The sequence below is a fragment of the Balaenoptera acutorostrata genome, chromosome 2 (genome assembly GCF_949987535.1).
Source record: "Balaenoptera acutorostrata chromosome 2, mBalAcu1.1, whole genome shotgun sequence".
Taxonomy (NCBI): Eukaryota; Metazoa; Chordata; class Mammalia; order Artiodactyla; family Balaenopteridae; genus Balaenoptera; species Balaenoptera acutorostrata.
The window spans coordinates 45152553-45296731 of record NC_080065.1 but is presented as its reverse complement, the minus strand read 5'-3'; the positions used below and the strand labels follow the sequence as shown (position 1 = coordinate 45296731).

The 144179-nt window shown below is 42.9% G+C and overlaps 2 protein-coding genes across 3 annotated transcripts; both read right to left on the bottom strand.

Moving 5' to 3' along the window:
• Positions 1-52148: 52148 nt before the first annotated feature.
• On the bottom strand, positions 52149-129409 carry SNX18 (sorting nexin 18). 2 transcript variants are annotated; one of them, XM_057541617.1, is made up of 2 exons: positions 127552-129317; positions 52149-52266 (listed from the first exon to the last, which is right to left on the bottom strand). In XM_057541617.1, the coding sequence occupies exons 1-2, from the start codon at positions 129173-129175 to the stop codon at positions 52250-52252; spliced, it is 1641 nt and encodes a 546-aa protein (XP_057397600.1). In that variant the 5' UTR covers positions 129176-129317; the 3' UTR covers positions 52149-52249. The 2 variants fall into 2 exon arrangements, with proteins under 2 accessions (XP_057397600.1, XP_028017965.2); XM_028162164.2 differs by lacking the exon at positions 52149-52266 and adding an exon at positions 101948-104707 and having other exon boundaries at positions 127552-129409.
• On the bottom strand, positions 53725-55387 carry LOC114235681 (elongation factor 1-alpha 1-like). The gene has a single exon (XM_057541618.1). It carries the CDS (start codon positions 55332-55334, stop codon positions 53946-53948), a length of 1389 nt encoding a protein of 462 aa, XP_057397601.1. The 5' UTR covers positions 55335-55387; the 3' UTR covers positions 53725-53945.
• Positions 129410-144179: the final 14770 nt, after the last annotated feature.

Sequence of the window (144179 nt, the reverse complement as noted above, 5' to 3'; positions counted from 1 at the left end):
CAATCTACACCCCCATCCTCATGCAATCTCTGTTGTAATCCACTGTGTCTGGTCTCACCTTCAGGCCTTCATACAGGCCATTCCTGCCTGGAACACTCCCTGTAGACCCTCCCCCATCCCTTCTTCCTCTGCTAACTCCTGCTGCTCGTCTTTATGTATCATTGTCTTTGGAAAGTCTAGGGACATAGTTGCCCCTCATGTGCACTGACATAGCACTCCATGGCTTCTCTGTCAAAAGCAATTTCATTATAATGTTTTTAGGGCTACTTATTAACAAGTATCTCCCACTAAACTGAACAACAAGAAAGGAATGTCCACACCTTATTTACTCTTGAACCCCCAAATTTGGCAGTGTAATACATGTTGAGTGAGGGAATGAATTCAATATAAATATTTGTTGAACGAGTGAATGAATGAATGGTTGTTGACAGAATGGTGGATGGATAGTACTCCTTTTCAGGTGTATGGTTCTTTGTGACACCCCTTCAGGTGGTCTTTCAGTTGTGAGTCTCACAATTTGGACATCTGCTTTAGTCCATTTGGGCAGCTATAATAAAATACCACTGACTGGGTAGTTTATAAACAACAGAAATGAATTTCTGACAGTCCTTGAGGATGGCAGTCCTGGGATCAGGGCACCAGCATGAGGGCCCTCTTCTGGTTTGCAGACATATCTTCACATGGTGGAAGGGTTTAGGGCTTTCTCTGGAGCCTCTTTTATGAGGCACCAGTCCCACTCATAAAAGCTCCACCCTCGTGACCTAAGCACTTCCCAAAGGCCCCCACTTCCTAGTACCATCATCTATGGAGGTTAGGATTTCAACATATGAACTTGGGGGGAATACAAACATTCAGACCATAGCACATACCAAGTGAATATTCCTTTTATCTATTCCTAGATGAGACAGGATGGCAGGAAGCATGAGCCTTTTGGAAATGAGACTCTGAGTGAGGACGAGGAGGCTGTTGGACATCTGTGGGGATGAGACAAGGGATTCAGGAGACAAGCTCCCTGGCAGCTACTGGTGTTGGTGGGACAAACCCTGGAGGAACTGAAAAAAATAGCTTTCGTCCTTTTTCTTGTAGCCAGCAGGATGTATTGAGATGGTAGCAGCCATTTTGCCTTATTTTGTTATCCAGAACCTCCCTGTGCTGCTATTGAAGAAATCAAGGTCCAGAGAAGCATGAGGACTTGCCAAGAGTTTCAAAAATGGTGGCAGAGCCCGACCTAGAATCTGATTCTTGAGCAACACTTTCTGTCACCCATTATTTCCTCGTCACTGCTGTCTGAAAGCCCTTAATTCCGATTTGCTAACTCAAAGTTATACATGCAATGTTTCCTCCCCAGTGCTTACTGCCCCTGACCTTTGATGCTGTGAAAGCAAAGGCCAAAACCAGGGCATTTCCTCCTGACCAACATTTCCCACAGAGCAAAGCTGTTCCTCTGTGTGTGTTGCAGGGAGGGGAGTGTGAAAGGTGAAAGGGAGGTGTGAAGGGGAGGGGGCTTTGAGGTGTGAAAGGGGGAGTGGGCAAAAGCCAGGGCAAGCAAAACCAGGGGAAACATCAAGAAATCTATCCCTGCACATGTTCTTTTTCTCCTGGGGCTTCAGTGACAACCTCACTTTTTAATTTTGAGACTCTTGACCGACACGGCTGCCTTGAATGGGTGTATGGGGTGGGGTGCACATAAATACACATAAAAGCATCAGCGATTCATTAGAGCCACAAGTAAAGAACAAAGGACCCACATCTACTGAAACTACCGTCACCACTTTCATCCCTGTGATTTTATTTGTGGAGCAGGAGGCTGTTGAGGCCACCAAATACCAATCCCGCTGAGTTTGGAGTCAATTGGCAACATCCCTGCAGAGAGGATCCCACAGGCATCCATGTCCCAAGTGCTTTGTTGCCAAGACCCTGATACAAAAATAGGTGAGTCGGGCTTCCCTGGTGGCGCAGTGGTTGAGAATCTGCCTGCTAATGCAGGGGACACGGGTTCGAGCCCTGGTCTGGGAGGATCCCACGTGCCGCGGAGCAACTAGGCCCGTGAGGCACAACTACTGAGCCTGCGTGTCTGGAGCCTGTGCTCCGCAACAAGAGAGGCCGCGATAGTGAGAGGCCCGCACACCGCGATGAAGAGTGGCTCCCGCTTGCCGCAACTAGAGAAAGCCCTCGCACAGAAACGAAGACCCAACACAGCCAAAAATAAATAAATTAATTAATTAATTAAAGAAAAAAGAGGCGACTGTTGTAATGACTTAAAATTCTTTAAAAAAAAAATAGGTGAGTCAAAGCTTCTTCTGTTTATTGTGTGATAAGAGATGCAAGTTTATCCTGAGGATTCTCTTTGAGTTATTCCTTGCTTTGCAAAGATTTAATGATATCTGGTGGAGCTGGGCTCCTTACCACCAAGATAAACATGTTTCTAACCATGGATATCAGTACTGAAGATTCTTGAGCAATTGGTAAATGTCCATGAATCAGGAAGAGAAACAAATAGCTAGTGAAACGGCAATGGCCTTAAGCCCTCAACACACAGGAGCAAATGGCCTCTCTTTCCTCATTTCTTTTGCCCATTCATCCATTCAACCAATTTTCTCTCAGGGGTCAAGAAGCCCACAGTCTAGTGAGAGAACATTAAAAACTTGACTCATCATTGCACAATGTATATTTAAGATGCTTGTATTGCAAACAACAGAAAATCTGGCTCAATCAGGCCCAAACAAGGAAGGAAATCTATTGGTTCACATGATTGGAAACCCCAGGGGAGCACTTGCTTCAGACAAGCTCCTTCCCAGCAGCTCAGTCACTGTGTTTCTTTTCCATTTCTCCACCGTCTTCTGGGGTATTGACTGCATTCTAAGACTGGGTCCCCTCACAGTCCCAAGAGAGCCATAAGCAACTCCCATTGCTACACGATTCCTTGTTCAGATCTAGCCAAAAAAGAAGAGATAGTATTTTTGCCCCAGCAGTCTTGTAAAGAGTCCTGGGACTCAATCTAGTTCAAGGGTGGCACTCCTGGCCTAAGCTGAGTTAATCAGTCACATGATCAGAAGATGGTTATATACTCCTCCCCAGAGGCAAGTGTGAGCTGCACAGGAATTCCTAAATGGAACTGGGAGTGGGGAAAGGGAAGAGAGAGATACCAAGAAATGTGGATTTCAGGGAAAGGACTTTGGCAGGGGTGCTAACATGACACGTGGGAGAGGGGTCCTTCTCAGCCTGAATAGGCCCAGGGTTTTCTATAAGAATGAACCACGCAAAAGGAAGGAATCTGAATTGATCAATCCTAGAATATACTCCTAGTATACTAGATCTAGAAGCTGTCTTCAATTAGAAAATGATGATGGCACGAAATTGATGTCCAAAGGCAAGAGGGCCAGGAACAGACTTTATACCAAGACTCAAGAGGCTGTGTGTTTGGGAGTGCATATCAGTCTCTTAAATTCTCAGAGAAGGAGATGAAATTATTTGAATGTGTCTTAAGAGAGCCGTTCATAAGAAGATTCTGGTTCCAAGGACTGTATGATACTGAACTGTTTTCATCAAGACAAGGCTAGGCTTGTTTCCCACGAATCTGGGGTTGAATTATAGCTCTACCGCTCACTCACCATTGCCGTGGGCAAGTCACTTAACCTCACTACTTAACCTCTTCATCTTTATTTATTTATTTTGATGTGAAAAATCTTTTATTATTTATTTTTCTTCCAGTTTATTGAGATGTCATTGACATACAGCACTGTATAAGTTTAAGGTGTACAGCATAATGATTTGACTTATGTACATCACGAAAGGATTACCACAATAAGTTTAGTGAACATCCATCCTCTCATACAGATACAAAATTAAGGAAATAGAAAAAAATTTTCCTTATGATAAGAACTCAGGATTTACTCCTGTAACAACTTTCATATATAACACACAGCAGTATTAATTATTTTTATCATGTTGTATGTTACATCCCTGGTACTTATTTATCTTATAACTGGAAGTTTGTACTTTTTGAACACCTTCATCCAATTCCCCCTCACCCAAGCCCCCACCACTTGTAACCAAAAATCTGATCTTTTTCTATGAGTTTGTTTGTTTGGTTGATTTTAAAGTGTAATTGATGTACAACATTATGGTAGTTCCTGTTACACAACACAGAGATTTGGTATTTCTACACATTTGAAAATGATCACCACCATAAGTCTAGTTACCATCTGTCACCATACAAAGATATATAATTATTGACTATATTCCCTATACTGTACATTTCATGCCTATAACTCATTTATTTTATAACTGGAAGTTTGTACCACTTAATCTCCCTCACCTATTTCTCTCCTCCCCCTACTCCCCTCCCCTCTGGAAACCACCTGTTTGTTCTCTATCTATGACTCTATTTCTGTTTTGTTTGTTCATTCGTTTTATTTTTCAGGTTCTACATTATAAGTGAAATCATACAGTATTTATCTTTCTCTTTCTGACTTATTTCACTTAGCATAATACCCTCTAGCTTCATCCATGTTGTCACAAATGGCAAGGTTTCATTCTTTTTCATGGCTGAGTAATATTCCATTCTGCATGTGCACGCGTGTGTGTGTGTGTATCACATCTTCTTTATCCATTCATTTATTGATGGGCACTTAGGTTCCTTCCATATCTTGACTATTGTAAATAACACTGCAATGAACATAGGGGTGCATATACCTTTTCTATTTAGTGTTTTTGTTTTTTTCAGATAAATACCAAGGAGTGCAATTGCAAAGAACTCATACAACTCAACATCAAAGAAAAATCACTCAATTAAAAAATGGGCAGAGGATCTGAATAGATATTTTTCCAAAGAAGACACACAGATGGCAAAGAAACACATTAAAAGATGCTTAACATCACTAGTCATCAGAAAAATGCAAATCAAAACCACGAGCTATCACCTCACACTTGTCAGAATGATTATTATTAAAAGACAACAAATAACAAGTGTTGGCCAGGATGTGGAGAAGAGGGAACCCTTGTGCACTGTTGGTGAGAATGTAAATTGGTGTAGCCACTGTGGAAAACAGTATGGAGATTCCTCAAAAAATTAAAAATAGAGCTACCATATGATTCAAGAATAACCTCTTCATTGTTAAAATTTGGATAACAGCACTTCCCTTGCAGAGTGATTGTGAAAAGCAGAAATAGGGCCTCAAAGTGCCCAGTGTGAAGCAGGCATTAAGCAACTGTGACTACAGTTATTTAAATGGAGGTGCCGCTCTGGGATGATGCAAGGTCAGAAGAAGAATGTGCACTTTCTGGAAAAGGCTGGCTTTCGACAAGATCTAAGCAGCAGACAAACATTTGGGAGGAATGGTGTTAGGGACATGCTGTTACTGCTGGAGTCTCTGCTCAAGTTCAAACTATGTTCCCCCTGGATTCACATGTACCTGGCATTCCTGGCAGATGATCCTCCCTCCTGGGAAAGGCTTTTTCTAGGGAAAGCATATCTGGTACACAACTTGGTTCAGAGAGGAAAATTATAAGCCCCACACTTTGCTCTGAATCAGAACATTTCTGGTCTTGCCCCCAGGGACTAGATCCCAAAGGAGAGGAGACAGTAAATATGTAAGAAGGTGACCATATTGGGAGCCCCAGTGGCAGCTGTTCAATGGCCTAGAGGAGAGCACAAGAGGGAGTTATGGTGCCTCTGACTGGGGTTGGGATTGAAATGGGTTGGAACCCAGAATGGATAGAGTTTGTGCTCAGACCACCTCAGCCCAATCTGGGAAGACAAATGGGAGGGAAACAGCACATTCAGTAGGCACAAGAGCGAGAGATCAGTAATCCATAATAAGTGCTTTGAAGCACGGCTATCATAGCTCAGTAACACTGGTATCTTCAGTGGAACTGGATACATCACGCCCAAACACAAACACCACCACAGGGAGCCATAGAGGAGGAAAGCTGGGTGCAGGAGTCACGTGGCAGGTGAGAGGGCCATACAGGGGAGCACACACGGCCATCCCCGGGGATGCCCATGGACACCTGGGGGATTCTGCAGTGTCAGCTGGGAGGATTCACACAAACCATGCTGCGCTGCTTTACTTTTGCCCCAGAGTGGTATGGCCAAGGCACCTGGGTTACACAAACCCATCGCTTCCCCTGGACACTACAGAATCACTTCAATGCCAAGTTTAATCATCAGGAGCACATATATTACACTGTGCCTTCAAGAAACCATGATTTAACGTTGTTATGGCTTTGCCTTTTGCCAGAGATAATTTATACACTATAAAACTGGCTATAATGACAGTTTTTATTATAATGTTTAAAAACCTTATATAAACAATCCCCCTGATTAATTTCTCTTAATATGCTGGGTATGTTTGTCCCTCATGTTGGACTAGCACACTTCCTCCCTTCATTTTCTTTCTTTCTTTTTTCTTAAAGGAGAGCTAAATAATTTATTAAATTTCTCTTTCACCTTGGCCACTAGGGCAGTAAGAGTGAAATGTGGTGCACAGCTGGAATAAATTTGGTGTAGATAGACTTTATGGTAAACCCACCTCTCACTCCTCATCTTCAACATGGCTCTTGTTTTGGGTGTTTTGGTTATGGTTGTTATTTTTATCATTAGTCTGTGTTGACGTGTCTTTCTGGTAAGTCACCTAAATTACTTGTTAGAAATAGTTGGAACTTAATAAATGAGCTTGCTGAGAGAGTAGGTAAAAATTTAATCTTTCTCAGGACAGAGAACTCTTTATTTTAAACCTCATATTCTTTTTCTCTGAGGCACTCAGAGTTGAGAATAATGCTGCCCTTTTTTTTTGACATGTTTTCATTTGAGAGAATTTTTTGTTCTGTCAAATAGATTTATTTTCTTTAGCAGACAGAAATGTGGGTGAAAAAAAAAAAAATCTCATTGCATATGATTCCTGACACAGTACCAGGACTCTAGACTGCAGTGAAAGTTGATTTCACAAATGACTTAGGAAACCTTCCTCGTTTTGAACACCTGCTCAAAGAAAGCCTGTTTGAGATCATTCACTGCTTTTAATTCTTCAGTGGCAATACAGACATGCTCTAATCCTGATCTTTACGTTAGTGTTGAAAAACAAAGGGCTGGTGTTTGGGTTCCTGCCCCAGCTTTTATTTTTAAAAAGGAAAAATCTGTATTAAATGATAACACTTACTTATTGATGTCAGTAAGTCTTTATTTACAGAAACAAACATAAACTAGTGTCCAGCTCAAAGAGCTTTCATATGTGAACACACCCACAGAATGATGACCAAGATCAAGAAACAAAAATTTACCAGCCTCAATTCGTTGCCCTCATGCCCCACCCAGACCCTATATCCCTCCAAAAGGAAAGTATAACTCTGCTTTTTGACACCACTGATTACTGCTTTGCCTATTTTTAAAGTCTGTATAAATGTAGTAATTCTGTATATACTTTTCTGCGTATTTTTTATGAGATTCAAGCTTGTTGCTGCATGTAGTGATTATTCATTTTTATTGCTCTGTACTAGTATTTCATTATATAAATACACCACAAATCATATATCCATTCTACTATTGATTTTCACTTGGGCTGTTTTAAATTGTTGGCTCTTAAAGAGAATGCTGCTATGAATATTCTTGAGTGAAATATATATGTCTTTAAGCGAACATATGCATGCATTTCTTTTGTGGATATTCCTAGCTGTTCTGGGTCATGGGTTCTGTGTATGATCAACTTTATTAGATACTAGAAAGCAGTTTTCCAAAGTGATTGTACCAATCTCCACACTCCCTAGCAGTATATAAGAGTTCCAGTTGCTCTACATCCTTACCAACCCTTGTAATTGTCAGTATGTAATGACAACTATGAAATTATCATTGCATAACTTTGTCATGTTAGTCATTCTGACAATAACTGATGAGGCTGAACCCTTCTCTTACATTTATGGACCATTTGGGAAGTGCTGTTCAAATCTTTTGTCCGTACTTTTGCTCTACACCAATATCATGAAGATACTCTCCTATGTTTTCTTTAGAAGTTTTATTTTTTGTTTTGTTTTACATGTAGCTCAACTGTCCATATGGAATTGTGTATAGGGTACAGGTTAGTATTTATTTTTTCCATAAAGTTATACAACTGATCCAGCATGATTTATTACAAAGACTATCCTTTTTCCATTCCTCTGCAGTGTTACTTTTGTCATAAAATGAATGGTTCATATGTGTGTGGATCTGTTTCTGGACTTTTAAATTTAACATATTATTTACCAACTAATATGATTTTGAGTTGGAACATTGGTCTGTAATATCTGATACTCTAGAGTGCTTGACTGCTGTTGCCCTGTAGCCTAGCATAAAGGTCTGAAAAAGTGAAACCAGTTAATGCAGAAAATCCACTCAGAATATAACAACCAGAAAGAAAAGTAGAGATTTTTTTCATCTTATTTCCTTGTTTTTAAAATGAGAAAACAAGGACTTCCCTGGTGGTGCAGTGGTTAAGAATCCGCCTGCCAATGCAGGAGACACAGGTTCGAGCCCTGGTCTGGGAAGATCCCACATGCCGCAGAGCAACGAAGCCCGTGCGCCACAACTACTGGGCTTGCGCTCTAGGGCCCGTGAGCCACAACTACTGAGCCCTTGTGCCACAACTACTGAAGCCCACGCACCTAGAGCCCGTGCTCCGCAACAAGAGAAGCCACCGCAATGAGAAGCCCGCGCACCGCAACGAAGAGTAGCCCCCGCTCGCCGCAACTAGAGAAAGCCTGTGCGCAGCAAAGAAGACCCAACGCAGCCAAAAATAAATAAATAAATTCCAAATATTATTTTAAAAATAAATAAATAAAATGAGAAAACAAGTCTACCCAAGTGTGCTGAATATCTTCTGTTTACCCAGACAAATCCTCTCTCCATCCTTCTGCTCCTGCTGTGCCCTTGGAGTCCCCACATCAATGGGTTCCCTTGCCCTAAAATTTCCAGTTGGTTCAGTTTATGGCAAACATTGACTTGAGGATGGAGGAAAGTGAGGTCAGATATTTAACCCCTTAGCTATCTCCCTGCAGGCTGACTGATGCTCTCCCTGATATGGCTCTTGATGAATGGCTTTCTCCACACAACCTTCTTCTTCAAGATGCCAATGACCACTCATTTCTTTTGTCCCAGGCCGGGGGTGTCAGTAGTGTCCTACCATTACTAGCCCCAGGATACCGCATTGGAATTTTGACATTGCACGACTAGAGGTGTCCGTGTTCCAGACAGGAGAATGGGAGACAGGACGCGAAGAAGAGTCAAAGGGCAAATGTCATCCTTCCCTTGATGAAAGTTCCTAGAAGCTGCCACATGACACTTCTGCTCACATTTTATTGGCCAGAACTTGGTCATTTGGCCACAACTAGCTGTAAAGCTGAGAAATGTTTTAGATAGCTAAGTGCCAAACTAAAAATCTTACAAGCTAAGAATAATAGTTTCCCATACCATTTAGCTCAAGTCTAGTCATTAAACATGTATTCAGTGCACTCTGGGCCACTCACTTTTCTGAAATACAGAGATGAACGGTGAATGGCCCTGGTCCAATCTAATACGGGACAGAGATTCCTTCCTCCAGCAAATGACCCTGTCAGTCCCTGTGCTAGGCATTAGGGATTCCAGAGTGCACTAGACAGTGTTCCTGCACAAGACAGCAACAATGCCTACGTACCTCTGTTACAGCTGTTAGTCAATGCAGGTTGCCCAGGATAGATGTGCTAGGGAACAGAAGAGGAGATCTGTCTCTGAAGGGAGACCACGAGTTTGCTGTGTGGACAAGGAGACAGACCTTCCAGGCTCAGACACAGCATGAGGAAGACATGTGGCATGAAAGGACAGTATTTCCAGGGAGCAGCAAGGATTCTAGGGAGCCTAAGAACATGACCTACGTGGAGAAGACTGGGTAAAGATGAGGCTGGACAAGTCCACAGTGGCCAAGGAAGGCAGGACCCTCTGGGCCAAGTGCAGGCATTTGTCAAATGTCTCACTCACCCCACCCTCCAACTTCTTCTACCATACATGCCCACGGAGGGCTTCCAATAAGTCACAAATGAACGATAATATCACATCAGGAAGTACATCAAGCTCAGGCCCAAGTTATACCCTTCAGGAAATTTACCAGAGATCTGACTCTTGGAATTTCAGCCTCTTCTTGGCTTGAACAATCTGATGGAATTCTGGAATAACTTGCTTGGCCTGACTCATTCCCAATCTTGGGAAGAAAGGCAAGCAGGGGAGAGGAGGGGATCAGGAGGGCCCTCACTCCCACCCAGAATTTAGAAATGGCTCAAAATGGTTTGTTTGGCAATAAACACAAACATTTAAAATGAAAAACTATTTTTTTTTCTCTTCCCACAGGTATATTCTAGAAAAGAAGAGGAGGAGGAAGAAAGACTGTACAGGGAGGAGCATTACGCATCTTCATAAGCACCTATAACGTGCTCGATGTTATTCGAGGTGCTGGGGCTACAGTGGCGAGCAAGTGCTGTCCCTAAGGAGTTCATACGCTAATAGAAGGAAAAAGTGTTTTTAATGCGCTTATTGTCTAAAATATTTTCAGGTACTGATAAATACTATGGAGAGGCTAAACAAGGATAATGTGGTAGAGAGTGACTAGTTAGTTAGGGTATGAAGAAGTTCCCTCTAAGAGGTGACATTTGAGTTAAGACCTTGTATTAGTTTCCTATTGTTGCTGTAATAAATTACCAGAAACTTAATGACTTAAAACAACAACGTAAATTTATTATCTCATGATTCTGGAGGTCAGAAGTCCAACACAGGTCTCACTGGGCTAAAACCAAGTTGTCCGCAGGGCAGCATTCCTTCTGAAGGCTCTAGTTTCCTTGCCTTTCTCAGCTTTTAGAAGGTGCCTGCATTCCTTAACTTTGGCTTCATCCTGCAGCTGCAAAGCCAGCAGACAGTAGCGTGGCATCTTCAAATCTCTGATTTTGACACTCACTCTCCTGTCTCCTTCTTACACTTATAAAGAACCCTTGTGATTACCTTGGATCCACCGAAATAATCCAGGATAATCTTCTTATCTCAAGTTCCTTAATCACATCTGCAAAGTCCCTTATGCCGTGTAAGGTCCTGAGGATTAGGATGTGGGTATCACTAGGGATGATTATTCTACCTATCACAGACCTACATGGTGAAACAAAGGCAGCTACCTGCAGATCTTAGGAAAAAGCATTCCAAGCAGAAGGAAGAGTAAGTGTAAAGGCCCTGGGGCAGGAATAAACATAGCATTCTTAAGCAATAGAAATATAGAAACGAGGCCACATCTCCAGAGTCCAGTTTTCTCTCTTGTAGTTTGGAAAGGAAGCTTGTCCTCTGGACCTGTCACATCTGAGAAAACAGAGCAGAGCAAAGCATCCCAACTAGGAGATACACAGTTAAGAGATACTTGCTTGAAGATATATCTACTTTGCAGCCTATCCCTGACTCTTTGCCAATTTTTTCAAAATCTTATACTTTACTTTTTAAAACATAAAATCAAGTGTTATTTTTAGTACGTTTGAAATCTTTCACTGGAAATACCCATCTTTTGATTTGATGTTGGAACCCATCAACATTGATTTTTTAAAATATACCACCATTTATTATTCTCAACCAGTATATAAAATCTACAGCTGGAGGGAGGTGGAATATCAAGGATGAAGTGGCATTTATAAGAAAGTTTAGAATGTCTTGAAAACAGATGTTTCTTTTCCCACATGAATATGAAGTTTTTTAAAAAAATAAAAACATACAGTTTAAACAGTGAAGTAAAATAAATCAAACAGCATTCTACAAGTCTCCTAGAATACATGTTTTCAGTATTCCAGATCAGCAGAATGGTGGGTTCAGCGGAAGGTCAAAACTTAACTTTTCCAAAATCTGCTTTTTGTTTGTTGGTTATCACAACACTGCAATATTCTTTCTTTTGAATCAAAAATTGTCCTTATCTGTGATTTTTTTCAGTTTTAGTGAACTTAAATATCTACTGAAATGCTATGATGCACATTCTAACAAAAGCCACCAGCATCATCCTTAGTCTTTTATATGTGCTGTTATTACTATGTCAGAAACGTAGACAGATGTAGAAGGGGTGCAGTGTGCTGTCATCTCCTGGTGGCTCAGTGGATGATACAAAGGGTCAATAGGGATCAACCAGCACACGACGACGTTCAGACAGAGAGCAGTCAACTAATTGCTGGTGCATCAGCAAGTGATGTGCTCTGGGGTCCACTTCCAAGGGACAAACCCAGCACCCCTGCCCAGCCTGCTATTCTTTCTGAAGTGGAAACTCTCTACTTTTGTTTTATTTTTATTTTACTTGTTAATTTTAATATTCCTAATATCTTTACCACAAAATCTTTTTAACTATAATATGTGAAAGATACCATCATTCCCAATTTATTCTTTCCAAAGGCAACAACTATTAAATGCTTCTTTCTATGTTTATAATGAAGTATTGTATCAAATCATAATATACCATATCATATCTGGTTTCCCATTGTGAATGGTCTACACTGTACACATTGTTGGACAATTTACATTTTTCACTTTGCTCTGTACCCTGGGCGACCTTCTGTGGCAACAAGTCAGCATTTTGAAAGTGCCCCCTGCAGAATCGCAGACCTCATGGTTTCTCTGCGATACACTGCTTGTGTCTAAAGAAGAAAGTTACTGAAATGTGTCCAGACCACGGTTTTCAAGAGAAAAGAATCCATTGTATATGTAACAACTGACTTCATCCCAATGTATGATTTTGCTTTGGCAGTTAGCATATTATTTTCCTTATCACATCATCTGAGATAATTAAAGGACTTTGAAATATCGCCTTCGTTCCTCTTAAGGCTTGTGAACAAAACTCCCACAAGGCTTTCAAATTTGTCATTTCGACAAGTATCCATTTTGAAGGCCCACATCAAGTAACTTCTCTAGGAGAATATGTAATAAAATGAGATACAACTTGAATCCATTACCATAAATTATGAAACAAAGGGGTCATCATGCTTGTCAATTTACAAAAGACTTAGAAAAAAATCGGTATGAATATTTTTTCATAAATCTTATAAGGTGATAATTTATTTGCTTTTAGTGGCATATGAAAACAGAGTGAGTTCCCCTAGTATATTCTATGATTCCCTCTTCAAAGAAGTACCGGTGACTTCAACTAAGGGATTAAATTAAGATTTCATCAAAATTGCATAAAGCATGGTTTCAAAAAGTGATGGATCTAAATAACGTCCAACAAGATAGTGAATTTTCCCATTTCCCCTTTAAGCAAAGTAGGCTCTGGTCTGGTCTTTGTGCTCTGAGGAGATAATATGACCCTCCATGGAAGACACATCACCCAGAATACAGGAAGGCAGAACTGACATCACTTTGTTTCAGACCCTGGCCTTGGAACTTTTTATAACTAAATGGATAATATATGTACACCCTCCTAAACAAGAAAAATGTAAACGAGAACAATCCACTTTCTTGCTACCAGCAACAGCTCCAGCTAAGCAAGATATTTCCTATGATATATGGTATGTAGGCTTTATTATCAAGCAGACTTCTTTCATTTTGTTTTATTTTGTAACAGCTTTATTGAGATAAAATTCACATACCATACAATTCCCCCACACTTAGTTTTTAGTTCAAGTTTCTCAACTTCACTAGGACTTAGTCTTTTTATCTGTAATATGGGAATAATAATAGTAAGACCCACTGATTTGTGGTACAAATTAATGTGTTCAGGCTATTCCATGGCACATAGTAGGTGCTAAATAGTGAAATCATAATAGAATAAGAAGATTCATTTTTGCACACTCAACTTTGTCATTGAATTTTATAATCAATCATGTCTCTGATTCTGATTTCCTACTTTGACAGGGAAACCTTAATCCTGTTCATTTATAGTAACTTCAGGTACTGAATTTTGCTCAATTCAGTACCTTAATTGCCTCGTCTGACTAGAAATGCAGTCAATGAAAGACTGTTCTCCTCCCCTGTTTTGGGATAGACCTAGGTTCACCAGGGGCCCTTATGACATCGTGGCTGGTCTGCACCCACTGGTACTGCTGCCATGGAGACGCGCCTCTCTTCTCTTGGGATGGCAATGCAAGGAGATGGATGGCTGCAAGGGACCTTGATGGTCTCCTCTGCCATCCTGGGCCCAGAAGCCACTTGCTGCTACTTCTGCCCTTCAAGTGTTCGGTGGAGCTGGGGCATCTGCAGGGCTTCAGATCTCAGGAGACCAAGAGATGAAGTGGGGCAAAGACTCACTGCCACCATTCAACTCCAAATTGCGTGCCCCTCACTGCACCCCGTGGAGGTGGGAGGGGAAATCAGGGTGCTGCGCCTGACTTTCTTCCTCTTTCCAAACTCTCTCTACTGTCCAATCCTGTTCAGGTTCACTGGACAGAGAAGAAGCTGGGCTCTTCGTTCTGCTTGTTTCCACTGACATCCTATATCAACCCCCGCTCCAACCCTGGGCAACTGGAGGTCTGAAGGGATGGTGAGCCTGAGAAAGAAAATAGGACCATCCATGCAGGTCGGTGTGTCCAATGAGTCACTATAGGCATGAGGTATTCGGTATTAATCTATATCCCTCCAGTCTAACCTTACCTCATCACCACCAAAATATCCTCCACTTTCTTCTCTGGGTGCAGGTTTGTTACTTACTTTTCTCTCTTGAAAGATGAAATCTGAAGGGTTTCATAATTCTAGGTTTACTTCTCTATGTCCTTGCTTCTTGCTTCCATTCTTTGGTCTCTGATACCTTGTACATGAAATGCTGCCCTAAGTGGAATGTTATAGGTTAAATAATTTTCCCTCCTCCCCAAAGTTTACATGTGGAAGTCCTAGCCCCCAGTACCTCAGAATGAGAACTTACTTGAGAAAAGGGGCATTGCAGATGGAATTAGTTAAGATGAAATCATTCCATTAGGGTGGCCCCTAATCCAGTATGACTGGTGTCCTTATTAAAAGGGGAAATTTGGACCCAGAACACACAGAGAAATAAAGGCAAGATTAAGGTGATACTGGTACAACCCAAGGAATGCCAAAGACTGTCAGCAAACTACCTGAAATTGGAGAGAGGCCTGGAACAGATTCTCTCTCATAGCCCTTAGAAAAAACCAACTCTGGGGAATTCCCTGGCGGTCCAGTGGTTAGGACTCAGCGCTTTCACTGCTAGGGCCCAGGTTCAATCCCTGGTCAGAGAACTAAGATCCCACAAGCCCCTCGGCTTGGCCAAAATTTTAAAAAAAACCAACTCTGTAGACACCATGATCTCGGACTTTTAGCCTCCAGAACTGCAAGACAATAAACTTCTCATGTTTAAGCCTCCAAGTTTGTGGTGCTTTGTTGCAGCAGCTCTAGGAACCTGATACATGGGACATATTGTATTGCGTTGTCTTTCCAGCCTGCCGTTGTTCTGGGAAATCTCCCTCCCTCCCCACCTACCACAGAGCAGCCATGTTGAACAATATGATCCCAATCCTGCCTGGAATTCACTGGGAACTTGCATTTGAGACCAGGGAACAAGTATCCAGTGACTGAAGCTGAAAAATATAAAACTTGGCAATGGCCAAAAACTGTGTTTTCCACACAAAGGGAAAGCCAGTCTGCCACAGGACAAAGCTGGCACCCAGAGAAGCAGAGATGGGGCTGGGAGAACTGGAGGCTTTCCAGTCCTGGCTCTGTCGGTGCCCCAGGCTCCAGCTCTCTCGGGACCTGGCTGTGACTTGAATTCCAGGAGAATGCAGTGACTGTCTGGTAAACTCCTCTTTTTGCTCAAGCTGATTTATATAAGGTTTGTGGCACTTGTTACTCAGACTTCTAGTTAATATATCCTCCAAAACTCATGCACTCTTATTTTTAATAATAAGCAGAAGATTACTGCTCTAAGTAAGAAACTATGTTCTTACCAGACATGGGTACACAATTCAGAAAAGAGCCTCAATTAAAAATAAACTCAGTGAAAAAAGTATAGAGTAAGTTTTGTTGGAACATTCTTTGTTCAATGAAACTTTAAGCCATTATAAACAACAAGAAATTAGATTAATTTCTTTACCTTTTAGATTAAAACAAAAATTATTTCAGTAACAGGCAACTCTTATCTTTCATTATCATATTGGAGTGTTTGTTAACCGATAGACAGCATAGGTCCTTCATTTATTAAAAGTCATTTTGCAGAGCTGACTGGGATGGCTGTGAAAGAGTCATTTTAACTATTTATGATGTTTTCATTAGCTTTATTTTCCAAAGAATATATTAGCCCTGTGATAAGTTTCAAGTGCCTGGCATTTTGCCTGAGAAAATATTTGCTACTTAGTGTATTAACAATAAGCTCTTTTCCTGTCTACCCATTACTACATTTTATAAAATCTCAGAAAAAAATTACTTAGTTTAATCCTGATTTACACACTTAATGGCTTCTGTGTCCTAGAGATATAATCTCAAAGGCTACCAGCTTTATGTGAGAAAAGGATAAGATAATGAAATTTGATGTTGGAAATTGAGAAATAAATTCATTAATTCTTATGCTATTTTGCATACTGATTGGGGAATATATTAGTTTTCTGTTGCTGCATAACAGTTTACTCCAGAACTTAGTGACTTAAAATGGCATTAAATATTTATTATCTCACACAGTTTCTGTGGGTTAGGCATTTGAGAGTGGCTTAAATGGGTAGTTCTGGCTCAAAGTTTTGCATGAGGTTTCAGTCAAGATGTCAGCCAGGGTTACAGTCATCTGAAGGCTTGACTGGGGCTAGGACATTCACTTTCCCAGGGGGGACTACTCAGATGGCTGGCAAATTGATGCTGGCTGTAGTCAGGAGGCCTTAGTCCTCAACACCTGATCTCCTCACGGTTCTGGTTACGTGTCCTCATGACATAACAGCTGGCTTCCCCCACAGTGAGTCACCCAAGAGAGAGCAAGGTAGAAGCTGCAATTTTTTTATGATCTAACCCTGGGTTACACACTGTTATTTCCACAATATCCTGTTACATGGGCCAACCCTATTCAATGTGGGAGGGTAAAAATACTGGGAGGTAAAAATCACTTGGGCCCTCCAATCATCTTAGAGAACTTCCTATTTTACTACAAGTATTAATGAGGAAACTAAAATCTTTGTAAAAAAAAAAAAAAGTACAGAAAATTCTTTTCAAAATGAGCTTATTTAAGAAAATATTTTAAATATTTATAATGTATAATAATTTATAATAGAGCCACAGAATTTTAGAATCAGAAAGAAACTTGGGTATCAACCACTCTAACTTGGTTATGGAGACTGAGACCCAGAAAGGCAATGATGCTTTTCTAACTTCACATAGCAAATAAGTGACTGAATCAGGGTTAGATCCAGGTCTCTTTACTGTTAGGGTTTATGATGAATAACCTGGCCTGGAAATCAACATCCATTCCAACCTCCTTGCAACATGTCTTCCTACTGCAGAAACTGGAAAACCTAAACACTAACCCAAACTCCCTTGCAGCTAGAGTTCTGGATATGGTTTGATTCAGGCAATCAGATTGCTGACTTGAGATCTGGAAATTGGAAGTGATAGAGAGAATGGGCTGTTTGCAACTTGTGCTGCTTCTGTTGGCAAAGGTGGCTGCAGAAGAGTTGCATTGTCCCATGGCCAAGGTAGCAGAGGTACCCATGCTGTGGTCACCAGCATGGTAAGAGCCAAGAGGCAGGGCTCAAATGAGTTAGAATGTACCGAGCAGATGTGACATGGTTTCAAAGCTGAGAGTTGCAGCAATGGCTTCCTGATCTCTGAAGAGTACATAAGCTAACATATTCTTGGAGTGAACAACTTCAGTGGCGATTGCTACAACCAGGAAGGTGGGGAATTAAGTGGTTAGCAGCCCCCTGGGAGAACCAGTTCAGTGGGGTGATTCTTGAAGTTGTTCCTGGATTCTAAGCCCAGAACCATTACTTCAGTTCATCCAGCAATTTTGTAAGCACCCAGTTCCCTGTATTAATTCTCATTCTCTTAAAATGGATCAGTGCCTGTTATCTGCACCTAAATTCTATTATAGAGCATGTTAATACATAAGAGTGAAAAAAGCAGCCTGACATATGGAAACTGGGCTGACACTCACAGCTACATTTCACGGTTGTTAGGAACTGACCTGGCATTTACAGATAAGCCATGTGTTCTCCTATTGAATGTAAACAATTTCTCAGAACATCAGCTTCAGACAAGGTCCCTCTGTTGACTTTGATGGATCAACACAAAGGCCACTCTGTGTCATGTCTGAACGTGGACAAATTATGAACATTATCCATATCACAAAGATGACCAAACACGCCCCTATTCTTGCTCATCTGAGTGACTGCTGCTCTTTACCAATTATAACCTTAGCACTTCCTCTTCCTGGATAGGATTTATTAAGATACCCAATCATAGATTTCCTCCTCTTCCTGACAGCTTTCAATCTAAACACAAGCCCTGTTTCCTTTGCCTTCCCCATGTCAGCTAACACAAACCCAAGTCCTCCAACTCCTTTCAAACCCCCTCTTACTGCTGCATGGTCTGCTTCCTGCAACAAGTAATAAACCCAACAGATGTGTTCCTGCTGATCTTGAGCTGAAAGGCATTGACATGCATAATTTGGTTTGAACACCTCATGCTGTTCTAGTGGTATGGACTATTTATACTGGTTACTTGCTATGAATAAGTACTTTCTATGAATAAATGAATGATTTGATGTAGAATTAGTATTGCTTTTCTGCTTTTTCCTCACCTGTGCCTCCTTATGAAAGCCAAAAATGCCATGGTAACAGTTTTATGTCACCAAAAGCCCAGAAATTATATGTATCAAATGATAAAAAGAAAATCATGAAAGAAAGAATAGACAGTAAGCATACAAGGCAATTGAACATTAGAGATAAGCAATTATATAGTGAATTGGATGATAATACAATTTCTTGAATGCCTATAATATGCCAGACACTTGTGACAGGAATTTACTATCACTGACATCACAACTATACTGCAAAGTAGGAATTTTAATTCCCATTCTATGAAGGAAGAAAACTAAGGCCCTGGAGCCTAATGACTTACTTGGCACAGTGCTCCCACCTACCAAGTAGCACTGGCGTCCAAACTAGGGCTGCTAAAGATCATGTGTTTCCACAACAGAAATAGAGATAATATGGACATTCCTGAATGAAAACAAAAGACCATTCTTTTCTAAGTATTAGGTCTTTGGCTTTGGTGTTATTTGTCAGAATAGAAAACATCTATTAAACTATTTGAATATGTTTTAAGAATCCCTGATTGAGTGCCCATTTCCTATCTATGGCTGAAAGCCTCACCATGGAGTTAATGATTTTCCACCTTCGTCTTGGGAGAAATATAAAATCTATAAAATGAGAAAATAAACAAGTTACACAAAAAATTGCGTGCATCTTTCCTAAAAGATAAATTCCACACGAAGTGAAAGATAATGTACCCACTAAAGAAAAGAGAGTGATTTACTAGATGGAGGAAATTCCATTAATACATATAATGTTGAGCCCATGATTGAATATTGTTGCTACCAATCATTTCTGCCTTAGGAGAGGTTATAAAAAGAGGTTAGGTACTTCTGACTCTTTGACATAGTCACCCGGTTGTGAGTAAAAGCCTCTGTAACCAACCCCTCAAATCTGAAAGAGGAGGAGAATATCCAGGTCAGCTCAGATATTTGGGAAAAAAAGATAGATTTTTTACAGGCAGAACAAGGAAACCAGCACACTTAATATTTGAACTTTGCTTATTTTTATGTTGAGAAAGAAGCATGATTATCTCTTGACTGACTCTTGTTATCCTGAGGCAACAGGACTTGTTCAAGGAGCTACCGGCAATTCAGTGAGACTGGAGGGAAAAGAGAATGTGGGGAATTGTGATGTATTACTTTGGTTGTAAGTGACAGATATCCACTTGCTCTGGCTTAGGCCAAAAGGGGGGTTTTATTGGTGATAAAATCAATAAAAGGGCAGCAACAACTAAGTTACCAAGAAAGCAGGGATGCTAATGAACTTCAGGAACAACTGAACTAGCACCTGGAACATAGTGACAGTCAGTAAATATTTACTGAACGAAAGAATAAACTAGAAATTGGAATAATGCTAAGACTCTGCCTGACATCTCCTAGCCTGGGAGAAAATATGGCCATGGACAGATAACGAGGCTTCCATCTTATGGTTTCTGCTATCAGAGAGGACTAATATCAAGCTCTCTTGGTTTCATGTGGAAAAATTCCAGAAAAGCGTTCTGATTGGGCTGATTGGGTCAGATGCCTGCTTCCAGACTGATTAGCTGTGGTCAGCATGGCAAGGTCACATAAGAATATCAAAGTTCCCACAATAGTCATGTGAATTCAGGTGGAAGGTAGGAAAGGAGGAGTTGTGTACCTTAGGGTGATGTAATCTGCCTGCAAAGAGGAATGCCATTAGAGATATCTCTTAGGAAACTCATAACTGTGTCTCTGTATTGTTTTGGTAAGGTTGCCATGACAAAGTGCTGCAGACTGGGTGGCTTACACATGAGAAATTTATGTCGGCAGGGTTGGTTTCTTTTTGAGGCCTCTCTCCTTGGCTGCTTCTTGTCTTCACGTGTTTTTCCCTCTGAGCGTATGTCCCAATCTCCTCTTCCTAGAAGGACACCAGTTATACTGAATTAGGCTCCACCCTAATGGTCTCATTTTAACTTAGTTACTTTTTAAAAGACCCTGTCTCCAAATACAGTCACATTTTGAGACACTTGGAGGTTAGGACTCCAACATACAAATTTAAGGGGCACACAACTCAACCCATAATAATTTCTAATAAGAATATTTTTGAGGATGTTCATTACATAGTATTTTCTTTCTGATCTGGGTATCAGAAAAATTGTGTGGCTTATGTTTAGATTATTACCATTTGGTTTACCAAATGGTCATGTTTTCTCTTTCTTCATGGCTTTTCTGATGCTTGTTGACTGATAAGTGACCCATTTGGAGGACTTCATGGTATCAATTTCTTTTTAGTCCTAATTTCCACAAAGCATATGTTTTATGTTAACTTGTGTTTCCTTTTCTCTTTCTCATCTATTTATAATTTGTGTTATCTTGTTATATGATGTGAGTCTCTGTATACTCTGAATGTATCCATAATGGTATTCCATACGTTTGATAGATAAATAAGCTCTTACTTAATCAGCTGTATTTATATAAGTAGAACATCATCAAGGAAAAGCAGAGGAAGCTTACATGCTAATAATAAATGTCCTTTGTAATAAATCAACTCAAATCCTCAAATCTTTTTTTGGAAAGAAGCAGAGCTTACAAAAGAATATATAAATTGGGTAAAAACAAGATGTGTCACAAAACATTTCTTTTAATCCAACAGTAATTAGGCAAATCAATGCTTAAATTAGCACAAACTCGTGAAAATAAGCATCCTGAAACTGATTTTTCCATTTATTTGCCTGGAGGCAGACACAGTATAGGAGGAGTTGGGTTGTTGCCAGACCTAAAGCATTTTTCTGAGCTCTGTCAATTTCTATTAATGGGCAGTGACGCCATTCTGGCCCTGAGCCAGCCGGCTCACGCACTTAGATTTGTTCAACCGGGCTGGCTGGAGGCAAGCATTGCATCAGAAGCGTGGACCACACACACCACTGATTCAAAACAAACATCTCCAAAGAGAACTGACTTCCTGTGACGCCAGCAGAGAGCAAATGGCCTGTGCCCAGGTTACCCTAGTGCTGAGGAGGGGTGAAGAGCCAGCAGCCCCTCCCCAGGTCCCCACAGGGCCTCTGAGTCACAGAACCCCCTATGCTGTGAACAGCCAACATGGACATTGACCCAAACAGCCTGGGTGACTTTAGTTCCATTTCATTTAGTTAACGTGGTGAACTCACAAATGTATTTTTAAAGGTACAATGCCCTTTTCTGAATTGTCTGCTTCCCCATTGTCCGAAAGTCCATTCAGTGGTTTTTCCCAGCATTAATTCCATAGTGGCATGTGCCCAAAGTGCTCCTAGGGTAGCAAAGGTATCAGTGCCCCTAAGCTGCCGTGGGCCTGTGTGCTACACATCCGCTTCCCGTTAGAGCGTGAGAGAGAGGGAGAGAGGAGGGAGAAAGGGATGAAGTGAACACCATGTGACGCAGGCTTCCTAGACCTGAAAAACTTACACGTAAGGGATGAGATGGAGCATTACATCCCTAAGTCCACAAAGATTTTTAAATGCAGAGTAAAATATACCTCCAATAGTCTCATGGAACAGAAAAGGGACATTAGGGAAAAACCGAGGAAATCTGAATAAAATATGGACTGTATAGTTAATAATGTATCAATGTTGTTTCGTTAACTATCACAAATGTAATTACTAGTGTAAAATGTTAATGATAGGGGAAACTGGGTATTTAGATTTTAAAGAAATATAAATTCTTTAGATTTAAAACTTTCAAAATAAAATGTTTATGTAAAAAAATATATTGTAGGGAATTCCCTGAAGGCCCAGTGGTCAGGACTCTGTGCTCTCAGTGCCAAGGGCCTGAGTTCAATCCCTGGTGGGGGAACTAAGATCCCACAAGCCATGCAGTGCAGCCAAAAAATAAATAAAATAAAAATAAAAAATATATTTTATATATATAATTATGTAATATTTTATACACTACATATGTAGTATATTTAATCTTCAATAGATTTGTTTCAAAATTATAATCTGAGGGACGAGGGATATTGGCGACAGTATAGAGGAAATAAGATTGGCTATAACTTAATAATTGTTGGAATTGGGTGACGGATACAAAGATGGGTATATTATATTATCCCTTCTACTCTACTTTCATATATGCTTAAAAATCCTCCATAATAAAAAGTTCAAAAATATATACACTCATGACCGGTTTGCAGGGCAGAAATAGAGACACAGAAGTAGAGAACAAACGTATGAACACCAAGGGAGGAAAGCCGCGGGGGGGAGGGGGTGGGACGAATTGGGAGATTGGGACTGACATGTATACACTAATATGTATAAAATGGATAACTAATAAGAACCTGCTGTATAAAAAATAAATAAAATTCTAAAACTCAAAAAATATATACACTCATTAAATTGAAAACTTAGAAGAAGAATTATAAAGTATATAAACTGTAGTCCTGGCCTCTTTTTTACTCTGTGAGTGTATGCATAACTTGCAGTTGAAGACTAGCATATTTTATTAGTGCTAAAGAGTGTGGTCTTTCCATTATGTAGGGTAAGTCAATGGTATTGACATGTGTCACAGCATGTGCTTCAGAGGCTTTCCTTTCAGGGGGATGAATTATGTTAGGCTGACCCACCACCCCACTGCCCTCCTACAAACAATGGCAGACACTGCCTTCTCCCGACTGGGTCAGAGCCAACGGAGCCATAGTTTTGGAAGGATATTTTTCTCTGTGTGATGATAGAGTAGGCAGCTCAAGTTCTAGGTCTGATCTGGGTAAAAATTCTTTAGTCATCAGTGACATGAAGTGGGGACTGATAAGCTCCTCTGCACTTTGCCTGCCACACCTCTCACTGCCGCCAAAACAGTACCATAAACAGACGGTAGCCATTGGTAAGACAGCGCCCAGCATTCTTCCTCTGAGAGTACCCCCATTTAGCTCCTCCTCCTCCTGCATCCCTCTTAAGTGAAAAGTACCGGCAACCATCCAGGATCCCAAACAAGACGCCCTGGAGCCATTCATCCTTAACACCCAAATCTCTTCATCTTCTAGAATCCACCCAATCCCCAGATTCTACCACCTTCTGCAGATTCTACCGCCTTCTCTTCTCTCAAATCTATTCTCACCTCTCCAGCCCTGTTGCCTGTTGAAAGTTCAAACACACTCTCCATCACCTGGACTATTTCATGGTCTCCTACTGCTGTTTTCAACACCTGCAACCCATTCTGATGCTGCCATGAAGATGCGTAATGTGATCGTCTCACTCATTTTCTGGGAACCCCCTCAATGTTGCCCTACAACCTTCAGAACGAAGGATTTGCTTCTTAGTTCGGAACACAGGGTCGATTACAACCAGGCCTCTGCCTACCTCTTCTTCCTTTTATGCCCCGTCCCACCAAATTCAACTGCTTGTAGTACCAGGACTGTGCCAGGTGGTGTCATATCTATTTACCTTTGCTCCACGGTCCCCTCCTCCTGGCATGCTCTGTTTATACCTGTCCTCTCAGCAGACACCTCCATATCTTTCAAGACTGAGTTCAAGCACCTCCTCTGAAGAAAACTGTCCTGATCAGCACCTGCCGCAGAGGTGAGTGTGGCGTCAACCCAGCCCATACTCCACTCACCAAGTCCCATGTTCTGGGGTAGAAAATACCTGAGCCCAGAGGATGTGGCTCTGATTTACAAAAAAGTACTGTATGTGCTAGCTGCAACCCTTCTGCATAAGTGGAATATACTACTCCCTTTTCTGCATTCCCACTATACTCCCGACATACCAGCTGCCACTTACTGAACTTGTAGTTTAGTGGAGGGAGGCGAGACAGAGATTTGAATCCTTAGCCCACTTAGGGCAATGCCGTCTCTTTTCTGACTTGTAACTGCCGCACCTAGCACAGAGCCTGGCCCATATTAGGCCCTTAATAAATGATTATTGAGTAAATGAAGCCATAAATAATGCACTAGTTCAGAGCACTGTGTTGTTTTATATTTTATGAGCATATTTATTTAAGGCACAATTTGCAAACAAGCAATGTGTTAGAACATTAGGATTTTACATCTGACGAAGCATGACCTGGTTCAGTGAGCCATGTTGGTAAATCTCCAGCTCATGACTAATGATCTCAAGATCCTCGTTAGAGGCGTCCTCAGGAAGAGACAGAGGCCACGGCTTCGAGCCACCAGTCCCCAGCTCACTTTCAGAAAGGCAGCACAGCCGGGAGGACTCATAACAGGAGGCCCGTTGAAAACAAGCTGTGGTTTCACCCTGTGTTTGGATTTCTGTGCAGGGAAGGGCACTTCCTCTTGCATTTGTTAGAGCCAAATAACACATTCTGGGTAGAAAGGACTGCGGGTGTAAACCTAGTGCTGGACATAGGAAGAGGGGGCACCATCCTAGAACTGGCTGAATACGTAGCTTGGAACAAGAACTTGTGTGGCAGGCAACCAAGGATTGGGGATTGCTTTTGCTACACCATTTTCTGCTGGGATTGCAATATGAGGGAGGCCTTGTTGATTTGTGTATAGTCTGTTATGCTTGGCAATACCCTCTAGTTAGCACTGGTTGAATACTTGCTAACTTGTGAATTCTTCAGAAGAGAGGAGAATATAAAAATATCCCAAGGCTCTCCTTGTCTTCCCCTTGTTGCAGTTAACTTAGGGCAGTGGGAAGCAGTGATGAGCTGTGGACCCAGGCACTGTCTAGAGAAGTAGACAGACCATGAGTATGAGGCAAGCTGAGTCCTTGTCTGTTTCACTTCCATGATGGTATTCACCAACAAAGCTATTTTAGTCTATTTTAAGGAAGAAGAAAATCAGACCTTAGAAAACCATTTCAGAAAAGCAGCCGGAAAAAAGAAAAAAAAAAAAAAAAGGATTAAAGCCACATCTCTTGGAGAGAGAAATAAAAATTTGGGTTTTGTTAGAAACAATGTTCTCTTTCCCAATACGGTCAAATCCATAAAAATTGGGAGAAAAAAAAAATCTTTCTGGGTTTTTGCATGCACAGGGCATTTATTCTCCCTCCCATTTCTTAATTTGGCATTTTGTTTCTTCAAGTACCAAATCCAGTAAATGTTCTTTAAATGGAAAGAAAAAAAGCATTAATGAATGCCAGAAAACAGTTTCCCAGCTAGCCAGCCAAACCACAAATATCCAAAAATGTGATTTCATTTTAAATAATATAATGAACTGAAGAATATCAAATAGAAATATAAAGAGAAGGAGAAAATGTATTCTATATATCTGTCAAAAGGATTTCCAACTTCAGATTATACAGAAATACAGATGAAGAGAAATAGCTAATCAACAATGGAAATCAAAACCCAGTGTTGACAAAATTGAGACAGTATCAGTGGTCAATGAACGCTAAAACCTCATATAGGCTTAATCTGTCACCTACTCTGAGTTTCTTGAAATACACTCACTATTCAGTGTCTGCATTTTCCTCAACTGTGGAATGGAGTCAAGGAGTCCATATTATGAACCAACCGAGAAACTAAAGGTGGCATAAGTTGAAGACATTAGTGTTGGAATCTGTGTTTTCTAAGCATCAACTCTTCCTCTGGGGAGGCTGGTAGGCTGCCTTAAGTCCACAAAGGATGACCTCTGCATCCCTGAAGCTGGGAGAAGAAGCAAGATCATCTATAACTACTTGGGTGACTTCTCTTCCAAGAAGTTTTCTCTAGTATGCTCCATAGCCCAGGAGGGAAGGCTTGGACTCCTCATCTGTTTTCCCCAAACACCGGGGCATATCTCTCTTGTTGCATGTAAACAGTTATTGTAATGCAATGCTTACATGTATTCCTTGTTAGATATCTCTGGTGCCAAGAGTAGTGGCTGGAACATGAATTAACTAATTTACACGAAAGTTTCGTTTCTTTGTATACAAAGAACTCAAGTCTCTTTAGTTGTTCTACCCTATGATTATGTAATTCTTACTATGTTTTAGTACTAGCAAATAGGATGCATTATTCTTATATCTCTTATAAACAGAGAAACCGGGGTACATATACCAACTACATCTGGATCGGTGTTTCTCCAGCTTCAGTGTGTATGCAAAGCACGTGGGGATTTTGTTAAATGCAGATTCGGATTGAGTTCGACTGGGGAGGGGCCTGAGATCCTGCCTTTCTAACAAGCTCCCAGGTGATGCCAAAGCTCTTGGTCCCCGAGGTAACAGTGAGTGAGTTGAGCCAGATGGAATTTACTGTTCTCTCCTGAAAGTTAAGTCCAGAGATGAGCAGCTTACACTGCTTTGGAGGTTCTGCTATGTTATCAGGGACCCAAGTTCCTTCTGTCTCCTTTACTATCCCCGGTATGCTTTACAACCCCAAGGTCTCCTCTTGTCCCGAGATGGCAGCTGCCACTCTGGCCATCACATTAATACTATAACCAGGAGAGAAGAGGAAGCACCAAGGACAAACAGGTGTTTGGCTGGATCAGTCCCACTATTGGAGTTTTCAGGAAGAGCTCCGATCAATAACCTTCACTGTGTAGGAAAAACTCACCTCTCCCTTGTTTCTCCTTCACTCCTACACTACTACCACAATCACAACACTTCTGACACCAGACATGTGATGTTTTCTCCCCCACACCAAGCAAGTCTGTGATACCAGCTGGGCGTCCTACAATTTAACTTGGTTCTGACACTATCTACCTGGAGATAGCATCAGATTTCAGCGGCCAAGGGCTCAGTCCTACAAGACTGCTCACCCCCTGACTCCCCCAATTCAGACCCCAATCACAAGTCCAGGTTGTCACCTGTGCTTCTGACCAACTGACTATAAATTGCATGTTCCCATGACCCCCTCCTCAGGTTCAGTTAATTTTCTAGAATGACTCACACAATTTACTTAGTAGATTATGAGTTTATTACAAAGGATATTACTCAGAAACGGCCAGACGGAAGAGATACATAGGGCAAGGTGTGGGGAAAGGGACTTGGAGCTTGCATGCCTTCTCTGATTGCACCACTCTCCTAGTACCTCCTAGTACTCACCACACCGGAAGTTTCCAAACCCCTACCTTTTGGGTTTTCATGGAGGCTTCATTACATAGGCATGATTGATTAAATCATTGGTTATCGGTGATGGACTCAACTTCCCAGCCCCTGTCCCCTCCCCTGAGGTCAGGGGTGGGACTGAAAGTTCCAACCCTCTAATCACAGGGTTGTTTCCCCTGCAACCAGCCCCCATCCTTAGATGTGGTCCAAAAGTCACCTCATTCACATAAACTCAGGTGTGGTTGAAGGGGGTTTCTTATGAACATCAAGACATCTTTATCACTCTTATCACTTAGGAAATTTCAAAGGTTTTAGGAGCTCTGTGCCAGAAATGGGGATGAAAACCAAATATATATTTCTTAATATAAATCGCAACATCACATTCATCTACATCTCATTGGCCAAAACAGCATAGCCACCTGTGTAGAGGAAAGATTGAAAATGTGGTTTTTCAGCTGTGTACACTGCTGATAACACTGAATTGAGGTTCTCTTAGTAAGGAGGAAGGGGAAGTGGATGCCAGGCAGACAGCAGCAGCCTCTACTAAAGTCAAATGAGATTATCATGGATCCCCTGTTAGTCACCCATAGCTTTAACCTCTGCTGTTACCCTGTTCAGGTACATATGAAAAGTCAGCTATCTTTGTGGCAAGTTCTGCCTTATATGCTCCCTGACTGCACTTCTTGACGGAAGCCCTCATCATGCTTGGCTTTAAAACTTGAAGAAAGTTGGGGGGAATCAGTTCTTCATACTTCTGCTGCTTCACCTTTGGAATAACATTAATATTCAATGTTTCATTTGGTTCGGGCTTTTTTTACATTGGTTCTCAGATGCTAGGGAAGCACTGTTACTGGGACATCAGCCGAGATGCTGGCTCAAGGATACTGTCAGGCCCTCCAGCTATTGTCCCTGAGGTTATGGCTTATAAATCAAGGAGTGAAGCCACAGGGGATGTGCTATCTTCCCTACTCAGTGCCAATTCAGTTCATTCCTTGAGTAGAGTCACCCAAGGAGAAGAAATGCCAGGCCATTGATTTTCACCTGAGCAATCACATTCTTTTCCTGGTTCTTTGCCCAGGACCTCCAGGGAGAAGGCAGGGACCAAGAAGCAATATACATTCCTGAAAGGGAGGCTTCTTGTGTGTATAAAATGATGGCACCTATTGATGGCTCAAGGCAATAATAGAGGACATAGGTGGGATGCTCTCCGAGATGCCTATCTCAAGGAGTTAACTCCTCCAAAATTTCAGTCTTGGGATAGTGAATAGCTATAGTGTGTTCATCTATTACTACTAGTGTTACTAGGACTTCATTCCTTAAAAATAATTTATGCAAATTAACCAAAAGTAGCTTTTATTTATAAATGTAATATGATCTACCTGTATTAGTTCCACCATCAGATTTGGGTGGGGGTTGGGAGAGGGGAAGAGAGTAGCCCATGAATCTATATATGTGTCAAGCATTGTTATAAATCAAATGTTTTTCATATATACTTATTACTATTTTTCAAGTGCTATAGATGTAGTTTTGATTAATAAAATGCACGTTTATTTTTAAATGTGACTGAATTTTTAATTGAGAAAATATATTAATGGCAAAAAGTAATGACTGGATATTAAACATACAACAAACATTATGTGACAATATGCCAAACTCTGAATATTAAACAGACATCCTTATACTTGGACATGTTGGGACCCTCTATTCTATACTATCAGGGAATTAACATTTCTACACATTTTATTGGTTTTTTTTGTTTTTTTTTTTGTATTGAGTTGGATCTAAAAGTTGGTCTTTCTGTCCCATTCAACTCAAAGAATGTGGAGTAGATTGGTGGACCCTAGTAAAGGTATCTACAGTTGCAAAAAAAAATGTTTAAAGTTTGGAAAGTCAAAGAAGCTGATGCCTGATTCCTTTTGGCCCATGGGCCTGAATTTCACAAAGGATTTGCAGAGAAGCATACTTCACACATTCATAAACTAGTTATTGAGCGTGTACCACTTATAAGGCATTGTTCTAGATGCTTAGAATAAAACAGGGAATAAAAGAGACAAAAATGCCTACATTCCTGGAGGATAAAGTCCTTTTTATGACTTGGTAGGTGAGAAAAAATGCTAACCAAGCACTCTTCATATGATGTTTCCCAGCTAAATCACCTCTCCAGCTTTGGCAGTAAGGTGAAGACTTTAGGACCAGAAAATATTTACACATGACTGAAACATTCTGCAAACCCATTGCTAAATCTTGGCGTGTGATAGCCTGCTGTCATCTTATTCATTTATCCCTCAAAAAATAATAAAACTAACTCTGAACACCTAGAATCACTGCAAATCTCATCACCCCCTCCAGAATGACGTTAGACACCATCAGATGAAATATTCATTTCTGAAGACAACACTAATTTTTTTAAAAAGTTCACCTTTATTCTCAGAAACTTGATACAGACATTTTACTTTCAAAAATATCTCATAGGGTCTTGTGAGGAAGTCCATCAGAGCCTTTCAGAGTGAGCAGTGACTTGGGGCAACTACCCTACATTCTACCCCATGGGGACTCCTGGCAGGAGTTCCAAGAGGTATTTTGGGATGATAGAGGATCCAGAGAGCTGGTTCTTGAATGGAAGAAAGGAAAGAAGAAAGAAAGGAAGAAAGGAAGAAAGAAAGAGAGAAGGAGAGAAAGAAAGAAAGAGAGAGAGAAAGAAAGAAAGAAAGAAAGAAAGGAAGGAAGGAAGGAAGGAAGGAAGAAGGAAAGAAAGAAAGAAAAAGAAAGAAAGAAAGAAGGAAGGAAGGAAGGAAGAAAGAAAGAAAGGGAGAAAGAAAGAAAGAGAGGAAGAAAGAGAGAGAGAAAGAAAGAAAGAAAGTGAGAGAGAGAGAGAAAGAAAGAAACAGAGGAAGAAAGAAAGAAAGAAAGACTTGAGGCTCAGGGACAAATACATGACTAGCCCATTAATTAACATCAGTATCAGTCATCAACCACAGAAGGAAGAATGACAAACAGTTCATAGAAAATAAGTTTGTTGCCTGCCCACTAGCTTCTCCCATACTTAAAGACATTCTTTTTTTATTTTTATTTAAAAAAATTTTTTTAACATCTTTATTGGAGTATAATTGCTCTACAATGGTGTGTTAGTTTCTGCTGTATAACAAAGTGAATCAGCTATATGTATACATATATCCCCATATCCCCTCCCTCTTGGGTCTCCCTCCCATCCTCCCTATCCCACCCCTCTAGGTGGTCACAGAGCACCGAGCTGATCTCCCTGTGCTATGTGGCTGCTTCCCACTAGCTATTTTACATTTGGTAGTGTATATATGTTTTAAAGACATTCTTCATCCCCACCCTGAAGTCCCTGCCCTATTGCCAAAGAATGCAGATGTAGCCGCCCCGTTCTTTTCTTCTTCCCCACTTCATTCAACAAGTGCTGAACAGGCCAGGCCTTGGGATACAGGAGCCCAAAACAAAGGATGCGTCTTCCCTCAGAGAATTTTCATTCCCTGCTGTCTCTTCAGGGATGACCCTCCTGGGATGTCCCCAGTTCCAGCCCTGCCTATCACTCCCCTTCCCCCCACCTCCCCTGCCCCCAACACCGCCCTGGCATCTAGAGAGCTCCCCTTTACTTTCTGTGTTGAGGTTTCAGACATGATTTCATTCAGGGAAAAAAAAAGTTCTGCTTTTTAAATAATATTATTGAGGGACTTCCCTGGTGGTGCAGTGGTTAAGAATCCATCTGCCAATGCAGGGGGCACGGGTTCAAGCCCTGGTCCGGGAAGATCTCACATGCCATGGAGCAACTAAGCCCATGCACCACAACAATTGAGCCTGAGCTCTAGAGCCCGCGAGCCACAACTACTGAAGCCTGCGTGCCACAACTACTGAAGCCTGTGCGCCTAGAGCCCGCACTCCGCAACAAGAGGAGCCACTGCAATGAGAAGCCTGCGCACCGCAATGAAGAGTAGCCCCTGCTCAGCGCAACTGGAGAAAGCCCCAGCACAGCAACAAAGACCCAACACAGCCAAAAATAAAAATAAATAAATAAAAATTTTAAAAACTGTAAAAAAAAAAAAAAGATCATGTGAAATCTCTTTTAAAAAAATATGTTATTGAAAGGCTCTGGTCTTTTTTATAACCCTTGGATTTGAGGGATATATATACACACATAATGTTTTCATAGATAATATAATATATAAATAATAGTATTAATAATATATAATATATATTATATATAATATATAAATAATATTGTATGTAATATATAACAGTAGTGTTATTTATAAGAATATATCCGGACATAACAGTAATTCTGAGCCAACGTGGGCACTGTGCAGGCCACACCTGTGGAAGGGCCCACCTGCACGGCCCGGGCCTGACGCTGGTGACGAGCAAGGTGGTGTTGAGCCCCTGGATGAAGTCTCATGACAAGAAGCAGAGTGGTGGGTGCACACTGAGCTCTGGAACTGCTTTTTATTTTTGCCTGATTTTTTTTTTTAATCAACCTGATTTGAATGGACAGATTTCCAGGTTTTAATTACACATCCCCACCCCACCCCTGGAGGGCTTTGGGAGAACCCTCTCTTGGGTTGCCACCACAAGTTCCTTTCTGCCATTATGACAGTCAAGGGGAAGCTGGGAGACTTTATGAATCTTTTTAAAAGTCCATCCAGACGGTTTCCTGCTGGGAGGTACTTTTGCCGTGTCTGGATTGTTCTGGGCAATCCAGGGCCTCCTAGAGGGCCAGTCCCTAAGATAGGACACCCTATTTCTACTGACAGTGGTGATCCTTCGTCTCCCAACGCTGGGCCTTATCACTCAAGGAGGTGTTTGAGGTTGGGCTTCTCTTACCTTCTCATTCTGCTGGGGTACATGTTGGACACCATATTGAATTTAGATACTGACAACTGAGGCCCATAATCACCATATTCCCAGTTCCATTCACTTTTTTTTCCCATCCCCTCATCCACTTTTTTTTTTTTTTTTAAACTTTGGGTTTGTTTATTTATTTATTAATGGCTGTGTTGGGTCTTCGTTTCTGTGCGAGGGCTTTCTCTAGTTGCGGCAAGCGGGGGCCACTCTTCATCGCGGTGCGCGGGCCTCTCACTGTCGTGGCCTCTCTCGTTGCGGAGCACAGGCTCCAGACGCGCAGGCTCAGTAGTTGTGGCTCACGGGCCTAGTTGCTCTGTGGCATGTGGGATCTTCCCAGACCAGGGCTCGAACCCATGTCCCCTGCATTGGCAGGCAGATTCTCAACCACTGCGCCACCAGGGAAGCCCCTTCATTCACTTTTAAAAGCATATTTCCAATTGGATTCCCTACAGAACTCTGCCAAAGGAGCACCACCTCCGTCAGCCACAGGAAGTGACAACTCCCTTAGTCCCCAGCCTGGCCACAGCCCATCCTCACTCATGGCCCAACGTCATTTTGCCCTTGCATAATCGCATTGGTCAGCCTCATCACTAGACTCCAAGAGGCCCCTCCAGAATGCCTGCAGACCACTTCTTTTCTAGGAGTGACTAAGCAGAGCTTAATCAGGCCCAGGTGAGCTTTGTTTCTTAGAGGGGGCTTGTCCCGGTGGATCCCAGGATAAGCCCCAGGCTATAGGGCCCAAGTTTAAATCGTGGGTATACAACTTACTTTGAGTAAGTGTGAAATATCTTTGGTCCCTGTATTCTTATCTACAAAATAAAGACTAAAAATAGTCCTTACTTCCAAGGGTTGCTTGAGGGTTTGAATGAGTGAGGGTGTGCTATATGTTTAAGCTATACCTGGCACATAACAAGTCATCAATAAATATTAGATATTGCTGTCTTGGCCAGTGCTGGTATTGACATTGGCTTTGCCAAACTCATTCATCCATCTGCTTATTTAAAATGTATTTAGGGAATTCCCTGGCAGTCCAGTGGTTAGGACTCGGCACTTCCACTGCAGGGGGCCCCGGGTTCGATCCCTGGTTGGGCAACTAAAATCCCACAAGCTGCGTCGCATGGCCAAAAAACAAAACCAAAAAAATGTATTTATTGAGCACCTACGATAAGCCAGCTGTTATGATCCGCCAAAAATTAAGGACGCCGTTTTACATAAATTATAAATACATATACAGATTCTAATGTGTTAGTTTTTCTGAAGGTTTTTTTGTTTTTTTAACATGATAAGGTCTGCAAAAAACCTGGAGTTTTAAAATGCTCACCTCTCAGTTTCCTGGTTTTAAAGTTTTATTTCCTTGGTTAGGAAAACCTCTGGTAGCCAACCCACCATGACTTCTGAGAGCAAATTTTCACTGTCAGCCTCAAGAGGACCGAGTTAGGAAATTCATGGCAGGACTTTTAAAATTTTGTTTCCAAATTAGATTTTCCAAAATGTAGACATGATTTTTGTCCACATTTATATTCCCCTCTATTGAGATGAGTACTGTCTAAAATGAGATGTATAAAAATAAAAGGTAAAAAGATATTTAAAAGACAGACATTATGTCTGGACAGATTTACTGCTCTGGCAGCTGGTCTGGGGGGAGGAGGGAGTCCCCACTCTTGGCCTTCAAGGGACTCTCACGATTATGAAATCAGGCCCTAGAGGGATGTGACCGGGGTTCAAATCCCAGCTTCTGCCATTCTTCCCAGATGACCTTAGGCAAGTTGCTGACTCTATGCTCCTGTTTTCCTGATCTATACAGGTGGGCAATAAAAATACCTACCTTGCAAGATTGTTATGAGGCTGAAATGAAGTAATATATCTATCTAAAACATCAGTAAATGTGTAATAAATATTAGCTGTCAATGCCAGCCACTGATCAATAATTCTTCCCCATGAGCCAGTCTTATAGATACAGATTTCCTCCTAAAAGGAAATCTTTACTTTTTTAAAAAGATTACCAGGTAATGTCAACTGTCCTATCCTGACCCTCACTCTACCCCTGCATATGTCCTCATTTGTCATTTTTGTTGAAACCTGGGGCCTAGTATGTGCTGTTTGTACGATAGTTTTCATCTCCCCTTCCTCCATTCCCTATCCCTGAACCTAGCCCACCTCCCCCCACCCCACTCATTCCTCATTGCTGGTGTCAACCAGAAAAATCTAAATGTATTAGGAAACTTCTTTCAGTAAATTATCTGAAAACCCACTCTTCTGAACCACAGGGGCATTTGATTAAAGTGGGTTTCTTACCAAACCAAACTTGGGTCTGGTTGCCCACGTGCAGTAAAGCCAATCTACTGACCCCAGGTTGTGGTGAAGGAAAGGGCAGCGTTTATTGCAGAGCACCAGGCAAGGAGTCCAGGCAGCTAGTGCTTAAAAGACCCAAACTCCCCAAAGGCTTTCAGGGAAAGACTTTTAAAGACAGGGTGAGGGAGGGAGGTTGTGGGGTGTGTGGTCAGCCCGTGGACACTCTTCTGATTGGTTGGTGGTGAGGTAATCGGGAATCAGCATCATCAACCTTCTGGTTCCAACCAGTCTGGGGTCTACATGCTTGTGGGCAGCATACAGTTAACTTCTTCCACCTGGTGGGGGCAGAGGGTGAGGTTCAGTATCTATCAGACAGCTCAAAGGACATGACTCATAATATTCTCTATAGCCCTCGGGGAGGAACGAAAGGTCCTTGACTTCGTTAAATGGCTAAACTATTATTATTTTGTATTCTGACTGTTTTCCTTTCTTTCTGCATTTTCTCACTTCTCTGTTTAAATATATTCTTTGACTAAAGTTTTTCTACAGACAAAAGGCAGGCGGAGGAGGGCCTGGGGGGAGGTCATTTGTGGGAGGGCACCATAGAGTCCTGCTTGGTTACAAATTCTGATATCAAACATTTTATTCATGATGAATTCATAAGAAAATTATGAAGAGATTCCTCTCTGATAGTTCTGCCTTTGTATTCCATTTCCAGGCTCAAAAGTCTCAGATTTCTTCTCTCAGTTCTCGTACATTTAAGCACCCTCCATGGCGTTTATTCTCCACAGATGTTCTGCTTATATTCTTGGTGTTTTCCAGATTGGACAAATAAAGTTCATTTATTAATTGCCCCGTGTCAGCTGCTCCACAGTGAATTCCACTTGCATCTATCAGTGAGTAGATTTAATCAAGTTGTATATTTGGACATTGCCTTTCATTAATCCATCTTAAACTCTATATTTAAGGTGAAAAATAATGCATTTGGTGACATCCTCACCATCTGATTTGAGGACACATGTGCAGTTGACACAGGGGTTAGGAACACAGTCTGGCTGGGTCTGAAGCATAGCCCCAACCCACTTGCATTGTAAAGTAACATTGGGCAAACCGTTTAACCTCTTTGTGCCTCAGTATGTTGTGAGGATTAAGTGAGTTAACATACATAAATATATTACACATTATATATAACAAATACAAATACATTACACATGTTTATTACATGTGTCAGGTATTCTCTCAAGTGATATACATATATATGCCATCATTTTTGTCAATTTAAAATTGTCTATTTAGTGCACTGTTTAGATGGACACTTCACTTAGTAATAATAAACTGTTGTTTTATCTTTTCTGTCTTTATTTTTTCGTACCCCTAAGAACAGGGATTGTGGTTGGGAACAGAGGTAGGTTTGGGATGAGCACCAGAGTAGAGATGGGGAAAGGTGTGGGGTTTGAGGTATGAACGACGCACATGTTTATTTGGTAGTTTTGTCAAAGTGCTACTAGGAGAGAAAATGAGACATGAGTTGATCTTTCTGTCGTGCATATTACTCAGAATTTTTTCCCTGAAAGTTTAATTATTTGATTTTTTCCCCAGGCCAAAATGTCCCAGAGTCAAAAAGGCTGCACCAAGAAGACCTCATCAAAATGTCACGTGCCCCATTCTTTTAACAGGCGAGGTACTGTTATAATGTGAAAGTGTGAAGTTGAAATGGGTAGACTCAGAAACCCACATCCTAGTGCAGGCCCACGTGTGAGGGTACCTGCTGGTGAAAAAGGCTGGGAGCAGAGCATGCCCCAGACAGGGCCATCAGCAAAAGCTCCAAGACCTAGAAAGTCTAAAAACAGGCTTCCCTTAGACCAGAGAAGATAACTAAGTGAGAGGTCCTAGAAGGATTGAAACACCCAGCTGAGGCTCTCTCTGAAGCCAGCATTTGCTCCTGAATCAGGGGTAGAAAGCAGTTCGCGCCGGCACAAGCCCTGCCTCTCCCGACCTCCAGGGTCACACAGTGCAGCCATAACAGCGTCCCCTCCCCACGGAGCCCAGGGACACTGCAGATTCCCGCTCAGCATGACGCTCCAGGTAGATGTTCCCTTGAGCGCTGTCATTGGGACAGGCTGCATGATTTGCCGGGCCCAGTGCAAAATGAAAATGCGGGGCCCAGCGTTCCAAACTTACTAAGGTGACGACAGCAGAGCATTAATCCCAGGGCGAGGCCCTTCCGAGCCCAAGGCTGTGATCTTACACCCATGAAGTCAGCCCTGTCTGCCATAGATGGGTTGGTCGGCCCGCTGGCGGCTTTCTGCAGAGAGCTCTTCGAAACCCCTCTACAGGGGGTGAGGAAAGAGGACAGGGCAAGGGGAGAAGCGGAACGCTGGTGCTCTGCGGGCAGAGGCCTCGGGGGGTCCCTGAGGAGCCCTGGAGCTGAGGGTGCCCCCAAAGAGGCAAGGGGCCTGAACCTCACACCCAGGGAAGGGGCGCGGCCTCGGGCACGGCGCGGCTGGCACTGGCACAGGGGAGCTCCCTGAGGGACTCGCCCGCCCAGGGCCTCAGCCTCCAGCGCTCTCAGCAGCGCCTCCTCCTGCGGGGAGGTCCGGGCTGAGCCCCACAACATCCCACCGCCTATGCCGGCCGCATCGATCGATAGCGGATATTCTCCGTTCCTGAAATAGGTGCTGCAGTTGATGACCTTCTGAGACCCGTGTGACGAGGTCATTTCAATAACATAAAACAAGGCAAGCAGCAAGAAAAGAGAATACCAGGAAAAGCCCTCCACGTCGGGGGCAGAAGACCAGAGCACTGATTTTACAGGGAGGCTCGGGAACCAAAGCAGGTGCTTTAGAAACTTGGCAGCTTTTCTGTTGTTTTTATCATCTGTATTTATTTTCTTAAATTTTCCCTTTTCACATTGAACAGATGCCAGCCTTTTCCAAATGAAGTCTCTTAAAGAACAAGAGGGAAACCAAAGGGCCAGTTTTTGTCCTTGCTGGGCTGGCTTGATGGGGGACAGCATGTCTTCCAGGCCCGCAGGGAAGTGGCAGATAGAATGGAAATGTTAGAACCCCCAGGGCCAGGTGGACGTTCAGAAAGGACCGGGGACCCTTGTGCTTTCATCTGCTCACACCGCGGAGGCTTCTGTGTCTTGTTTAAATTAAGGAGCCTCTGCAGGCCTAAAGGGTCTCTTTTAGATCCCAGTGCCAAGACTTCCGAGAGGATGGGTCTAAAAGCCTTATCCACTATTAACGTTAATAATAATAATAATTAAGCCTTCTGAATATGATAAGCCCCTCTTTGGGATCGCTCTCCACCGAGTGGCCCAAATCAAAACAAATGTTTTTTGAGACTCTCAAAAACACAAAATATTTTTATGACTACCAATAAGGAAGAAAAAGATGATCTGGACACAAAGATCAGAAATTCATCGCTATGAAATTATTTTCTGGCTACTTTAAAACTGCAAAATTTAAAGTTGAATAGCTTGTGATTCTATTTGTAGCAAAACTTTAAAATTTTAAAGTAAATTCAATTAGTAAATTTCCAGTGCACTGAAACAAATATGCTGGTAAGCATTAATTATTCTAGAAATGCTTATTTTATGAATGAGTCAATAATTTTTTTAATATTCCTAAATGGAGTGTATTTATAAAATGGGTTAAAATGTATTGTCTTTCAGAATTGCAGTGCATTTTATTCCAGTCTGAAGTTTGATTCCCTTTTTTCATCCCAGTGTTTGCAGGTTTTACGTGTGTAATTCTGAGTGAAGTTTCTGAGTGAAGCAGGTGCTCAGAAATGGTTTTACCCTCTGGGACTGTGGCCTAAATTGTTTACAGGCTCCAATCTACTAAAAACAAACAAACAAAGGGAAACAAATACCTCCATGAGAAAGAGCCCTGAGGCTCTACCTCTCCTTGTTGAGCCTCAGTTCTATGCCAAGGCCATCCTCTCAGAAGTCCTAATTTGCAGGAAAGAGCCAGATCCTGGATTTCTTCCTCCACACCACCCTCTACACCCAGCAGAACCTGATTTAATGATGGCCTCCTGAGGAAGTTCAAATAGTTAGAATAGACATATTCTGATTGGAGGAAGTGTGTTCATGTGTACTTGGAGGAGGGACAGGGAGACCCTTATGTTCATTTCACTTCCCCCCTTGGCTTCTAAGGGCCTCCAAAGAACCCCACAAGTCACTGAGTATTGAAAACCACCCTCCTAAATACTGCCTACTTTTTGCACAGGACTGTTGTCAGAATCAAAATGAGATTCTGCCATGAAAGCAAAGAAAAAAGGATTCGAAAGACTAACAGATTCTTCCTTTGTTCGTAGTTCTTTGTACGATTACAAGCAAGTAAACCAACAATAAAATGCCTATCTCCCGACAAGACTAATAGCTGTGTGAAGGCAAAGTATATGCCTTTTCTCTGCACCTTTGTACCAGGTAAAGCCTTTGTTGTCTCTAAAAGAACATAGCGTACTATCCCAGCACATGTAGTAAAATGTACTTTCAAGCCCCAGGGAAGCTCTCAGTGATTAAGCTGGAAGGTCTTCCAAAGGATCATCTATAAAACACAAAATGCATACTAAAGTCAACATTTGTTGAGTGTTTCTACCAGGCAGGTGAGATTCTAAGTGCTTTACATGCTTTAACACCTGGGAGGAATATCATATTATTATATTCCCTTTTAGATGAGAAAATTGAGGCATAGAGATGTTAAGTAACTTGCCCAAAGTCATACAGCTAATGGGTGTCAGAGTTTGGTTTCAAACAGGAAGGTCTTGCATCAAAGCCTAGTTTCTCAACCACTAAACCTCAGCAGAATAAAAGCAGATGCTGGTCACTGGCTCCTGGAGCCCATTTCCCTTGATGGGGTCCTGTGTTCAACCCAGACAAAACCGGAAGAACTCTTGGTTCCAATTGCATTCAACCAGTCAACTCTACCCTTCTGAAAATGCAAAAACAGAAGCTCAGATGTATAAATTGTCTTGCAACAATTTGTCAGGCAAGTAGCTGAGGTAGGTTGGTACCACTGCAGTCACTGAACTATTTAGTATCTAAAGTATCACAGGGTCTCAGCTTCAGAATCTAAATATGTTTGGGGAAGTGAATGAATGTCTTGAATTTCATTTAGGTCTTCTGGAAGCCACCATCCCTGCTTGGTATACAAAACGCAAGCTTCTCAGTCCTTCTATTTGTAACTAGAGGCAGGATTTTACTTATCTAGGGCAAAGGACTCACACGGGGCACGCGTTAAACTTTGCAAATTTCCCAAATTATCTCAGATTCAAGTTCACCAGGCCTGAAGTTTTTAGCTTTTTTAGCTAGCAAACCAAGGGATTCCAGTATCAGAAAGACACTGCCCTGAGTTTGGAAGGGATACTTCTTATCTGCCTAAGGCTTGGCTAAATAGAAAGAACTTGTGTGTTTTCTTTTTAAAGAAACCAGGACAAATCTCCTTATTCCTCCCTGGCCTGAAGCAGCCGCTCTGGTGGTCAGAGCACACAGCTCAGCTCCCCCTGTGACTCAGTCCCCTTCTCCACCGTTTGGCTGGGCTCCTGGGAAAGGCCACACCACTGAGAGGGAGCCCCACAGCATCCTGCTTCCAGCCCTCATTCATCCTACACACATGCCAGGTTTGACTGCATCCCAGACAAGCTGGGATTCAGTTTGCAAGGCCCGGTTTCCATCCCCCGCTGGTGCCAACAGCTCACTGCAGTCATAACCCTCTGGATTCCTTCAGAGGAAGCCACTTATCTGCTACACTTCCTTTGTTCTTCAAGCCTCTATCTTGGCATCTCCGCCAAGGACATGTTTTGGCTGGATCCACTACCCTGGCCTCTGCATGCCTCTGGGAAGCTGAGCTAAGAGAAACATGACCCAGGAGGTAGAAGGAGAGAGGGGGGTTTTTGTCTGCTTGAATGCAGGACCCTGCGAGGGAAATGTGCTCCAGGGACCAGGTGCTCATTTGACCAGTGACCAGCATCTTCCCAAGATTACCATGAGCCTCCCTCAACCTTTTCAGAGACCGGACTGCTGGCCAGAGCAAGGACATGCCAGCCTTCTCGGGATCTCTGGTTAACTTCTCCCTGTGCAACAGGACAGAGGTAGGAGTGAGGGGTCTTCTTGTCTCTGTTAAAGAGGGTCAATGTACAGTGCAGTCTGCGCTGACTCTGTTTGGGTTCTGCAGTGGGAGCTGAAACTTACAGGCCACAGCCTTCATTGACAATGAATAGCTACGGTGAATATGGCTGCACCCCCAAGTGCTTGTACAGCATAATCAATCACGTGCAACTCTGCAGATGTCACATCTACTCAGGAAAGTCCCGCACATTATTTTAAGTCCAGTTCAAATCTCTCTCCTCTCAGATACCTCCTCTGACCCCTAGAGGTTCCTTCAGCTAGCGGTGATTATTGTATGGCTTGTTCAGATATTTTATATGTGGTGGTACCTTCCCAATATCTTCTAGAGAAGACAAGGAGTGTCTTTTTCACCTTTCCATTCACCATGGCATCCAAAATTGAGCCTTACATGCAGTAGGTACTCAATAAAAGTTACATTAATAACAGCCTTGTGTAGAGGGGAAGAGACTCAGTCATGTGGACTATAATATTCAGCATTTATTTACTGGCAGAGAGACAAGTGAAAAAGGAATTGGTTGGGTTGTTTAATTTGGAGCCCTTCTAAACATATACTAAGTGAGACATCCACTGAAACAATCACCTGGTTTAATGATAATGAACTTTGACTCTGTGATAACTGGTTACCCTTAAAACCATCCTGGATTTGTTTCCCTACAGAAGAGCTGGACACTGAGCACAGTTCTGTGAAACATTCCTTAGAGAGATTTCTCAGCACTAAATAAAAGAGTGGCTTCTCAAAGTTGCAAAAGACGTCCAGCTGTTAGTTTTGGCCAGGGACAAGCACTGAGCCAGGTCCAATCGGAGATGGCAGGAAAAGATAAACATGGCTGTATGATGTCACTGAAATGGCCTTATTTTCATCAGAAGCTAAATTCAAATACCCTCAGGGAGATGGGTTGTTTTGTTTTGTTTTGAATTACTACAGCTTTCTAAAATTCATTTTTACCTCTGTAGGTGGTGGAATTGTCCAATGGACTCCAAGTTCCATGAAGAGAGGCTTGGAAATCTGTACTCCTCTGGGTGCCTGGAAAGAGTGCTCACCAGTGACTGTGAAGCAATAGATTTGCAGTCTGAGCCCTGCTTCCTGTACCAGATCTTGACTGGTATGTCTTTCAAAAGGCAATGAGGTTCTGGATTCAAGTGTGGTAAATCAGAGGTGGCACTTGGTTCTCAGCAGAGTCAATGGATCCAGACCAGAGAACTCAGTATTTCTACTGACTAAAGAAATGGTAGGTCAGCTTTCAAAATGAGAAGAAACTCTAAGAAGAGTAGTGAGGGTGCAGGGTCCCCCCAAAGTGTCTCCTTTCCCACCCATCACCCCCCAACACATACACATAGGTCTACTCCACCTCTCTACAAAACCCAAATCCATCTTGTGTAAGCAGTCTGGGGATTCTAACTTTAGAAGGGGAGCTAATCCAGATTATCACGTCAATTCTCCCACCCATGTTCACAGAACAGGGACTGGGGGTCTCAAAGCACAGCAGAGCTGGGGCAGATTTGGCAAATCATTCATCTGCCAAGGTAAGACCTGATGATGCTTTCATCAGACACTGCCTGGTTTACAGAATGGGTTAACTGAGTGGAATAGGGAACCAACTCTCTGAATTCAAATCCTGCTGCTGCCACTCCTCTGAGTCTGCTTTTTTGTGCTTCAGTTTCTTCCTTCATAAAATGTGATTACAAATCTTAACCTCATGGAACTCTCTAAAGGATTAAATGAAGTATTCCTTGTAAAGTGTTTAACATGGAAAGAGCTTAATAAATGTTGAATTATGTTATTTCTTACTTGGTCTTAAAGGAAAGTCTAATTTTCCTCCATAATGCAAGGATGGATTGATCTCTCAACTGAGAGTGATCTTGCCTTTCTATGCTCCTAGTTTCTAGTCGTCTCTTTTAGTAATTCGGACTAGTATTTTAGTCCTACTATAGTAGGGGGGTTAGATGTTCACAAACTATTCCAGGGAGAGCCAAGCTTTATAGAACTTGGATAACACAAACCACTGTGTTAATTGCTGTGGAAAGCACACAATAAGCATTTAATCAATGTTTTAATTAAATTATCTCCTAGTTTCAACAAGAAGGAGACTCACTAAAGGTAAATGTAGTACCCTGGGCACAGTGGTTATAATAATCACATCATAGATGGCTTTATCTATGTGAAAGATTCTAACACAGTGACAAGAATCCAGTTGTCCTTTGGCTTTGTTAAACTGTATAAGTGTGATATATTCAAATTCATTTCAAACAGTACAGTGATGTACATTCTACACAGACAACACCTGAATCTGAGTGAATGGAAAAGTGGAAACTGAAATTTTAGTTTGGTTAATGGTGATATAAAGTTTTCAGTTTTGTCACATAGCACTTGCACTTGTTGCTTATGTAAATGGTCATTTTTCTCTCTCTCTGTTAGAGAAGCAGCTTCAAGACAGGAAGAAGAACATGGACTTTAATTCACAAATAAGTATGATTATACCCTGATATATTGGGACACTAGGTTCAAAGATATGGAGAGACTTTCTCAAGAGCCAGGATGCAAGTCTCAGAAAAAAGTGTTTTAAGTGAGGCAATGTTTTTGAAAGTACTTTGTGAGCAGCAAAGTACAAAACAGCATCTTGTAAACCACAGGCATTTAATAAGAAGCTACTCTGCCCTAGTGGCCATTTGGACACTGTAGGTTGAAGACATCCTGGCCTTGAAAAAGTTTCCAGTGTAGAGGACACTGGTGGACTGAAGAAGTGTGTTCAGGACACCGCAGCGTGCAGAGGTGGGAGTGGCCACTTCTAGAAGGTGAAAGTAGAGGGTTTTCTCAAGAAAAACCCTCACACGAGCTGACTCGTAGAGATGAATAGCTAGATGTTCATCAGAAGGACAAGTGGGAGGAAAAGAGCATCAGAGCAAAGGAGTGGCATGGGCTGGGGAACAGTATAATCAGACTTATGGTTTCATATTCTTTGGGGCAGCTGCCTAGAGAAGGGATTGAAAGCAGGGCTACACTTCACTGTAATATACCAGCCAACAGATGGTGACCACTGGACTGAGGCAGTGAGGTCTTGAGGGTGAGGAGGCAAAGATGGTAAAAGAGGGTGTTAAAGAGGTAGAGTTGACAGAATTTGGTCACTCTTCAAGCTTGGAGGGGAGAGAGAAATGGGGGTCAAGGATGACATCCAGGTTTCCAGCTTGAAGACAGGTGAATAGTGGTGTCATTCACTAAGAAGGAAATCCCAGGAGGGGAAAATCATAATATAGTTGGCTCAATAATGTCCTCAGGTACCTTTCCTAGAACTGAGACATTAAGGATGACTTCTCAGAACTCACCTTTTGATTCAGGGTAGTTTCCTTTCACTCACCTTGCCGGGATCTTAAGTAATAATTAACTGCAAGAGGGGAAACACAGCATCTCAGCTCTATTTTCCAAATGATTAACCTGCAGTAAAACCAAAGGCAACATGAACTTCAAGTGGAAGACATAGGTGCATGCTCTTAGCAAAGTGTCCACGTAATTTGTATTTCAGTACATGTCAAGGCCTAATAAGCACCTGCTATATTTTTATGGTTGGGTAGTAGGATTTAATAGGACCCTGCTGAGATGAAAATTATACTGCCTGTGAACCCAGACTGTAGGTATAGATAATGGAAACCTGCAATAAGGCCTGGGCTCCAGGAGCTCAGGGACATCTGCATGCAGGTTGAAAAATTTCTATCAGACAGCCTTAAGACAGTTTAGGTAGGAGACCTCATGATGTCTGCTAACCTCGTTGAAGTCAGCGGCTTTCCTGCTATAGGAATGTAGCTCCACGGGGAGCATGGCTTGGCTAATTGTCAGTGTCTTTGGTGAACATAGCTCTGGGTCAAGCACACAGCTTGGGACGGAGTGCTTGGGCTGGATTCTAGCCCCATTGGTCCCCTCATGTGTACCCTGATGCTTGATACAATTGGCCACCACCGTGCAAGGCAGCCCTGGAACCTTGGATAACTGTCTTTAACCCTCCTACAGTCCCCAGCCTGCAAGAGGGAGCAAGAGAACATATTATTGGCAATTGCAGAATCTCTTATAACAAAGCACGGTGTAAGGGGGGTATTGAATACTCACTGTGTGCTAGGCACTTTGGGGAATATGCAAGCATTTACTGAATTAATGAATAAACAAATGAAAGAACATGTCTCTATTTATGGCCGTCCTATATGGGGCTTAAAACACATCCCTGGGAAGGGATGGAAGCAGAGAAGCTAAATATCATCTGATCATACAAAAACTAAAATTCTTACTAGTACAAAGAGTAGGGTTATGTTTTTATTCCCAGTTTTTCCCTTCAAATCCTAATGTCATAGATTAAAACACTAATTGCCCCATTTTCCAGCTAGAAGAAAAAGCCCTTAATCTTTAAATTCAGGATCTCGATGTAGATTTGTGTCTGTAAGCATGATGTGGAACCAGATCCTACCAGAAATCCTAAATAATTTTCTTTCCTTACTCAGCCTCTCAGACCATCCTGAAATGGAAATATTTCTGTTAGAACAGAACAGAGCATGTAAATATATGCCTAAGGACTCCATTTTTGAACAGTTTTGAAAAAAACATTAAGAACCCATTCTCTGTTGTATTACTTTCCAAGCTTTAGGGTCCACCATGGGAGGCAGGATGAAGACAGACTCTCCTCCAAGTCAATACATTCTGACATCTTCAAGCTTGAACCCTCTTGTATTATTATTTAACCAGGAACAAACTAACGCCATCTTTCAGTGTAATTTGCTAAGTCACCCACAGATGGTTTAGAGCAGGATTTCTCAACCTCAGCACTACAGAGATTTTAGGTTAGATAATTCTTTGTTGGGGTTGGGGGGAGGTAGCAGTCCTGTACATTGTAGAAAGTTTAGCAGCAACCCTGACCTCTACCCATTAGATGACAGTAGCACATCTGCCCCTTTAGTTGTGACAACCAAAAATGTCTCTAGAATTGCCAAATCACCCCTGGTTGAGAAACACATTCAGAGTAGCCCTACCTCTCAAACCCAAGTTCAGTCAGACACAAGGAGCCAGATGAGCATCTGAAGAGCAACAGAGAACTACTCTACTTGCTGTTGTGATGACAAGGACTTAGAACAAGTGAGTTAAAACTCTCTTATTGGTCCATAAATTTAAGGTACTGAGCAAATAGTTTACTACAAATATAAGAAATGATTTGATCTATCAACACTGCCCAACTCTAAGATCTTGCTGATTCTTTTTTACCAGGTAGAAATTTCTAAAGACAATTATAGTGTCTTTTCATAATATATCTGTCTATCAGTAGTCTTAGTAGCAAGTGACAGAAACCGAATTCAAAGTGGCTTAAGCAAAAAAGAGAAGCTTTTCATTGGGTCATGTCACAGAAAATCCAGGGATAGAATTGTCTTTAAATACATCTGGATCAAGGTATTCAAACAATGACATCAAGAATATTTCACTTTCATCTTTTAGTTTTATTTTTCTCCGAGTTGGCTTTATTTTCAAGATGCTTTCCCAAGATGGTGACAGAGACAACCACTGAAGGTCCAGGCTGATCTCTTAGAAACAACGCCAGTGAAGAGAGAAGGTCTCTTTCCCAAGTGTTCTGGCCAAAATTCCAGGGTTAAGTCTCATTGGCCTGACTTAGATCAGGTATCCATCAATGAGCCTATCATTGTGGCCAGAGAAATAGAACACTCCACATGATTTCCCAGGCTTGTAAGCACAAACTGTGGTACACAGCCTCTAAGACGGTCTCCATTGGTTCCTGTCTCCTGGTTCTCCTGATGTCATGTATTCTCCCCTTCTTGAGTGTACGCTGGACTCACTTCTAATGAATAGAATTCAACAAAAGTGATAAGATGTCACTTCCAAGACTGTTACAAAAAGACTGACTTCTGTCTCACTCACCCTGGCATATCGTGAACTGCACTATGAAGAGGCTGAAGTGGCAAGAAATTGATGGCTGTAAGAGTCATCAAGGACACAACACCTGCCAGCAACCATGTGCGTGAGCTTAGAAGCAGATCTCCCCCAGTTGAGCCTTAAGCTGCTTTTAACACTGACTAACACCTTACTGTCTTGAGAGAGATCTTGAGGCAAAGAGAGACAGAAAAAGCTACACTCAAATTCCTGACCCTTAGAAGCTATGAGATAGTGTTTTCTGTTCTAAGCCATTAAGTTGGGTTATTTGTTACATAGCAATAGATAACTAATACACACATACACACCCCTAGGAATACACGATGGGGACCTTTTCACCAAACACTGTGGCCTGAGATTGGGTGAGACATAGCTCCAAAGAAATTCTGGTGCTCAAAAATATATATTCATTATAACATCCAACGTAGACTGTGTTGATTGAACATATAAGCTTCAAAATAGAAAAAGAAAGCACTCTTCTAACACCCTAGCCTTAGAGGGAAAACTGGTAGGCTTTCACATGACTATCAGGAATCAATTTGTCCTGACCTGGCTTACAAGAGACTTTGCAAAGCCACATGTCCTGGGGGCAGTAGGGGGAGCCCAGTGTTGACAGCTATTTTTTCCTCTATTAACCCTGGAGATGGAAACTGCTGGAGAAAAAGTTTAAGTGGAATTTTTCTATTGTTTTAGACCTGTCTGCTCTGGATTTTTAGTTTCCATTATTACATAAGCCCTGAAGTCCCCCTGTTGACAAAGACAGTTTTTGTTCCCATTAAACAGGAAATTGAACAGCCTAAGAAGAAGCTGACATATCGATGAATCGTTTGCCACAGTATCATACATTTGTAGTTCAATTTTGAAATAGTGGCATTGAGGTCCTGATTGAAATTTTTCTTCCAAAATGTCCTGGAAGCACTAAAATAAGTTACTTGTAAGGCTCTGAATTGCTTCAGGTTCTCCAGCAAACACGATATGTAGAACAGAATTCTTCTTTTCTCACTTCTATGTCCTAGTTTACCATGCCTCGCTCATGGTAAATACATTGGAAAAAATAAACCCCCTGTCCAGCATTTGATCACAGTAAGAGTGAAAGTTAAGTAAAGTACTAAGGAGACAATGACTGGCTAATGATAACCCACTGGAGCCCAAGACTCTAAATTGCCCACGATGAAAAGTCATATAGTGGAGAGAGCTTAGGAAGTGACTTGAATACTGGGAGAACTCAATGTCGAGTACTATTAGGACCATTCGAAGTATATTATTTTATGTAGCTTCTACAGAGTGTGGTATTTGATTGACACTATATTGCATGATTAATTTATTTTTAGATAGTTTGATCTAGTAAAATGCTGAGCATAACATTGATGGATTTAGTCAATGTATGTTTTCAGATTAATAGCTGCTCAATGGGCTACTGGATGTCTGTAATCCTTCCATTAACATTGAGATTTTTACTAACTACATTTCTTTATAATGAACTGAGCACACTTTTTTTTTTTTTTTTTTTTTTTTGGTTGTGTTGAGTCTTCCTTACTGCATGCGGGCTTTCTCTAGTTGCTGCAAGCGGGGGCTTCTCTTCTTTGCAGTGTGCGGGCTTCTCATTGCAGTGGCTTCTCTTGCTGTGGAGCACGGGCTCTAGGCATGAGAGCTCAGTAGTTGCGGCTCGTGGGCTCTAGAGCGCAGTCTCAGTAGTTGTGGCGCACGGGCTTAGTTGCTCTGCGGCATGTGGGATCTTCCCGGACCAGGGATCGAACCCGTGTCTCCTGCATTGGCAGGCGGATTCTTTTTTTTTTTTTTTTTTTTTTTTTTTTTTTTTGGCAGGCGGATTCTTAACCACTGCGCCACCAGGGAAGTCCCATGAACTGAGCATACTTTTAAAGATCTGCTTACTCATAGATGAGGTTAAAAAAAATTTTCTGTTCTGTTCCTATGACATAACTTTAGTGAAAGTTCCAGACGCTAAAAATCGTGGAGAAGAAAGGTGTATCAGATGAGACCTTTGAAGTGCCAAGCTTTCCATCCAAGGCCCAGGTAAGAAAGAGTCTTATTTGTCTTTCTCAAAAAAAAAAAACTCAAAAACTTTTTTTTAAGTGTATTTTCTTAATTTGCACTGATCTGAATTTCCCAAGACCATCATAATCTCAGTAATGGCAGCAGGACAGTATTTCTCTAGCTCCCACCTACTCACACATTTTTGGGGAGTCTAGCTCCCTCTGAATTCTCCCAAGTAGCTGAGGAAGTTCCTGGGTGTATTAAGTGAATGTAGGACTGGAGATGGTTTGGTGATGAATAGAAAGCACCATTGCCTCCTGCAAGTTCTTTTTTTCTTTCTTTTTAAATTTATTTATTTATTTATTTTTATTGATGTATAGTTGACTTAAAATATCATGTTAGTTTCAGGTGTACAGCACAGTGATTCAGGTAGATAGATAAATAGAGAGATAATAGATAGATAGGTAGGTAGATAGATAGATAGAGATAAATATATTCCTTTTCAGAGTCGTTTCCCTTATAGGTTATTACAAAATATTGAGTATAGTTCCCTGAGCTATAGGTCCTTGTTGGTTATCCCTGCAAGTTCTTGTAGTTGCAGCATGTAACCTGCTGGTTCCTTCTCTCCTGCTTTGAAGACTGCTGCCTCAGTGTCAGATAGGACAGATCCCACCTGCCCCATTCCAGAGACATGCTGGCCTCTATGTCATATGCGCCAGCGGTCCCCTCACTGAAGTACAGCAGTGCCTTCTGCTTTCAAGCTCCTACAGAGACGAGCAAAAAGGCCCCTGACTCTTTTAGTTGTACTACTTCATCTCCCTAGGACTCTGGCACATGTTCTGGGGGATCTGGAAAATGAGCAAATCCCAAAAGTTGTAATTGAGCTTTCTCCTGAAGCTGGCTTCTCATCCTTGAGCCAAGTTTGTGTAGAGGACTCTCTCTGCCCTAAAGGGTGAGTCTTGCCACCCCACTGGCCATCCAGACTTGTCTGCAAACCTAAGATACAAGCTTAGACGCCCCAAGTTCTCACACCAGGTGGTAAGCGCTGTAGATATGAGTTAAGTAAGACTGAGCCCACGTGTGAAATATAACACAGTGTGCTTGGGGGGATCCAAAACCATTTTCTTATATTTCTTGTATTGATCTTAATGACAGAAAACTCAAGAAACAATTAGCATTGACTATGGAGTATAAGGAAACTAATTAAAGAATTTAACACTTATTTTTCTCTGCTACAAACATGGCCTAACTTTAAAGTATTTTAGCTTGTCATGAAGAACCAGGCTCTGAAATCAAACCACCACTTGGAAGCTATGTAAATTCACCTTGTCACATAATCTCCCAGAGCCTCAGTTTCCTAATTTGCAGAATGGGGATAACACAGCCATTATCCCATTGTATTATTATCAGGATTATATGAGCTAATAAACATAAACAGAGCACAGTACATGGCATAGAGTAGGCACCCAGCCAAGCTTTCAGCCGTTATGTGTATGGCTTGTGTGTGGACATCGAAATTTCTTTATATTATAATACAGATGTTTAAAAGCATTCTCATAGTCCCACAAGGTCAAAGCATTTATGAAAAGGCTTGTTGCTATTTTAGAAAACCGACCTCAATTCTTGATGAAGAGTGACATTTCTAATTTTTCCTGCTGGTATGTAAACAGCACAAAATTCTCACAAATAAATAGCCTCATTTTGTATAAACATTCCTAGCTTTCTCTGCAGTGGAGGGCAGCTCCTCACGAATTCTTTTGAGAATGTTCTGGCTTGTCCCAGAATCAATACCTGCCGAGTTTACTATTCAGACCAGATTATTACCAGGCAGTTGGAGTGGTCAAATTCCCACAGCCAGTTTTCTATAAAAATCTCCAGTAATTGAAATGGGAGGAAGGTACCCAATAAAAGTCAGTGTGAATAATTTAGCACAGTAGCTGTCTGCAGCCTCTGAGGTAACACATTCAAGGCATTTTATTAGAGGAAGCCACTGTTGTCTCCAGAGCCTCCTGGCTGCAACCCACCCATCCCATGAAGAACAGAGAGAGTGGGGAAACAAGCACGCCTGGGGCATCTAGGATTAATCCTTCTCTGATACCTGAGAGATCCTGTGAATGCCGAATGTGAACAGTGATGTTGTATTTTTCTAAAGGTCAGTGTTGAGAAGCATCATGACTGGCTGCAGTGGTCACTAAACAAGGGCCCTGTGTCCCTCCCTGGCTCTGTCGATCCCTTCAAGGGGTGGACACATCTGCTGGGGATAGAGATAGGCTGGTGGCTGTTTCATAAAACTAGCCTCAGATCTTGATGAAGAGTGACATTTCTGGGACTTCCCTGACAGTCCAGTGGTTGGGACTCAGCACTTTCACTGCTGGGGACCAGGTTCAATCCCTGGTCGGAGAACTAAGATCCTGCAAGCTGCATGGCGTGACCAAAAAAAAAAAGGGAGATTTCTAATTTTCTCCTGCTCCAAAGTAACTAGAACAAAATTCTCACAAATAAATGCTCTATAACCCTAGTCAGGACCAGTCAGAAGTTGGGGACACAAATGGCAGAAACCCAACTCAAATTAAATTCAGTAAAAAGGGAACTTGTTGACATGTACTACTTGTAAGAATAGAAAGTTACTCACAGGACTGAATGAATCTCCAGATTAGAATGAAGTTCACTGGTATGGAATGAGTTTACTTAAAAAAAAAAAAAGAAGTTCACTGGATCTGATACCTGGAAATCAATGACCCAGGTCAGAGTCTCCATGTCTCAAGGCCTGTGGTCAGAGGGGCAGAGATGGACATCCAATGCCAGAAAAAGGGGTTTGGAAGAATAATGTGATGAGGAATCAAATCAAAATGAGAGGTTCTGGATATTTTGTGAGCTATTCCAATTACCTCCATGCTCATGGAAGCCATTTCAAATTGGTATAGGGGACTTCCCTGGTGGTCCAATGGTTAAGACTCCAAGCTCCCAATGTAGGGGGCCCAGGTTCAATCCCTGGTCCGATCCCTTGTCAGGGAACTAGATCCCACATGCCACCACTGAGATCCCACCTGCCCCAACTAAAAAGATCCCCCACGTGGTGACGAAGATCCGGCTTGCCATGATTAAGACCCAGTGCAGCCAAATAAATAAATAAATATATTTTTAAAGTTGGTATAAAGCATATTGCCAACTGGTATGGATTGAATTATGCCCCCCACCCCACCACAAAGTTCATATGTTGAAGCTTTAACTTTCTCTACCCTTCTGAGTTCTTGGCTGAGACCCCTGTAATAAAAGACAGATTAACAACGGAAGAAACAAATAGAAATTTATTGACTTGTATACATCATGTATATGTGGGAGATACCCAGTGAAAAAGGCGTAACTCTCCAAGGTGGCTTAGAACTCCAGCTTAGATTCCATCTTCATCTAAAGACAAAAGAAAGAAAGATGTGGGAGGAGGCCAGTTCTGGGAAGTTATCTGGAAAAGCAAGGTCAACAGGAAATAGTTTGTTATACAGATTTAAGCAGATACCTTCTCCATCCATAAGGTTCTCTTGTGATTCAGTCATCCTTCTCTTCCTAATACAGAGAGGGAGATGCCCTTACAGTGGAGAGTTCCTTTATAAATGCAAATGTTCCTCACAAAAGGGTAACTTCTACTTCTTCTGTGCCTGCTGTTTCTCAAAATAATCAGCTCAAAATAATCCTTATGCCAAAGAGGCATATTCTGCTACCCTTCAATATTTATTCCCCTAACTCTTTTCCTGCAAGGTCACCTTAGGCTGACTGTGCCCCTCTACCAAAGATTACATCTTCTCTCAAGGCAGTTTGCTCCTACATGACTCTCTCCTCCCCTCAAAGCCACAGGCTTAGGATGGAAACAGCTCTGCTGGTAGCAGCCCTGGGACACTGTACTATCTCTTCTGCTTCTTCTATGACCACACTTCTGCACATAAACCCTTTCCAAATCATCCTAATTTGAGTGTGACATCTGCTTCTCAGACTGATAGAGCTCTCTATAAAACAGGGGTGGAAAAACTGAAGGACAAAACCTTCTTTTCCCCTCCACCCAGAAAAGGATCACAGATAGTGTCCACAGTACACTGGGCCCTAACACATAAAGTTCATGTCAGATGAGAAAATTTTTTAAATGTGCCATCTGTCATCAGAAGTCACTTGCTTAAATAATAATGTAGGCATTTAAATTGCTTTGGGGTGTCTTTTTCACCTTTGTTTTCTAATTATACTTATATCTTAGAATCTGTGGCCACAGTATTGAGGTCAGCTCATTAATTGGAACCCATCTCTCTTCATTAATTTTTTTTTTTTTTTTTAGCTTCCAGCATCTTTTATTTTTCCTAGAATCTGGATACAATAACTCTAGCAGGGCAGTGCTCAATACTATTTAGGCTTCACATTTTAGGTTAATTACTTGAATATTGTAAATGTGAATGCACTTTCCCATAACTGGGAAACTAAAATTTGACGTAACTCATTTACTCAATACTTATGTAACCATACAAAATATTATATGCAACATGAGCTTTCATATTATAGAATTTGACCTTACAAACTAGCTTACATAACAGTTACTTTGCTTATCTGTCCTAACCTGTGAAGTGTTGTACCAACGCTTTTCTATGATGTACTTAAACAGGTGAATTCTCCTTACATAAGGGTAAGAAACCTGAAGCTTCAACCCAGAAATATAAAATTCTTTTGTTTCAGCAGACTTAATACCAGAAATAGATTATGGGCAACTCTTACCTAAGTAGTAAGTACTATAGGAAGTTACAGTGTTGACCAAAAGAAAACACAGGCTTCTCATTAAACTTTTTTAATGGGTCTCAAATTCTGTGACAGATTTTTGGTCAAGTTGTAAAAAGTAAAAGGTACTGATTTTAAAAACTAATAACTTAAAACTGCCACACACAAAACAAATGGTCCACAACACATTCTCCTTTCCTTCTGAAGGTTTTACAATGCATTGTTATCATTAACCAGTCTTTTGCTATTAAACTTAAATGGCCAATTGAGACAAACAGTTCTGAGACCGTTCTTCCACCACTGATTAAGACTGGGGTGGCAGGTATTGGGGATAATATTCATTTAGCCTTCTGAGCTTTCTGGGCAGACTTGGTGACCTTGCCAGCTCCAGCTGCCTTCTTGTCCACTGCTTTGATGACACCCACAGCAACCGTCTGTCTCATGTCACGAACAGCAAAGCGGCCCAGAGGAGGATAGTCAGAGAAGCTCTCAACACACATGGGTTTGCCAGGAACCATATCAACGATGGCAACATCACCAGATTCCAAGAATTTGGGGCCATCTTCCAGCTTTTTCCCAGAACGACGATCAATCTTCTCCTTCAGCTCAGCAAACTTGCAGGCAATGTGAGCTGTGTGAGAATCCAGTACAGGTGCATAGCCAGCACTGATTTGGCCTGGATGGTTCAAGATAATCACCTGAGCTGTGAAGCCAGCTGCTTCCATCGGTGGGTCATTTTTGCTGTCACCAGCCACATTGCCACGACGAACATCTTTGACAGACACGTTCTTGACATTGAAGCCCACATTGTCCCCAGGAAGGGCTTCACTCAAAGCTTCATGGTGCATTTCAACAGACTTCACTTCAGTTGTCATGTTGACTGGAGCAAAGGTGACCACCATGCCAGGTTTGAGAACACCAGTCTCCACTCGACCCACAGGGACAGTGCCAATACCACCAATTTTGTAGACGTCCTGGAGGGCCAAACGCAAGGGCTTGTCAGTTGGGCGAGTTGGTGGCAGGATGCAATCCAGAGCTTCAAGCAATGTGGTTCCACTGGCACTGCCATCTTTACAGGTGACTTTCCATCCCTTGAACCACGGCATGTTAGCACTTGGCTCCAGCATGTTGTCACCATTCCAGCCAGAAGTTGGCACAAATGCTACTGTGTCGAGGTTGTAGCCAATTTTCTTAATGTAGGTGCTGACTTCCTTTACAATATCCTCGTATCTCTTCTGGCTGTAGGGTGGCTCGGTGGAATCCATTTTGTTAACTCCAACAATTAGTTGTTTCACACCCAGAGTGTAGGCCAGAAGGGCATGCTCATGGGTCTGCCCATTCTTGGAAATACCTGCTTCAGATTCACCACCAACAGCAGCAACAATCAGGACAGCACAGTCAGCCTGGCATGTGCCTGTAATCATGTTTTTGATGAAGTCTCTGTGTCCTGGGGCATCAATGATGGTCACATAGTACTTGCTGGTCTCGAATTTCCATAGGGAGAGATCAGTGGTGATACCACGCTCGCGTTCAGCTGTCAGTTTGTCCAAGACCCAGGCATACTTGAAGGAGCCCTTCCCCATCTCGGCAGCCTCCTTCTCGAACTTTTCAATGGTTCTCTTGGTGATCCCACCACATTTGTAGATCAGATGGCCAGTAGTGGTGGACTTCCCCGAATCTACGTGTCCAATGACAATGATGTTGATGTGGGTCTTCTCCTTTCCCATTTTTGCTTAGGTTTAGCGGTGGTTTTCACGACACCTGTGTCCTGGCGGCAAACCCGTTGCGAAAAAGCTGTCCATAATTTTGACTGCTCAGGATTTCCATCTGTGACATGGTCAGCAATGTGTCATGCTTTTATTTTTGTTTTTTCAGAGTTTAATATCTGAAAAGTAAAAAAGGCTTCTCTACAGTGGTGAGGATTTAATCTCCTGGGGAAGCACTACAGAGTTTAAAAATTTGGGATTCCTGGGGTTCCCTTTCCTTTTGCCAGTGACCTCAACTCCTTCTCTCATTTCACCAGCTTCACATTTAATCATTCTGTACTTCAAAGGCAAATTGCCCATTTGTTTAATGCCTACTATCTACGAGGCATTGCACATTATTTTCCTTCTCAAAGCAACCAACCCTATGAGGCACATCTAATCATCCCATTTTTATAACCAAGGAGACAAACTTAGGAAGGTGATCCCTTCAATATGACCCAACTTGTGAGTGGCAAAGGATGGGAAGGCACCAGGTCTAAGCGATCGCTGAGAGCGTGATCCACGCCACCTGGAATTCTGCTGCTGCCTGCTGCTCTTTGACCCGCTTACTCCTCCCACCATGTACCGTCACCGGAATCTGTAATACTTCACCTGGAATGCTGTTCCCACCGTGATCCTCCCCTCCCCCTGATTTAGACCTCACCTCCAGCATTTCCTCCATGGCTGACTTTACCCAACTGTGGGGCACGGCTATTGGCAGATTAATACACAGAGATACGAACAAATGCTTTCCAGAATTCACTCAGAGATATAATCATCTTGTTTGTGGGGTATTTTTGTCTCCTAAGCTAGAACTTCTGTTTCTTGAGGCTGAAATGCTATTTTCTATTTCTTGGGCACCTCCACCTCACCCTCCCCACAATCTATTTTGGTCCTCTGCACACAGGACATCCTCAACAGATGCCACTGACTGACCAGAGAAGTAAAATACTGGAAATTTCGAAAAGTCTTGCTTGTGAAGGGGAAGTACACCATTCCTCCCCTGCTTTTTAAAGAAATATTTTCTGAAGAATACTGTATTTTCCCTTGTGATATTTTCCCTTGTGATTTCCCTGAGGAACTAAACAGGAGCTGTCAGAACTGCTGGTGGAGAGATTTATTTGCACTCAGTGCTCTGTTCTGTCTGTCTGTTGTGCTTTATGAATTTTAAAGGAAAGGAAAGGAAACCTTTAGGTCAGGAATTCACCTGTTGAAAGGCTTCATGCTAGAGCCTACAGGAAGGAGAGGCCTTGTGGCCTCATCAAGAGTCAGAACACTGCTCGTGTGTTTTGCCTGACCACTGACTTTCTTAGAAGGGGGTTTTGGCAGGGTTGTTTACTCTCATTCTATGCCTCAATATTTAAATCTCGAAATGAAGAGAGCTCCTTCTTGTCTAAGGACTTGGGGTGCAGGGCAAAGGGAGTCTGCTACTCAAAGATACAGCCAGCTTAATGTGATTGGAAGGGCCCTGGAGAGACTTCCCAGCCCCCAAATATTTCCCGTTGGCTTGCTCCAGGACAGATAAAGAAGCCTCACGTTTACCTCATCTTCATTTAGGCAGTGAGGGCCTGGTTAAAATACAAATGTGTTATCTAGGAAAATGTGATACTGTTTTGCTTTTATTCCATGATGCACATTTCACCCACATTTTAATGTTTCTGAATCGAGATGCATTTCTACAATCACTGTGACTCTGTAATGTAGTAGTGCTTCTTTATTCCCCCTGAATTAAGTTCATTGCTATTAAATATATAAGAACCTCTAGAAAACTTGAGACACCTGGGACCCACAGGAACAGGTGCCAATTCAGGAGGTCTGGAAAGTGATGAGGAATTTGCATTTGAAACAAGCGCCCCAGGTGATTCTGAGCAGGGAGCCCTGCTTCAAGAGTCCCCAGTCATTTCCTTAGTTCAAAGAATCTGATCTTTATGGATCTTCGTAGTCAGTTTGTAAGATGTATCCTATGGAGGCTGCTTGGGTCCTCAGTCACTGGGTGTGCAATTCAGAACCAGGCACTGGGGAGAGAGCTGCCCTTTAAGCACGGCAATCGTGGGTCCTGCATTTTATCAGTTCCGCTACGCTCTGCCGTTTTTCCCTGAAATGCTCATATTTTGACATCTAAACTCCATCTCCCAGATGCCTTTCACTTTCAAACATTTCACAGATACTTTCATAAATTAGGTTAGTTTCTGCCCTTGAGAAATTCACACTCCAGTGAGTGGGTCTTGCAAACTGACCTGAGCAGGATTACTGGTGCTAAAATGGGAGCCATCCAGGAATTGTTAAATCAAGGGTCAGCTACTCTCCTCTACAACTGTTACCTGATTATGATCAAAGCAAGCCACCGGCAAAATTCTGCTGCACCTACAGACACTTATTAATAAGAAGTTTATACAACCTCGCATGCAAGTTTCTCTCAAAACAATTGCCAGTATTCCAGAGGCAGGATCCTGTCACCAGTATAGCCAGCATGGGGCAACTAGAATCCTCCAAAGTTCATGGCTGGACCCAAAACCAAGTAAAGTCTTACCTCAGGCATCATTCTAAGGGTACAGGTTATAATTCTAGCTGAATGTGTATATCCTATTCATGCAAGAGTGGAAGGTTTCTAAACTATTTTAACTTATGCACTTATCTTGAATATCTTTATATTCATCAAGGAGATCCCATTTCTAACTTTCATCATGTTAATCAAATGCCACCAATTTCACCAATAAAAAAAAATTCTGACACAAACTATGCTAATTGGCAAAGTACCCATATTGATGGAGATGTGAATAACAGAAGTTCTTTGCCTCTGGATTATACATTCTTGGTTAGAGTCCAGAAACATTTGGTTAGAACCTAAACTAGGTGGCACACACATAAGACAGCACTGTATATTCAGAAGTATTTAATAACAGATCTCTTAAGACTGCGTCAGACTCACACACACATTGTGGTACAAAGCAACAGTGCCTCTGGGAGAAGTATGTAACGGAGCTCTGAGGACACAAACAAGAGAGTGACTAATTCTATCTGGCAGATGGGAAGTGAGGGGGTAAGGACAGAATATCCTCACAGCAGAGATGGCTGAAGCTGAGTTTGTTTAAATGGGTAGGAATGTATCAATCAGGCAGATTCAGGGTACACCCAGCAAAGGGAAACAGCGCAGGCCTAGCACAGAGTCTTGAGAACTTACACACCTCACATTGGGCACCTGATGGGGAAGATGGGTTAGAACTGTAGCCAGGAACTAGACAACAAAGAACCTTCTAGATCCTGCTCCAGGGTTTGCTCTTTACCTAGTGGGCAGCCAGAAGTGAGACAGCAATCTCTTATCTACTCCAACTTTGTTTTGTTTTTTTGTTGTTTTTTTAAATTTTTGGCTGCACCGCACGGCATGTGGGATCTTAGTTCCCCGACCAGGGATAGAACCCACACCCCCTGCATTGGAAGGCAGAGTCTTAACCACTGGACTGCAGGGGAAGTTCCCTTACCTACTCCACCTTTGGTTCAGAACATAGAATCAACCTGGTTTGTTGAGACCAGCATAGATCCAACATGGGTCAGGCTTCTTCCCAAGCCTTTCTAACCGAAGTCCCAGAGCCCTGAATATCTACTCCATCCATACTGGTTTTTTCCATAAAAATCCAAGTAGAAAGACCAGGGTCCCTAGAGTCATTTACTGGTTGGTTGAAAGGGTGACTTGAACAAGTTTCTTTATCTCTCTGACCCTCAGTGTCCTCATCTGTAAAATGGGGGTAATTATACCAACTTCTAAGGATTGTTATGAAGATCAAGACAGAGGCTGGTAGAGGGGAGATGCTCAACTAATTTTATTTTTAGTGTCTATGTCTTTTAAATCTTTATCATTATTTTTCCTTGTTTATGAATTCTTAGAAGGAATAAGATCTATGTTATACAAGTAGTATTTTATCTCACTATAACTGGAGATTAACATTCACTGACCTTGTGCCATAAATCTTACTCTAAACCCTTTAAAACCTAGAAGTTTAGTCCTAAGGCTCCCGACCCTACTAAATTCCATAAACCTCTCTTATCTGTCTATTGGTCTTATCAGGGTGAGGCTCTCTTGTTGCTTCCAGAGAAAACAACAAGAACTATTTTCTATTTCTAGTCCCAGATTCAACAAGAAGATCACAGATACCAGCTCTCAAGCTCTTTTTCCTTCCTGTTTTTGTGTCTATTCATATATATAACAGCTCTAAGCTTTGAGAATCATGATGGCCAGTGGGCTGGCAGGGCTGCCTTCCACTATCTTAACAAAGTTTAACCTCAATGCCCTTGGCAATTTTTCCTGCAGGAGGAGCATCTCTTTTTCTAAGGACACCTCATTAGCCCTAACAGGACTTTCAAAAGAAGGCCAGAAATTTCCCCCACCCACAGTCTCATCATCGCTTACAGCCTCTCCCCTCAAAAAAACAAACTTGGATTATTGAAACAGGGCTATGTCCTTTTCTCTTACTGATCTGATTCTGAGCAGGCTTTTAAAGAGCCAATTTTCTGCTTTCCTTAAAGAGATTAACACTTTAATCCAGGGCAGCAAGCTGCAACCACCAGCATTTTGAATCAAATTTAAATTCTTGGGGCTTTTGCTGCTCCTCAATTTGCCATTGGCTCTCCTCAGCCCTCCCAATTCTGGTACAGCCCTGCATCACACAGTTACCCACCTGCCCTTGAAGGCATCTGGTCAACCCCCATCCCAAGCTCTAGTCATTATAACCGTTGCCACATTACAGGCACCTTTCCCCATTAACTAGTTAGTTGTCAAGGCCAGGAATGTTCCTCCCATAATGGAAGTTTTGTTGTGGGGTGAGATGATGAGGGGAAGAGCAAGATTCTCTGACTCTAGGCCTGAATTAGGAGCCCTCGGGTAGGGAAACCAGTGGCTGGGGCCCGAGTAACGCTGGTGTGTGGAATGTCACTGACTGAGCAAAATGATGACAGATTGCTTCCATCACCTTCCCCAGAGGCAGTGCTTGCCCTGGTGAAAACTGTAACAAAGACAGCCTTTGTCACAGCCAGTGTTCAGAGATAGGAGAAGGAAGAGGGACCATGGCACAGGGCTCTGGGAAAAACAGAAACGTGCTTCACCACTCCTTGCACCCTTGAAATTAAGAGGACATTGTTTTGTTTTCTGGTATTTATGACAAACATAAACCCCAGGGCACTTGCCAATAAGGCCCAAGTTTAAAATCCCAGCTTCCAAGAGGAGAAATTAGAAAAGAATCCTCCCATCAATTGCTCTTCCACCAAGACAGTAACCTGGACTGTCCTTATTAGAAATGTCTCATTACTGACAATAATAGTAATAATCACAATATTAAGTAGTGACTAAAGAATAAGTACAAGGAGACTCCTTGTTCATAGTGGCTCCTGGTGATAACTGTCTCTGATAATCAAAGCTTAGAATCCACATTTCGTGATGGGCTGCTCCAGAGACGCTGCTTCACCCCCAGCATTGTAACAATCCACAGTCAAGCGTCTTGAGCTTGATTCTTTTGCAGCTTGGGACAGACAGAACAGATTTGTGGCTCTTTCTGTCTTTTTTGAAAATTAATACCATCATAGAGGTTGTGTGATATCACCACACAACTATCAGAATGACTAAAATGAAAAATAGTGACTACGGACTTCCCTGGTGGTGGAGTGGTAAAGAATCCGCCTGCCAATGCAGGGGACACGGGTTTGAGCCCTGGTCTGGGAAGATCCCACATGCCGCGGAGCAACAAAGCCCGCGAGCCACAACTACTGAGCCAGTGTGCCACGACTACTGAAGCCCGCACGTCTAGAGCCTGTGCTCTGCAACAGGAGAAGTCATCGCAATGAGAAGCCCGCGCACCACACAAAGGGCAGCCCCCACTTGCCGCAACTAAAGAAAGCTCACGCGCAGCAACAAAGACCCAATGCAGCCAAAAATAAATAAATAAATTTATTTAAAAAAAATAAACAAACACCAAGGTGTCTAGTGGTTACAGCTCAGCGCTCTCACTGCTGAGGGCCTGGGAACTAAGATCTCGCAAGCCGTGTGACAAGCCAAAATCACACACACACACATGCACAAAATTGACTTCTTGGATGATGATTGATATATGACTCATACATACATACATCATTGGTTCGCTGTGAAAAGCTCAGCTACATTTTTCTAAGACCTTCAAATGAAATCTTTTTAAAAAATTGTCTAAACTCCAACTTTGAGTCTTTGCTCATACTTCTCCTCCCATCCAGAACACTTTCCTCAGCCTTTCTCCCCATGAATCTCTATCTATGGCTTAAGTCCCAAGTAAAACGCTACCTCCATAAATCCATCTCAAAATTTCTGAGTCAGAATGTATTTCCTCCTTCTCTGTATTCTTAAACCTACCTCTATTTTCGTTGTTGTCCTCCCACTTAGGTACACAAGTAACTCTCAGAAGGAACGTGTGTACATGCCTAATAGTTCAGAAACACGATGGTTGTTTCCATCTTCCAGGTATGCTTTTCCTTCTGATTGCCCAGTGCTTGCTTCTTATTCTTGATGTTCAAATCTTAGCTTAGATGGCACCTCCTCAGAAAGGCCATCTCTGGCCACCCAACCTAAAGTCAATATCCAGTCACCCTCTTGCCCTCTTTAAGTTATCAGTATGGCATTTTTTTGTTTCTTTGTTTGTTAGTTTATTTATTGTGGTAAAATATACATAATATAAAATTTACCATTTCAACCATTTTAAAAAATTTTTATTTATTTTATTTTTGGCTGCGTAGGGACTTCATTGCTGCACTCGGGCTTTCTCTAGTTGTGGCGAGCGGGGGCTACTCTTTGTTGCGGTGCGCGGGCTTCTCATGGCGGTGGCTTCTCTTGCTGCAGAGCACAGGCTCTAGGCATGTGGGCTTCAGCAGTTATGGCACATGGGCTCAGTAGTTGTGGCTCACGGGCTCTAGAGCGCAGGCTCAGTAGTTGTGGTGCATGGGCTTAGTTGCTCCACAGCATGTGGTATCTTCCCAGACCAGGGCTCTAACCCGTGTCTCCTGCATTAGCAGGCGGATTCTTAACCACTGCACCCCCAGAGAAGCCCTCAACTATTTTTAAGTATACAATTCAGTGGCATTAGGCACATTCACAGTGTTGCACAAGGATCACCACTATCCATTTCCAAGATTTTTTCATCTTCCCAAGCAGAATTGCTGTACTCATTAAACAGGAACTCCCCATTACCCCTCTCCCCTGCCCCTGGTAACCTCTATTATGCACTCTGTCTCTACAAATTTGCCTACTCTAGGTCACCTCATATAAAGTGGGATCATACAATATTTGTTCTTTTGTGTTTGGCTTATTTCACTTAGCATAATGTTTTTAAGGTTCAGCCACGTTGAAGCATGTGTCAGAACTTCATTCCTTTTTAAGACTGAATAATATTCCATTGTATGTGTATACCACATTTATCCATTCATGCATCAAAAGACACTGTGTTGTTTCCACCTTTTGCCTATTGTGAATAATGCTGCTATGAAGATGGGTGCATATATATCTGTTTAAATCTCTGCTTTTAATTCTTTGGGGGTTTATACCTAGAAGTGAAATCGCTGGATCACATGGTAATTTTATGTTTAACTTTTTGAGAAACCACCATACTGTCAGCCTGGCATATTTAAAATGCATTTGTTTGTCTGCTCCACTGGAATGAAACCTTCATGAGAGCAGGGACCACATCTGTCTTTTCCCTCCCTGCATCCCCAGCACCTAAAACAATTCTGGCACACAACGGACACTCAGAAGTTTTTGTGAAGTGAATGAATGAAGTAGGTCCTCAGCAATTGTTAGTGTTCTTTCTCCTTTATACTCCATTCCTCTTAAATCAATCGCAAACTGCCTGAGGGCAGGGCTAGGTCTCATCATCTGTGTAACCTCAGCACTTAACACATGGAAGACACCCAATAAATACTTGTAGAGCTGAAGTACCAATAAATCCCCATTATTTGCTTACAGTTTGGTTTTCTCAGTTGAGTTCTCTAGATTCAGGCTGATGATTATGGATTAGGAAGAATGGAAGGCTTTTCCCTGGCTTTTTAGGGAGCAAAAGAAAAGGGCCACTGAGGCCCACATGCTAGTGCCTCCTAGGCACCTCTGCCTTGCTTTTTCTCTCATCCTTTTCCCTTTGATTTCTGGATTCTAGCACTTGCCAGAGCCAGGGCTAAAGGAAGCAGGATCAACTGAAAAATCCATTAAATTACATCATCTGCCTCTGAGAATTGAGGCGTGCCGGCTGAGTCTTTGGTTCAGATAAAATACAAGTTCTGATATCCCAAGACTTCCTAAAATTTCAAGTAACGTTCTTTGGAATAAAAATTTTAATGACTTTCAAGTAGTTCTGAGTCTGGTAATTCTGATTATATATGCCATATACAGGTAAATAATATATTTTACCACTCTGTATTATATATAATAAATTACACACACACTGCATATTGCACTTTATGTATAATAATGGGTCACTAAATGGGGATGGCAAAACCCAAGTAAAAATGCCCCTGGTACCTGGAACCATTTCCATGGATTTTCTCCCCAAATCCTGTCAGCCTCCTTTACCATTAGGAACACTCTTTGTTTCAGCCAGCAGTTTTCGAAACAAAGGAGGATAAGAGAAACCTCCTAGAATGCCAACAGCAGTAGGCTCCAAAAGGCTGCCAGACTACAGCTATTTTCCCAGTGCCTCCACCAGCCCTCCCAGCTCCCTCCTGCCCCCTGTATCGGAGCCGCTGGCCTTCGCCCAGGTCCTGCCTCCATAGTCTGCTGCCTGCGTGATTCCCAGACAGGCAGCCTCAGGTCAACCTTCGATTATAGATCCTCAATCAACCCCTCCATTTCTGCATCTCCCCACATTAAACAATTTCTTAAGGCTTTATCACTGCCTGGGCTCTGCCTCAGGTGAAGGCCATTCTAGTGGGGCCGTGATTCTTGGGGGGCTTTGTTCACTTGAGGAGCACTAAGTCTTGGGTGTGAGGAGGGTGAGTAAGATTATTGTCTATCCAAAGGAAATGCTGGATTCAGAAACTTGGCTAACACTTAGAGAATAGGGAGTTTTATAAAACTCTAGCCATGCGTTAAAACCACACCCAAAATCTGTCTCCAAATCCCTAGTTTCCAATGTGCTCTTTTTTCTTTAAAAAAATAGTTTAAGGATAAAGAAGATGTGGCACATATATACAATGGTATATTACTCAGCCATAAAAAGAAACGAAATCGAGTTATTTGTAGTGATGTGGATGGACTTAGAGTCTGTCATACAGAGTGAAGTAAGTCAGAAAGAGAAAACAAATACCATATGCCAACACATATATATGGAATCTAAAAAAAAAAAAAAAAAGGTTCTGAAGAACCTAAGGGCAGGACAGCAATAAAGACGCAGGCATAGAGAGTGGACTTGAGGACACAGGGAGGGGGAAGGGTAAGCTGGGACAAAGTGAGAGAGTGGCATGGACATATACACACTACCAAATGTAAAATAGATAGCTAGTGGGAAGCAGCCACATAGCACAGGGAGATCAGCTCCGTGCTTTGTGACCACCTAGAGGGGTAGGATAGGGAGGATGGGAGGGAGACGCAAGAGGGAGGAGATTTGGGAATATATGTATACATATAGCTGATTCACTTTGTTATACAGCAGAAACTAACACACCATTGTAAAGCAATTATACTCCAATAAAGATGTTTTAAAAAAAAAATAGTTTGCAGGGAATTCCCTGGTGGCCCAGTGGTTAGGGCTTGGGGGCTTTCACTGCCAGGGCCCAGGTTCGATCTCTGGTTGGGGAACTGAGATCCTGCAAGCCAGTGGCGCAGCCAAAAAATAAAAAATAGTGTGCATTTTTTCCCAATCATGTGTCATCTTTATTACCTCCTGCTGGAGCACGCAGATGAGGGAAGAGGGAAGTGGACCACGTCTCAGCTGACAGATGAGTGGGAAGGAAGTGAGCAGAGTGAGAAGGTCAAGGTCAAGAGGAGCAGAAGGCAGAGGTGGAAACCAGGTGGGAGGTTGGTCCCAGGTGAACTCATCTGCCATCTCTCCTCCCCTGTCAGTCCTAAACACCCCCTCCCCTTTCTGGTGCTGCTGTCAGTTACTGGTTACTAAGTGTCCCGGAGCAAAGGCTATCTAATAGGAACAGGACAGAAGGGTGGTCAGAACTCTCCTGTCAGGCCAGGCTGCTCCCTGCCCCCAGGCCACATGTAGGTTCTGGTCTAATTATAAGGACAGAAATGCCTGCCAGGATGTCCCAAAGGAAGGGCTAAATCAAAGACTGTCCTCAGGCTCTCTCACTGGCTAGAGCCTAGCAAGTACTCAGACCCAGAGGAGAGATACAAAGGGCTTCAGAGTGCCTGGGGTATCCTGGGTACCCAGTTCATATGTGTCAAATGAATGCATTGAGAGAGACATCCATATTGGGTTGGCCAAAAAGTTCGTTCCGGTTTTTCCATAGCATTGTAAGAGCGGAAAAACCCGAACGAACTTTTTGGCCAACCCAATACATACATACATACATGTGTACATACATACATACACACACACATAGATACAGAGATGATGGATGGATAATAGGAAGTTTCCATAGTTCACCCCTTTTTGACCTACTCACCTGAGTCTGATCTAGGGCTGTTTCCAGTCACCGGTTCCAGCTATTCACTCACACCCAAGTACACACTGCTCAGGTCACCACTGCAGGAATAGGAGGGGAAGCGGCACAGCCATTCCTATCAGAAGCTCCTCACTCTGATGGCTGCAGTCCCATAAAAATCTGTACAGAGGACAGAGTAGGTGTTATCTGCCCCAACTGCAGATAAAAGTGAGACATAGAAAGTAGACTGTGACCATAGAACAGGCAGTTGGTGGCTGCAGAAGGTCTTAGAACCCAGGACATCTGGCCCCTAAGCCGGAACACTCTCCTAGAGCCGGCCTCCACTGCCATGGGACAGAGTGAGCAGTGAATGTGAACTTGACTTCACGTATTAATCATCCAGCCTCCACTGTCTCTCACTGTTCAGGGAAGAGCTCTTTCCTGCTTGTTGTCCTAAGGAGGGCAAACAACAACCAAATTAGCCAAACAGGCCAGCCCTGAACAAAGTTCCAAAGTGAAGGCCTTTGTTTGTTTGCTTGCTTGCTTTCAGCCTGTCCCAGGACCCTTTATCTCCATCAGGAATGCTCTCTTAATTCCTGAAGAGTCTTTTCGGTAGAGATAGTGGAGGAAAGAGAGAGCACTGGCCCTCAGGCAGAGATGCCTCTAATAAACTCATTCATGTTGCTACACAGTTTCTTTTTAAAGTAGGGCTACATCCTAAGAGAAGTCTTAAACTGGGTAAATGATTGTATCCTCTTTTTCACAGGCATTTGCATTTTAAAAGGGGAAGACCAAGATTCTGGAATGGCCTTCTCCAATAGCAGTGCTATTGGCATGACCCAGGAAAGAGAAGGGACAGAGGTCAGAGGGGGAGGTCAGAGATCTTTCCAGCTAGTGGTTGCCACCTACTCCAACCACAAGGCCAGTCTAGCAGCCAAAAGCTTTGGGAAGGAGGAGGGGAAGAGGGCGCCCACAGATAGAAGCATCGCACTGGGGAGTGTCACCTTCTCAACTTAATCGCTCTGACATGCATCCTGGTTGGGGTGGGAGGTAGATGCAGAGGAGCAAAAACACTTTGAGAGAAGTCCAAGGATCTATCTTGCTTTCTGAAATCAAAACTGAAGCTGACAACATTCACTTAAGAGGAAAAAAAAACAAAAAAAGGAACATGGCCGTTAACTGCTTTCTTCTGAATCGCTGACGAGTCACTGGTTCTCTCTCACCCCTCCTCGCCTTCAGTTTTCTGGAGGCTGTCTGCTTGTGTCTTATCTCTTCTCCCTGCATCCAGAGACAGTGCTTGCTTTGCACAATTCTTGACTCCTGACCAAAGCTGGGTGGAATGCATACTGCTGAGAAAAGCCCCTCTTTGGACCAAGGACAAAGCCCTGCACCGGGGATGGGCTCCTCCCCCGGACCCTGCTACCTGCCCCCGCAAGCCTGAGATGACAGTGCCAGCCCCTCATGCAAGTGAGGCCAGCCTGATGGTCCCTTGCTGCCTGCTACATGGGCCAGTTCTCTTTGCTCTTTCTTCAAACTGCCTCACGAGATGTGCTGTTAAACTCTCCATGATTTTAGTACCACCTGCTGCCAACAAATATGAGACAGGAATAAAGTTGACCAACGGTTCCAGTCTCTGTCACTGAATTTCAACCAGGAGTTGGTCCCAAGTCCAATGAGAGGTGTCCTTCTAAAAGACACACAGAGGAGAGACAGGCACAGAGAAGAGGAGGAGGAAATGTGACCATGGAGGCAGAGATCGGAGTGATACAACCGCAGATCCAGGCAACCACCAGACACTGGAAGAGACAAGGAATGGAATCTCCCCTAGAAGCCTCTGGAGGGAGCGTAACCCTACTTTTTCCTTATTTCCAACGTCTGGCCTCCAGGACTATAAGAGAATAAATCTCTGTTGTTTTAAGCCACCCAGACTGTGGTAATGGGTTGTTCTGATAAAATACAAGTAAAAGATGGTACCGCTGCCCAATCTGAATCCAAGGTTTGAGAAGTTGTGTGGTGCCCCACAGATGCGCGCATCTCACTAGTAAGTGATGGTAGTTATTTAAGAATGAAATAAGAGTATCTTTATTTGTATTGGTTTTTCAGGTGGTGTCTATGTTGTTAGGACCTAAGTACATATTGAATTATTTGGATACAACTACTTAATAAATAGAAGTTTTAAGCCTTTCTTTCTGGCCGAGGGATACTGTGAAGAAATCCCTGAGACAGTGTGCTGTGAAACAAGGGGAAGTGTAGGACCCTGGGTGCTGGTGTCAGAAACCCAGGTTCCCTGGATTTTGTTGCTTTGCATCCCTAGCAGATTGCCTTCTTACACAGAGTCCAAGGGGCCCTCTACCATGAAAGGGGAAGGGGCAAAGGAGGGCATCCTCCTTCCCTTTAAGGGTACATCCTGGCAGATGGACTCATCACATTTGTTCCCAATGCATCGGCCAGAACGAAGTCACATGGCCGTGCCTAACTGCAAGGGAAGCAGGGACATGCAAACTGTCCCCTAGGTGGCCACGTGCCGGATAACAATGGGGGGTTTATTAGTGTGCACAAGAACCAGAGAATGAGTATAGGGGATAAACTTGCAGCCTCTGGCTCTGACATGAATGGAAAGTACGGAGCTGTATTCCTTCTCTCTCAATAAGTGGTGATGTTATCCACAGTAATATTCATCGCTAACTGGACTGAAAGAGAGCGGGAGACTCTGGGAGCAAGGAAGGGCACAATAAAACAGGTTGGAACACTGGCAGCACCAACAAAGAAGGCACACGGCGTGCAGGTGCATGTAGTAGGTGCCGTGTAGAGACAGCACAGTAAGAGTTTTGTTGTTTTAGTTTTGTTTTTTGTCTTTTAGAAGTTATCAACAGTCTTCCGTCTACAGAGGTAAAAACATTTTGGAGAACAGCCCTTTGTTCTCATAAGAGCTACTCTCTTTTTTAGGGCAAGACAGTAATAGATTGTATCTTTGGTTTGACCAGGCTTGTTATTACTATTAACTGCTTCCCTAACCACTTGTTTACATGCCAATTTTAACATAAGAACCAACAATTCCCTTCTTTTTTTTTTTGAGACTTAAAATTATTAAAAATATTGGAGGGACTACTATAGCCTAGACCAAAACTTGATGACAGGGTAAGGCAGTGGGTTCTCAGATTTTAAAAATTCACTATGAGAGTAGAGGTTGACTGGATGAGTAGGTTGGCTGTTCCACTAGCATGTGGATACCCAAGGGGACCATTTGTCTGGATGGGGGAGGCTTCAACCCTACCACCTGGAACAGGCTTCCCCACTAGAAGAGGCGCTGTGCAGTCAAAATAGTTAACCATTACCTTACAAAGTCCCCTCCTTTTTCCCCAGCAAGGGTCCCTTCCTCCGCTCTATTTGCACCAGATGCATATATGTCTGTTCACGCACCACAGCACTATGCTTCTATATCATAGGCTCTTTCCAGCCTTGGCTTTCCCTGGATTTGCTGCTGGCCTCACAGAGGGGTGACATGGGCAAGCTACACCCCGTGACCAACTCTGTCCCTTATTTCCCCACAGCCAGACTGTAGATGTAGATAGTTACTAGTGAAGGGTTTGGGAGTGGCTGAAGGACATTACAGTGTAAAAGAACTTACAGCCTGACACAAAACTTGGCCATTTCCAGAGTCCTAGGTCATGAGACCTTCGTTTATGCTCCTGCTACAGTCACATCCTTACTAAATAATTTGTCCCACACTCTAGGGACACTCTCCCACCAATCCCTCACAAGCTGGGCTCAGCAAATCACTCACAGTGGTCATTTAAATCAGGGGAAGTCCCATGTCCCTTTTTTAAAAAAATTATTTATTTATTTATTTATTTTTGGCTGCGTTAGGTCTTTGTTGCTGCGCACGGGCTTTCTCTAGTTGTGGCGAGCGGGGGCTACTCTTTGCTGCAGTGCACGGGCTTCTTATTACGGTGGCTCCTCTTGTTGCAGAGCACGGGCTCTAGGCACACGGGCTTAGTTGTTCCACGGCATGTGGGATCTTCCTGGACCAGGGCTCGAACCCATGTCCCCTGCATTGGCAGGCGGATTCTTAACCACTGCACCACCAGGGAAGTCCCCATGTCCCTTTTATTTAAGATCACAGAGGCCAGTGTGACAGAAGACCAAGAGGGTGGGACCAGGCCTCTGGCTCCCACCCCACCTCACCCACCCAGCACAAAAGGATGCACAACCTTTGAGCCTTTCTGCTGCCTGATCCTGGGTGGCCAATTCCCCAGGCAGTCCTGCCAAGTAGAAAGCAGGAAGTTCGTCAGGAAATGTAGATCATCATATTACTGTTTTACCTTCTTACAAAGGCTTCAGGTACATAGTCAAAGAAATGTGCCAGCCCTCCAGCCTGGCCTGTCTGGCCCAGGAAATGTGGTCTCGAGTAACACTGAGGCATTTCCACAGCACAGCCTGGGATGGGTCTTAGTACTTGGGGTTTGGTCACCTTCCAAAACAACTCACTCGTGTGAGGAAAAGCTGGGCACCCTCATGCTTCTGGTGGTTAGCTACTGGAACACACACACACACCTCCCAGTTCTAAAGAAGAGAAACGTTTTTCCTAAGTGCCATATAATCTGTAACGATTCCCCTACCTGTGAAAAAGTTAGGGACAGCTTTTTATTGTTGTTCTTGCTGTTTCTGTTGATACTTCTGTTTCCCAAACCAGCCCCCATAGGCCCTCAGTGCTCAAAAAGCTGGCCCATTATTATTATTTTTTAAAATTTTGTTTTATTTATTTTTTATACAGCAGGTTCTTATTAGTTATCTGTTTTATACACATTAGTGTATATATGTCAATCCCAATCTCCCAATTCATCACACCACCACCCCGGCCCCGGCCACATTCCTCCCTTGGTGTCCATACATTTGTTCTCTACATCTGTGTCTCTATTTCTGCCCTGCAGACTGGTTCATCTGTACCATTTTTCTAGGTTCCATGTATATGCATTAATATACGATATTTGTTTTTCTCTTTCTGACTTACTTCACTCTGTATGACAGTCTCTAGATCCATCCACGTCTCTACAAATAACTCAATTTCCTTTTTATGGCTGAGTAATATTCCATTGTATACATGTACCACATCTTCTTTATCCATTCATCTGTCAATGGGCATTTAGGTTGCTTCCATGACCTGGCTATTGTAAATAGAGCTGCAATGAACGTTGGGGTGCATGTGTCTTTTTGAATTATAGTTTTCTCTGGGTATATGCCCAGTAGTGGGATTGCTGGGTCATATGGTAATTCTATTTTTAGTTTTTTAAGAAACCTCCATACTGTTCTTCGTAGTGGCTGTATCAATTTACATTCCCACCAACAGTGCAAGAGGGTTCCCTTTTCTCCACACCCTCTCCAGCATTTGTTGTCTATAGATTTTCTGATGATGCCCATTCTAACTGGTGTGAGGTGATACCTCATTGTAGTTTTGATTTGCATTTTTCTAATAATTAGTGATGTTGAGCATCTTTTCATGTGCTTCTTGGCCATCTGTATGTCTTCTTTGGAGAAATGTCTATTTAGGTCTTCTGGCCATTTTTTGATTGGGTTGTTTGCTTTTTTAATATTGAGCTGCATGAGCTGTTTATATATTTTGGAGATTGATCCTTTGTCCATTGATTCATTTACAAATATTTTCTCCCATTCTGAGGGTTGCTTTTTGTCTCGTTTGTAGTTTCCTTTGCTTTGCAAAAGCTTTGAAGCTTCATTAGGTCTCATTTGTTTATTTTTGTTTTTATTTCCATTACTCTAGGAGGTGGATCAAAAAAAATCTTGCTGTGATTTATATCAAAGAGTGTTCTTCCTAAGTTTTCCTCTAAGAGTTTTATAGTGTCCAGTCTTACATTTAGGCTGTAATCCATTTTGAGTTTATTTTTGTGTATGGGGTTAGGGAGTGTTCTAATTTCATTCTTTTACATGTAGCTGTCCAGTTTTCCTAGCACCACTTATTGAAGACACTGTCTTTTCTCCATTGTATGTCCTTGCCTCCTTTGTCAATGATTAGTTGACCATAGGTGTGTGGATTTATCTCTGGGCTTTCTATCCTGTTCCATTGATCTATATTTCTGTGTTTGTGCCAGTACCATATTGTCTTGATTACTGTAGCTTTGTAGTATAGTCTGAAGTCAGGGAGTCTGATTCCTACAGCTCTGTTTTTTTTCCCTCAAGACTGCTTTGGCTATTCGAGGTCTTTTGTGTCTCCACACAAATTTTAAGATTTTTTGTTCTAGTTCTGTAAAAAATGCCACTGGTAATTTGATAGGGATTGCATTGAATCTGTAGATTGCTTTGGGTAGTATAGTCATTTTCACAATATTGATTCTTCCAATCCAAGAACATGGCGGCTGGCCTATCATTAATCCTTTCAAGTAACAAGGCCACAAACCCCTATGGCCAGGCTCCAGCTACACAAAGACTTGATTGAAACTGAAATCATGGCTTTTTTTTACCTTAGACCAGATGAAACTTTTAGGTGAGGTATCCTCCTCTCTTAGCTCCATAAGCCATTGGGGGTTATATATGGATTGATTATTCCCCTTGATCCAGAGTAAACTCCAGCAATGAGGGGAAGTTTTATTAAAAAATTGTAACATCAGGAAACCAGAAACAGCCTCCCTCCTAACTGAGAAGGGAGGACAGCTGCTCTGGATCACCCAGGCTGCAATGCGTTGCCATCATCATGCTTTGGCAGCAGCATAGCTACAGCTGAGGTCATCTGAAGGCTGGAATCCCAGCAAGGTGAGAAGATCCAGGGCTAGCCCTTGAGACAAAGTAGGCACTTCTGTATCTCCAGACTGGTCATTGGAAGTGGGTCCACAGGGAAGGAATAGGAGTATGAACCTTCCTAATCTGGACATGTGGGCCCTCAAGTGGCACATTCAGAGGCTGTGGGTGGAACTGCATTCCCTACATACTAACTGGTGAAGTGGGACATATGGTTCTACATAATTTATTTTATTCCTGAAAAAAATGTTATGAGGTGGTACTATTTTTATTCCCATTTTATACACAAGGAAAGTACAAATTAGTAAAGTAGCTTGTCCAATGCCACATAGCTAATAAGTGAGCAAAATTAGATCTGAGCCTAGGTTGCTGACTGTTCTTAACCAGTATGTCCCCCTGCCGGTCGTGGCTGTCAACAAGGAGTGATTGACATCATCATGACCTACCTCCGCATGTCCAGCTGGACCACACTGAGGCCGAGCTTCCGCCTGCAGTAAAGGGAAGACCCAGAGCCAGACCTGGCTCCTGAAATGAGCCCCACTTAGTTGCTCAATAATATTTTCTTTCAATAAGTGCTGATCAAATACACTGAGTGCTGATGCACTCAGGAACATGCTCAGCTTTTAGGAAATAACAAGAAGCCTAACAGGATCCATGCTTTCTAAAATTCCTTGCCATCTGGTTGGAGGAAACAGGAGCAGCACGTATAATGGTAAATGATACAGTTTACAAGGAAGGACTAAATTGTATGATACTGACTATAATTTTTATAGCTGTTCAGAAAAGAAAGAGGTGAATTTGGGCTGTTTTAGAAAAGGCTTTATAAAGAAGAGACTTGAACCAGACTCTCAAGGACAGATGAGATTTGGAAGGATTGGAAACATAAACACCGTTACTAACCATCTCCCCTACAACCAGATATCATGGCTGGTTTTATTCTTTAAAAGCCAGTGATAGTAAGTTATGTATTTTGCTTTTCTTTTTTTCAACTTCTAAATAGATTCTACATTTAGAACAAAATGATATAAATGCAAAATTTTTAAAAAACACGTTACCATTGAAACCATATAACTTTGTGTCCTGAACTTTTCTAGTTAATGCTCATGGGATGTCTTGTGATTTCTGACCCAGTCACAAATAATTTCAATTTAAGACACAGGCAACTGCTGCCTTCTAAGAGATTTTTAAATGTTACTTTCTTTAAAAAATTATTTATTTATTTATGGCTGTGTTGGGTCTTCGTTTCTGTGTGAGGGCTTTCTCTACTTGGGGCAAGTGGGGGCCACTCTTCATCGCGGTGCGTGGGCCTCTCACTGTCGCGGTCTCTCTTTTTGCGGAGCACAGGCTCCAGACGCGCAGGCTCAGTAATTGTGGCTCACGGGCCTAGTCGCTCCGCGGCATGTGGGATCTTCCCAGACCAGGGCTCGAACCCATGTCCCCTGCATTGGCAGGTAGACTCTCAACCACTGCGCCACCAGGGAAGCCCTAAGAGATTTTTAAAAACATAATAAATGATACAGGATTAAGGTGTCTAGTTCCAGGGGCCTGTTCACTTTCCTAATTTTTAACAAGAAGACCAGAAGTTTTTAAAGCTTTGAAAGCAGAGTTTTAGCCATGACCTGAGTTTTACTCCACAAAGCTCTCTACTTCCCATTTCTACGGAGGCCCTGTGCCCAGGCCTTGGCAAACTCTCACAGGCAACCTGAACAATGTGTTGGCTTTCTTGGCTCTCAGATCCCTGAATAATGCCCTACAAGAAGCCGGAAATGCCACTGCCTTGGCAATGGCCCTGAGCTCAGTCTGGTGAATAAGTGCTGGCTGGAGGTGATTGTGGTGGTGTCTCTGGGTTTGTCTCTTAACACAGCATGCTCTGCATCTTTAGATCCAAACAGGCATCGACAGTTGGATGTTTTGCTATGTTGGCGACAGTAACTGAACAGAGATTGGGTTAAATAAAACCACCACCACCCGGGCCTTCCCTGGTGGTGCAGTGGGTAACACTCCATGCTCCCAATGCAGGGGGCACGGGTTCGATCCCTGGTCGGGGAACTAGATCCCACATGCATGCTGCAACTAAGAGTTTGCATACCACAACTAAGAAGCCCACATGCCGCAACTAAGACCTGGCAGAGCATAAATAAATAAATGAATATTTTAAAAATAAATAAATAAAACCACCACCACCCGCATGGAGGACTTTGATAGGGAAGATGGTTTGGGGGTGGCTCTGTCTGGACAAGAGATCCCCAAATGGCCAGCTGCCCACAAGTCTTGCTAGCCTTTACCAAACTGGGGACATTTTTTGTTGATTGTTGATTGGTGTAAGCAGGAAGCTGCCCATGCACCCCAGTCCCCTGTACAAGGGAGGGAGAACGAGCCCTGGGAGCAGGGGGTAAGCCCACAGCGCAGAGGAGAGCCTGGGAAGAAGCAGACGAGACATTCGTCCTCATTTACACCCACGTGAACCCAGGCCAGGCCATATTCTTTAAATCTCCCTTTCAGCATAATGTTGTTTTGGAATCTATAACCCCAGAGTGAGAAAGCAATCCCAGGCAAATTCCTAAAACACTCATTCCTTTCCTAGACAATTGCTCCTAACTGGTCCCCAACGCCCACCTCTAGCGTCTTTCTCATTCTGATCTTCCCTACACAGCAGAACCAGATTCGTCTTCCCAAATATAACTCTATTTATTCAGGGTTTATTCACGTTACACCTTGGCACAGAGAGGATATAGAAGAGAAGTGAAGTGGACTCTAGGTCATGGAATACAAAGATACACCACAACCTTCATTGGCCGAACAGGCCACTCTAATCTGGTCTCCCACAACACTCTTTAAACAACGCTCTGCTCCCTTGGGACTAGGGGTCAGCTTTTTTGATAGGCCTTTACCCTTTCTCTCTGCTTTTCTAGCTCCAATGCTTCCTCAGCATCCTTTCTGAGTCCCACCTCCTCCATTAAGCCCCCTGCATGGCCCTTTCCTGGGGAACCGCTGGCCCCAGCTTCACACCGCTTAGGACAGTCAGTACTCACTTTTGAGCAAAGTTTCCCCCAAAGCAAAAGTCAAAAGTTCTAAGCTATCTTCTACTGTGTCATGAGAAATTGGTTTTTGAATGTCCTCAAGAAACATGTCATACTTCTACCTTGTCAGAATGCCCTGCTCATGAGTTCCCTGCAATCAGAAGTGCTTGGCTCTTAGGAGCTTTAAAATCATGAACATGAATCATAAATTGTAAAAGTAAGCTCCTAACAAAAATGAGAGAGCAAGAGAGCAAGTGCAGTCCTGCTGAAAAGCCAATTAGCCCATCAATTTCTTAATCTATAAATTCAGATTAATCTATAAATTTTTTTATAAGTACCATCAAAAAAAACCCTTTTGAGACCTTCTGCTAAATGTGGCAATCCTTCAAAAATGAATATAAAATTCAAATGTAAATCCAAGCTTAAGAAGGGGAAATGACAGAGGCTAGTATTTGTTAAAGCTGTACTTTGCAGAGCTGTTCTGTAAATGCTTTTTATTTTATTGACCAGTTTTATAATCCCCATCAGGCAAATGCCTACCTTGGAACTCTGTGTGTGTGTGTGTGTTGTGTGTGTGTGTTTTGTGTGTATATGTGTATGTGTGTTCTAGCCAGTGTAACCTGAGCCAGACTGTATGAACTCGTTAAATAATTAAATGTGTCTACATGTGGACAAACAAATGCATTATTGACAGATGACTATTGAGCCCATCTGGCAAATGCAAAATCATACCTTGTTCAGAAGGACAACATATTTCTTTTGTTCAACTCCTATAGTTAGAAACTACTGTTTCTTTGTTTTTCAAGAAAAATAATTTCTTGAAAGGGAGGAAAATGCACTTTGCAATACTCCTAAGGCCAGCCACACACACCCCCTAGCCACACCCAGGACCTTGCCAGTGAGTCCTCTTGGGAACAATCTAAGATTGTTCCCCATCTTTGATTAATTTCCCTTTCCAATCCACAGTCCTTCTAGTTTCTCAGTATCATTGATTTCACTCCTAAAATCCTCACATGGGTACCTTCCTCTGCATCCTACTAACTAGACCCTTATATCACCTTCCATTTGGGGAGTTGCAGGAAGCTTGAATCGTTTTAGCTTCTTCCAAGCTCTCCAACTCCAAGCCACTCAAACCAGATGGATTAAGTGAACCAGTGACTGATAAATGGATGGATGAAGGAGGGAATAAGTGAAATTTGCATTTATTAAATAACTGGATTGGCTCTTGATTCTGTAATCACTTTCTTTGCTATTTAAGCAAAAAAAAAAAATTAAAAATTATTATAATTATAGGCTAAAATATGTCTGATACTGTCCCAGTCACCATTAGGGGGTGCAAAAATTATATATGACCTGGTTTTTGACATCAGGCCATTTTCAGTCCAGTTAGAGAGTAAAGATGAACAAACTTTGAATAATTAGTAAATAATAAACTGGTTAAACGATATGGTAAGTGAAACAGGACGGTAGATAAGTGTGGGTGTACTTATGAAGGAACTAAAGACATGGAGGTTATTTCAAAGGGATCAATTAGCTACCTTATGTTGATCATTCTTGACTCTCTCCAGAGAACCTGGAATTGCACACAGTAGGTATCTTAATAAAGAAAAGCATTTAGTTGCAGGAGATAGAAACCTCTCAAGCTCATAGAAATGAGGAGGAAATTATTCTAAGGGTTCAGGGACATCTTGCCGGACCACAGCAGGAAGTACAGCAAGCCTCACACAGACAGCAGGGAAGCATCTGCAACCGGGTAACTTCTCTCCATCACTGTCTCTCTCCCTGGGGCAGTAGGACCTCTCGCTGCTGCTGTACAACTGATTCATTCTGGTCTCTCCGGAGATCAGTCAAAAATGCAGCTTCAGGGCTTCCCTGGTGGCGCAGTGGTTGAGAATCTGCCTGCCAATGCAGGGGACACGGGTTCGAGCCCTGGTCTGGGAAGATCCCACATGCTGTGGAGCAACTAAGCCCATGAGCCACAACTACTGAGCCTGCGCGTCTGGAGCCTGTGCTTCGCAACAGGAGAGGCCGCGATAGTGAGAGGCCCGCGCACCGCGATAAAGAGTGGCCCCCGCTTGCCGCAACTAGGGAAAGCCCTAGCACAGAAACGAAGACCCAACATAGCAACCAATCAATCAATCAATAATAAAAAAAAAAATCTTAAAAGCAGAAACCTACCATTTAAAAAAAAAAAAAATTGCAGCTTCAGGGCTTCCCTGGTGGCGCAGTGGTTAAGAATCCGCCTGCCAATGCAGGGGACACGGGTTCGAGCCCTGGTCTGGGAGGATCCCACATGCCGCGGAGCAACTAGGCCCGTGAGCCACAACTACTGAGCCTGCGCGTCTGGAGCCTGTGCTCCGCAACAAGAGAGGCCGCGATAATGAGAGGCCCGCGCACCGCGATGAAGAGTGGCCCCCACTTGCCACAACTAGAGAAAGCCCTAGCACAGAAACGAAGACCCAACACAGCCATAAATTAATTAATTAATTAATTTAAAAAAAATGCAGCTTCAGCTCCTTGGTCTATATGGCTTTCAGCTCACTGCCTATCGCTTCCTGTTCCCAAGTACACACACAGCTGGAGAATCGGCTGGGCTCCCCAAGGGCTGACCAGCTGCTGCTTTGGAGGCAGGGTGGTCAGGGCCCTGGGGCCTCTGCTGTGGGTCCTGGGAGCAAAGAAGAAATGATTGGCATCTCCAGCACAGAAGCCAGTCAACGCTCTCAGATTCTATCTTCTGTCTCCCGTTTTACAAGGGAGAATGTTTCTGTTTAGAGAAAGGCTTAATTCTCCTTTCTTCTCTGGGCTAACTCCCCTGGCACTTGGGAAGTGGAAATGTTTGTGATGTATCACTTTGTAATGGATGTGTTTGTTTCAAAAGTAAATTAAGTCCTCAGACTTGATTAATGGGCTTAGGTTGAAGAGTTGAGAGGCATAGAGCTCATCTGACATCCAGAAATACCGCACTGATTTTCCACAGCCATAGACCCAGCCCCTCCTGAAGAGCTTTAATTACAGATGGGAAGGAGGTGGGACCCAGCAAGCCTGGGAGCAAACAGGGCATTTTGTGTAACAACTTGCAAATCTGTGGCATTCTTTCTGCTTTGTGTCAGGCTCGGATCTGACCTAGTTTACTTCACACCATGGGCTCTCAAAATTCATGGGAGTTTCAACAACCACACATGGTGTTGTAGCCACTTGCTCAGTTCCTGCACACAAAACCCAGAAGGAGACGGAAGGAAACAACTATGTGTAATTCCTCCCCCTTCCTCCTGGCCTTTCCAGAACTTCAGCCACCCTGTCTCAGTTTTTCACTTGCCTTCAGGAAGGCCAAGCCCACAGCTCTTACTGGATCCCACTTCATCCCTACATCTGCTTTAACCTCTTGCACCCCTTCTCCTGAGTTACTTTGTTCAGCTTAATGTGACTGAAAGAACAACAAGGACTTAAATACAAATCCTAGCCCTCCCATAAATTAGCTGTGTGACTATGGGCAAGTTGCTTAATCTCTCTGGGCTCCAATTTTCTTCTCCATAAAAATGAGGCCCTACCAAAAGCAAAGTCCTAGACCTAGGATTCTGCTCTGTCTCCCCTGAGCTAGCTTCGATTTGCGCTTTCCAGAATACATTGCCTCTTTTCTCCTGCCATTGCTAGAGCAGTAGGGGGTGGGAGAGGGGCAGAGTGTTATTTTAATACGGATTCACGAAACATCTAAGTGTTCCTCATCCTCATACTAATTCTGTGCATGGGTTTTCTCATCTCCCTTCTTACAGATGGGAAACACTTTCTGAGAAGATGAATGACTTGCCAAGGTGTCCTGGCTTAGCCTTGATGGAGTTAGAGGACCGAGGTTTAAAATCAAGCTCAGAATCGAACCCTCACTTAGAACAACACAGCTATTTGCTCCACACCAAATAAACACCAGGCTCCAGTGCTGCTGTGGCCGCATTAGGAGGAAGGGGAATGATCCCTGCATCGTTCAGCCATGGTTTGAAGTTCACGCTGCTGCTCTGATGAATTAGATGCTACTCTGAGGACCAGAGAGGGAGGATGGTGCTGAAGCAGCCAAAAGTCGTCAACAAACTGTTCTGTCCTTGGCCCTCACCAGTACCATCAGGGCAAAGGCTAATGATCCCAGGGGGCTGAGGTCTATTCTGATCGAACCCAGCCACCTAGTTCAGATGGGGAATCAGAGGCTGTGAAACTCTCCAGGGACTTCATTCCCACTGGCCACTCTGCTGAGAGGGGTCCAAACCACTACATCCCAAGGACTCCAAGCCTCAGGGATACCTGCAACCCATAGTTGCCTTGTGTTCCAGTCACTATGGTTACATAACACATCCCCACAAAACTTAGTGGCATGGACCAACCACTCATGATGCCCATGGATTCCATGGGTCAGGACTATACACGTGGGGAGGTGGCTTGTCTCTGATGCACCTTGTCTACCGCCTCGACTGGCAGACTCGAAGCAGGGGGGCGGGTGGCTGGAATCATCCTAGGACTCGTCCACTCAGATATTCAGCACCAGGACTAGGAAGACTCAAACAGCTGGGTTCACTGGGCATCCCTCTCTTTCCCTCCAGCACAGTGGCTGCAGGATAGCTGGACTGCTCACAGGACACCTCGGGACTCCAAAGGCACGTGTCCCAGGAGAGCCAGAGCCAGGTGGCAGCCAGAGCACCTTTCATGACCCCGCTCCAGGAGTCACACAGGATCACGTTCACCACATTCAGTTCCTTGAGCAGTGACAAAGTTGGAGGGGCGGGGGTGGTGAGGAGCTGGAGGAACAGATAGGGCTGAAAGTATTGCTGTGACCAGTTTTAGAAACTACAATCTGCTATCCTTAAGATCAAGATTCATCTGAACAGTTACATGGTCACCTCTACGGGAGGCTGGTGACATGAATAAATCAATCACCTAGGGCTGAACAGGTTGACATCTCCTCCATCCGCCCACACACACACAAATTAGGGCTCTATTAGCAAAGAAAGGAAACTAGATCTTGGGGAGGCACTTAGTGACTTCCCTCCAGCCAGGTTGGTTATGTGGTTGATCCTAGAATGTGATGCAGAGTAGGGGTCCAACAAACACTCAGCTATGGTTTGCAGGGGAGTAGAAAGGGCAAGTGTGCAGCGCCCAGACTCCCTCCTCACCCTCCCACCCCACCCAAACGCAGCCTCGCAAGGAGGGACTTCCAGCCTGCTGGGAGCCAGCACAGCGGTGAGCCACAGGGGAGGCCCCGCCAATCCAGACACAGAACTCAGCCTCCGGGAGCAGCAAAAAGAACTCTCCATCCAGGTAGCAGATACATTTCCATTTGCCCCGAGGGAAATGGGGGGGGGCTCTCTCTGGGGGCATTTCCCAAGGACACCACCTCCCGGATGTTCAGAAAATGTGAAAATTTCAACCCCTTCCCATCAGGTAGCCCTCAACGAGCACCTACGTGTGCAGCACGATTTTCTTTGGATTTCCACACTGAACTAAGGATTCAGAGCAGTTTTTGTTGCGCTCCAAACAGTTGTCCAGACCGTTGTGTTCAAAGAAGCTAAAGACTTTTTGAAAATAGCAAAAGCACTGCCAAGCATCTTAGAGTTAAAACAGGCTTTATTTTTTTTCCTACAGGCACTTTTGGAGAAGACTCGTGGTCTATGGAAGAAAAGAAAAGAGGAGTTTGGAAGGGCATGCAGCCTCGTAATCTACAGAAATAAGCACTTCACCTGCTGCTCTGACTTGACACCGTGAGGGACAAGGAGGGGCAACCGTGGTTCCTTTCCAGGTTTGCCCCATGCCCGCCCTTCTGCGTAGAGGAAGTCACAAATGGAGCCAAGAAACAAACAGAGAACTGAACTTGAGAAGGAAAACACAGGAGGCCTCATCCAACCCAGAAGTCATAAAGAAGCAGCAGAAAAGGTCTAGAATGCACAGGGTACGTTTCTTTAGTCGTCTGCCAGGATTATATTTGAGTCATTTCTTAACACTTGGCAAAGAGGCTTAGATGTTTAAAACTCCTTTTGTGGCTGGGCAACTGGAAGTACCCCATCAGTGAGGAGCCATGGGATTTAACCTTTTTGTCCTACAATCACTTTCACTTTAAAATATTTGATGTTTTAGAGGAGTGCTCTGTTAGGTTGACGTTTTAACCTGTTCCTGCAGTCACCTAACCAAGCAGTTTTCCAGAAGTGACAGGACTTTCCTGAAATCCTTAATATCCTTAATATTTGGAATCCTTTAATATAATACTTGTAGGTGATCAAACTTTGTATTTTCTGGTACTCTCTTGTGGGTGATTACACATTAATTGATATGCATTGAATGCTAGGCCCCTGTGGAGGAAACAAAGTAAGTCTGTGAGAGAGATTATGAGTCACCCACTTAATTGCATAGACTATAATCCCATGCTAATTTTTTTTAAATTTATTTATTTATTTATTTATTTTTGGCTGTGTTGGGTCTTCGTTTCTGTGCGAGGGCTTTCTCTAGTTGCAGCGAGCGGGGGCCACTCTTCATCGCGGTGCGCGGGCCTCTCACTATCATGGCCTCTCTTGTTGCGGAGCACAGGCTCCAGATGCGCAGGCTCAGTAGTTGTGGCGCCCGGGCTTAGTTGCTCCACGGCATGTGGGATCTTCCCGGACCAGGGCTCAAACCCGTGTCCCCTGCATCGGCAGGCAGACTGTCAACCACTGCGCCACCAGGGAAGCCCTCCCATGCTAATTATTGAACGAAATTTCTTAGACCTATCTAAGATTGATTAAGTAAATGATGATTAAGCGTTCTATGATTACTGTGCAACTATGAAATTATGATGCAGATTTATGTCGATATGGGTGGGTAACTGCGTTTTCTTCCTAGGGCTGTTGTAACAAAGCACTTGTCATAAACTCTGGTGGCTTAAAACAACAGATATTTATTCTCTTACAGCTCTAGAGGACAGAAATCCAAAATCAAGGTGTCAGCAGGAACTTGTTCTCTCTGAAGGTTCTAGGGGACGGTCCTTCCTTGGCTCTTCCCAGCTTTTGGTGGTTGCTGGCAATACTTGATATTCCTTGGCTTGTAGATATATCACCCCCATCTTAACATGGCATACTCCCCCTGTGGCTGTGTGCCTGGGTCCAAATTTCTCTCTTCTTATAAGGACATCAATCATTAGATTAGTCATTAGCTTCAACTACCCTGCATCTACCATGTTGTGAGGAAGCTCAAGCCACATGGAAAAGTCACATGCAGGTACTTTTGTCAACAATTGCAGCTGAGTTCAAAATCTCACTGAGCCCAAACCAGGTGCTAGCTCTGTGAGCGAAGAAAGACGCCTCTAGGTATTTTCAGACCCCAGATGTTCCAGTTATCCCCAGCCATTTGAGTTTTCCCAGCTGATGCCCTGGACTTCATGGAGAAGAGGCAAGATATCCCAGCTATGTCCTCTCCAAACTCCTCACCTAGAGAATTCATTAGCTATAATAAAATGGTTGCTCTTTTATACCTCTAAGTTTTAGGTTGGTTTTGTGTGGCAATAGATCAGATGGTTTACAAAACATCATGAATGGTACAGTCACATATTTTTTTAAGTATGAATGTATGTGCATGCATAGGAAAAGCCTAGAAAATTTGACCCCAAACTGTTAACCAAGATTATTTGAGGGCAGGGGTGGGGATGGATACCCTCTTCTTTACATCCTTCTGTATTTTCTCAATTCTTTTTACAATGAGTTCACATTACTCAGACAATCAGGAAAAAAGAAGACACTTTTTGTTTAGAAAAAATGTACCACTTAAATATGGGGGTTGTGTTTCCAGCCACAAGTAATGAAGGTTGAGGCCTCTCTGTACCATAACCATAATCAACACCCAAATTATTTTGCAACCAAAGCTCGTTTTAGCTAAGTCACCTGGCACTCCCACGGCTAAGTCTAGTCTCTTCAGGGCTGGGTTATATGGAAGTAGCAGGAACTAAAAAAGAGGTTTGGGCACTTTCTTGGGCACTGTCCTCCTTCAGACCCAGAGCTCCCCCTCCTTTGGGAATGGGGAGGGCAGTGGTTGTGCAGAAGTTTGGGGTGGAGAGAGGTGGAAAGGACAACAAAAGAAGTGGGAGTGTCCACTGGGGGCCTGACGATGGAGACCAGGTGATGTGGCAAGGGCACAGCTTATGCATCTCCATGGCTCGGCATGGGGTTGCCCACACATGCCACGGAACTGGGCCTGTATACTGCTGATGTTATTTCTACCACTGCCAACAAAGTCTCTAACATGAAGTGTGTCACTAGAGCACATCCATTTCCTTCAGAGATGTAGTATTTAAAGGTTAACAACAAGTCCTGCCAAGAGCACAGACACAAATCTTGGCTTGACAAATGAGGCCTTGGCCCTCTTGAATGGTCACACTTTGGAGACCGAGGGAATGCGGGGAGAAGCAAAAGGCCACAATTAAAAAGAACAGTTCTTGTGACTTCCACAAAAAATGTGTCAGGATGGAGCCAAGGGTGAGTTAAGTATTACGTGCATGGTTTCTAAGGAAACTGTAAAAGCAAATAGTACATTAGGGAGGAAGGCACTCATTACACACAGGAGACGTTCCCAAACCCAAGGACCAACATTCCTTTCCAGCAGCAACTCCCCACTTCCACAGAATATTCCATGCAGAGATCCCAGGCATAACTGGCACCCAGCGGCCCCCACAGAGGTGGAGGGAGCCCCAAGACACCAGGCAAGAAGTGGGTGCCAAGGTGCTCTGAGAGGCTGGGCCAGCATGGGATACTTCCTGAGTATCCTACAGGGCGCCATCACTCTGTTTACAGCCAATAGCCACTTCTGCTAAATCTGTGATCTTGTCTGTACTCACTTGCCTATTAGCAGATACTCTGGTGGTTTAGAGTGAACTACTTAAGTGGCTCTGGTTTCTATAAAGAGAGTAGGACATGCAGTGCAAAGCAAAACACATCCTTCCAGCGCCTTCCTTTTGTTCTTCCCTGCCTTTCCTTTTGTTCATCACATTGCCCTGATGTTTTCATAAGAACAAAATGAAACATCCTCAACTCCCAGCCAAGGCAGTTTCGGGCTGGGGAAAGCCCTAAACCTGCCTACTTCAAAATTTATATGATACTCTCTGCCTGTTTCAGGTCTCCCTGTGATTGGCCTTCACTGTACATACAGCTCCGACAGGATCCTTCACACTCTACTCTTCCCCAACCTTTCCTGGGCCAGAGAAACCTCACTCTAGTTCATTTCCCAGTGACCTTTGTCCTCACACACAATTCCCGAGAACCAAAGCACACCATCCACTCTCCCTGCCATACACACACACACACACACACTAAAATCCATGCTTCTGCTTAAATAAGGCTGTCACCTTTGTTCCCAAGTCAGCAAAATTTGATTGTACTTGCACAAGTTTGACAAATCTAAAGAAAGAGTGTGGGGTGGAATGGAATGTTTTGTCAAATCCTAGAGAAGAAAACTAGAGAAGCAAAATTATTTCTTTTCCCAAGAGTGTAACAACATTCCAGTAAATGTTTTGGTTTATGTTTTGTAAATAAATCTGATCGTAAGGATTTATAATTTTGTAAGGATTATAATTTGTTTTCTTTTCAAACAGGAAGCAAATTGGTCCCAATTTATTTATGAATAATGATATCTTTTCTGCAATGATTTGAGGACCTTCTTTTGCATCTACATGTTTCCTTTAAAATTAAAGTCCATTTCTAGACTTCATATTCTGTTCCATTGATCTGTTTAGTTCTGTCTCCGTATCATACTATTATAATTATTGTAACTTTATAATAAGGCTCAATATCTAGAAGACGAAGAAATTTCTTTTGTACTCTTCTTCTCTAGGATAGCACACTTTAATTACCAGATAAAGTTTAGCATCATTTTAATAATTTTCTTCAAAAATTTACTGGAGTTTTGATTGTGTTTATATTAAATGTAGAGACCAGAGGAAAGTTGTATTATTTTTAAGAGTCTATACTTTAAAAAAAATTATCTCTCTCCATTTATTCACCCTCTTTATTAGTCTCATAAAACTTCATAGCTTATTTTTATGTGTTTAATGTTTTTTCCTATGTGTTCAATTTTTGCTACTATTGTGAATGCTATATTTTTTCTCTATTTTCTTTTAAAATTTATTTATTTATTATTTAGTTTTGGCTGTGTTGGGTCTTCGTTTCTGTGCGAGGGCTTTCTCTAGTTGCGGCTAGCGGGGGCCACTCTTCATCGCAGTGCGCGGGCCTCTCACTGTCGCGGCCTCTCTTGTTGCGGAGCACAGGCTCCAGACGCGCAGGCTCAGCAGTTGTGGCTCACGGGCCTAGTTGCTCCGCGGCATGTGGGATCTTCCCAGACCTGGACTCGAACCCGTGTCCTCTGCATTAGCAGGCAGATTCTCAACCACTGCGCCACCAGGGAAACCCTTCTCTATGTTTTATAACTGATTATTATTTGAATATAAGGAAGCTGGGTTGAATTTCTTTGATAATAGATTTTTTTTCCATAACAACTGTTATCTTCCAAACCACAGTTGGGGAATGCTACAGAGAGTTTCAGAAAGAGATTATTAGATGTGGTGACAGTATAATTCTTTATAAAAATATGAATTCATAGTAGAAAAATCTGCTTTATTTCACATTTTGATATATTGCTGTAAGTTTCTCTGAGCTTGAAACAGCTACTGTTTTCTTATTACAGAACACACCATCCATTTTCATAGTGTAAACACAACATTAAGATCTAATAATGGAGTTGCATATCTCTTTAGAGATTGAACTTCTTTCAATATGCCTTTGCACCTACAAAAAATGGAATCTTAATGCACTCATGCTTGTGAGTAAAAAACGAGAGGGTCTCTATATGGTCCATCATTCACTAAAATAAAACAAATCTTAATTTTGGCTATTTTAGAACATATAGAACTTCTAGATCAGAGATAGTGTATTTATTTACCCACACCAATCCTATTTCAAAAACCTATGAGGAGATCAGAAGAACGTGCATAGTATACTACCATTTATGTAAAAAGGAGGGACACATCTACACATGTGCTTATAAATGTACAGAATATCTCTACAATGATATATAAAAAACTGACACCAGTGGTTGCCTCTGGAGGATACGGGTAAGCAGGAGACTTACTTTGCACTGTGTACTCTTTTGTACCATTTGAATTTTCTATCACATGCGGGTGTTGTATTTATTAATCTCCGATGTTGGAAAGACATTGAGGAATAGTAATACTCCGTGCTAGCAATACTGTGGTGAGAATGAGATGGGAATGTTTTTAATTTGTAAATGGGATATAAGTTGGTACAATTATATTCGACATGTCAGAAGCTTTCAAATTTTCCTTTATCTGCATCTCTGCTTCTTTCTGCTGGATGGACTCTTCAAAGCAGAATTACTGCATGTGGTAGGCAGAATCATGCTTCTCCCAAACGGTCCCCGCACATCCTAGTTCCTAGAACCTGTGAATATGTTATGTTACATGGCAGGGAGGAGTCAGGCTGCAGGTGGAACTGAGGTTGCTGATCAGATGACTTTGAGACAGAGAGATTATCATAGATTACCTAGGTAGACCCAGTGTAATCACTAGGGTCTTATAAGTGAAAAAAGGGGACAGGAGAGTCAGTGTCAGAGTGATGCAGCATGAGAAGGATTCAACCAGCCATTGTTGTCTTTGAAGATGGAAGGGTCCAGGAGCCAAGGAATGTGGGCAGCCTCAAGAAGCTGGAAAAGGCAAGGAAATAGATCCTCGCTTAGAACCTCCAGCATGAATGCAGTCCTGCCAACACCTAGAATTCAGCCCAGTGAAGGTCATTTTGTACTTCTGACTTCCCAAACTTCAAGGTAAGTTTGTGTTGTGTTAAGCCATCAGGTCTATAGCAATCTGTTACACCAGCAATAGAAAACTAATGCACTATGTCAGAAAAAGTACTCATTTATAAGAGTAAAAATCTGAAAAGAATCTAAATGTCCATTAATAAAGCAATAGAAGATAAATGATGCTACATTTATATGAAGGAATATCATACAACTAGTAAACAATTGTAAAATTTGTTAAAAGTTATGAGAAAACATTAAGTTGAAAAAAGCAATTTGTAAACCTGTATCTGGTTTCAATTATAAAAATTATATATGCATATCATAGATATGTCACATAAGTCCAGGGTTCAGCTCCAGAAAAAAGAAATTATTCAAGCTATTTCAAACAGAAAGGGAAATATAAAGAATCAGACCCATACAAAATCATGGGGGAAACTGTAGAAATGGGCTCTCAAGGGGTCTCCTAAAAGGTCAAACCAGCCCTGCCAGGGTTAGAGCTACTTTGACATGGATTACAAAGGGGGAGCATCAGGTGGAGTCCTAGCCTGAGATCGTGCATCCAAAAGGCAGGGGAGGGACTTCCCTGGTGGTCCAGGGGTTAAGAATCTGCCTTCCAATGCAGGAGACATGAGTTCAATCGCTGGTTGGGGAACTGAGATCCCACATGCTGCGGGGCAACTAGGCCCACGTGGTACAACTAGAGAGGAGCCCATGCACCGCAACAAAAGATCCCACATGCCACAACTAAGACCCGACACAGCCTAAAATAAATAAATAAATATATATATATATTTTTAAAAAGGCAGGGGAGAGGAGATGGTCCCTTTTCTTATAGCTCCCTTTCTCATGACCACTACATTCTACTCAAATGGTATAAAGAATATTTAAATCTAACGCAAAATTTTTCTGCCTTTATAATATTTTTAGAAGACAAGCCAGAAAGAAACACCAGAGACTCTATTATCATTAAGAACACAGGTTCTTGAGTTAGATGACCTGGATTTAAATCCCTCTGGCCAGTTACCTCACTCATGGTGCCTGAGCACCTTTGTCAGTAAATGGAGTAATATTAGTGCCTACCCCACGGGGCCATCAGGATGGAATGAGCTCATTGTTGCCAAGCACTTAGCAGGGAGCTTCAGCCATAAAGGAAAACTGCTCAATAAATGGGAGCAATTGTTTTTATAATACTTATCAGGTATTATTTATCAGGTATTAATTTTATCATCAGAAAAACAAAAACCTCACTTCAGAAAAATCCAAGCTGGATGTTAAGCTTCCCCAAATAATCATGGTCTGATGAAAAAAAATATAAATTTTAAAACTTGTTGCCTTGTATCAGGTTCTGTCCTTTGTATATCTGCTTCCTGTTGATAAGGGGAATAATAAAGACACACAAGGTCTATTTAAAAGCTAAGAGTCAGAAGACCCTGAGTATTTTCATTCTCAAGGCCATTAATTCTATCCAACAAATGTCACTCTCTATTTGTTGCATTAAAAGCACCCTATTTCAGCATTTGACAATGAATGAATAAGTTTTGGGGGACAAAGAGAAAATTTCTGATAATCAAAGGGGGTAAAGGAGATGATCGGTTTTCAGTGAAGGTTGATTTACTAGTTTGACGCTTGATCATAGAGCCATCTAAATATGGACATTTATAACTGATTAAGTGTAAACTTCTTAGAGGCCACCCTCTTGGTAGTTGCTACTCAATAACCAGCCCGGTCTCCTAATGAAGAACACAAATTCGGGCACCACTATCCCTCCTTATGGGACAGGGACCCTGAAGGAATATGCTTGATGGTTTACACTTTCGCATAGAGATTTTTTTTTTAATTAATTAATTTATTTATTTTTGGCTGTGTTGGGTCTTCGTTTCTGTGCGAGGGCTTTCTCTAGTTGCGGCGAGTGGGGGCCGCTCTTCATCGCGGTGCGCGGGCCTCTCACTGTCGCGGCCTCTCCCGTTGCGGAGCACAGGCTCCAGACGCGCAGGCTCAGTAGTTGTGGCTCACGGTCCTTGTTGCTCCGCGGCATGTGGGATCTTCCCAGACCAGGGCTCGAACCCGTGTCCCCTGCATTGGCAGGCAGATTCTTAACCACTGCACCACCAGGGAAGGCCTCATGTAGAGATTTGTCACTCGGTGCCACGGCCTCCCTTTGGGATAGGCAGCTCCAGATTCTCTTGCCAAAATGAGAATGTTAAGTCCAGAGCTCTTTTCATTGCCGCAGGCTGCACAGGACACCATCAAAGAGCTGATACCGACCAGGGTTCTTGGCCTTCCGCAATCAATAGAAATTAACTAGAGGCCAGACAAGAAATTCAGGCAAGGCTTTACTGGGGCCCCTGCTACCGCAGGGAGGAACAAGAACAAACAACAGTTTCCCTTGCTTGCTTGCTCGCTCCCTGAGAGGCGGCAAGCTTGTTCCTTACATGGGTGAGGGTAGAGGTGTGTCCAGGGGTCAGGCCGGAGGGGTGACTTAGGTGTTTTGCCCACCCCTCTGGTGGTGTTGAGTGCCGGGGGCATGCGCAGTACCCTGCTTTTGCTCCCAGCACCCTGTTTTTGCTTCAAAAGTGGCAGTTGGGTTTTTTGGTCTTTTGTATCTTTTGTCCAGAATTTGCCCTAACTGCACATGCATGCAGTTATTTTTAGTCCCATACAGTTTCTTTGTATTTTGTTGCCCGAGGAGAGGTGTGTCCATGTGCAAGTATTGCGGCCCTGCAGCAAAGGGGCCCAGGTCCCAGCCTGTCTCAGAGCCACATGGGGTGCTTTAGCTTATAACGACAGCCATCCTTTTTAATTAATTTTAAAACCTCCATGGCTGTATGAGTCAGGTTTTACTCCTTCCCAATCTTCAGCAAGTTTGTGGGTCCGAAAGACATTCACTAGAACATGAGTAAGTAATCCACGATTCTCACTGAATTTCAGCATGACATGTTTAATGGCTTGTTCTTTTTCTACATCAAACAATCTCATGGTCCCCAGAGACAAAAAAAAGCGTCCAAGTACATGAACTTTAAGGGGCCTAAGTATAAACTCCAATAGGAAGTGATTTTACTTTTATTCCTAAATTCCATTACACACAAGTAAAGGAAGTAAGGCTAATAATTTAGTCAGCATTAGAGATAAGGACCAAGCAGGAAATGACTTTTTATGTGACATCATCCAGGGCCCACATTAGAGGAGGAATGGGCAGGGCAAGCCCTTTGTCCCTTACAGATCTTTCCCAGCCCTCTCTGAATGAAAGAATGGTACGGGCAGGGGCAGCTTTAATGATAAGTTACCTCAACATAGGTTGTACTGCTCCGTGTGACCGTGATGTAGACATTAATATTGAAAGAAAAAAAGAATGAACAGAGGGAAGGAGGGAAGAAAGGAAGGGAATTAAAATCCTAATTGTTTAGTAAGATAAACCTCAGCTGGGGAAGCCAGTGAATGTTTCTAGGAATTTTATATTCCAGTTAAGTAATTGTGTCCTTGTGTCACTTTTAATATGGGCATGTCTACCTTAGAGAATATTTGAGATGGTGTTCACAGTGCAAAACACTTTCATCTCACTCACGCATCTTTAATTATTGGGCATGAGGGCGCAGGAGAAAGATAAATCTGGCTCAAATCCCAGTTTGTGTGACTTTGGGCAAGTTACTTAGTCTTTTCACCTACAAAATAGATCAATTAATACCTACCACAGAGGGTTGTTGGGAGGATTAAACAAGGTGATGCATGGAAGTGCCCAACGGAGTTAGCACTCAATAAATGTTTGCAGTAACTTTCTCTTATGACTGCTTAGTAGATAACCAGTTTTTTAGATTTTTTTAAATGGTGGTAAAACACACACAACATAAAATGTACTGTCTCAGTAATTTTTGAGTGTACAGTTTAGTAGTATTTAGTACCTTCCCCTGTTCTACAGCTGTTCTCCAGAACTCTATTCATCTAGCAAAACTGAAACTCTATAACCATTAAACAAGTCCCATTTCCCCCTCTCCCCAGCCCAGCAACCACCATTCTACTTTCTGTCTCTATGAATCTGACTACTCTAGGTAACTCCTATAAGTGGAATTTGTCTTTCTGTGACTGGCTTATATCAGAAAATCAATTTTTTAGATTATTTTTTGAGACAACAAATTTTTAAGAAACAAAAGTTTTGGCAACTGTATGTTATATTGATATATTGCCTGAATATATAACTATTTAGGTAAAATCATAAAGTTTTCCAAAATAAAGGTGATCTATTATAATGTTAAATCATATAAATTGCAATTGATGAATTTTACACAAGTACAGTCGATTCTCAAATCGCCTACCATGTACTGGCACTTGTGTCTTATCCTTTATACTGTTTTGGAAATTCTTGGAAGTCAGGTAGTACCTGGCATGCATTAAGAGTATATTAAATACTAATGGACTAATTAATAAATTAATAAACCAATGGCTTCAGATCCTATTTTATGAATTACTAGCAAGAAAATGTCCATCATAGGGTATTTCCTTCCCATTGATTCTGTGCCACATCTTTACTCATTGACTGATGGTACTTAGAGAATGCAAAATTATTTAAATATTAACCTAAGCAAAACACAGTTTCAAAGATGAAGTAGATGAAAAACACTTGCCTTAGTCCTTTGAAATGCAAACTCAATCAACTTTTGGATCACAAACACTTTTGTGTCCCATCAGCCTCTTTTCATTTAAAAAATTTTTTAAAATTTTTTGGCTGTGTTGGGTCTTCGTTGCTGCGCACGGGCTTTCTCTAGTTGCGGCGAGCGGGGGCTACTGTTCATTGCAGTGCACAGGCTTCTCACTGCAGTGGCTTCTCTTGTTGCAGAGCACGGGCTCTAGGTGCACGTGCTTCAGTAGTTGTGGCATACGGTCTCAGTACTTGTGGCTCACGAGCTCTAGAGTGCAGGCTCAATAGTTGTGGCGCACAGGCTTTGTTGCTCCGTGGCATGTGGGATCTTCCTGGACCAGGGCTCGAACCCGCGTCCCCTGCATTGGCAGGCAGATTCTTAACCACTGCGCCACCAGGGAAGTCCCCATCAGCTTCTTAATGTCAATGCACATGCCAGATTTGCTCAGTTTTCAAATTCTGGAGTACTAACTGATTTTTAACAGTAGGATTGGCAAATATTTAAAACATTAAAATATTCAGGCTTTGGGAATTCCCTGGCAGTCTAGTGGTTAGGACTCCAGGCTTTCACTACCAAGAGCCCAGGTTCAATCCCTGGTTGGGGAACTAAGATTCCACAAGCCACATGGCACAGCCAAAAAAAAAAAAAAAAAATTCGGGACTGGTTAGGATGAGGGAAATAGGGGCATGCTAGGGGAAATCTAAACCTTTAAGAGGGCAATTAAAAATTTTTGTGCATTCTCCCCCCACCCTGCTCCCCCCAGCCCTGCAAGTTCATTTCTAGTTAATTTATTCCACAAAGACAGTCATACAAATGTTCAAAGATATGTAGCTGTAGTAAGGTAAACAATGGTCACCCAAAGATGCCTACAATTTAATCCCCAGAACCTGAGTACCTGTGAATATCTCATGTTCATGGCAGGAGGTGATAAAGGCTGCACATGGAATGAAGGTTGCTAATCAGCTGACCTTAATATAAGATGCTCCTGGATGATACCAGACGGGCCCAATGAAATCCCAAAGGTCATTTAAATGTGGATGAGTGGCAGCAGCAGATTCAGTGTAGGAGTGATTCGATGCTGGTGTGGGAAAGACTCAATCAACATTTGCTGGTTTTGAAGACGGAAGGGAGCCAGGAGCCAAGGAAGGAAGCAACTTTTAGAAGCTGGAAAAGGCAAGAAAAAGGATTCTCCCCTAGAGTCTCCATAGAAAAATGCAGCCCTGCTGATACCTTAATTTTAGCTCAATGAAATCTGTTTTGGGTTTCTGATCTCCAGAACTGTAAGGTAATATATTTATGTTTCAAGCCACCAAGTTTGTGATAATTTGTTACAGCAACAATAGGAAACTAATGCAATGACTAAAGAAGCTCACTGCAGCATCATTTGTGACTACCCCCCCCAAAATTGTAAACAACCTAAACACCCATTAATAAAAGCCTGACAAAATATTGCATCATTACCACGGATGTTGAAGATTTTAGGCTTTCATCAAAGAGAGAGCTGTGGGAGATAACCTCTCTTTCTGCTTTCGTGAGGGCTTGCCAATCAGTTTAAAATAGAAGGGAGGGAAAATATAGCAAAGAGATTCCAGTCAATAAATTATACATGCATAGCAAATAGAACACAACACTGAGATTATAGTACTTTGGGGTCACCCAGTCTTATTTCCTTCTCACCATCAACCTGTAAATATGCCAAGCACTGTGCTAAACATTGGAAAATATAGAGAAAAGAAGCTCACTGACTAGAGAAGGAAGAAGCAAGAGAAGTATACCAAGTGCAAGACATGGCAAAGCAGAGGAAAGCATGGGTACCTCGCACAGGGAGCTTCTCATGCAGGAAGTCAGGGTGGGAAGGTGGGACAGGACAGCTGCCAGGAGGAAATGCCTGAACCCAGTCTCAGAGGAGGAGCGGGATTCAGCCAGACAAAGAAGACTTGGAAGGCCGTCCCAGGGGAGGAAACAGCTTACACAAGGCTAGTTGGTATGATGTCCAATGTGGGTGTGTGGGTGAGGTAGCATCTGAAAAAACCAGAAAACTTTAAAACCCTACACAAGGACTTTTACATAATTAGTTTTACATTCCCTGAACCTCAGTTTCCCCACCTTCATAATAGAACCATAACATCTTCCTTTCAGGAGAGAATGAAGGGATCAGAGTCTCAGGGCCAGAAAAGGAAGACCTGGTTCCTGGAAGTCCCTGCCCTGTACTCCTCCCTCCAGGCCGAAGCCCCTCGGTCCCAGGTAGGCTGGAGCCACTTCTGGTTCTTTAAAGCCCTGATGCGTTAAAAAAGGGGCTTCCCTGGTGGCACAGTGGTTGAGAATCTGCCTGCCAACGCAGGGAACACGGGTTCGAGCCCTGGTCCGGTAAGATCCCACATGCCGCGGAGCGGCTGGGCCCGTGGGCCACAGCTACTGAGCCTGCGCGTCTGGAGCCTGTGCTCCGCAACGAGAGGCCGCGACAGTGAGGGGCCAGCGCACCGCGATGAAGAGTGGCCCCCGCTTGCCGCAACTGGAGAAAGCCCTCGCACAGAAACGAAGACCCAACACAGCAAAAAATAAATAATAAATAAAAATTTTTTTAAAAAAGAAGGAAAACCATTTTGTGGTATATTTTAATGATTTATATTTAACAGATCGTTCCTTTTAACACATACAAAATACAATGAAATAAAATTACGTATTCATTCCAAGTTCAGGACAGAGCATGTGTTCTGGGACTGGAACAGAGATTTGAATTTATATAATGAACGTTTTCTTCTCTCAATCCCTTCCCTGGTTATGACTCTGTAAGACCTCATGTAGAGGGAAACTTTGAGTGCCTTGGTGAATGAGAAGCTGCAACAGCCTGCCGGTGCCAGGCCCTGTTTATGTTGACTGGAAGAAAGAAAGCCAAGTTGATGCCCAAAGCTTTTAAAACAGGCTGAAGCCTGTGCCCCACTTTCTAGATTCTGATTCATTTGGTCTAGAGTGGGGTCCAGGCATCTTAACACTTTTTAAAGTTCCTCAAGTGATGATAATGTAAAACCAGGGTCAAAAAATACCGTAAATGAAAGTAGGAGAGACTGAGACAGGAATCCCTTAAAGTTTTATCAACTCATTTACAGATATTTATTAAAAGACAAACAATAGTAAAAAACGAAAACAAAAGACAAAGGAACAAAAGGGAGCCAAAGGAAGCTTCAGTAAAAAGGCTCACCAAGGACAGACAGTGGTACTGCAGGGGCACCCTGGGCACCCAGCGGGCAGAGCACAGAGCATGGTGCAGGCCCAACCATGAAGAGCAATGCATCTAGTGTTTGCACATAAGTTGCATAGTGGGAAGGAATCCAAAAGAATTGTGAACAGTCTGTTAAAGTTTGTCAATTCAGTTTGCAAGTATCACGTGACAGCATCCTGACCAGGCAGTTAGGAGGTCCCCAGGGTGGATGGAGAGGCAAGCGCTGGGTCCTCAACCCCTATGTTGGAGACACCAGCACTGGTCAGAGGTAACCATCATGGTGACCAGGTAGACATCACCGTACCAAGAGAGAGACAAGATTCTCAGGCCGCGACCAGGATAGCCAATCTACTGCTGTAATACAGATGCACGCACCCAGAAACATGGAAGTCAATTTTCTGTGTCAGACCTCTAGTCAGGCTCTTATACCTGGGGACAGTGATGGAGGGGCCCCTAGGGACTTAAATAAGAGCGTTCTCTGAGAGCTGAGTTACAAAATCAATGCTTAATAGAAGAGCCATGCTAAGGAGAATGAATGGTCCTGAAATCAGAGCAAGACAGACGGTGACATTATAGAGTAAGCAGTTATCTAGTCAGAAGGGGTGGTCATCAGCCATATGGGGGCACAGGAAACAAGGAAGGCACTGTTCCTGGGCTTGCTAAGCTCCGTACTGGGGACATGGCGCCCTGGTCAGGGGACTCAACCCAACTGTCCTCAGCCTCCGCTGCCTCCATTTTAGTGTGGCCCCCACTGTCTGGATTATCACAAAGCCTCCTAACTGGCCTCTCTGCTTCTGCCTTTGCTGGCCCCAGCGCGCAGCTAAGTTACCCTGTCGAAACATGAGGCGGATCGTGCTCTTTTCCCCTCAAACCCTTCATTGGCTCCCATCTCACTCAGAGTAAAAGCCAAAGTCCTCCCAACAGCCTGTAGCCTTCTATGACCTGGAGTCCCACCTCTGGGCTTCTTCTCCTCCTACTCAGCCCTGCACCACCTCTACCCCTCCCCTGCCTTCCCACTCCCATCCCACACTGCCTTCCTGCTGTGCTTCAAACACGCTGGTTGTGCCCTGGCCTCGGGGCCTTTGCACTTGCTGTTGATGCTCTGGAATGTTCTTCCCCTGCGTATCCACAGGGCTCTCAAGTCCTTCAGGTCTTTACTTCAGGTTGGGAGGCCTGTCCTGACCAACCATATTTAAAATAACAAATTCTCCCACCTCTCACTACTCATTCCCCACCCCACTTTATTTTTCTCCATGCCACTTATAATCATCTAAATAGCCTATATTTCACTAATACATTTGATTATTATGTCTCCCCCACTAGAATGTAAATTCATGAGAGCAGGGATTTTGGTTGGTTTTTGTTAACTGCTGTATTCCCAGTGCCTAGAACAACGCCTGGAAAATAGGCATTCAGTAAGTATTTGTTCAAACAAATGAATAAGCATCCAGGATATCTCTACTGTACCAATGGCTTCATCAAGTTTTCGAAGGTAAGCGACTCAAAGGTGTGTTGATGTTGGGGTAACTACCGTTTTCACAGCAACCTTTTGATGATGATTTGGTTTCCCACAGAGTAAAGGAGAGAGGACGCGCTGGTCAGAAGGCATGTGGTCCGGTTCCATTCAAAGTTTTCGTATTGAAGGAGTGAAAGAACCAGCATGGCAACTGGTGACTTTTTCATCTTATTTAGGGCTTCAGACTCCCAACAGCTTCCATGATGGTGAGTTCCTGGTCTTGACCTGTGAGACCTCCCTTGGCCACCCACTCGGAGGCCAGCTTTCCTCTTGATTCCTGGAGCTCAGCTTGTGCCTTTCAAACTCTGCCAGTTGTGTGTAGGGAGAACACACAGCCGCAACCTGGCATATGTGGATTTGACAGTCAAAACGATGGCTGATCACAAAGGGCTGGGTAGGGAGTGACGTGCGACCGTGGGTCCTGCTGCCAAGGTGCTGATCCGAATTGGGCGGGCTGCGCGGAAGCAGGCCCGCGGCTGAGCAGAGCCGGTCCTCCTGCAGCCGACACCTCTGTTCTTCTGGAACCAGAACACAGGTCTGTCTTTGTGGAAAACAGCCCTCACAAGAAGGCCCACCGCTTGTGCTGGTGGTGCGAACGCAGAGTTTTGTCATTTCCTTTCTTTCATAAGATGCAATTTAGTGTGATTCACAAACCTGGAGAGTCCCAGAGGTCCTCTGTTCTCCAAGCACAGTCCTAATGCACTTACTGCCCAGGCCTCGATCACTGCCGGGTCCCGGGGCGGTGAGGACAGGGGACAGGGCTGGTCCTCGGGGGGAATATCACCGCCACCTCCTCCTCGGCTCAAGCACTTGCGCCTCTGTTCTCAAATAGGAGTAACCCGAGCTGTGGGGTCAGTTGACCTGGGTTCAAATCCCAACTCTGCCTCTTGCTGGCTGTTGCGACCATCACGGAATGTCTGGAAGCCTCAGTTTCCTTGTTTGTAAAATGGTTTTGTAAGTGAGTTCTGTAGATAAAATAATATACGTAATGGCCAGTTATAGTACCATAGCTAGAGCAGAATACACACTTGAAATCTAAGTGGTAGGAAAAAGAAATCCATCTCAGCCCAGGATCCATGCATGCTTAGTTGCTAAATGTCATCACAGAAGTGACGGGTGCAGAGAAGGGACCAGACACAGGGATTAGAGCACTGTGGAAGGTTTCACAGGGCAGGGAGGAAGACAAAAGAGTAACCTGCACCACAGAAAACAAGACTGTGGTTTGGTCATACGTTTCTCGACAGTCTACTTTACCCATTCTGGTAACAGTGCACTTCCTAATAATGCTGTTGGATTTCAACAAGGAATAACACAGTGAAGATTGATTTGCTCACTACTGTGAGGCCACTCTTCACACGAGATTGTTCCTTCTACGTTGGGACAACCTGCTTCCGGGTCTCAAGAGGCGTTGGCACAGAGCTATATGGCTCTATCCTCCTTTGTATATCTTTTTTTTTTTTTTGGCTAGTCCCTCTGTCAATTTTAAAATTTATCCTTAGTTATTTTTATTTTTAAAACAAAAAATACATTCAATCATTCAAATTCAAACATATGCAAAGGCATGTAAATAAAAATCTCCCTCCCACCCCTATCCCCTGCTGCCCAGTTCTCAGAACCCAAAGCAAACAATGTTACCTTATTACCAATTGTTCGTCTCTACTTTTAGAAATAATCCAGGCATATATAAGCAAACATAATTGTTTTCTCTTTTATTCAAAGGGCAGCATATAAAATATTGTTCTGCCCTTTTCTTTTTGTCATGTAATTTTTCTTGGGAAAATTCTATATTGGTATCTGAAGATCTTTGGGTTTTTTTTAGATGATTGACACCTACAGTTTTTAATCCTTTAGATAACTGTGCAATTTATCATGGGATCACCTGTCAGCATGGGTACCTAAAAAGTCAAATTTTCTTCCCATGGATTCTAGAATAGGAGCTATTAAAAAGCACCACGTTAAGAAAACTGCCTTTTTCCCCAGGATTACAGGTTTCGCTTTCCCCATAGGTATTTTTGTTCAAATACAGGACAGCAGATGTCAATAAAATCATTATTAATTTGGTAAGCAAAAACAGAATTCCAAGCTGTCTTCAGATATTCTGGTAGAGAACAACTTCCTGAACATACTGGTATTTAAACTCTTTAAGAGCAAGTGGGGAGCCTTATGGAAAAGGGCTGATCTCTGGAGAGCTGAGCCCCTGCCCACCCCAGCAGGAGAAACTTGGTGAGTCTGAGCAGTAGTGAATTGGGCTTCTAGTCAGAATATGCAAGGATGCTGTGCTAGGGTTCTGGAACCAGGAGGGGTGTTTGGACCTGAGGCTGGGCTGGATGGGGAGAGCTGGCCAAGACAGGTGCCAAGGTGAGAGCGCCATGGCTGACAGTGGGAACTCCCGCCTGACGGGGACCGGACTGTGGATTCCTTACGGCTGATGTGAAGTTCTTATTATTTAAACCCTTCATCTCATCCCTTCTCACGTAATCACAGGGGATCTTTATTGTTCTTACTCTTGCCATGCATTGGGCTCAGGGCGTTTCATATGTCATTCAATTCTTGCAGTACTTCTGAGAAGCGGATACTCTATCCCACCACGGATAGAAAACTGGCTCAGAGAGATTAAGTGACTAGCTCAAGATCACACAACGTTTGGGAACATTGCTATCATTTATTAAGTACCTACTTCTGGAATTTTTATCACTTCCTATGGTTATTTAGAGAGGGAGTACTGCCAAATAGTTAAGGACTGTACATACTAGTTCATCTAATACTCTCTAATAAAAATCTAAGTCGGCTTATCATACAAACGAGGAAACTGAGGCTCAGAGATGGGTTGGTGAGTTGCCTGAGGTCATTCAGGGAGTAGACAAGCTAGAATATGACCCCTGGCTCCAATGTGTTGCCTTTCTCACTGATATGCTGGGTCAGCTTCCCCACTATGCTCACAGAGAAGTCCAGCAACTCAGCAGTTAGTTAAGTCCTGAAAGCCATTTCCTCGAGTGACTGAAAATTTAAACCACTAGAAAAATAAGATCTGATGCATCTGACCATTTCAAACTTACAAATCATTTCCAGCTAGGCTGATGGGACCCACAGCAAAGGAATACCATACACACACCTTGTGTGTTTCTAAGTCCCTTTTCACCCAAGGAAGTTGAACTGCCTTTAATAAAACAGGCCACTTTTGGAAGCTCCATCTCTGCCATAGGAATGATGGGATTGGGACATCCTAGGGTCAGGACCAAGTAGGACGAACTCATGATCCCTAGAAAGGCTTTAGCTATGATCCAATCCTAGATTAACTGCCCACCAACTCAGAGGCCTGGGATAGAAGTGAATCCTCAGCTGGGTTTTTCCATGTTCCTGCCCCCAGACCCCTAGCATAGCGCCCTTCTGTACTCTGCCTAGAAGTCTACTCCACCCACCTCAGACTCACCAGAGCCTACCACGTGGAGAATTGTTGGTTGCTTCTACCTGTGACCAAGGGGAACTTGTCATGGCTGATTCTGACCCTGACCAAGTGGAATTAAACCTTTGACTTGACATGAGCTCCTGTGGTTTCCTTTCTTCCCTCAAACACCCTCTAAGAGAACCTCTCCTTCTCATGCCCCACCCCCTAATCCCAGGCCACAGCTGATTTGTCCAGCTTGGGTCAGATGTACACCACTGGCCCAAGGAAACTTATGAACTGCAAGATGGCTTGGCCGTTTTAGATGTATTAGAAGGTGCTGAGAAGGCCTAGCCACAGGAAAAAAATAAAATAGACCCATAAGGAAAAGAAATTGACAAATTAAAAAGCCCCACATAGAGGGCAAGCTTAGTTCTTGCTCTTAGTTCTTAGTTCTTAGTCCCCAAAGATGGGACTTTTGGCCCCATGTGGGGTTCGCCAGGTTCCGGTACCCACCCGTGACCCTTTACATTTTGGATCAGGCTGGTTTGAGCTGGCAGCCAACAGCGTCAGTTTCCAACAGGGACAGTGTGTGAAGTGCTCTCCTTAAGTACCTACTATGCATCAGGTGCCGGACTCATTGACAGCTATTATTTCAAAACATCTCACTCACAATTTATTGCTATAAGCTTAACAGTTACTGAAGTTACTAACATAAGCAGATACTCAGTGGGACCACCCAAATGGCTTATGGATTTAAATTAATCAAATTTACTACAGAATTTCATGAATAACTTATATGGCAACTGCAGATGGAAGCAAGACAGTGAACTCACTCTTCTATCTTTCTGTTTAAGTCTTTCACATTAAATAAATGCCTCCTTGACTACTGGAGAAAAAATAATTATAATATTCCATTGAAGCTGAGAAATAAAGCAACCTTTGTTTATTTTTAAAAGATAAACATGGCTGATCTGCACTAATCATAATATTTTGAAGGAAAAAAACAATATTCAACATTTTTAGCCTGTAAATAAATAGTATCCTGTTTTACTTATTCTGTTAGCCAAAGATAAGGTTGGAAATGAGAAAATTGGATAATGCTTATGGATTTAAAAGTATCAGACATGGTATTCGATTCTGAGGAAATAAAGGCATAAATGGAAAAAATGGCTTAGTAAATGAATAGAAAAAATGAACTTAGGAAAGAATGACATTTAAAAGTTTATACAATAAACTTTGCATGCTTGACTTGAGAGACTAAAACATTTTTTCAAGTCCTTAATGATGAGAACAGCAGCAAAATTCAAGACAATTAAAAATCGGCATTTAAGAATCTTCTGTATTGTTATGAATAAATCTAAGACAACTGTATCAGTGAAGCCTAAGAAAATCCCAATTATGACTCTATTCAAGCCAAGGAGCACTGAGTTTCCGTTTCATTTTCAAATGTGTTCCCTTATTCCAGATTTAAACTGTACCTTCAGATACAAAAGCCTAGAAGGGAAACAGGGTTCCAATGCATGGCTGTAGAACCAGTCTCGCTGCATTATACTTACAGCATATAAACGACTCTGTCTCTAATTAAAATAGCAAAGCCAAGCTCAAGTGCATGCCCTCCTGTTCTAAATACATCATATATCTGAAGTATAAATTATAGAAATAAAGACAAATAATGGCATGAAGGGCATGATAGTTTATTTTAAAAAATTGTACCACACTGATCATAATGACCAGCATACACATTATGATGGCTTTTCTCTTGGGTATTAACATTGCAGTATTTTTGTATACTGAAATGTTTCAATAGGACCAAGAACGTTAGAGATATAAAGATCTTAGATGAAAATGAACACTAATAATTCCGGTGTCCTACCCCACAGAATTAATTTAAACCCCTTATGAATCAGTGGCATTATAATGTTACATAGTTATGAAGAATGAAAGTTCTCTTCTAAATAGGCAGCATGAACTTATACTTCCTTTTTCTTTAATCTTTAGTTTTTATAATTTAAGCTATGTCCACCCTGGCCAAAGCACAATTCATACAAGACACCTCAGATAATTTCAATGCTACCATTGCAAAGTTTAGTGATTTTTACTTAAACAAACAAAAAAAATCAAACCACTGCCAAAAAAGGAGGCAAGTAAAACTGATTTTCCAATCATTTGAAAAGCATAGTGCTTATTTGTCCAATACAGACTCAAACTTAAATTAAATGCTATCATTATAATCTCCAAACTTCTGCAATAAAATTAATATTTATATATATATATATATATATACACACATATATATATATATACATACGCACACACATATATATATATACACACACATATATATATATATGGGTTTTGTTTATAGAACTGTATTTTGCAACCAACAAGAGAAAGTTATTTTTTAAAGAACAATATATTTGGTTACAGTTCCACATGTTGGTAGTAGAGACAAAGCCACATGATGTTAAATCTGGCTCTAAGTTACCTAAGGTATAAAATTTTGATCAAAATTATGATACTCTGATCTTAAAAATTCAACCCATGTGAGATTACTTTTTAGAGTAAATGTGCTGTTGAAAAATCATTTCAATAACCTTCTCTTTGTATGACTATCTGCAAATTGACCCTTTTCTTTAATCAATGTGACTCACCAGCATTTCAAACTGACCTCTTTACTTCTATGTTACCATTTTAATACCCAGGGATTTCTGAGGCAGCATAAGTTTGACTTCATTAAAAACAGTAGATACTTTAACCTTTCAGTGACAGTTTTTAAATCTGTAAACTCAAGAATCACATTACTGAGCTCAGCAACTATAAAAACATTGAGATTTTGGCATTTCTAACCAGAATCTCTTTGTGCTTTTTAAATTAAGCTGCTTTTGAATCTTTTTGGTATTTATCAGCCATTGTATTTCCCTTATAATAATAAAAGAATATACTTAAAGTAATTTTTAAGGTTAAATGTCCTGGGGGCTTATCAATACTTAAAAACAGAAACAAAAACAATTACTTTTTTCCGTCAGCATTTGGAATAGTAGAAATTATTTCTGGTCCCTCCTTAGATCAACCAACACTACTTTTCATCACGTATAACACTGAATTTTACAGACATCCCTGAAAAGTTTTTGATTAAGTAAACGAGTGAATCACAGTGGAGTCTCCATCAGTTAACAGTGTAGATCCAGTAACAAAACAAAACAAAACAAAACAAAAATCACACTGAATGTTAAAAGAAAATCTTCAAGCTAAAAAAAAAAAGAAAAGAAAAGAAAACCCTCCTAAGAATTAAAACCGAGTGTGTGTTGTCACTGATTCTGTGCTCGTGTCTCCAATTGATTAGACTCCTTCTCTGGGTTATAAGACATGTTCGATGAAATCTCCACACCAAGTTTCCAGGACACTTGAGTGAAGAGGCTATGCTACTGTAGCATCTAAGGGAACAGAGTGGCACCGTTTTCTTCCCTAACAGACACCACATCCAAAGATGAGCATGCGTGTCCCTCCACTGTGCTCACCAGCGTGCATCAGGAGACAGAACTTGCTGGGCAAACTGATGACAGCTGATCCTCCCACCCCGCCCCCAGCATCAACAGGAGGTTCCCAGCAGTTTGTCATGATGTGCACTGGCCTTTCACTCTTTCGGTCAGAAAAGTTGTGGTTACTTTAAAAAGGGGGTGGGGGGGGGGTGGAGAAATGAAAAAACCAAGAGTCTAAAGGCACAAAGTCGCATAGCTGCTCTAGTTGGAGTTTGTAAACAGAGAATAAGTTGAATTTAGGTAATCCCAATCTGTGAGAGTACAAAGGCATCCACAGCAGGCTTTTATCCAGCCAGCTTCTTTGAGACCCTTCATGGGTTTTGAGGTCTACAAAGTATGCACTAAAATACCCATACTTCAAAAAGCAATAAGGCAAATAGTATAATCATTATTCCCAAAGTTACAATGGTAGTGTAGGCATACATAGTATAATTTAGTTACAATGTGTGGTACTGTTTCTATTATATAACCATATTAACTGCTTCTTTCCTACATAATTATATATTCAGCCGAGTTTCAGTTGAACACAAAACCATCCTTGTACCACTGCTGATAGTTGGCAATAGCTCTTTGATAGCAGTTTTTATTCTGCTGTAGAAATTATCCTTGAACTGAAAAAAAAGTCCATAATCCAACCTCCAGTCATTAAACACTATCATATTTGTGAAGAGCCTCTTCCAACTTCTGCGTCACTTTTTGGAAAAATATTATTTGTTGTTGTAAGAAATGCTGCATCTGTGATTTAAAGTCTCTTACTCGAATTTGATGGAAGTGGTGAATTTCTGCCAAAGTGGCAAAAGAAATAGTGTTACAGCGATCCTGAATGCCATCAGCCTTTTGGACCTCCATCTTCCCTTCTTCCACGTGTCGCCTACTCTCCTTTACTTTGGTAAGAGCTCCTGTAGTTAAAAAAAAAATTAATTAAAAAATATATATGTACCCCAGTGGTACAGCTACATAGTAAACAGAATGCTGGGCATTATAAATACTTGCCTGAACTATTTTCAAGTCCTTTGGCATTTAAAGGGTTGACTATAATCACTTATTAAAAAAGAAGAACTCTGGTAAAGTTTCTGAAAACACCTCCATTGCTGCAACTTCACTTATCAAAACCAGCTTTTGCCATTGACCAAGTAGCTATAGCATGTTTCATCTCTTGCAGGCAGAGATACTATAAACGACAGATAACAAACTGCAAGGAATTGTCCCTAAAAAGACAAACTAAGAAACTCTGCAGTTTTTACATTCTTAAGAGAAAAGGTGTGACACCATTATATATGCATATATTAAGAGAGACATTTATAAAGGGGAGAATACTGCATGCTTGCCTGCTTCTGACTCCACATTCTATCAGGAGACCCATACCTGCAGCATAATGGCCCTGTGAAGTAAAAATTTGCCTCCTTTTCCTTTTTTTTTTTCTTGGCCATGTGGCATGCGGGATCTTAGTTCTCCAGCCAGGGATCAAACCCGTGCTCCCTGCAGTGGAAGCTCAGAGTCCTAACCACTGGACCGCCAGGGAAGTCCCTCGCCTCCTTTTCTTTAGGAGCTGTAAAGATCAGTGAGTTATGAGCCTGCCCTAGTGATGATCTGGGAAAGAAGCCAGAGGGTGTCATAGCCTCCAGTCAAGAAATGTCCCCAGAGGGTGTGTGCAAGGAGGAGGGAAGAGGACGATTTCTGTGGCAGATGCCATATGAGGACAGACCCTCCCCTAGAAGCATAGTCATATGAAAACACAAAAGGCTGAGGATGCTTAGGGGGTAGGAAAAATAAAGACTATTCATGGGTTCGTAAAAATGATAAAGTTCAGATCACTTGAGCACAGTCAGCTCAAGAATGCAGAATACCTGACTCCACGTGGCACCCATTCTACTAAACCATGATGAAAGACAAGAGAGAAACGTCTAGGACACCTGGCTTGGTGGTCTGTGGACATGGTGATGCTACAGGGGGGAAAGGTAGCCTGTTTAGAAGGCAGAGGGGAAGCTGAGCAACTATGTTGTGGAAATGTTCAGTTTTAGCTAATGGTGAAATATACAGGGGAAAAGCCCTATATCTAAATTTCTTCAAATCTACAAAATAACATAGAGTAAACCTAGTATTAAATACAACGCTTAGAGGTTAAACAGCGTCCTTTTTTTTTTTTTGGGGGGGGCACAGCTCAAAGACCTGAGAAATTAAAACCCACTGACAACAAATGTTATAGCTACGTATGTATGTATGTACGTATATTTTCATTTATTTATTCTAAAGAAGATCTTTACCTGAAAAGCAGGAGAGCCCTGGAGCAGAGAGAATACCCTGCTTCCCCTGTGACCACACAGAGGAGATGCCGTTCGTGTTGGCACAGCTACAGGAAGACCCCTGACCCATTCCCCTAAGAAGCCATTGCCCTGAAAATATAGCCCTGTTAACATTTTCCCCACAGCAGATGGGACTCGGGAAGCAGTGAAACCTGCCTGCTTGTGGTCTCATACTAAACAGAGAAAGAGCGCTCCCCCTCAGAGAGAGAAAATAATTTTTTGTAGCAAACTTATGTTCGTTATATTTGTACAAGTGTCCTGTCCCAGTTTATATGTAAAAATTGAAGTTGAAGAGACCAGGAAAGCATGAGACAGAGAACTAAAAAAGAAAAGAAAAATATTTCAAGAAGATGGCTGAGAATATGAAATGTAGGTTTCAAATGGTTGAGAGCGAGAACAAGAAGTCAAGAGAGCCAAGTCTCAGGAGATCTGACTGTTCATGTGATTCGGGGCCGAGGTGCCAGGCCCACCGTGTGAACACAGAGGACAGGCGCCGGCGCCCTGCCCCCGCAGACCCCCGGGCAGCTGTGCAGCAGCTGTGGCCTGTCCTGCGAATATGCTGCAGGTATTACTTGTTCTACTTACTAGAGTCCAGCACAGAGGAGCTCGGAAACCTGGCCCTGAGCTGTGCCAATGTCAACGAACCTGCAGCTTGCCAGACTCCAGATGAGATCACCATATTCTCAGAAATGACATTCTATTGCACAGAACTGCAGACTGCAGACGTGCATCCGTAAAACCAACTTACAAATGAACAAGACTGAAGTTTTCACAACTTGAATCACATCGGCATACATTTTCAAAACTCCTGGATACAGTACAAGTATTAAATCTCTCCAAGGGGGCTTCCCTGGTGGCACAGTGGTTGAGAATCTGCCTGCCAATGCAGGGACACGGGTTCGAGCCCTGGTCTGGGAAGATCCCACATGCCGTGGAGCAACTAGGCCCGTGAGCCACAACTACTGAGCCTGCGCGTCTGTAGCCTGTGCTCCGCAACAAGAGAGGCCGCGACAGTGAGAGGCCCGCGCACTGCGATGAAGAGTGGCCCCCGCCTGCCGCAACTGGAGAAAGCCCTCGCACAGAAACGAAGACCCAACACAGCCATAAATAAATAAATGAATAAATAAATAAACCCAAAAGTTAAAAAAAAAAAAAAATCTCTCCAAGGCCTGAATGCCTTTTGGCATTTGACACCTTTAAGCTTTCTGAGTGTACATACTAAAGGAGCCGAGAATTTAAGACTCACTTTTCTCCCAACTGTAAGTTTATTTACTAAATAACACAGAGCCCCAAACAGCTGGGCTCTGGGGCTAGAATCTCAGCTTGTTTACCAACATTTATGGAGGGTCTAACGTGTAGAGCACAGAGCTGGCACACGGGGGACTCACAAGAAACGTTCAAGTCCCCACCCTCCGGAAGCTCTCGAGGAAACCACCTCGCAAAGCACACTGAGGACAGGCACACAACCATGACATGAAGTGAAACAGGACCACAAAGCACAGAATTCTGCACAGGAGCTGAATATGGCTTTCTCCAAGATAACGTGATTGTGTCACAAGGGAAAATGCTCGGAGGGCCTGCTACGTGCCAGGCAGTGCTGAGGACAAAGGGGGGAGGAGGGGGCAGAGGCAGGGAACAGGCGTAGATAACAGTAAATGGTAGCGGCCAAAAATAGTCACAATATAGGCGAGGCACTTTCCGTGTACCAACTCTAACCCTGCTGCTACTTTGCAACAGACATTACTGCTATTTTATGACAAGGGAACTGAGAAAGCCACCCAACCTCTTTGAGCCTCAAAGTCAACGGTAACCCAGAGAGAGGCGGAGGAGATGGGATCTGAGTGCACAATGACTTCAAAGCAAACACTACAAATATTCAGAAAAGAAACTGGACCCTGAAGAGGCAAAAAAGCAAGGTGGGCGCCGGTGGGCAGGGTGCAGGGGATAAGGGCTGGGCCACTGAGGATCAGCTGTCCCCTCTCCTCCCCTTGACCCCAGGCCTCCCCACCCCCTGCCCCAGAGCTGGGGCTCCCGCACTGCCCTTCTCCCTTCCCACCTCCCTTGCAGGTCCCGGACTTTTATTCTGACGTGCAAGTCAGAAGACCTTGTGAGTATGTAAAATAAACCATATAGGTTTTGAAAATTTCCCTCTGGAATCTTACGAACCTCATTCAATTCACTAATTGTACCTGCAAAGCCTTTTAATATTTATAAGATGTCTGATTTTAATATTTATAAGATGTCTGATTTTCTTATCTTTGTAGCATATGATTAGGATGCCACAAAACAAAACATCGAAAAAGCAGCACATATTTCATTATTTTGAAAATGTAAGCTCAGACTTACACGGGGCAGGGGGGCCTCTCTTCCCATGCGCCCCACCCCCCACCCCGGACTTAGATCCTACTGGAAAATTATATAAATTAAGAACTACCACCAAAAATAGTAACATACAATCCCTGGATGGGCTTTGCCTTTGTTTGCTCTAGTGCAGCTGGACATCCCAGCAAAAAATTACTTTATTTTGCAAACTAGGAAGGACAGAAAAAAACACTGAGGAGAGTAAGCACCCAAAGGCCAATTTCACTTGGAATTTTGGTTTAACGCACTTAATGCAATTCAAATCCATTAGCAGGATGCATCAGGATTGCAAGTAGCAAGGAAATAGGAGGAGATATAAGATTTGTTTTTTAAAAAGAGACATACTTCCTATTTTAGGGACTATTTTTTGATGTGACAAGATTTACATGCCTGAAACCATTAAAAATCTATACAAGGCAGCATATGTATTAAACAGCATTCTATAAATGTACAAACTCTGGTAGAAGAGTGAGTGCTAGGTATAATCAAGGAAGATCATGTCTCCACAAAACAGGACCCACAAATTTAGAGCAAGTTTTAAAACAACAACAGCAACAACCTCTTTTAACTAAAATGTAGCTAAACTGATTTTCCCCCAGATCCACCTCCAGAAGAAAAATGATTAACAATAAAACAGGCTGATAGCAGTATACTTTTTTTTTGGGGGGGCTGCACTGGGTCTTTGTTGCTGTGCGCGGGCTTTCCCTAGTTGTGGCGAGCAGGGGATACTCTTCATTGCGGTACGCGGGCTTCTCCTTGCGGTGGCTTCTCTTGTTGAGGAGCACGGGCTCTAGGCGCGCGGGCTTCAGTAGTTGTGGCTCGCGGGCTCTAGAGCACAGGCTCAGTAGTTGTGGTGCACGGGCTTAGTTGCTCCATGGCATGTGGGATCTTCCTGGACCAGGGCTCGAACCCGTGTCCCCTGCATTGGCAGGTGGATTCTTAACCACTGTGCCACCAGGGAAGTCCCAGCAATATACTTTTTGAAAAATCATAAGAGTTCCTGAGTTGAGACAGCAGTCCAGTTCTTCTCTAAGCAGCTGGCTGTTAAAGTTCAGGATGACAACCCCAAAGACCTTCAACACCAAACCCCCCAAAAAGAAAGTTATCTTTTGTAAAATATTATTCAAAGTTTAAAAAATTATTTCCTTTAAGAAGAAAACCATTTTGCTTTTAAATATTCATCTTACAATCCTCTGGTTAGTTCTTCCTATACATTTTAACAAACACTAAGGGTTTAGTGTGTTTGCTTTCTTATGAGAAAGATAAAGTCAAGTCATTCAGTAAGCTAATTATGGAAGTTAACTGGTTTACCGTCTGAGAGTAAACAGGAAAAAAAAAAAGTGGCATCCTTTAAACAGCTCAAGCTATCCATCTGAACAAATAGCATGGGTGTTTAAACACTTGGGGACTGACAAACAGAACTATTGGGTTGGTCAAAAAGTTCATTCGGGTTTTCGGTAACATCTTAAGGAAAAACCCAAACAAACTTTTTGGCCAATCCAGTACTTTCTGGAGTTTCCCTGAAGCTTCTCTCTTAACCTACTGAATTTCTAAATTCTGGGTTCTCTCAAGATCAAAGTGGGTACATATTTTTCCAATAGAAATTATATTACAAACGTTGGTTAGATGTAAGAAAAACAGTTTAAGTAATAGAACTAGCACTTGGGTTTTGTCACAAATGGCGTAGTCTCACAGTTTGCCGTTTCTCAAACTGGGAATTATCTGTACACACTTCTATGCTTCACGTATTTTCATACTTAAAATATTAAGTATCACAAGGAAGGCAGAGACAGCCACATTTCCAATCAGGTTTAGCTTCTAAGGAGTGAGAGTTGGAGAAAGAAAACTACTGGAGCAGAGTTAGATCACTACAGACTTGCTACTTCTAGGATAGCTTGAAAAATTTGTAGCTTAAGAAACAACTGCAGAGGTACCATGCAACCAGCTGTAGAGTTGTAACAAAGCATTACAGCATATTTTTAAGTATTCTCTCAGCGGTACTGCATTTTTTACCAAACCCAAGAGGAGTGTAAATAAAAGCTAAAACCATGGCCCAGAATCTCAAGAGCAAAGGGAACACACATTTTTATCATGCAATCAATAAAAAAACAGGCAAGGGTTTTCCAAACCTGTACTTTTTAGGTGGCTAATTTAGAAGCTATCTATCCCCTGCCACGCCTCTCCTCTCATAAACATCACATTGCTATCTTGCTTTCATAACAGAAAAGGAAAATCAGAGAATTAAGGGAGAGAAATGATAAAATAAAGCCTAAGGTGAAAAGTAGTTGCTGTTGTATTAAACAGAAGACCCCATAACACTTATGGTTAGGGCAGTGGTTTTAAAATGAAAGAAAATTAATGTCAAACAGGTAGCTAGTGGGAAGCAGCCACACAGCACAGGGAGATCAGCTTGGTGCTCTGTGACCACCTAGAGGGGTGGGATAGGGAGGGTGGGAGGGAGACCCAAGAGGGAGGGGATATGGGGATATATGTATATGTAGAGCTGATTCACTTCGTTATACAGCAGAAACTAACACACCCTTGTAAAGCAATTATACTCCAATAAAGATGTTAAAAAAAAAATGAAAGAAAATTAAAAATAGGAGGGATCAGAGGGAAACACATTTTAGAATGGGAGCCTAAGTACATAACTGTAAAACTGTCTCTCGGGCTAAAAGACAGACATTATATGGAATAATATTTGAGAAAAATAAGATTTTACTATGAAAAGAAAATGGTGGAGGCAAGTATTAAATTCTGACATTAAATAAGAAGGGGCTGACAACACAGAGCAGTATTATATCCTTCATTTAAACAAAAACAATAACAAGACAAAATAACAAGAAGGTAACAAATGAAAAATGGTGCAGCCTCCCCAAGTTACACAACTGAAAATAAACTCTTAAAGTGTATTTGAAGTACGGGAAAAAGTATTAATGAAAGTGGGGCAATATATTTCCACCACACCCATGACCGCGCTCCCAAACAGGCAAAAGCAACCCAGCTCCCGTTCAGGACACCGGGCTGAGCTGGACACATTTCAGACGTTTCTTCCTCAGAGGGCGGCAGAAAGGAACACAAAGACAGCCCCTCCTAAAAAGGCTTACAGGCTGAGAGGGAATCTTCCGCTGAGCACACAATCTAATTACTAAATCAGCTGGACAAGTTATTAAAATTTCTCCACAGGATAGAAGGTTCACCCAGGAGCTGATCACCCTAAGCCTTTATTCCAAAGGGTGGGGCAGGAACCCTGAGGACTTCCTTCTCATCCATCACTCTGTCCTGGCAAGGCACCCACTGGGGAAGCCGGGAGAGCTGATTCGTCGGTGAGAAGGGCAGAGTTGGGTCCCAGATTTTTTTTTAAATGCACTATAAGGGCTTTAGATGAGTTTTTGGTACAGTTTTCTCAGTCTCTCTAACAAGAGGCTAAGTGACTTGTCCAAAGTCCCACAGCTAACTCCTGGCAAAGAACCCACCCTTCCTCCCTGCCTGCCTGCCCTGCCACTTCCCACTTAACATTCCAGGCAGGGCCTCTGTTCCACTCTGTTGAAAAGGGTCCTTCCCTTTCCACGTTTGGAGAGGTAAAAGGAAAACTAAACCAGTATTTCAGCTTTGCTTTAGGACCTGCTATTAACAAAATCTCCCAGACTCCTTTGGCATTCTTAGCTGACTCTATACATGCAAAATTCCTAACAGGTTCATCTTTATACTTACGGCAATTGCCCAGTCTCAGGGAAAGGCACTTTGCCTGCTTCACCATCACCAAACCCAGCAGAACTCATGTCCTAAATTCACTCCCAGCCCTCTCCTACCATGTGCTTGGTATCTTACAATGTGAGCACAGTTTTAAAGCATGCTCAGGCTGGAGCGAGCATCCTGCTTCATAATCCACATGCGCTCAATTTCAGAGGAATATTACGTGTTTGTGGTGAACATAAAAACATAAAGAAATCAATCCTATGACAAAGTTCATTAATATTATAACCTTAAAGGGCTCAAACTCAAACAAGCTCATTTTATAGATTAATTACAATCCAGGAAGTCAGCACCATTTTTTTCTTTTTTTTTGTTTTAATTAATTAATTTATTTATTTATTCATTGGCTGTGTTGGGTCTTCGTTGCTGTGCACAGGCTTTCTCTAGTTGCAGCGAGCGGGGGCTACTCTTTGTTGTGGCATGCGGGCTTCTCATTGCAGTGGCCTCTCTTGCTGTGGAGCACGGGCTCTAGGCGCACAGGCTTCAGTAGTTGTGGCTCGTGGGTTCTAGAGCGCGGGCTCAGTAGTTGTGGTGCACGGGCTTAGTTGCTCTGTGGCATGTGGGATCTTCCCGGACCAGGTCTCGAACCCACGTCCCCTGCATTGGCAGGCGGATTCTTAACCACTGCGCCACCAGGGAAGTCCCGGCACCATTTTCAAAAGCATCACGTTATTTACACAGCATGCCATTAAATTATGTACATCAGTAAAACTGTTTAGGAAGCATGTTATTGCCATTCTGGTTTTTCTAAAATGAGAGCAGTGAAGCTCTGGTGTCATCTAGTCAATTAGCACATTTTAAGAACCCACTACCAGCTGAACTAAAGCACATTAGCAAATACAGTCACACTACATTAAACTCTGCTGTATCGTTTCCTTCTGATTTGCAGAGAGAAAGCAATTTCCTGGCAACTTCTGACCCAGCAAAACTAGACGGGGGCGAAAAACCACTGCAGTGCCTCAGGCATTTTAACCAGGGAGGCCCTAAATTCAGCTGAAGAAGTTGTCCAGTTTCCCTGGTTAAGGCCCTCTCCTCCACCTCCCTCAGGCCCCCCCAGGGCTTGCTGGCTGCTCCAAAGGCTCCCAACCCACCAGTTTCTGCACCTGAACTTTGCCTTCCTTTCTTCAACCAACTCTCTTACTCTCAGTATGCTTTGTCCCTCCTCAGACCAATTATACAAAAGGCCCAGTCACTAAGCAACAGGGATCCAAAGGCTACATTTTCTCCCTTAAAAAAAAAAAAAAGCATTTTATTTAATTTTGAAATCATGAATGTGCCAGAAACATTAGCTAGATTTTCTGTCTTCCCAAGACCCTGCCCCAGAAAACCCAGGCCTTGGTGTGAGGGACAGAACAGGAGACAGGCTGAAGGGCACAGGGACAGCTGCACAGAAGTTGCCCAAGACTCGACTAGACCTGTTTTTCTTCATTCCCTCGTATGCGTAAAATGTTGAAAGAGAATGCTAATTTGGTCAACGTGGCCTACTTTGCTCTTATCCTCTCATCACTGGTACCCACCCCTCTGGGTCCCTGCTAACTCCCCATTAACTCTTTCCCCTCCCCTTTCCTTCCTCCTTTTGGTCTCCACCCACCCACTTGTTGATTCCTCCTTGATTCCCCTCTCTGCTCCAATATTTACTTTTTGATTTTTTTTTTTTTTTTTTTTTTAGTAAAATGGCTCAAAAGACAAAGGCTGACATGCACGTAACAGAGACAGGACGGCCGTCCATCCAGGCAAAACAGTCCCATGTGAGCACCTGCTCTATGCAAAAGCTGTGGTCTGCACCTCACGGGTCTCGTTTTCTTCTCTCAGAGGTGGCCAGGAAACTTAGACAAGGTAAGCAACTTTATGAGGTGTCAGCTGCACATGAACCTGGGCTGCCCAACTTCCCAGCCCAAGCAGTTCCCTGTACCTGCCCGACGGGGGCTGCCTCCTCCCTGAGGTCTCAAAGCCCCACGGACCAGCCCCGGTACACAGCACACCTCGCCAAGCCCTCCAGAAGCCTCATCTCAGGGAGAGGCAACCCCTGACCTGCCTCCAGGCCCTCAAAATTCTATTCCTGAATCACATCCTACTAAGTGGGCTCCAGATTTGGACCACATTAATAAACTCTGGAGGGCACGAATAGTACTACTGAACTCAAGTCAGTGACGGCAATTTTTTGAAGGGATTAAGTGTCCTTAGAGCCAAGAACTATCAAAATTCAGATATAATTAATTTAAAATTCACTTTCAATTCGCAAAGAGAACTTTTGAGTCATTTTAAAAGGAGGGAAGAGGGTCTCGGGACAAGGATAATAAATTGCAAAAAGCAATAACAACAAAAACCTGGTTGCTTGATAATGAAAAAATTAATCATTTAAAGAACTCAAGCCTCTGAGCTTGGTTTGGTCCTGAAGGTACAAGAAGAAGTCGTTTGTTCTAGGTAAAAGCCTTATTATATCCTAATTAAGCAGTCCTTATAGCTTCATTCAGCAATCACCAAAAGTGTAAGGGCAGAATGACATTTACTATGAATGAAAGCATTCACTTGAGCGTACCACATCTTAAAACATTTGATTACTTTTACTCACTATGTACATACATTCACACAGCTCACCTTGTTCCAAAAATGAAGAGGGAAATCACGTGATTACATCTCTTGTGGCTCATTTGGTAAAATAAGCTTTTCATCGCTAGGAAATTTTACATATAATAAATGCTCTTATGTTTCAGCTGATACTGAATATTAAATCTGTGATAAAGATACTAGGGTGATAGATTCAAGAGAATTCTGTAAAACAGTATCTTTATTTCAGCAGCGTCTGGATACAATGGTGAAAATGTTGATTTGCCTATGGCCAAGCAAATACAGATAAAGACTTTAACATCTGAGAATAGGAAAAGCATGTATCATTTTTTTTTCTTAAAGATTTTATACCCACAAAATCATAATAAAATAAGGTAGAAAGAATATCCTTGATAATCATAACATACAATAAAACTTGAAAAAACAACTGATGTTGTAAAACAGAATCCATATAATGGTTTAAATTCAGAGAATACAGTTGATGACTGAGGTCCATTGTTCATAGTTCCTAATTTCCTAATTCTTTTGTTTCCTGATATACATGCGTGAATACTGGTCTGTACAAATAAAGTGGCATTAGGTATGTTCGCAAGCTGCCAGCACTTTGAATTTAAATGACCTTTGACATACAACAAAACATACCTGTACCTAAGAGAAAAGTGAACTTTGGAAACTACCTTTAACCAAAGGTAAACCTTAGTTTCTTTTTTTTCTAGGAAGATAAAGGGAGGTCCAAGCTAAAATAAATCTAATAGAAGCTGCTAAACACATAGGCCCCTCTAGATGGGGCAGGAAGAGAGCGAGGTGGCACCGGCCCTTTAGAATGGAAACCAGGGAGATGTGAGCTACACGCCCAAAGCCAGGATCCTTGATTGCCACGACTGCTTCTCTGAGGGCTGCAGTTCGTACTACAGTTAGAGTAATATTTTCAAAGAATCTTTCTTTCCAGTAGTCTTCTCAAATAATGTCTAGTTTTTAACTTTAGAATTGGAATTGTAAACCCTGGTGTTAACCAACTGCTATTTAAGCTATGGTGGTACCAGCGGTGAGCAGCCAGCCCAGCATCAATCGCTGTCCTTAGTGCCGTCTGCTGTGGCCCTTACGACGGGAACTTCACATGGCTTTATAATCACTAAGCTTTGGAGACAATTTCTAAATCAGCTGTTGTAAACTTAGGAACACTCTTGACCCTGGGGTTTTCCTGCTTCCTGACACTGGCAGGGACCAGGTTTCCACTGGCTCTGAGTCTTTACTCTGGCCGCATCTGGACTTCCTGAACTAGTCGTAAATAACCAGCTGAAGCCAAAACAAAGCAGCTAGAAATATGTCATTTTAAGATAGACATGAAATACAACTCAAAAAGCATGAAAACTTATAGATTACCCATGTTGCCATTTACTAGTTTTTAAAGATGTCTCACTGCGGGCAATAGGTGGGCTTTTGTGAAAATCACAGATGTCAATATAACTAAGTAGAATAAAAAAAAAAGAAACCCAGAAAGTAGGATTTCTAAGACTCCCTTCAGCCCCATTCCTTCTCTTTCCCTCTAATCCTTCTCCTTTTCTTAACCTGCCTATTTCTATTCCTGGCATCACTACTTTCTGTCACCCAAACGTAAAACTTCAAAGGTAACTCTAGACTCCTCAAGAGAGCCACCCCTCACCCAGCCCTACCACTCTCCCTGGCAGGTGTCTCCAGTTCACCTGCTCTTCCAAAGCCCGCCTCGAGCCTGGTCTACTAATCAGCCTCCGCCGGCCTGTACTCAGCCCACAGGAGCAGCTTCTTGGGGACCAGGCTGCACTGGGTGAGGGATGCCCCCAAGGGCTCACAGTTAGGTTTCTGTGGCTCACTTCCAGTCTGCGAAGTGGGGACAAAGAGAGAATATACCTCAAAATCTCCCATGAGGTGTAAATGGATATAATGCATATAAAATGTGAAGCATCATGCCTGGCACACAGAAAGCCCCCAAAGGATGTTCCCTACTTTTATCACAATTCCGATGTCACTCTTCAGTTTCAAACCTTTACTGGCTGTTGACTGCCTACAGGATAAAACTCAATTTTCTAGCAGACGTACTACTTACTGTAGCATAAAGAGTACTGACCCAGGTCAAGGCAAAAAGTGAACTCAAATGCTGTCTCCTTATTAGCTGTGTAATCCTGGAAATCATTTTACGTCCCCGAGCCTCAGCTCCCACAGGTACCCAGCAGGGGAGTTAACAGCTGTGCTGGGTTCAACAGTATCTCCCCCCCAACAAAATTCACATCCACCTGGAAACTGTGACTGTGACCTTATTTGGAAACAGGGTCTTTGCACATGTAATTAGTTTAGGTGAGGTTGTACTGCGTTAGCATGGGCCCTAAATCTGACGTGATTAGCATCCTTAAAAGAAAAGGAGACAAAGGGACACACAGGGAGAACGCCAGGTGAAGACGGAGGCAGACTGGAGCCAAGAACAGCAAGGAGTGCCGGCAACCACCAGAAGCTGGAAGGAGCCTCCCCTAGAGCCTTTGGAGGGAGTGTGGCCCTGCCGACACCTTCATTTTGGACTTCTAGACTCCAGAACTGTGTGTGAGAGAATAAATTTCTACTTTTTTTAAGCCACCCGGTTTGTGGTAACTTGTTTCAGCAGTCCTGGCAAACGAATACAACAGCTAATGGTTAATGCTTAAAGACATTTGCCATAGAAAGTGGTTATTCCATGGTCCACACAAAGAAACTGAGGCTGAGAGAAGCTGCTGGTGGGAACTCAGCCCCACGTAGCTGGGGGTCCAGGCTCACAGCCACCCTGCTGCCGTACCCACTCCTGAACAGAATTGGACACAGTGGATGTGACTGCCCGCAACACTGCTGCTCACATAGCAAACAGTCAAAACTGGTGGCATAGCTACACAGACACCAGCTCCCTGACCCGCTGGACCTCCAAGTCAAGGGTCTGCAAACATTTTCTTTAAGGGTCAGACAGTAAATATTTGATGCTTTGCAAGACGAGGCAAAATCGAGGCCTATATAACCATTAAAAATGGAACCTTTAAAAAATGTAAAAAGCACCCTTCGCTCAAGTGCTATAAACAAACAGGCACCTGGGTGGGTTGGACCCGCAGGCTGTAGTCTGCAGACCCCGCTCCAGCTCCAAGCATCTCCACTGATAGGTCCACAGGCCCTAGTGTGCAGGTCATTTTACACTCCTTCCTGTTCCTTGCCCCACTCCTGGTGGCAAACAGCCCCTTCTGTCTCCTCCTCCCCACTCCCACAGACACTGCCTCAGTTTGGGATTGCACCACGTCTTGCCTGAATCATTGCAAGAACTCCCCATCTTGCCCTACGCTGAGCCACCCTTCACACCTGTCTCCAGGACCTGAGCATCTGAAGTGCAGGCCCGACCACATCAATACCCTTGTCTGATCTTCCATGATGCTCCCCCCATCACCTCCAGCAGCACATCAAAATCACGTGAGGACCTTTCTTAAGAACATCAATGTCTAGGCCACACATTCCTGACATTCAGATTCAACAGTTCCAGGGTGGGGCCCATGTACAGCTGCAACCACTCCAAGGCTGACTGTGCGAGGCACCCAGAATTTAATCCCTGATTTTTGTACATATGGTTCCCTCTGCCCAGAATGCCCTTCCCTGCTCTGCCTACCAGGCAAACTTCCAATTGCTTTTCAAAACTCTTCTTAGACTGAGACTGGGAGAAGCCACCCTTGGACTCTCCCGTTCACTCCGCATAGTTAATCATGTCTCCTCTGTCCTACTTTACACCATGGCACGTGCCCACGACTGCATGAGTCACGCTGTACAGTGACAGCTAACTCACCCTGTCAGCCTCGCTCACTGACCTGAGCCCTGCGCTTGCAGAGTATCAGCTTTCATATGCTTATCAAAGCTATCCTAAAGCATTCCCAAGATCAACCATGCACCGTCCATCAATGTTCCTCCAAAAGTCAAAATACAATTATCTTTCAAAGGGAAAACCAGTGCTACCACCCAAACCTCTAACACAAACGACAGCAAGTCTCCATCCTCTGGACTCCCACGCACTCTTATTATACAGGCACTAAGTGAGATCTACCTCCCATTTCAACTTTCTGCACACACATCCTCCCTCCCTCATGGAACTGCATCTTCCCTGAGGGCAAGTACCTCCTGCTCAGCACCTCAGTACTTTGTGTATCCAAGTCACTCAACAGGGTGAATGCACCCACTCTGGATCATACGCTTCGAATGAAGCAAAAGGGACCCCAGTAAAAGTATTATCATGAAGGGTTACCGAAGAGGAAAGAAGTATAGGATATACACAAGTTTAAACATCAGGAATCAATATAAAGTGAAACCTGAGGTACATAATATTAATTTTTCTGGCACATAAAGCATTTTCAAACTTCCTCCCCGCTGCCCCAATGAATTTTGGAAAGTCATTTCGTAGATACTTAAGTCTAAGACTTTTAAATCGCTCACATGTTAATGACCTCACCCATAAACCATATCCAGATCCTATCTTTATTTCCTGTACACTTTTAAACCCTGTTATCCATCATCATATAAATTGAAAAACAAAAACATTCTATGAATCACAGAAGAAATCTATTTCAAAATCAACCAAAAAATACTTACAGGAGTGCCTACCTCATTAATTCAACAAGCATTCATTAAGTACTTACTATGCACGCACAAAACGGTGGAACTTCACACCAGAGGAGCATAAAAACTCTGACCCCCGAACACTAACCAAGCAATGTATCGTCTCTGGCGCACCAGTCAGCGTTCCACCAGCGATGGTGACTTGGAAAAGGGCTGGGATACTCCAAGGAAGAGAACTCGACCTGAGGCTTGACTGTGCGTGTGCTGGGTGGGGTAGATGTGGAACAGAACGCAGGAGGCTGTCAGTCTCAAAGCATTACACTCAGGTCCTGACGGCCCATCCCCGCCTCTGTGCCGCTCACGGCCTTCCTCATCTCAGCTGACGGAAACTCCATTCTCAGTGTTGGTGAAGCCAAAAACCAGAGTCACCCTTGATGACTCCTCTTCCTCTCAGGTGCCACATCTGATCCCTTAGGAAAACCTGCAGATTCTATCTCCAAAACATACCTAGAGCGGGACCCCTCCTCACTGTCTCATCATCTCTCACCTGGATTATTAGATTATTGGCTCCCTGCTCCTACCTTTGACCCCCTCCCCCCTTCCCATTCTATTCTCAACACACCAACTGGACTAGGTCTCTTCCAAGGTCTATTGGTACATCATTCCTTCGCTCAACACCTGCAATGGCTCCCTTCTCACTTGAGCTTTTACTCCAAATCCTGACAATGACCTCTAAAGCCCTATAAGCTGAACCTTCTGGGACCTCATCTCCTACTCAGACCCTCTTAGCTCCAAGTACCTGGCCTCCTCCTGCCTGGCCAGCACACACCCGTGCCAAGGCCTTTGCTCTAGCTGCGTCTTCTGCCTGAGAAGCTCTGCCCCATACCTGCCTGGCTAACTCCCTCACCTCCTCCAGGCCTCGGCTGAAATCTCACCTTCTCAGGGAGGCCTCAACGATCACCCTTTTCATTCTGCCTCCTGCCTCCCCATCCCCACTTGAACCGTTCCACTTTAATTTTTTCCCCTAACACATATCATCCTTTGACGTACATTATAATTACTTACTGTGTGTTTTCCCTTGCGGCTCCACCCTGCTAGAATGTAAACGCCACAAGGGCAGTGATCTTTGTTGTGACTACTGATGCAACCCTAGCATCTTTATAGTGCCTGACCTATGATGGGCACTTAAATATTTGTTGAATAAAATCAGGTTTATCTTTCAGAGGATCCCAGGAATAAATCGAATGATGTTAAGCTCCCCTCCGTAACCACTGTCTCCCTACCTGCCAAATAACACATAAAATTTATCAGAAGAGAAAAGTCACATCATAGTAAGAGATGTAAAGTTCTAAGAAAAGGAGCAGAAATGACGCGGACTAAAACGCGTCCACACTGAAGTTTAACCAAGCTACAAATCCAAGAGCAACAATGCAAGGCTGGTTCTACTTCCGGAGAGGAGACAGTACTAGAACTCAAAGCGAAGTACAGTTTGTAGGAGGGAAAAAGCCCGTCACACCTTCCCTCTTTGGTGGCCCTATTAATTACAACCTCATTGGGGTCGGAGGGAAGCTGCTCCAGCACCCAGCTCGCCTCAGCTTCGGAACACCTAGGAGCTCTCGCCCGCAGGCAGGAGGCCAAATAGTCATCACTTTCACAACCGCAGCACCTGGTGGGCAAGCCCTGCATGCATGTTTGCTGATCCAAACTAGACGTGCATGACTCTTCTTTCACGTCAACTGATAAAGGATTTTCACACTCCTAGATTACACAGTCACGTAAGCAAATAGAACGCTAATGAAACTAGCCTGAAACAACGTCGAAATGTTCATCATATACTTAGGAGTATTTTATTTTCAATGCAGGAACGGTGCTATTAAAGTCAAACAACAAAACGATACCTAGGAAATCATGAACCTCACATTTACAGATGAGGGAACTGAAGCTCAGAAATGCCAGTGCTTTGCGCAAGGCCACAAGTAATTTGGAGGAGGAGAGGGACTGGCGACAGCAAACTGGTGACCCCACTAACACTGACGTTTATTCCTCCGTTACCATTTCTTCTGGTGTGCAATACAGGACAGCTGAGTTAAAATACAACGCTCAACTGCTATACCGATGCCCCCTTGGCATTTCATACTTTTGCCTGCAATTCTGGTGGTAAAAGGCCACCAAGAGGGATGATAAGATCCCTGGAATTGCCTTTTAAGGGAGAGTACCTCCCATTTTAAAGGTCCCGTTTTACTTTGCAAAAAAAAAAATCAAGGATTTAAGTGAGCAGCTACTAAGAACCATAACATTTGATCCTCATGATGATCTTATGAGGAAGTGTTCCCACTCTGGCAATGCGAAAACAGGGCTTACAGAGGTTAAAACAGTCTGCCCAAAGCTTCCCTCACATCACACACTGGTCGCCCAGATGCCAGGCTGGCCCACAGTGGTGAGACTCTGCCTGTGGGACTCTAGAGCCGACTCAGCTCCCTGTCAGACCTGGGCCAGCCCCGTCTCCTCTGTGTAGGCCCGGGGGCTCTCAGCAACCTGGCACACAGCTTCTCTGCCACTAGTCAAAAAACTCCATGAGGGGACTTCCTGGTGGTCCAGTGGTTAAGACTCCGCGCTTCCACTGCAGGGGACACGGGTTCGATCCCTGGTCGGGGAACTAAGCTCCCGCATGCCGCTTGGCACAGCCAAGAAATAAAATTTAAAACAAACAAACAAACAAACAAAATTCATGAGGATCAGAGTCCTGTCTGTCCCTCCTGCAGACACGAATCGAGTCTGTGCTCTGTAAACGTGGGATGACAGACAGTACAGGTCTTCCAGGCCCAGTCTCTCTAAACAGAGCTAAGCATTATTGTGCTATTTGTGTGTGTGTGTGTGTGTGATCATCATAAATTGATGGCAAATCAAATCTAACTTGATATTACACTTTGGTTTTAAAACACTTTGAGAGACAATACAGCAGATTTTTATTCAGCCTGAAAAGAGGGAATGTAGTTTAAGAAAAGTGTCATGTTTGTATCGGTTGTTTGGGTTCCGCACAGTCTTTGGAAATCCAAAGATGACCAGACAGGAGCTTGTGAGGAGGATACTTCTGAATAAAGAGGAAAGTCCAGCTGAGTCCGAGAGTCCTCAGAAGACCGTGAGTGGGAGTGTGGGTCCCCGCCTCCTTTGGGCTCTGTGGTGCCCAGCCTAACAGACTGGGTTTCCCGGTGTGATTCTCACGAGGGCTTCGTGGCTCCAAAAAGAAGTCAGAGAAACCAGTGACAGGGTGATGTGAGCAGTATCCCCACCTAGATCGTGACCAAGACTGTTGGTGGCCAGTCATGCTGACGTTTCAACCAAGGAATTCAGTCATCTATAACAAAAGCCCCAACGGTAACCTCGTCTTCACTAAGAAAATACAGCTGGGCCAAAGATTAAGGCCTGGAACTGAAGTTTCTTTAAAAAATAGCTGGGGATGGAGGGGAGAGGAGAAATGGGTGCAGTTAAGACGGGGCTAAAGCAAAAAAGATGAATGACCTCGGTTTCTAGCCGAGGTTTCAAAATAAAGATGAGCTTGTAAACAGCCCGCGTATTAGACCTTTTCTCTGTATTACTGGCACCGCCCTCTCAGGGCTATTTTTAGCTACAGGAGAAAGGGGAGCAGAGAGGGAAGGGCTCACGGTGGCCCAGCCTCACCTCGTGTGCCCTGCCAGGACTCCGGCTATCTTTAATTAATGTCTGAGGGACATAAGACCGACCCTCCCTGTGCTGAAAGGAAGCACAATGGTGAAATTCTACCCCACAAGACTGATAGGCCCACTACTGGTGTACCATTCCTGAGGTCCCGGGGCTGTTTTCTGTTCGAAAGAAGGCTCCATCTGGAACGTTTACAGAGGGCAGTGAAGTAGACCCTGCCTGCATGTTTAATTTACAAGTACAGAAAACAGGACTGCCTTGTTTATTTATCTAGTTCTGCATCCTCGCTTCACACACTAAGACTACATTTTACCAACCAATCACTTCTACATGATTTTCTCTGGAATACAATTTCCCTTTAAGTGACTCCCTCTGGCTATCTAGTCCAGATTTATAAACAAAGATGAAACCAACATTTCTCATCATCTAACGTTACAGCCTTTCCCTTTTGCGATATTCCCCAAGAGATAAGCCTAAAGCTTTTAAACCACCACAACTCGTTGCCATTCAGATTAAGCTTCATTAAATATTAGAGGTTAATCGTATCTTAGGAAACAGAACTGAATATGCTAGGAAACTGACAGTGAAATATATTCTATGTACCACGCCAAACTCAGCAAGGTCGGCATTATAAAGGCATACTGCAGGCAGGGGCGATAAAGAGGGAAAGGATAAAAGGCTGCCATTTCAAGAAAAGACAATCAAGACCACAGGGTTACAAAGCTCACTGATGGACCTGTGCAGACTGGTTAGTCAGCGATCAGTGAACTGCCCATGAACAAAGATTTAAGGGACTCCTGTGAAGACAAAGCAAAATATGAAGAAAATTCAAACAGGTTCTGAATTCCACCTACTGTACTTCAAACTACAGCAAACTGCCTTCTTCCCATACTCAACTCCATTAACCGAAATAGGTCTGTTTATCTAAGACTTCATCAGCTGATGAAAAAATCAGAATTCTAACCATTCCCTTTTCACTGAAGGAAACACAAGGCTCTCTTCACTTTTGCAGAAAGTACTTATACTAAAACCATTATTAAGTTTAAACGATGGTTTCGGTACTAAGTAGTCAGAAAACCCCAGTCCACCACATTTGAGAGTATTTGAGTTTTCCACCCTCTTTCTGGAGCTGGTTCCTCACCAGCCTCAGATGTCCATCCTGAGACCAGTTGCATTTTCTTAATGGGACATGAAGGCAGGCTGCAAAGCAGGTGGACGTCCTCCCACTGCAGAAATATTACTCACTGGTTGAGTGCCTGGGCAGTTCTGTAGAGAGGGATCTAGCAGGACCTGTTTCCCCTCTCACTTTTTATCGCCTAAGCCTATATGGAGAGGAGATGCCAGGCGATGACCAAGAAAAAAGCAAACTATCGGGAAAGTATGTGAAAAGATCATCAATTTGCCGGGGAAACTTATGACAGGACTTACAGTTAAACTATGGCCAACGGTCCAGCTCGGCACTCTCCAATTAGAACCTGCAGCGGGAAGGAAATATTCCTCACCTCTGTTGTCCAATGTGGTAGCCGCTAGCTATAAAACACTTGAAATATAGCTAGTGGGACTAAGGAACTGAACTTTATTTTATTTTAACTAACTTAAATAGTCCCACGTGGCTTGCAGACCCAGCATGGAACAGCACAGGTTCAGAACGCTAGGAAAGCTGGCTGATGGCAGCAGTCTCCTGGGTAAGAAAAAGGCTCAGAGGAGCCTAATGTTCCTGTCCTTTCCCCCAGAATTAAGGGGGGGAAAAAACTAATTAACTCCCCTTTTTAACTGCTTTAGTAATTAAAAAGCACTTTCTAATCATTTTCTGACAACTGAATGTGGGTCTCTTAATATATGATTAGAACATGTAAAATGTAAAAGTGGTGAAACTGCTTTTCTCTTACTGTAAACAATGAAGACTTAAGACTTGAAATAACTATTTTCAATTTTTAAATTTCTCCCAAGTTGAAATATAAACTTTGGACCAAATACTTACAACAAAAGATTGTATACGCTGCTTAAAGATTTTCACTTTTTTTTTTTTTTGGCTCTCCTCTCAAAAGTCACAGTAAGGCCTCTGATATGATTACACTTTGAGGCCTTGGAGGAAAAAACAACTTGCAAACAAAATCCCCAAGTGCTCAGACTAAGAAAGATTCATTCCAACAGCAATTGTGTAGAGGTGGTGGCGGGGGGGTGGGGGGAGGTGTTTGAGCTGCTCTTTACAACCACGTGAACATCCAGAACATGTTCAAAAAGCTTTAGCCTGGCTAAAGCTCATCTGCGTTCCTAAAAATGGCCAGCACCAGCATCCTTGATAAACGCTGGCTGTAAACAAATGCTTTTAGCCATATGTACTGCACACTATAGCTTTAAATGGCAGTACATTCTAAAGACACGTCATCTAGGGACACAGGTTCCCTGTACGTTACACACCAAGGCTACAGCAGAAACAAACTACGTTGAATATCAACTGGTGTTCTTTCCGAAGTTCCTGAAGATTATGTTTAGTGCCCTTGAATTGTTTAAACAACGTAAAAATGGTACTGGTTTTAATGAAGGAAGTTTCTCAAATCCCAGCAGGAAACAATTTTAGTTCTAGGGTTAAAAAAATAAACTATGTACACGGTTTAACAGGCTACATATAAACTCAAAATAGACCTTCGAGCAAACATCACACCTTTTCTAATAAATAATTTCAACGGCAGAGCACCTGACAAGACTGAGTGTGTGGTCTGATGACAGTAAAACCAGCGAATGGATGGATGAAACCCTGTAGTAGCCAGTCACCCGCGTGTGGCTGCAGGAGTCTGTCCTGGCTCCACCCCTTCAACTATTTACCAAGAATTTGCATAAACTTACAGAAACAGTTAAAAAGGCGGCCAGCACTGATGTAACACAATGGAATTTAAACGTAAGGTCCTGCATTAAAGGCTCAAAGAGCCAGTGGCACCAGCACCATCCAAAACGTCAAGGATTCACAGCAATTTATGCAAAAAAGCATAAGGAATGTAGATGCAGGTTCAAGGCAGGTCAAAAGCGATATGGCTGCTCAAGTAGCTAATTCAACCTTCCACTGCACTTAAAACATGTAAATTGCCAAGAAAGTTACTGTTCTCTACTAAAACTAGTACTGCAGATGTTTGGGGTGCATTTTATCAGGGGCAACGCCAAGATCAACGTGTCTGAAGGACCCCCCCCTTTGGTAAGTTAGAAGACTGTCACATACTTGGAAGGGGAAGGACTGCAGCAGAGGGGAAGGAAGCTGCTGTCCCCAAAGGTCTGAAGGGCTGACATGTTGGTGAGGAATAGACTTATTTTGTGTGGTTCCAGGGAACAGAAAGAGAATCAAGAGAGGCAAATTTTAGTTCAATACCAGGAAGAATAGGTCAAAGATCAGGGCTGTTCATAAGGGGACTGGTCCACATGGCAGGGCAGTGAGCGTCTCATTACTGAAGGCCAGACCTGGTGGCCCAAGGTTTCCACCACCTCAGGAAGGTTGACTCCCTCTTCCCTCTCCACACTGAACAGAAGACATTCACAGGCAAGACTGCCTCCCTAACTCCACCCCCTCCCCATTCTCCCTCACTCGAGGCATGCTATCAGAAGTTGGTGACTAACGTTGACAGGAATTACTAATTTATTTATTGCAGATTGTAAAAAAACAATCTGCAAACTTTAGTGCTTTAACAGTAGTTAGGGACTCTAAGAACTACTAACGAAACGAGCTCTGACAGGCAGCTAGGCAGCTAACTCACTGGGATACCAGAAACACTGCTCTCCGACACAGTCCTCAGAGACGCTATACATTCTACATAGCTTCCCTGCATCATTCTCCTAAATAATACTCTTAATAGACTCCAAACTCAAAATGACCGAACCTAAAGAGATTAATTTCCTTAAAACTTCCTGAAATTAGTGAGTCTTTTACCTCATTTTACAAAGGTTGTAAGCAAGAAGCCTGTGCAGGAAATTCCTAAGCTTCCCCAGCTACCTAGCACCTCAGAGAACTGACCCTGATGTCTACCAGCGCAGTAACTGAGTGGTGTGCAGGGCGAAAGCAGGACTTACCTTTGTTTGCAGATATCCATTCTCCCCCCCTTATTTCCACACTTCCGGAAACCCACGACTAAGTGACACTGCCAGTGTCCAAACGGATGCCTAACATGGTTTGGGTCCCCTTCTAATTCTACCCTAGACACAAGATTACAGATCCCAGAAGCTCATTACCCAACTATTCAAACTCTAAAATGACAGCACTGTCATCAAAAGTACCCTCAGAAACTCCTCTGAAGAGTACCGGCGCCCTGTCTGCAAATATTTTAAGGAGGAAGCTACCGGCCCACAATCCGCCCTACGCTCAGGGCACCGCTTGGCTGTCCACATCCCTGCTGTATTCCCGACCTGTGGGATATTAATCTGAAACAGACGATGGTAGTTCTGTCAAAGGCACCCTTTCAGCCTGAACAACACATTCCACACCACCTGCTCTAAAGGCCAGGCTTTACCTTTCTGAACGTGGATGATGTCGGGGAAGTTGGCCAGGTGCCCCTGATACAGCGCTAACAGGTCCATGACGGGGTCCAGGTCCTGCCTGGGCTGCTCGGCGAAGAGCTCGCCGATGGCGTCGTAGGCATCTCCGGTGAAGGCGATGGCCTGGTTCAGGCCGGCCGAGAAGGCCTGCTGGTCCAGCTCAAAGGCCTGGCTGAGGCCGCGGAAGGACTGGCCCACCTTCTGATACTCCTTCTTGAAGCCCGTCACCTGCTTGCGCGCGAATTCATTGGCCGTGTGGTTGAGCTGCAGCGCGCTGTCGTCCATCTTCTTGGTGAAGCACTTGAAGCCGTCGATCTTGCTCTCCACCTCCTGCAGGTCGAGGGCGGCGGCGGGGGGTGTGCTCAGGGTCAGGAAGAAGTTGGCGCCCACCATCTCATCCTTCTCGGCCTTCCTCTTGCCCTGTTTCCAGGCCTTCTCGTCGGTGCTGCTGGGGCAGGTCAGGAAGTGCTGGAAGACGTCGCACTGCGCTAGCACCGGGTGGCTGGCCATGTGGTTCATCCACCAGATCAGGCCCTTCCTGCGCTTGGAGATGAAGTCCTCCTCGAAGCGGCCTGTGGCCTGCTTCTCGGGCAGGTGGGGCACCGAGATGACGGGGAACTTCTCGGCCAGGCGCGCATACAGCCAGTCGAAGTGCTTGTAGCGCCGGTGCACTGGCACCTGCGTGTGCGTGGGTACCAGCTTGTAGGAGATGTAGCTCTTCATGCCCTTGAACTTGGTCTGCTTGGTGGGGTCGTCGATGGTGCACTGGAAGGGGTAGGGGTTCTCCTGCCACTCGGGGCCGTAGGGCCCCAGCACCACGCACAGCTTGTCCCCGTCCTTCACGAAACCCGACGCCTCGCCCAGCACGAAGGCCTCCCCGCCCGACTTGACGAAGGTGGAGAAGCGGTTGAGGTTGCGGCTCACGGTGGCCGAGCTCTTGGCCCCCGATGGGTGGTGCTGCGGGGGCGCCGAGCCGCCGCGGGAGCCCAGCGACAAGTCGGAACGCGTGGACAGGCGGTAGCGGCCCGCAGCGCCGACGCCCCCCGACGACGAGCCGTCGAGGTCCGGGTACGCGCCGCTGCCCAGCACGCCCGGCTCGTCAGCCACCGTGGAGCTGTCGTCCCACTCGTCGTCCCAGTCATCGTCGCTGCCCTGGCTGGCCTGGTAGCCGCCGCCGTAGAGCTGCTGCGGCGAAGGCTGCAGGGCACCCCCGCCATACGAGAAGCCAGCGCCCGGCGGCTGGAAGGTGCTCGGCGGCGGCGCCTGCTGCGGTTGCAGCAGCGGCTGGAAGGCGTCGGGCGGCGGCTTGAAGGAGGCGGGCGGCGCGGCGGGCAGGGGCTCGAAACCGCCGGGTGGCACGTTGGCGTAGCGGGCCGGGGCGCCCGGGCCGCCGTCGCCCGCCGGGCCGGGCTCGGGGGCTCGGATCACCTGCACGTACGAGGCCGGGAAGAGGCCGCGGTCCCCGCGGCTGTTGATCCCCTCGAGCCAGCCCTCGATGTCCTGCTCGCTGCACAGGCTCAGCACCTCGTGCTCCCGCAGCGAGATCTCGCCCGGGTTCTCCGACCTGAAGTCGTACAGCGCCCGGGCGCGCAGCGCCATGGTCCCGGCGCCCCGGAGGGCTGCCCCCGACTCCTGGCGCCCCGAGCCTGGTGCCCGCCCGAGGGGGCCGCAGTGGTGTCCGCGCCCTGGCGCGCGGAGAGGAGCCCCGAAGGCGGCGCACACTCCGGTGCCCCTGCCCGCCGGTCGCGCCCTCCGCGCCCTCCGCGCCGCTCGGCTTGTAGCGCCGACTGCCGCGCTGGGCGGCCGCCGCGGCCGGTTGGGGGCGGGGCCCGCGGCCTCCCACGTCCCCAGCTACGCTAATCCACGGCCGAGAGCCGTGCGCCAGGCGAGAGCAAGCGATGGCCGAGCCGCCGCGCCCGCCCCTGGGTCCGACTCCGTGGCTGCCACCGCCGCCTTGTGGCCAGTGACGCGCAGTGAGGCTCAGAGGTGAGAGCTGAGGGTGAAGGTTTCTATTCAGGAGTGAACTGTCTGAGACTTTTTTAGGCTTTTAAGTTAAAAAACGTATCCTAGAAAGTAAGTAAATGTTTGCATTGCTGATAAGCATTCCCACTCTGAGCGCTCATTGAATACTCCTATAATGACTTAACCCATGCGTCTGTTAAAGGATTTTCAATGAATATTAGCGATTGCGCTAAGAAGAGAGACAGGATGCCTGTGGAGACGCTCCCTTTCATCTTCTCCCCACTGGAGGCTTTTGGTCAAAAAGGGAGAATGACAAGAGCAAAGTAAGGAAAGGCGCTGTGTTTGACCAATTAAGCGGCTAAGGGTGGTGTGGGGAAGGAGGCATTGGAGAGTTTACACTAAAAGAAGTGTGCAGAGAGAGCTAGCATTTTGCATGCGTCCCTTCCCCTCCCTAAGACGCGTGAATGAGACCTTAAGCTTCCGCGCCAGGCTGCTGGGTTCAGTCGGCCTCCTGATAATATCTATCTGTAAGACCTTGAGCAAGTTACTTATTGGACTCCTAGGTTTGTTGTGGGGATTTGATAATCATGTAATCCCTATTTATAGATGAGGAAAATGAAACAGCTTAATATATGACTAGCATTATTCGTGGTAAGCACAGTTTAAGTGTTTGCTGCTGCTGTTGCTGTTATTTTGGAAAGCAAAACCTCTGTCCTCCTTCATGAAGATAATGGGCGTCCTAAATTACAATCTTGGGGTATATGCCCCAGGAAGGGTACCAGTGTTCACACCCCTGCTCCTAGTCTGAGATCAGTGACCATCCCTCTCCATTCATCTCTGTCTCACTATATTTATATTATTTTTAAGATAAATAGATTAAAAAAATCACTTCCTGAAACATTAATCAACTCCAGTCTGCCTTGTTACACATCTTCTTTTCCTTCAGTGTATAAGTTGCCTAAAGCTTTTTCTTCTCAGAATCCCCTTATTGTCTAGCCTAATTATTCTTTTGAAGACACCTCTGATTGGGTGTTAGCATTCATATGTCATTAATTTCATCCTGTCCTCTGACCCTTTTCAATCAAATCTGGGAAACAAGCCAGAAGAGTATACAACTATTGTAAGAGCTGTGGTATTCTAAGCATTCTGCACAAAACCACCAACCCAGTATACCAGAATCACTCCCATAGTGTTTAACCCTAATGCAAAACCTTAATTCAATGCAGTAAGCAAATTCTGAATTACACCATTTGTAGCTGAAAATTCTGGGTTAGGACAATTCTCACAGTAAGTAACAAAGGTCATTGAATTTCGGCATCAACAATTTATGTGGTCAGAAACATGAAGTCAACATTTATGAAACATCTAGAATACAATTTATTTTACTTAGTAACTTCTGAGAAGCTAATCTAGAATATTTAAGATAAATACATTTAGTTTCATCCTTACTATTCATCTGGTAGTTACTCCTTAGGTTAAAGAGTTAAAGTAGCAGGAAACTTGCAACGCTTCAGGCTTTCAAATAGAGAAGGAGACTGAAAATCTATTTCGGGTGTGAAAATTCCAGGAGTTTGAGAGTATGGCATTTACAGACAGGTTGGGCTGCTCTGTAGAGCAGTGGTTGAGGAAACGTTGGGATTCGGAGGTTGTTTGCAGCACCAGTGCACGAGCAAATGCTTGGGGTTCATGAAAAACAGGGACATGGTACCTGGCCCTGTGGCACCCTAATGGCAGGAAAGACCCTACCACTTAAGGGTCTTGGATATCTAGAAAATATACTCCAGTATTAGAAACTTAAAACTGTTCCCTCAGGGCTTCCCTGGTGGCGCAGTGGCTGAGAATCTGCCTGCCAATGCAGGGGACACGGGTTCGAGCCCTGGTCTGGGAAGATCCCACATGCCGCGGAGCACCTAGGCCCGTGAGCCACAATTACTGAGCCTGCGCGTCTGGAGCCTGTGCTCCGCAACAAGAGAGGCCGCGATAGTGAGAGGCCCACGCACCGCGATGAAGAGTGGCCCCCGGTCGCTGCAACTAGAGAAAGCCCTTGCACAGAAACGAAGACCCAACACAGCCATAAATAAATAAATAAATAAAATTAAAAAAAAAAATCCTTATGTGATTTATAAAAAACAAAAACAAAAAAACTGTTCACTCAGGGAAGTAGATACAGTAATACATTTTTTAAAATTTTTTAATTAATTAATTTATTTATTTTTAATAAATTTATTTATTTAGTTTTGGCTGTGTTGGGTCTTCGTTTCTGTGCGAGGGCTTTCTCTAGTTGCGGCAAGCGGGGGCCACTCTTCATCGCAGTGCGCGGGCCTCTCACTATCGCGGCCTCTCTTGTTGCGGAGCACAGGCTCCAGACGCGCAGGCTCAGTAGTTGTGGCTCACGGGCGTAGTTGCTCTGCGGCATGTGGGATCTTCCCAGACCAGGGCTCGAACCCGTGTCCCCTGCATTGGCAGGCAGATTCTCAACCACTGCGCCACCAGGGAAGCCCCAGTAATACATTTTTAAAAGATTTCTCTAGAAAATGGAGCATATTATTCATAATTCAATTTACAGAATCATCATTATAGCCATCAACTATTTCTATTTCATTACGCTTTTATAAAGACAAGTCATTAGGGGACACTAAATGTCTCCAAACAACTGCATTTTCACACTTCTTCCCTTGGCCCGAGACGTGGCCAGGACCCTGCCTCTCTTTCCATCCCTCTCTTCCACTTGAGAGAAACCACAGTGGTTTCTTTGCTATTTCTGGAACAAGCCAAGCGTGCCTTTCATTTTTTTTTTTTTTTTTAGTAGACTTTGTTTTTTTTTTAGAGCAGTATTAGGTTCATAGCAAACTGAGAAGAAAGTACAGAGATTTTCCGTATGCTCCCTCCCCGCCACACACACAGCCTCTGCATGGACACATCATTATCACCCGAAGTCCATAGCTTATGTTAGGATTCACTCAGTGTTGTACATTCTTTGGGTTTGGACAAATGTATAATGACATGTAGCTACCATTATATTATCATACAGAATAATTTCACTGCCCTAAAACTCCTCTGTCTATTAATCCCTCCCTCCCTCCCTCCTAACCCCTGGCAAACACTGATATCTTTTCTGTCTCCAAAGTTTTGCCTTTTCCAGAATGTCATGTAGTTGGACGCATACTATGTAGCCTTTTCATATTGGCTTCTTTCATTCAGTAATATGCATTTAAGATTCCTCCATGTCTTTTTATGGCCTGATAGCTCACTGCTTTCTAGCTCTGAATAATACTTCATTGCCTGGGTATGCCACAGTTTATCCACTTACCTACTGAAGGACATCTTGGTTGCTTCCAAGTTTCGCCGATTATGAATAAAGCTGCTGTAAACATCCCTGTGTGGGTTTTTGTGTGACTATAAGTTAGCCACTCCTTTGGGTGAATATCAAGTAGCACGATTACTGGATTGTATAGTAAGAGTATGTTTAGTTTTGTAAGAAAATGCCAGTGGTCTTCTGCGGTGACTGCACAACTTTGCACTCCCACCAGCAATGAATGTGAGTCCCTCGTGTTCCACATCCTCACCATCATTTGGTGTTGTCAGTGTTCCGGATTTTGGCTATTCTAATAAGTGTGTAGTGGTATGTCACTGTTGTTTTAATTTGCATTTCCCTGATGACATATGATGTAGAGCATCTTTTCATGTGCTTATTTGCCATCTGTATATCTTCTTCAGTGAGGTATCTATTAAGGTCTTTGGCCCATTTTTAAATTGGGTTGTTTGTTTTCTTATTTTTGATTTTTAAGAATTTTTTTGTATATTTTGGATAAGAGTCCTTTATCAAATGTGTCTTTTGCAAATATTGCTCCCAGTCTGTGGCTTGTCTTCTCATTCTCTTGACATCATCTTTCACAGAGCAGAAGTTTTTGATTTTAATGAAGTCCAGCTTACCAATTATTTCTTTCATGGATAGTGCCTTTGAAGTTATATCTAAAAAGTCATTGCATACCCAAGGTCATCTAGGTTTTCTCCTATGTTATCTTCTAGGATTTTTATAGTTTTGCATTTTTACATTTAGGTCTCTGATCCATTTTGAGTTAACTTTTGTGAAGGGTGTAGGGTCTGTGTCTAGATTCATTTTTTTGCATGTGGATGTCCAGTTGATCCAGCACCATTTGTTGAAAAACCTATCTTTGCTCTTTTGTCAAAGATCAGGTGACTCTATTTATGAGTCTGTTACTGGGCTCTCTATTCTGTTCCACTGATTTATCTGTCTCTTCTTTCACCAATACCACACTGTCTTGATTACTGCAGCTTTAGAGTAAGGCTTGAAGTTGAGTACTGTCAGTCCTCTAACTTTGTTCTTCTTCGTCAATATTGTGTTGACTATTCTTGTTTTTTACCTCTCTGTATAAACTTGAGAATCAGTTTGTCAGTATCTATAAAACAACTTGCTGGGATTTTGATTGGAAGTGCATTGAATCTATAGATCAAGTTGGGAAGAATTGACATCTTAGCAATATTGAGTATTCCTATTCATGAACATGGAATATCTCTCTATTTGTGTAGTTGTTCTTTAATTTCTTTCCTCAGTTTTGTTGTTTCCTCATGTAGATCTTATACATATTTTGTTAGATTTATACCTAAGTATTTCATTTTGGGGGGTGCTAATGTAAGTGGTGTAGTGTTTTTAATTTCAGTTCCACTTGTTCATTGCTGCTGGAAAACAGTTGGCTTTTGTATATTAACCTTGCATCCTGCAACCTTGCTATAATGTATTATGAATTTCGGGAAGGAGTTGTTGTTGACTCTTCTGGATTTTCTGCATAAACAATTATATCATCTGCAAACAAAGACAGTTTTATTTCTTCCTTTCCAATCTGTGTAACTTTTATATCCTATTCTTCATTGCCTTAGCTAGGACTTCCAGTATGATGCTGAAAAGCAGTCATAAGAGGGGGAAGGACAGGGACAAGCTGTGTGGTACTGGGGCTCTACAGCCACAAGTGGAAGGAGAACCCCTTTTTCCAGTGTACCACAGATGACCCCACCAAGCAGACCAAGTTCAAGGGCATGAAGAGCTACATCTCCTATAAGCTGGTGACCACACATCCTTTCCTCAGTCATGTGCAATCTACTATAAATTCATCAAAGGCATTCTTCATTTCTCTTACAGTGTTTTTGATCTCTAGCATTTCTTTTGGTTCTTTCTTAGAATTTCCTCCTCTCTGCTTACACTGCCCATCAGTACTTGCATGTTGTCTCCTTTATCCATTACAGCCCTTAGCATATTAATCATAGTTGTTTTAACTTCCTGATCTGATCATTCCAGCATCCTGGCCATATATGAATCTGGTTCTGTTGCTTGCTCTTCCTCTCTTCCAACTATGTTTTTTGCCTTTCAGTATGCCTTGTAATATTTTCTTGATAGCCAGGCATGATGTACTGGGTAAAAGGAACTGCTGTAATTAGGCCTTTAGCAATAGATGGTAAGGTGTAGGAGGCTGGGAAGCTTTAACATAGGCTATGATTAGGTCTACGATTAGGTTTAATGAGCTTGTGCCTCTGGATTGTGAACTTCACATGTTCTTCTCTTAGGTGGGACTGGATGGCTAGAGGGGGCTGGAGTTGAGCAGTTCCCTTCCCCTAGGTCAGCTGGGCTCTGTTAAAGCCCAAGCAGGTTAGGCTCTGATTAAATAGTTTCTCCTGAGGGCAGGCCTTGTTAAGAAGAACAGAATACTCTGGCATATTTCAAAATGGTTCCTTTTTCTCTGCCAGCATACTTCTCCAGTATTCACTGTGAGAACCTGGTAGAGATCCAAGAGGTAAAACGCACGCAAGTGTGGGACCCCCTGATGACTGGTTCTCCCTGGACTTTGTAACTCTCGGAGTTGTCCACACTAAGCCTCCAGCAATTCCTGAATTACAGCTCAGGTTTTCCTACCCTGGCACTGGTTCCTGTGGAGGTTTCTCCTCTTGTAAGTTGTGATGCTCTATATTCTCCTGTGGGTCTCTCCAGTTTTGGGGGGTTTGTCCTGTGACCTCACTTCTTTTATGGATCTAAGAAGAGTTGTTGATTTTCCACGTTGCCCAGCTTTGCTGTCTTTGCTGTTTTCTCTTTCTGGATTCCTCTTCCCCCAGAGATCCAGCATGCTGCACCTTCACTTCATTCAGAGTCACTGTGGCTCTTCCATCCGTCCTTTCTTCTCCTGCCTTGGAGAACCCGGAAGTAAGATGGAGGGAGCCTGGGCCCCTGAGTCACCAACCCCAGTTGGATTTTGTGAGAGAAAAAGCCTTTGTTGGGTAAGCCAGTGAGATTACATGGTTTGTTTACTGAGGCAGCGGGCTTTAATTACTCTGATAAATACCATCTCCCTTTTCCCCATCTCCTTCCATCATCCAGTGCCACTTTCCTTCATAGCACTTACTACCTAATATAAACACATCAATATATTCACTGTCTCTCCCTATTAGAATGTAAACCTTTTTCAGGGCAGCAAGTCTGGGGGAGTGAGAATACAGCAATGAACAAAACAGACATGGTAGGAAACCCACAAATATTTGTTCCCTGCATGAATGAGGGAATGCCCACTTATTATCTCCCTGGAGGTCAGCTCTTCTCAGTAGCTCTTGCTGTGTCTGGCTCTATTTGCCTCAGCCCCTTGGCTGCCAGCTATAACTAAATATTTCTAAGGACAGCTAAATGACACTGCTCTTTAAAGCAACAACCTTAAAGCTAACTCAACCACCCAGAACACCACTCCATATTTTCTGAGATTGCTGGAAATTTCACAGTTGGCTAATTTATATTTGGCTATTTGTATAATATTATAAATAGCACTATATTTACAATTTACTTGAAAGCTCTTTGTTTACTGTATCAAGAATTACACAAATATATACATAGGATTTTACAAGCACTTCCATGTTTTAAAATCTTATTTGCTGCTGTATTTTCACAGCAGCTCTTCCACGGACAGAGCAGTGTCACAGACAGCGGAGAGGGTTCTCTGCTGAGGTCACGAGGCTGGGGAGAGGGCCAGCCACTACTCAGTTGTCCTGAGAACTTCCACTGTCTGGGGCGCAGGTCTGCCCCCTGCTGGCTCCGCAAAACTGCTGTTATGAAAGACTATTGATCACTTGCTAGGAGTTTTGTAGCTGAGATTTAATAGGAGGCCTGGGTTCAAGGGCAGCTTTGTGTCTGAAAGGAAGGCTATTTACTATGTCTCTGTGTCTACCTGGTTTCACCAGGACTAGTAGCTCCATGAGGGCAGGGGTTTTTGTCTGCTTTGTTCACCACTGTATGCCCAGCATATTAAATCAAATAAATATTTGTCAAATGAATGAATGAATGAATGAATGAAGCTTTCTGAACACTAGTTTCTTAGTCTGCAAAATGGGAATAAAACTAACTCACTTCATGGGTTTACAATAGTATTTAATGAAGTACTGAGTTTGTGTAGTATTTTATAATGCTCAAAGTGTAAAAGTAATTTTAATATAATTTAAAACAGTCCAATTTAAAAATTTTTTTAAATTTAATTTTATTTATCTTTTTATACAGCAGGTTCTTATTAGTCATCCATTTTGTACACATCAGTGTATACATGTCAATCCCAATCGCCCAATTCAGCACACCACCATCCCCACCCCACCACAGTTTTCCCCCCTTGGTGTCCATACGTCTGTTCTCTACATCTGTGTCTCAACTTCTGCCCTGCACACCGGTTCATCTGTACCATTTTTCTAGGTTCCACATACATGTGTTAATATACGATATTTGTTTTTCTCTTTCTGACTTACTTCACTCTGTACGACAGTCTCTAGATCCAGCCACGTCTCAACAAATGACCTAATTTCATTCCTTTTTATGGCTGAGTAATATTCCATTGTATATATGTACCACATTCTTCTTTACCATTCATCTGTCGATGGGCATTTAGGTTGCTTCCATGACCTGGCTATTGTAAATAGTGCTGCAATGAACATTGGGGTGCATGTGTCTTTGTGAATTACGGTTTTCTCCGGGTATATGCCCAGTAGTGGGATTGCTGGGTCATATGGTAATTCTATTTTTGGTTTTTTAAGGAACCTCCATAGTGTTCTCCATAGTGGCTGTATCAGTTTACATTCCCAGCAACAGTGCAAGACGGTTCCCTTTTCTCCACACCCTCTCCAGCATTTGTTGTTTGTAGATTTCCTGATGATGCCCATTCTAACTGGTGTGAGGTGATAGATAATACATTGTACTTTTGATTTGCATTTCTCTAATAATTAGTGATGTTGAGCAGCTTTTTATGTGCTTCTTGACCATCTGTATGTCTTCTTTGGAGAAATGTCTATTTAGATCTTCTGCCCAGTTTTGGATTGGGTTGTTTGTTTTTTTAATATTGAGCTGCATGAGCTGTTTATATATTTTGGAGATTAATCCTTGTTCCGTTGATTCGTTTGCAAATATTTTCTCCCATTCTGAGGGTTGTCTTTTCGTCTTGTTTATGGTTTCCTTTGCTGTGCAAAAGCTTTGAAGTTTCATTAGGTCCCATTTGTTTATTTTTGTTTTTATTTCCATTACTCTAGGAGGTGGATCAAAAAAGATCTTGCTGTGATTTATGTCAAAGAGTGTTCTTCCTAAGTTTTCCTCTGAGAGTTTTATAGTGTCCAGTCTTACATTTAGGTATCTAATCAATTTAGAGGTTATTTTTGTGTATGGTGTTAGGGAGTGTTCTAATTTCATTCTTCTACATGTACCTGTCCAGTTTTCCCAGCACCACTTATTGAAGAGACTGTCTTTTCTCCATTGTATATCTTTGCCTCCTTTGTCATAGGTTAGTTGACCATAGGTGCATGGGTTTATCTCTGGGCTTTCTATCTTGTTCCATCAATCTATATTTCTGTTTTTGTGCCAGTACCATATTGTCTTTTTTTTCTTTTTTCACACACACACATACTGTATTTTATTTTTACAAGAGATAAATAAACTGACACCAAGCATTGTAAATGGATGACCACAACAAAAGCAACAGTGATTGCAATTACCAAACACGAAACACACTCATACTATGTCATAATATTGACATTCAGTCCAGTAATCCTCCACTGTAACAGCTCCTTTACTTTGCAGTGAAAATTGATTTGTATATTTTTTGCCTCTGAGTCCTTGTGGGATTTTTTAAAATTATTCAAACAGAAAGTCACAACAATTATAATCATCCTCATCAGTTCACTCAGTCCCATGGAATTAATTTTTTTTTCATCTTGATCTTTTGTTAGCACTTTTATGAATTCATCAGTTTTCCATTAGAGTTCTGAAAATGCTTATTCATTCAGTTCAGCAGTATAGTCAGTTACCAGAAACCTGTACTTGTCAGAGTCTTTTCCATGGATTCCTTGAAGATGAAACCCTTTTATAGGAACATTTTTGCAAAAGCATCAGAGTACACCCAGAACTGTCTGTAAATGACAAAAGACTTAAAAATGACCACGGTTAAAGATTTGATGAAAGTTCATAATAATGCAATTGACAAGGAAATTTAGTTATTTCTGAGATATACATTTTAAAGTAATAACTAGAATTATGACTTATAACATTATACCAGAATATATAAGATTTTTAGAAATTTCATGTAATGTCTGAAACATTTATATTAACATATTTCCATACAAATAACCCAAAGAAAGTTTAGTATTAGTTGTTTTTTGCTTCTTTGTTTGTTTGTTTTTTTATACTGCAGGTTCTTATTAGTCATCAATTTTGTACACATCAGTGTATACATGTCAATCCCAATCGCCCAATTCAGCACACCACCATCCCCACCCCACCACAGTTTTCCCCCCTTGGTGTCCACATGTCTGTTCTCTACATCTGTGTCTCAACTTCTGCCCTGCACACCGGTTCATCTGTACCATTTTTCTAGGTTCCACATACATGTGTTAATATACGATATTTGTTTTTCTCTTTCTGACTTACTTCACTCTGTATGACAGACTCTAGATCCATCCACATCTCAACAAATGACTCAATTTCGTCCCTTTTTATGGCTGAGTAATATTCCATTGTATATATGTACCACATCTTCTTTATCCATTCTTCTGTCAATGGGCATTTAGGTTGCTTCCATGACCTGGCTATTGTAAATAGTGCTGCAATGAACATTGGGGTGCGTGTGTCTTTTTGAATTATGGTTTTCTCTGGGTATATGCCCAATAGTGGAATTGCTGGATCATATGGTAATTCTATTTTTAGTTTTCTAAGGAACCTCCATACTGTTCTCCATAGTGGCTGTATCAATTTACATTACCAACAGTGCAAGAGGGTTCCCGTTTCTCCACATCCTCTCCAGCATTTAGAGGATATTTGTAGATTTTCTGATAATGCCCATTCTAACTGGTGTGAGGCGATACCTCATTGTAGTTTTGATTTGCATTTTTCTAGTAATTAATGATGTTGAGCAGCTTTCCATGTGCTTCTTGGCCATCTGTATGTCTTCTTTGGAGAAATGTCTATTTAGGTCTTCTGCCCATTTTTGGATTGGGTTGTTTGTTTCTTTAATATTGAGCTGCATGAGCTGTTTATATATTTTGGAGATTAATCCTTGTTCCGTTGATTCATTTACAAATATTTGCTCCCATTCTGAGGGTTGTCTTTTCGTCTTGTTTATGGTTTCCTTTGCTGTGCAAAAGCTTTGAAGTTTCATTAGGTCCTATTTGTTTATTTTTGTTTTTATTTCCATTACTCTAGGAGGTGGATCAAAAAAGATCTTGCTGTGATTTATGTCAAAGAGTGTTCATCCTATGTTTTCCTCTAAGAGTTTTATACTGTCTGGTCTTACATTTAGGTCTCTAATCCATTTTGAGTTTATTTTTGTGTATGGTGTTAGGGAGTGTTCTAATTTCACTCTTTTACATGTAGCTGTCCAGTTTTCCCAGCACCACTTATTGAAGAGACTGTCTTTTCTCCATTGTATATCTTTGCCTCCTTTGTCATAGATTAGTTGACCATAGGTGCGTGGGTTTATCTCTGGGCTTTCTATCTTGTTCCATTGATCTATGTTTCTGTTTTTGTGCCAGTACCATATTGTCTTGATTACTGTAGCTTTGTAGTATAGTCTGAAGTCAGGGAGTCTGATTCCTCCAGCTCCTTTTTTTTCCCCTCAGCACTGCTTTGGCTATCCGGGGTCTTTTGTGTCTCCATACAAATTTTAAGATTTTTTGTTCTAGTTCCATAAAAAATGCCATTGGTAATTTGATAGGGATTGCATTGAATTTGTAGATTCCTTTGGATAGTATAGTCATTTTCACAATATTGATTCTTCCAGTCCAAGAACATGGTATATCTCGCTATCTGCTGGTATCATCTTTAATTTCTTTCAACAGTGTCTTATAGTTTTCTGCATACAGGTCTTTTGTCTCCCTCAGTAGGTTTATTCCTAGGTATTTTATTCTTTTTGTTGCAATGGTAAATGGGAGGGTTTCCATAATTTCTCTTTCAGATTTTTCATCATTAGTGTATAGGAATGCAAGAAATTTCTGTGCATTAATTTTGTACCCTGCAACTTTACCAAATTCAGTGATTAGCTCTAGTATTTTTCTGGTGGCATCTTTAGGATTCTCTATGTAGAGTATCATGTCATCTGCAAACAGTGACAGCTTTACTTCCCCTTTTCCAATTTGTATTCCTTTTTTTTCCTTTTCTTCTCTGATTGCCGTGGCTAGGACTTCCAAAACTATGTTGAATAATAGTGGTGAGAGTGAATATCCTTGTCTCGTTCCTGATCTTAGAGGAAATGCTTTCAGTTTTTCAACATTGAGAATGATGTTTGCTGTGGGTTTGTCATATATGGCCTTTATTATGTTGAGGTAGGTTCCCTCTTTGCCCACTTTCTGGAGAGTTTTTATCATAAATAGGTATTGAATTTTGTCAAAAGCTTTTGCTGCGTCTATTGAGATGATCATATGTTTTTTATTTGTCAATTTGTTGATATGGTGTATCACATTGATTGATTTGTGTATATTGAAGAATCCTTGCATCCCTGGGGTAAATCCCACCTGATCATGGTGTATGATCCTTTTAATGTGTTGTTGGATTCTGTTTGCTAGTATTTTGTTGAGGATTTTTGCATCTATATTCATCAGCGATATTGGTCTGTAATTTTCTTTTTTTGTAGTATCTTTGTCTGGTTTTGGTATCAGTATGATGGTGGCCTCATAGAATGAGTTTGGGAGTGTTCCTTCCTCTGCAATTTTTTGGAAGAGTTTGAGAAGGATGGGTGTTACCTATTCTCTAAATGTTTGCTAGAATTCACCTGTGAAGCCATCTGGTCCTGGACTTTTGTTTGTTGGAAGATTTTTAATCACAGTTTCAATTTCATTACTTGTGATTGGTCTGTTCATATTTTCTATTTCTTCCTGGTTCATCTTGGAAGGTTATACCTTTCTAAGATTTTGTCCATTTCTTCCAGGTTGTCCATTTTATTGGCATAGAGTTGCTTGTAGTAGTCTCTTAGGATGCTTTGTATTTCTGTGGTGTCTGTTGTAACGTCTCCTTTTTCATTTCTAATTTTATTGATTTGAGTCCTCTCCCTCTTTTTCTTGATGAGTCTGGCTAATGGTTTATCAATCTTGTTTATCTTCTCACAGAACCTACTTTTAGTTTTATTGATGTTTGCTATTGTTTTCTTTGTTTCTATTTCATTTATTTCTGCTCTGATCTTTATGATTTCTTTCCTTCTGCTAACTTTGGGGTTTGTTTGTTCTTCTTTCTGTAGTTCCTTTAGGTGTAAGGTTAGATTGTTTATTTGAGATTTTTCTTGTTTCTTTAGGTAGGCTTGTATAGCTATAAACCTCCCTCTTAGAACTGCTTTTGCCACATCCCATGGGTTTTGCATCGTCGTGTTTTCATTGTCATTTGTCTCTAGGTATTTTTTGATTTCCTCTTTGATTTCTTCAGTGATCTCTTGGTTATTTAGTAACGTATTGTTTAGCCTCCATGTGTTTGTGCTTTTTATGCTTTTTTCCCTGTAGTTGATTTCTAATCTCATAGTGTTGTGGTCAGAAAAGATGCTTGATATGATATCAGTTTTCTTAAATTTACTGAGGCTTGATTTGTGAACCAAGATGGGATCTATCCTGGAGAATGTTCCATGCTCACTTGAGAAGAAAGTGTAATCTGCTGTTTTTGGATGGAATATCCTATAAATATCAATTAAATCTATCTGGTCTATTGTGTCATTTAAAGCTTCTGTTTCCTTATTAATTTTCTGTTTGGGTGATCTGTCCATTGGTGTAAGTGAGGTGTTATAATCCCCCACTATTTTTGTGTTAGTGTTGATTTCCTCTTTTATAGCTGTTAACATTTGCCTTATGTATTGAGGTGCTCCTATGTCTGGTGCATATATATTTATAATTGTTATATCTTCTTCTTGGATTGATCCCTTGATCATTATGTAGTGTTCTTCCTTGTCTCTTGTAACATTCTTTATTTTAAAGTCTATTTTATCTGATATGAGTATTGCTACTCCAGCTTTCTTTTGGCTTCCATTTGCATGGAATATCTTCTTCAATCCCCTCACTTTCAGTCTGTATGTGTCCCTAGGTCTGAAGTGGGTCTTTTGTAGACAGCATGTATATGGGTCTTGTTTTTGTATCCATTCAGCAAGCCTGTGTCTTTTGGTTGGAGCATTTAATCCATTCATGTTTAAAGTAATTATCGATATGTATGTTCCTATTATCATTTTCTTAATTGTTTTGGGTTTGTTTTTGTAGGTCCTTTTCTTCTCTTGTGTTTCCCACTTAGAGAAGTTCCTTTAGCATTTGTTGTCAAGCTGGTTTGGTGGTGCTGAATTCTCTTAGCTTTTGCTTGTGTGTAAAGCTTTTGATTTCTCCATCAAATCTGAATGAGATCCTTGCTGGGTAGAGTAATCTTGGTTGTAGATTCTTCCCTTTCATCACTTTAAGGGTATCATGCCACTCCCTTCTGGCTTGTAGAGTTTCTGCTGAGAAATCAGCTGTTAACCTCCTGGGAGTTCCCTTGTATATTATTTGTCATTTTTCCCTTGCTGCTTTCAATAATTTTTCTTTGTAATTTTTGCCAATTTGATTACTATGTATCTCGGCGTGTTTCTCCTTGGGTTTATCCTGTATGGGACTCTCTGCGCTTCCTGGACTTGGGTGGCTATTTCCTTTCCCATGTTAGGGAAGTTTTCGACTCTAATCTCTTCAAATATTTTCTGGGGTCCTCTCTCTCTCTCTTCTCCTTCTGGGACCCCTATAATGTGAATGTTTTTGCATTTAATGTTGTCCCAGAGGCCTGTTAGGCTGTCTTCATTTCTTTTCATTCTTTTTTCTTTATTCTGTTCCACAGCAGTGAATTCCACCATTCTGTCTTCCAGGTCACTTATCCGTTCTTCTACCTCAGTTATTCTGCTATTGATTCCTTCTAGTGTATTTTTCATTTCAGTTATTGTATTGTTCATCTCTGTTTGTTTGTTCTTTAATTCTTCTAGATCTTTGTTGAACATTTCTTGCATCTTCTCAATCTTTGCCTCCATTTTTTTTCCGAGGTCCTGGGTCATCTTCACTATAATTATTCTGAATTCTTTTTTCTGGAAGGTTGCCTATCTCCACTTCATTTAGTTGTTTTTCTGGGGTTTTATCTTGTTCC

What these genes read in the sequence shown, in the direction of transcription:
- LOC114235681 (XM_057541618.1), bottom strand. Translation starts at nt 55,334, where the DNA reads ATGGGAAAGGAGAAGACCCACATCAACATCATTGTCATTGGACACGTA.
- SNX18 (XM_028162164.2), bottom strand. Translation starts at nt 129,175, where the DNA reads ATGGCGCTGCGCGCCCGGGCGCTGTACGACTTCAGGTCGGAGAACCCG. An exon ending in CATCATCCACGTTCAGAAAG is followed by an intron (nt 104,708 to 127,551) that starts GTAAAGCCTGGC and finishes TTTTAACTACAG; the next exon opens with GAGCTCTTACCAAAGTAAAG.